The sequence below is a fragment of the Pipistrellus hanaki genome (assembly GCF_964339955.1).
Source record: "Pipistrellus hanaki genome assembly, chromosome: 1".
In the NCBI taxonomy this organism is placed as follows: Eukaryota; Metazoa; Chordata; class Mammalia; order Chiroptera; family Vespertilionidae; genus Pipistrellus; species Pipistrellus hanaki.
Genome location: NC_140503.1, coordinates 72,562,236 through 72,685,683, shown reverse-complemented (window position 1 = coordinate 72,685,683; position 123,448 = coordinate 72,562,236). Strand labels below are relative to the sequence as shown.

Below are 123,448 nucleotides of genomic sequence, written 5' to 3'. Positions count from 1 at the left end.
AATGATTCCAGGACAGACTCAAGAACACAGACACATAAACCCTCAGGGGGTGTTGGCTGTGCCAGCGCCGAAGCAAACCCTGAGGAGGTGCTGAAATGAGTTGGGGGGAGGGAAGTGGTGAAAGGCTGCTAAAGGCATCAGAAGGGTTTCCCATATTTGGAAATTTCAGAACCAGAACATTTCAGAAGCTGGTTCGGTGGAGAGAAGAAGGAATGGAGTTCCTGACAGTCTGACAGGACACTCCTTTCCAGTCCTTATCTGAGGTAGGAGAAAAAAGTGCCTGTTAGGTATCAAACCTCTTAGACAAGTGTATCGCTAATGGGGATCTGGTTAAAAGGCCTGTGAGTCCGCGCTTCTAACAAGCTCCCAGGTGAGGTGGGTGCTGCTGGTCTGTAAATCACACTGAGGAGCAATTCTGGGAGTTAGGGAAGGCTTCTCGGGCAAATAATGCTGGAGTTGACAGCTGAACGATAAGGACTTGGCTGAGGGGGAGGAGAAGCCTGCTTATATAAGACAAGCTTGTGGCGTTAAAAAAAAAAAAAAAAAAGAGTCCAGTGTGACTGCAGGGAATGTTTGAGAAGTGAGACGCAGCTGCAGAGAGCATGGGGCAGGCATGTAGAACCATGTAGGAGCTGTCTAACACACTGTCGACCTTGATGGCGAGGAGAAGCCACTCAAGGTTGTCAAGCGGGAAAGGGACATGAACAGATCTGCATTTTAAAGAGATCACTCCACCTGCACTCTACGTAACAGATGGGGAAGGGATGCTGAAGCACGGTGGACACGGAGCACCGGTTAGGAATTAGGAGGCTAAAGCAATCTGTGCGCCGGGCAGCTTGACTAATGGTGGTGGAGATGGGGAGAAACGGAAAGGAGAATTATATAACAGTAAAGTGGGAGGATTTTGAAAGGATTTGATGGGGCGGTAAGGAATAGGGCACTCTGAGGACTGTCACCTGAGCACCTGGCCACAGTTGGATGACGAGGGGGCCATTCATGTAGGACACACTTGAAGACAACCAGGTTAGCAGGGGAAGAGCATTGGGTTTGAGGTCCCTATGAGTCATCCAAGGTAAGAGGTCAGAGAAGAAGGCGTCAGGGGTTGGACTCAGATGAGAGGTGAGAGTGAAACGGATGGTCAGCAGTGACTGGAGAAACGGATTTCTCCCTCCCCTACTCCCTAGCAGGGCCTAGCTGCATAAAAACCCTCTACTGTTGCTTTTTTCGGAAGATGAATTTGAGAGCTCTTGCTCTCCTGTCTTCTTGATTTGGCCAAATCAAGTAAACCTTTATCTCCAAGCACCAATGTTTCAGTGTTTATCTTACTGGTGCAGTGGGCATGCAAACCTGACTTTTGGGAGGTGGTTCAGTAAATGTCAGTCTGGGGACCAGATATGTGTTGGTTTGTATTGTTTATATTGAGGGTGATGCTGTGGGCATGGGCGAGAGTCCCCAGGTGCAGGGAACAGTGTGAGCTAAGAGGAGGACCTAGGGAGGACTAAGCCTCTGAGGACCAGACCCGGAGTGATGAAGAAGAGAAGGATGAGCCTGCAGTAGAGAAAGAAAATCAAGCCCTAGCTGGTTTGGCTCGCTGGATAGAGTATTGACCTGTGGATTAAAGGGCCCTAGGTTCAATTCTGGTCAAGGGCACATGCCTGGGATGTGCACTCCATCCCCAGTAGGGAGCCTGCAGGAGGAGCCAATCAGTGATTCTCTCTCATCACTGATGTATCTCTCTTTTCCTCTCCCTCTCTGAAATCAATAAAAATATTTTTTAAACTTTCCTTGGGGAGGGGGGCTTTTTTAAAAGAAGAGAAAGAGAGCCAGGAGAATGTAGGACTTAGCAGTCAAGGAAGAAAGTACTTAGAGGAATGGGTGATCAACAGTGCCAAATGCTGTTGAGAAATGGTGACTCAACCTGAGGGAAGGCGAAGTGGTCTTGTGGGGAAGGGCAGCCAGGGCTGAGCACAGCGCCAACCCAGCCCTCCGATGCATGTCCCCTGCTGCAATGGTCATCACACTCTTCTGTCCCCGCAGTAAGCTACTCCAGGGTGTCTTGTTCATCCTATTATACCCAAGCCTAGCTCAAGGCCAGGCACAGAGTAGAAGCTTCATACATTTTATTGATGAATCTATGAGTGGACGGATGAATGGGTGGATGGTTGATAAGAATTAGAAGCAAAGAAGGGATCTCTGGCATCTGCGTGGGTTAGCTACCGTCCTTCAGCCTTTTTCCCTTTTTTTTTTTTTTTTTACCGCAATAGCCCTCAGACGCAGGGAACAGAGACAGAGCCCATGTCCTCCCTCTCCGGGGCCCTGGCCCCCCTTCCTCTCTCTCTGACGAAGAGTCTGGATGGAAGGTTCTGCTGACGTGAGAAGGGGAGGAGAGTCTGGAGGAAGGGGAGGAGACATCGGCGCTGCGATCGCAGAGACGGAGGAGGCGCCCGCGGCTGCAGAGCTGCAGAGCGGGGTCTCCGCGCTCCGGGTCCGAGCGTCCAGCGCACCCTGGGCCAGAGGACCGCGCATCCTTCCGGCGAGGCCCCGCAGAGCCCCCTGAGGTCGGCAAGCTGGCTCCCCGCGTGGCCACCGGGACCCCGGAGCCCAACGGCGGGGGCGGCAGCAAAATCGACAGCAATGTAGAGATCACCCCCAACCCCAACGGAGTAAGTGCCTGCGCGCCCAGGGCTGCGCCATCGCCTCCGCACCGCGTCTGGCGTTTTCCTGGCGTTTTCCTCCGCGCACCCCGACCCCTGCCTGCCTTCCTCGCTCCAGCGCCCGCCCTCCTCCCTTGCTTTGCAGTTTCCCCCGGTTCACCCCCTTCTCCTGCTTCTCCCGCCCCTCCTCCCCCCCCCTCCCTATCTCTCAGCAGGTCGGAAGCCTCGGAGATGCGGTGCCCGCCGAGCAGATGCAGGGGGAGCGGCAGCGCGAGCGGGAGGGGGCGGGCGAGGCGGGCCGCGGCGGGCTGGGCAGCAGCCTGTCGCTGGCCGTGCCCTCCGGGCCCCTTAGCTTCGAGGCGCTGCTCGCCCAGATAGGGGCGCTGGGTGGGGGCCAGCAGCTGCAGCTCGGCCTCTGCTGCCTGCCTGTGCTCTTCGTGGCGCTGGGCCTGGCCTCGGACCCCATCTTCACGCTGGCGCCCCCGTTGCACTGCCACTACGGGGGCCCCAACGCCTCCGGCTGGGAGCAGCCCCCCAACGCCAGCGGGGTCGGCGTCAGCGGGCTCGGCGTCGCCAGCGCCGCGATACCCGCCACCCGCATCGGCGCCACCAGCACAGACCCCTCCTGCAGCGGCTTCGCCCCGCCGGATTTCAACCACTGCCTCAAGGACTGGGACTACAACGGCCTGCCCGTGCTCACCACCAACGCCATCGGCCAGGTGAGGCGCCCGGGTGGGCTCCGGGGGCCTGAGGGGGAGCGGGCTGAGAGCCACCCACTCAGGGCCTCACCCCCGCTCCTTCCTTCTCACCTCCCCAGTGGGATCTGGTGTGTGACCTGGGCTGGCAGGTGATCCTGGAGCAGATCCTCTTCATCCTGGGCTTTGCCTCCGGCTACTTGTTCCTGGGCTACCCTGCGGACAGGTGAGGGCTGCCAGGGGCAGGGCGAGCAGAGAGGAGGAGTGCTAGGCAGGCGAGCTCAGGCAGCTGGTGCTGGCAAGAGGCCGAAGAGTAGTCGCAGGACTCTGCAGCCTTCTCGGGACTTCAGTTCAATGACATGCACCCCCCTCCCTGTCTCAACTGCACTCCCCGACAAGAAATACTTCTTCTGCAACAGGGAATGACTTCACCCCAATCCCCCGTATTCATGGATCAACGGCATCGTCTCCAAAGACCATAGCTCCAGCTCCATGACCAAAAACCTTATCTCTACATATAAAAAGCCCTAGGTCCTCCTCTGTTATTCCTATCATCACTAACCACCTCCCTCACCATCCTCACGGATTATTAGACTCATCCCCATTAATAGCCCCATCCATGTGGACTATTCGCTCCATCTCAATGGCCTTATTTCTAAAGATAATTATGTTAATTCCTAACCCCATTCCCAATACAGTTCCACTCTACAAATGATTCCACCCTCATGGGTCAATAGTCCAATCCCCACAGATCAATGACCACAAGAGCACCACTCCCCCAGAAATTAAAAGTTCCATCCTCACGGGTCTTCACTGCTCTCGGAGCCTCTCAGACCAAATACCCCCTTTCCATGAACCAGTGGCCTCACCTCAAGGATCAGCTTATCCCCCACCAACCAATAGCTTTCCCCAGGGATCAGAACTCCCGTCACCTCTGATTCTCAATACTGTCGCCACTGACCAAGTGTTCCATCTCCACTCACCATCCCCATGGATTATTAGGCTAACTTCCACTTAATCTACAGTTCTATCCAAATGGAGTAATAGCTCAATTCTCATGGATCAAACGCAACCCAGCATTCAATAATCCAATTCCCTAAAACCAATACCTATCCTTACTGCCCAGGAGTCACAAATCCTTTTGGGAAAATTATTCTAAAGCCATAGGTCAATAGCCCATCCTCATGCATTAATGGTCTCACGCTCACAGACCAGTAGCATTATTCCTATGAAATCATAGCCTCATCACCTAAGTCCAATAATTCAGTCTTCTAAATTCAGTAGATTTAGTCCAATTAACCAATAAACTCATCCCATGGAAATATGGCCCTACTCTATTGGGTCAATAGTAGTACTCCCAATGACCAGTGATCCCAATCTTCATCCCCATAAATCTTTTGTATTATCCCCAAAGATCATAGCCTGGTCTCCAAGGATCAGTAGCCCTATCCATCATCATGGACCAATAGTCTAATTTCCCCGGTCTGTGACCCAGTCCTCACTGATTATCCCCCTGGATTCATAGATTCATCCCCACTGAACAGTAGCCCCACCCACATGGACTAAGATTCCCCCACCCCATGAGGCAATGGCTCCATCCCCAAAGATCAATTGTCCAGTCTTTAAAATTAGGAATTCTCTCCACTGATCCATAGTCCTAATCCATGGATTAAATCTCCATGCCCATGGATTAGCAGCTCCATCTTCTGGCCAGTGGCCCCATTTCTACTCACCATCCTTATGGACAAACAGACCCATGCCCCAACCCCATGGGACAATGGCTTCAGCCTCCAAAATCAATTACTCAATTCCCTAAAATCAATCGCTCCATCTTCGCTGACCAATCCTATCCCCAGGCACAAGTGGCCAATGGACCCACCTCCATTGATCAGTAACTCCAACCTTGTACACATATCAATGTCCCCATCTTCTCTGACCAGTCTGAGACAAGCTTCATCCCAACTGACCTGTATCACTAAGGATGGATGGTTCCAAGTCCCCTTAGCAATATCCCATCCCCTCTCATGATTGGTCTCACTTCCACAGAGAAATGCCCTAAGCTCTGATCAACAGCCCCATCCACAAGTCTGGTCCCACCCCCACAGAACCCAAGTGCCTGGTTGCCAGACATAACTTACCCATGGTCCCAATCCCTTCCATCTTCTCTAGCCTTATTCCAACACTTGCTCCCAAGTCCTCATCCTCATTCCTCCTGCTGTGAATCAGGCAATGGGGCCCCACCCAGCAATGCCTCCCCCAGAGGGTCTGGGTGACCAGAGGCCTTGCACACTTTCCAGGTTTGGCCGCCGTGGGATTGTGCTGCTGACCTTGGGGCTGGTGGGCCCCTGTGGAGTGGGAGGGGCTGCTGCAGGCTCTGCCACCGGCGTCATGGCGCTTCGATTCCTCCTGGGCTTCCTGCTTGCCGGAGTTGACCTTGGTGTCTACCTGATGCGTGAGTGGCACCCTCCAAAGAGGTCCTTCCCTTGGGGCTCATCCCTGCCTGTGTCAACCCAGGCCTTCCCACTGCCCACTAGGATTCCCTCAGTCCCTTCTTCAGCCCCAAATTTCAGCTGTCCAGACTCTAAGCTGTCTTTCCGCCCAGGCCTTTGAAGGATCCAGGGGTCTTTCATCTATCCACACCCATCTCTTTCCACTATCTTTAAGATTTCCTTGCCCTAGACTTATTGCTGTCAGGTAACAGTCCTATTTAAAAAAAAAAAAAAAAAAAAAAAAAAAAAAAAAAAAATCCTAACTAGCTGTATGACCTTGAACAAGTGTTGATATGAAGGTCATATAAGGTCTGATATGAAAGAGCCTGTAATTGGGAATGCTAATTACACCCATCAGGGACTCTGACCCTCCAGCCCTCCCACATTTGAGCAGGAGAGGGGAGAGGACTGAACCATCTCTCCACTCTGCCATGTAGAGGTTAGTCTGTGGGAGGTGACAGCTGCCGCCTCCAATCAGGGTCTGACCTCACTCTCTGTCCTCCTCCCTCCCTCCCTCTCTCCTTTTCTCTCCCATGCCTCCTGCCTCCCTGACCTCTCCTCCCTGTCCCTGCTGTATCTCCAGGCCTGGAGCTGTGCGACCCAACCCAGAGGCTTCGGGTGGCCCTAGCAGGGGAGTTAGTTGGGGTGGGGGGACACTTCCTGTTCCTGGGCCTGGCCCTTGTCTCTAAGGACTGGCGATTTCTGCAGCGAATGATCACCGCTCCCTGCATCCTCTTCCTGTTTTATGGGTCAGTATCACCCTTTACCTGCTGTTTGGGTCATTCTCAGCTCCCCCTCCAACTTAGCTCTAGCCCAGAGACCCCCTCTTCTCCGCTCCCCCTCATCCAGGCCTGCCCCAGCCCCAGCCCCTCAGAGGGGGGCAGTTTCCCACCCCTGTGTCAGAAGACGGGAGGCTTCACTGTGTACCCCACACCCCTGCCCCCAGCTGGCCTGGTCTGTTTCTGGAGTCTGCCCGGTGGTTGATAGTGAAGCGACAGATTGAGGAGGCCCAATCGGTGCTGAGGATCCTGGCTGAGCGGAACCGGCCCCATGGGCAGATGCTGGGAGAGGAAGCCCAGGAAGCCCTGCAGGGTAGGACACGGGGGTCCCTACAGATGCCCTCTCACATGCGCACGGTGCCCTCTCCATGGTTATAGCTGTGCACCTTCTCCCAAGGTCCCCACCACTCCTGTGGGAGGACTCTGGGTTCTCTGCTGCTCCTTCTGACAGCTCCTCCCTTTCTCTCCCAAAGACCTGGAGAACACCTGCCCTCTCCCTGCAACATCCTCCTTTTCCCTCGCATCTCTCCTCAACTACCGCAATATCTGGAAAAACCTGCTCATCCTGGGCTTCACCAAGTGAGCCTGGGGTCTGAGCCAAGGGCCAGGCCAGTAGCCGGGATGGGGGCTGGCTGGGTGGGGAAGGCATGGGGACCCCCGCCGAGGGCCACCAGAGCCTTGGAAAGCTGCAGGTGGGGATGCAGGCACCTTTCTGTTTTCCCACTCCTTCTCGCAGCTTCATTGCCCACGCCATTCGTCACTGCTACCAGCCTGTGGGAGCAGACGGAGGGAGCCCGTCGGACTTCTACCTGTGCGCCCTGCTAGCCAGCGGCACGGCGGCCCTGGCCTGTATCTTCCTGGGGGTCACCGTGGACCGATTTGGCCGCCGTGGCATCCTGCTTCTCTTGATGACCCTCACCGGCATTGCGTCTCTGGTCCTGCTGGGCCTGTGGGCCTGTGAGCACCCTCCCTTCCCCATACAATGGGCTCAGCAGAGGAACCAGGCAGAGGAGCCTCAGATAGGCCTCCTAAGACAAGACCAGCCCCTGCCCAGATCTCCACAGTCCTTCCCTGGCAACGTACCCTATCTGTTCTCCCAATCAATTAGTGAATGCCCAGAGCCCACCCACCTAGCCATAGGATCAGAGAGCAAGGGGATGAAGCGAGGGACTATGCCATACATGGTCTCCCGCCTCCATTCATGCTTCCTCCTTGGTCCTCCAGATCTGAATGATTCCGCCATCACCACCTTCGCTGTGCTTGGCCTCTTCTCCTCCCAAGCCGCTGGAATCCTCAGTACCCTCCTTGCTTCTGAAGTCATCCCCACCACTGTCCGGTGAGAATGAGGGTGCTGCCAGGGTCTGGGACAGGCCTCCCGGCCATCCATCAAGGACAGGGCCCTTGAAGGATGAAGGAGGGAAGGCTGCTAGAGAAGCGCGGGGGTAAGACCCACAGCTAGAGACTGAGTGCCAACTCCATCTCTCCCAGGGGCCGAGGCCTGGGCCTGATCATGGCACTGGGGGCACTTGGAGGGCTGAGTGACCCCGCCCAGCGCCTGCACATGGGCCACGGAGCCTTCCTGCAGCACGTCGTGCTGGCTGCCTGCGCCCTCCTCTGCATCCTCAGCATCATGCTTCTGCCGGAGACCAAGCGCAAGCTCCTGCCCGAGGTGCTCCGGGATGGGGAGCTGTGCCGCCGGCCTTCGCTCCTGCGGCAGCCGCCCCCTAGCCGCTGTGACCACGTCCCGCTGCTTGCCACCCCCAACCCTGCCCTCTGAGTGGCCTCTGAGCTCGCTGGCAGGAGGCTGGCCCATACGGAAAGGTGACAGAAGGCCCTGCCTGGTAAGACAATTGGGAGGCTCAGAGGCATCTCCCGCCAGCCATCAAGTAGAGCTCAGAGGGCTGCCCCTACCCCGTCTCCTCCCTGTTGCTTGTGTTCACTCCCTTGGCAAGAGTCAGGGGGCAGGGAGAGAGCTCCACGCTGTAACCACCTGGTCTGGGCTTCACCCTGTGCCCAAAGACATCCTCCCAGACCTCATTCTTTCTTGCTCTGTCATTCTGTTTCAATAAAGACACTGGTGAAATGAGCATACCATAGCCTGGACTTCCCTCCCTTCTGTTGTCCTTCCACTACCTCCTGGGGGAAGGCTTCTCAGTGGAACTAAAACCAATGACAATCTCCCTCCCCGTCCCTGTGCCGTGTCCCTGCCCCCCGCCCCCCCCCCCACCCGCCCTGTGTGAACTTATAGATAGCTACTGCCTGTTACTGATTGCTGTGCTGCTGGGACTGGGTTAGGCACTTTACAAACTTCATTTAATCACTTAATCCTTTCAACACTGCAAGGTAGGTGTTTGGAACAATAAAAACGAATTCCAATGAACTTAAACAAAAAGGAAAATTATTAGAGGGGTGTGGTGGGGAGCTAACAGAATGGAAGGAGAAGCAGAACTAGACATGGAAGGTCAGGAACAGCCTAGCTGGTTTGACTCAGTGGATAGAGCATCAGCCTGCAGACTGAAGTGTCCCAGGTTCGATTCCGGTCAAGGGCACATGCCCAGGTTGCAGGCTCTATCCCCATTAGGGGGTGTGCAGGAGGCAGCCAATCAATGATTCTCATCATTCTTGTTTCTATCTCTCCCTCTCCCTTCCTCTCTAAAATCAATAAAAATGTATATTTTTTCAAAGTTCAGGAACCAGGGGGAGGTCCCCGGGGTCCAGGGAATAGAACCAGTAATATTTTTGTCACTTGGGTGAACAAACTCCAATGGGATTCAATCTTTGGGTCACCCCACTGAAGAGTCATTTCCAGAGAGCAAGTGACTGGCCAGCCTGAGGAACCTGCCACCCCTGCCATACCACTGACTACCGGGGAGAGGGAAAGCAACACCTGAGTGCTGTTAGCAGAAGCAGGACTGGGTATTGTACGGGTAAAAACAATGGATGCTCACTACCGTATTCTTTTACTAGTGCAGATGAGAAAACTGATGCTCTGAGAGACTCGGTAATAATGAGCGCCAGAGCTGGGATTAATTAGATCCGGAGCTGGAGCTCTCCATTGATGTATACTGTAGCCACCTTTCCAACTCTTTCCAAGCTTGGGCACTCTCTTGGAAGTGAGGGGTGAGCTTCTAGGCACTCAGTGGTGGGGTCGTAGGAGACTAGAATTTCCACCTCTGGGTCTGCCTCTCAGACCAGGCCTGGCCTGGCTTTGCCACTTTGGGCAAATCTTTAAACCTTCAGCTTCCTTCAAAGGTTGCTCCGAGGTTAAACAAGATAACATAAGTGCCTCTGAAATTATTCCCACTAGATGGTAAGCTCCTTAAGGGAAGGAACTTGGTCTTACTCAGCTTTGAAATACCAAATTCTGACACATGATAGAAGCTCAAAAAGTTGACATTCGTTCATTCTTTTAGCAAACAGTGCCTGATTTATAGGTAAGTACCAACCGAGATACAAAGCACAGGCCATTCTTGAAGAGTAATTCATCTAAGCCCTAACTGGCTTGACTCAGTGGATAGAGTCAGCCTGTGGACTCAAGAGTCCCAGGTTCGATTCTAGTCAAGGGCATGTACATTGGTTGCAGACACATACCCAGTAATGGGTATGCAGGAGGCAGCTGATCAATGTTTCTCTCTCATTCATGTTTCTAACTCTCTATCTTCCTCCCTTCCTCTTGGTAAAAAAAATCAATAAAATATTTTTTAAGAGTAATCCATCTAATACTATATTAATTAAAGAGGAGGGAGAGGCCAGTGGTTTGGACCACCAAAAGGCTGCATTTTGAAGGAAGTAAGACTTCACTTAGAGGCAGGAAGCCCTCAGGCAAGAGCCCAGGAGGCAGACACAGTGCTCTCAACTCAAAGGATAAAGGGAGAGCAAAGGCCTGGAGCTAGGAAAGCTTGGTCTTGGAGAGAGGGATTCTTAGAAAAATCAAAAATTGGAGGCCAGCCTTTTTCAGAGAAGATAGGACCATTACCCACAGCTTCCCACAGCACCAGTGTTCCTATCTCCTTCCCCTCTGCCAATCCATTCTGAGGCCATGCTACTGAGCTTCAGTAATAATAATAATATTATCTGAGAACTCATAGGAATTTAATCTCCACAGTCCCCTGACATAGGTATTATCATTTTCATCCTATTTAACTACTGAGAAAATAGAAATGAGTGAAAATCAGGGACCTGCCATTTAGTGGCAGAGCTAGGCCTCAAACCCCTTCTGGCTACCCTTTCTACACCACAGTTCCTTCACAGTTATAAACTGCATCACACATTCTGTAGAATAATGTCTGTGGAGTTTTAACTGACTCCACTATTGACCTTTTTAAAAATATTTTCATTGATTTCAGAGAGGAAGGGAGAAGGGGATATAGATAATAACATCAATGATGAGAGAGAATCATTGATCGGCTGCCAAGGTTATAGAACCAAAGTTTCAGGTTCTGGGCACATACAAAAAGCAACTAATGAATGCATAAATAAGTGAAACAACAAATTGAAGTTTTTCGTCTCCCACTCTCTCTTTCTCTACCTTCTTCTTCTCTCTCTCTCTCTCAAATCATTAAATAAAAAATTTAAAAACATAATGAGAGCATTTGCAGAGAACCAATAAAGCACAGACACTTGTTCCCAAGCAATTTGCAGTCTAGGTGGAAAGGGTCAGTGTGTATAGCTAAAAAAACTAAGATCTTGTCAGTTGCTCTAAAATTTACCAACCATATGATCTCGTTGGATCCTCATCAATAACCCCATGAAAAAACGATGATTATTTTTGTGGCTTTTACTAAGATTTGAAAGGTAATGTAGTCAAGGTTCTATGACTGGTAAGCAATTAGAGTAGTCAAATCTTGAAACTGGGAGCCTCAATCTTCTTACTAAATACCAGATAGAAAATATGTCTAAACAGTGTGAGAGAAAATATTATCTACACTTTTTTTTAAATATATTTTATTGATTTTTTTTTTTGCCCCCCTCCCTCCCTCCCATACATACCCTCCCAGTAATATCTACTTTCTAAAAAAAATAAATCTTTAGCCGAAACCGGTTTGGCTCAGTGGTAGAGCGTCAGTCTGCGGACTGAAAGGTCCCAGGTTCGATTCCGGTCAAGGGCATGTACATTGGTTGCGGGCACATCCCCAATAGGGGGTGTGCAAGAGGCAGCTGGTCGATGTTTCTCTCTCGTCGGCGTTTCTAGCTCTCTATCTCTCTCCCTTTCTCTCTGTAAAAAAATCAATAAAAATATATTTTAAAAAAATAATAATAAAAAATAAAAAATAAATCTTTAGCCAAAACCGGTTTGGCTCAGTGGTAGAGCGTCGGTCTGCGGACTGAAAGGTCCCAGGTTCGATTCCGGTCAAGGGCATGTACATTGGTTGCGGGCACATCCCCAGTAGGGGGTGTGCAAGAGGCAGCTGGTCGATGTTTCTCTCTCATCGACGTTTCTAGCTCTCTATCCCTCTCTCCTCCTCTCTGTAAAAACTCAATAAAATATATATATTTAAAATAAATAAATAAATAAATCTTTATTGTTCATATTATTACAAATGTTCCTCATTTTTTTTCCCCTCCATTGCTCCCCTTCACCAGGTTTCCACCCCACCCTCTGCCCTTTCCACACACCCCATTGTCCTCATCCATAGGTGCACAGTTTTTGTTCAGGCTTTTCCCGCACCCCCCACTCCCTTTTTCCCCTAGAATTGTCAGTTCACTCCCCTTCCATACCTCTGATTCTATTATATTCACCAGTTAATATTGTTCATCAGGTTTTTTAATTCCCTTGGCTTTTAGTTTCACTTGTTGATAGTTTCATTTGTTGATCATAATTTTTATCTATATCTTCTTCCTCTTCTTAAAGAACCCCTTTCAGCAATTCATATAATTCTGGTTTGTCGGTGATGAACTCCTTTAGCTTTTTTTTTTTTTATTAGTGAAGCTCTTTATCTGGCCTTTGATTTTGAGTGATAGCTTTGCTGGGTAGATTATCTTTGGCTGTAGGTTCTTGCTATGCATCACCTTGAATATTTCTTGCCATTCCTGTCTGGCCTGCATGGTTTCTGTTGAGAAGTCAGCTGACAATCATATGGGTGTTCCTTTATAGGTAACTACCTGCTTTTCTCTTGCTGCTTTTAATATTCTCTCTTTGTCTTTTGCTCTTGGAATTTTAATTATGATGTGTCTTGGTGTGTTCCTCTTTGGATTCCTTTTGTTTGGGGTTCTGTGCACTTCCTGGACTTGTAAGTCTGTTTCTTTCCCCAGGTGGGGGAAGTTTTCTGTCACTATTTCTTTCAGTATGTTTTCGGTATCTTGCTCTCTCTCATCTTCTGGGACCCCCATAATTCTGATGTTGGTTCGTTTGAAATTATCCCAAAGGTTTCTTACACTATCTTCAACTTTCTGGATTCTCTTATCTTCTTGATTCTGTGGAGGAGTGTCCTCTGGCTCTTTATGTTCCAAATCTTTGACTTGATTCTTGCAATCTTCCATTCTGTTTTTAGGATTCTGAATAATATATATTTTTTTATTTCAGCAATGTATTCTTTATTTCTAGTTGATCCCTTTTCATATTCTCATAGGTCTCGTTTATTTTGTCGGCCTTTTCTAGGAAACTCTTGAAAAACCTTATAAGCATGGTTTTGAACTCTATATCCAGTTGCTTCTTGTCCTCCATTTCTTTTGTTTGTGATCTGTTTCCTTGTCTAGGCATTTTCACAGCTTCCCTGAGTTAGTAAGGTGGCTTTGTGTGCTAAGGTGTCCTATATGGTTCAGTGGGTCAGCCTCCCAGTTACCTGAGGTGGACAGTCTTGGTGCACCCTTTGTGGGCTTTGTGTGCAGTCTTGTTAAGCCTTGCTTGTTGTTATCACTGGGAAGTGTTGATCTCCAAGCCAATTGGCTATGAGGATCAGAAGTGTCTCAGCTAGGAGGGTTTCTATATTCCACTTGGATGGGGCGGAGTCTTGGGGTGGCACAGCCAAGCTTTGGTGAATCCCAAAGATTGGTTGCAGGTGCGTGCACTTTTGGTATAGGTGCAGACAAGCTTTGGATTCCTGTCTGCCCCTCCCTAGGAGAGTCCTATTCGCTGTGAACAAGAAAGCTAGCCACTGGAAGGGCTTCTGTGCTCCGCTTGGATGGGGTGGAGTCTCGGGATGGTGTAGACAAGCTTTGGTCAGCCCCTCCCTATGAGGGTCTGGTTTCTGAGTCACGCAGTAATGGCCACTGGCTTCACACTCCTCTGAGAGCTCTCTACCCGCTGCCTGACAGTCTGGCCTCTCCATGTCTGGGGCCGTCTATCAGAGCAATAGGGTGGTTGTTTTCCTCCCGAACAAGAAAGTCAGCCGTACATTAGCTGTCCGCCCTCTGCGCGTGCAGGGAGTAAGTCAGCAGTGAACTCGGCCCGCCCTCTCCGCGCTTTGCAAGCAAGCCAGCAGCAAAGTCTGGCAGCCACCTTTTTGCGCGCACAGTTCTCCGCACCTTCACAGTTGCCTTCTCTCTCCTTCCCAGTTGGTAGAGCCTCCTCTCAGCCAGTCGTCCGGCGCTTCAGGGCGATGTTTCCCCTGTTTTCCAGTTTTAAATTCAAATTTGTTGTGGTAGGCTGCATTCAGGTGTCTACCCTATGCCGCCATCTTGGTTTCTCTCGTATTATCTACTTTTTAATATTAAATGTAGAAGGTAGTCCAGGAACTTGGAAAGAGTTTTCAGGCAAACAAGGAAATTACTACTTTCCTTGGAGTTGTACTGATTGAAACATGAACAGATTTTAGTAATGTTTTTATCTGGTTTCACAACTAAGAGCTATAATAGATTGAGGGGAACATTAAAAGGATATGTGGGGTACATTTCTAACCTTAAAAAGTTACATGAAGACCATGAAGGCCACTCCCATTCAGTCTACCTAGCCTGGACCCCATACTACCAATTTTTGATTATCCACAACCGTCCGGTGCTGCCTAAGATCTTGGGGAAGGGCTATAGTCATTGCCTGCAAGAACTCAGAAAACTGAGACAAATCCTTACAATCCTGTATAAAAAAAAATAGAGAAATGTAAAAATTGCTGTAGCAACTCTGCGGATGGAAGGATATACTCTATTAGAAACAGTCAAGGGAAGCATCTCAGACATTTGGATTGAACCTTGAGTTTGCCAGGGACAGAAAGGAGGAAGCATTAGTGCAAAGCCTCAAGGTGTAACAGAATATGGTGTGCATAGAGAACAATGTGTTTATTTTTTAATATACAAAATCATGTTACCTCCAAATACAGTTATATATTGTCCTTTCCATTCTGGGTACATTTTATTTCATATTGTTGTCTCATTTTCCCAGCTAGCAGAACTTCTAGTACAATGTTGAAGTGGCGAAAACAGATATTCTTGCCTTGTTCCTGTTCTTAGGATGAAGGCTTTTAGCCTTTTCCTGATAAATATGTTAGCTCTGGGTTTTTCATAGATGCCTTTTATTTCATGGATGTTAAAGTTTTTTTTTTTTTTTAAATACTATTGTACACTTAAAAGGTAGATTTTATGGTATGTGAATTATATCTCAAAAAACAGAGAGGTCCATAGAGCTTTTCAGTAATACACAAGTCAGAGGGATGGCAAAGTGAACTTCCTTTGGCAAATAAAATTAGTCTCCTTACTTAAAAAAAAAAAAATTTAATATATTTTATTGATTTTTTACAGAAAGGAAGAGAGAGGGATAGAGAGTTAGAAACATCGATGAGAGAGAATCATCGATCAGCCACCTCCTGCGCACACACACACACACACACACACACACACTGGGGATGTACCTGCAACCAAGGTACATGCCTTTGACCAAAATTGAACCTGGGACCCTTCAGTCTGCAGGCTGACATTCTATCCACTGAGCCAACCCGGTTTTGGCTAAAAAAAATATATTTTTTATTGAGTTTTTAGAGAAGAGGAGGAAGATAGAAACGTTGATGAAATATGGATCGGCTGCCTCCTGCACATCCCCTACTAGGGATCAAGCCTACAACCCAAGCATGTGCCCTGACCAAGAATTAGAGTGACCTCTTGTTATATGGGACAACAGTCCACTGAGACACACTGGCTGGGCTAAGGGACTCTTTCTGTAACAAATTCTAGCACCTAAAACAAGCACTTGGTAAGTCCTCAGCAAATGATTACCATAGGCATAAAAAAAAAAGTGGGGGAAAGAGGCATGAGAAATTAAGGTGTGAAAGACATTTAAAAATTATATCATGATTTTATTTATTTATAATAAACTTTTAAAATATATTTTATTGATTTTTTACAGAGAGGAGGAGAGAGGGATAGAGCTATTATAGAAGCGTCGATGAGAGAAACATCGCCCAGCTGCCTCTTGCACACCCCCTACTGGGGATATGCCCGCAACCAATGTACATGCCCTTGACAGGAATCAAACCTGGGACCTTTCAGTCCCAAGACCGACGCTCTACCACTGAGCCAAACCGGTTTCGGCAAGGTGACTCATTTAAACCATATATAAAAGCAAGGGAAGTTGTATCATTGAAAAAACCTAGCAACTTATTTTCTCTATTGCTGTCAGGTTGGGCAAATTTACCTGAAAAAGCACTGGGTTGTCTCCCCTCACTGTATCACCCACAGCCTAAGGATCTCTGAATCAGACCCTCACCCCAGAGAAGGAATCTTATAGACAGGTTATCCCTCTCTCTCTTCCTTAGATACCTCCCTCCTACAGAATCACAATGAGGCTGGGGACAGAATAAGAGCTATAATAGATTAAGGGGAACATTAAAAGGATATGTGGGGTACATTTCTAACCTTAAAAAGTTACATGAAGACATGAAGCTCATTCCTATTTCTTGTTTAAGAAGCTTATCAGGATTGACAGAAAAGTAACCAATCTTTCCCAAGGAAAGCAACTTACTTTCCATGCCCTTGCCTTTTCTAAAATCACTGATATTGCTATAGGGGAAAAAAAAAAAAAAAAAGACCAGCTAAAGTTGGAATTCTGATTCCTGTAAGGATAGGAACCAGCAGGTTCAGGATGAGGGGCCATTATTCAACATCTTTTGAGCACCTATTAGGTGGCAGACACCATGTGCTCTTAGAGGCAAAATCCATGCCCTCAAGGAGCTTGCAATCTAGTGAGGGAATGAGGATGTAATTATTCTAGTCATAAAACTATTAAGTGCTAGAGATAGGAACAATTTGTCCCGAGTGTGATGATTCATTGTAAGATATTGAGAGATTTCTCAACTGTGGTACTTAGGATTCTGACAGAATAGATGTGTTGGGCACAGCAAGCTTAAGAACATGGTCAATACATGGAGTAAAATTCATGGATATGGCAGGAAAATTTAATGAAGATCAAGCTGGAAAAGGCCTTAGGTCTACACTTTAGTTTACACTTATGATGGCATCATAAGGGCCTTTCTGCCAACATGAGCAATTTGGAACCAGAGACATCTGCCAAGAGCACACTGCAGTGAAGATGAGGGGTCGCTCAAGCAGTTAAAAATGGAGAATGGATATGATACTAAGTTGACTAAACATATGAAACTATAGCCCTAACTGGTTTGGCTCGGTGGATAGAGTCAGCCTGCAGACTCAAGGGTCCCAGGTTCAATTCCAGTCAAGGGCATGAACCTTGGTTGCGAGCACATCCCCAGTAGGGAGTGTGCAGGAGGCAGCTGATAGATGTTTCTCACTCATGAATGTTTTTAACTCTATTCCTCTGCTTCTTCTCTGTAAAAAAATCAATAAAATATATTTTTTTAAAAAATACAAAACTATTATATAAACAAGAGTCCAAAGAATAAATTAATCCCCCAAAATCCAAGATTTATAAGGATTTTTTATGGCTATTTAGTGCCTCCTGGTGGATAGATGAGACCTTCCCAGCATTAACAGCATCAAGGCAATTTGGTGCAGTGGTACTTACGACAGAATAGATGTGTTGGGCACAGCAAGCTTAAGAACATGGTCAATACATGGAGTAAAATTCATGGATGTGGCAGGAAAATTTAATGAAGATCAAGCTGGAAAAGGCCTTAGGTCTACATTTTAGTTTATACTTATGATGGCAGCATAAGGGCCTTTCTGTCAACATAGTACAATATATAGTACAGCCACTTGCTAGTTAGCTTCTGCAGAAATCTGCAGATTACAAGGCACTTAGTTGAATCTATTGTAGTTAAAGACAGACCCTCCAATGCTACCAGTTCACATATAGTACAATAAATGATCAAATGCTAAATTAAGTGGTCAACTAGCCACCTGAGCATTCATAACACTAAGCCATTTACAAGGCGGATTAGACTTGTAGACATAGAATAGAGCCATTTTTAAAGATTAAGAATCCAGATTTGGGGCAATCATGGACAAAGTATCCTGGGATCCTGCAAAGGACACGGACCGAAGTTTAAGTATTTGAAGCCCTCTAAGTAATGGAGATTTTATGGAAGTTTGAGCGGAGGTGATTACAGTACCCAAGGATTTTAAGACTGACATTAAAATATAAAATGGAGAAATTAGGTTATTAACATGACCACGTAACTAAACTACTAAATTTCAGGATACTAAAACAAAAGCCGAAAAGCCGGTTTTGATCCTCAAGGACCCAAAATAAATTAGCAAATGTTATGTGGTCACTGCATGGCTAAGGTAATAGAAACTTCACAACTGTTAGCTCAATTTTTGTTTTCTTTCTCACCTTGGGATAAAGACAGGTTAGCCTACCCAGACCACAATCTTAAGATTCTAGTAGTGATGGGGTGAATAATTCATTTGCACATGTTTTATCAGGAACACACACAAAAGTGCTATTAGATCACTCTAATCTAGCCATTCTTTTACTTCCCCAAACTCATTTAATTTACTTCTCAAATACTAATCAGGGCTACATGTCATCCAGAAAATAGTTTTTCACTTTAACTCCTATTCCTTAATTCGTAACTAAGAACTTCCATTCCACAATACCAGCACTTCCTCAAAGGAGAATTAAGTCTTCTGACATCTAAGACAGACTAGGATGATAAAATAATTCTTACACTCAAAAGGCCAAACAATTTTTATTTTCAAAAACAACTTTATTCATGACACATTTTAAAAAAACTCCCACCCCTTGGAAATGAGCTAGAAAAATAAACAAAATCCACCTCCCACCTCCCTGTGCCCACTTCCTCCCATTCCCTCCAAATAAAAGGGAAGGAAAAAAAAAAAAAGGAAAAAAAAAGCAAAGGAAAAACAAAACGAAACTGAAAAACAAAAAAAGTCACCAAACCCCCCAAAACAAGGTAGTGCATTTCCCCAGGGGGAAGGGGAATTTACACTGGAGCCGCTGGGAGCGGAACGTAGATCTTCCGGCTACAGAAACCTGCAAAGAAAGACACTCAAAACAGAAAAAGAAACACAAAAGGAAACAAAATAGATCACCAGGCATCTGAAGGAACAGGGAGCCAGAAAAGAGGGGTGGGATGGGTGGATGACCTGGCAGGACAGGAGCAGGCAGGAGGGTACTGTGAAAGTGAGGAAGATGGAGGGAAGGTAACAAGCAGAACAGTTTGGTGTCCTTCCAGAGCCCTGGGTTTAAAAAAAAAAATCCCTCCTACCATCCATGCCCACCTACCCTTGAGCAGCCCCCAAAGGGGTGAAGTGGGACAGGGAAACAGTGGGAGCAGCTTGCACAGTTGAGTCGAGTCCATGGCGAATCCCCAGAGTGAATAAGCAGCCTCCTGCCCCACACCCTGGGCCTTCCCCTACTCCCCAAAGCAGGTCCCTCCTCAGCAGTTAGTTATGGGATTCTCCCCCCTTCCACAGTATATCTTTTTTTTTTTTTTTAAATATTTTTTTTTCCATCAAGGTCATCTTCTGTTTTCTTTTTTTTTTTTAATTCTTTTTTTTTTCCTTCTTTCCTCTTTTTTCCTCTCTCTCCTCCTAATACACACTTTTTTTAGTAAGGGGAATACCATGAAGTCGCTCTAGCCCGGCCCCTGGAAGAAAGAAGGAGAGTTTGGTGTTAACACAATCACTAGACAGTTCAGAACAAGCCCCTCCCCATGGGCCCTCACCCCAGTTAAGGGAAGGGGGGGCAAAGAAAATTTCCAAGTATACTAAAACTAATCCCGCTAGCTCAGAAACAGTGACACAGCTGGCAAATGGGAGGGGGAATTAACAAAATTATTCTCCAAACAGTGGCAATAGAGAAGTGCATCTGAGACAAAGGAGCAAGGAAAGGGACTCATTGTATGTAGTTTTCTGGATTCTCCACAGGTGTACTTTAGGCCCTCACCAACAGAATCTAACTCCTGGAGCAGATAGGTAAATATTATGAAAAGCCCAGGTCTATATACCTAACTTACCTATTTGAGTGAAGAGAAATAAAGCAAAGCAACATAGGCACTGCAAAAGACTGGCTCAGTTAAAGAGCAAATATCTCAATATCCTCCCACATGGTTGGCTGAGGAGGATCAACTAGCCTCTGGTACTCTTCCAAGGAACCTTCAAACGTCAACACCTCCCTAACTAAGAAAAGCAAAAATGTCCAAGCTGTATTTTTGCTGCTCTGAGGCCCTGTTCTTCCAGACCGTCTGTGTAAACCCATTCGGCCACCAACTCTCAAGAAAAATCATGCTGGGGGAAGAAGCCTGTCTCAGAACAGAGTGGAGAAATTCAGCCCTTATGACCAATTCCTGCTCCAGAAAATGATGAGACTGGCCGCCTGGCATGGCCTGCAACTACCTTCCTCACCCTGCACAGGCAGGAGACCAAGTCCCTGGAGACCAAGGGGAGGGTAAGGGAAGGTTCCTCAGATCAGGAGAGAAGCATAAAGGTTCATGGGACGTGGGGGAGAGGAGCAGCCCATCTATCCTGACCTGTAGACACGACCCCGGGGCCTGCTGTTAAAACCACTGTAGAATCGAGCGCGGGAACTGTTGTAGTTGGTGGTCCGGGCACGGTATCGGGCTCGTGGGAAGCCCCGGTCTGTTGTGCTGATGCCTGGTCTGTTGGTTCGTTTGGGGATTACCTGAGTGAAGGGTGTACAATGTAGAGCTTTAGTCAACCTAGAGCGTTTACATAGAACCAAAATAGCAGTGAGCATGGGGCTTACCTTGATTTGTCTTCCTCTAAATAGGGATTCATCTAAGGCCAGGGAAGTCCTCACTGACTCTTTGTCTGAGAACTCTATATATGCAAACCTGCAAAAAAGTGAGACGTTAGCTATCTGAGAATGCAAATAGTAGCTCATAGGTAATATTCAACTTGCAGGCATGCTTTATTTGGGCATAATGTGTTCACCCTTTAAATTATTGGTCAAAAAAATAGTCATACCAGCCAGCTGGCCACATTTTTAAAAAAATGTATATTTTATTGCGCCTTCAGAGAGGGAGAGGGATAGTGAGTCAGCTGCCTCCTGCACACTTCTCACTTGGTTGGGGATGTGCCCGCAACCAAGGTACACGCCCTTGACTGGAATCGAACCTGGGACACCTCTCCTAGTCCACAGGCTGACGCTCTATCCACTAAGCCGAACAAGCCAGGGCTAGCCACATTTTTTTAATGAGAATTTTTTTAAAAATATATATTTTATTGATTTTGTACAGAGAGGAAGGGAGAGAGAGAGTTAGAAACATCGATGAGAGAATCATCGATCAGCCGCCTCTTGCACACCCCTACTGGGGATATGCCTGCAACCAAGGTACATGCCCTTGACCGGAATCGAACCCGGGACCTTTCAGTCCCCAAGCCGACGCTTTTTAATGAGAAATTTTAATCAAAATGTCCAGCTACTCTTAGAAAATTGTAAAACAGGGTATATAGGGCCTCAATTTCCATATGACAGAACCTAGTAAGGCCAAGCAGAAGCTGCCCTTCCCCTTCTAGTTCATGATCCCATTCATACTTAGCCTTCACCTTTATTTTGTCTGGCCCCTCAAAGCATTTATGTGCACCCTCTGAAATGCAGATTTGGGCAAAAGTAGGTTTACAGTTGTGAGTAAGCAAATTTATTACATATTCTTCCATATCTGCCACTGTGAACCTACTTTACCCGCCCCTGTACATCAACATTAAAGCCGTAAGCCCTAGTGGTTTGACTCAGTGGACAGAGCGTCAGCCTTCGGACTGAAGGGTCCCGGGTTCAATTCTGGTCAAGGGCACATGCCCTATTGCAGCCTCCACTGCCAGTAGGGAGTGTGCAGGAGGCAGCCTATCAATGATTCTCTCTCATCATTGATGGTATTATCCCTCTCTCTCCCTACCTACCTGAAATCAATAAAAAATTTTTAAAAAGACACTTGTTTGAACGGCAAGTTAATCTAATCCCCAATATAAAATAATCTTATTTTTATCTATTTATTTAAATCCTCACCTGAGGGTTTTTTCCCATTGGTTTTTAGAGTGGAAGAGAGGGAGAGAGAGAAATATCGATGTGAGATAATCACATTGATTGGTTGCCTCCTACAAGCACCCAGACCAGGGTAGAGGCTATAACCGAGGTATGTGCTCTTGACCAGAATTAAACCCAGGACCCTTCAGTCCGAAGGCCAACACTCTTAACCACTGGACCAAACCAGCTAAGGCTAAAATAACCTATTTTTAAATTGTGACTAAAATGACCCCAATATACTTCCACACTTACCCCTTGGGATGGCCACTAAATTTGTCACAGAGTATGGTAACACGGTTGACTGAACCACAGCCATGAAAGTGTGCTTCCAGCTCTTCTGCTGTTGCACCATAGTCCACCTGTGAGGAGATATGTATATATATGGAAGGGGTTACATTTCAAAGGTACTGGATAAATTCCCATCTCAATAGATACACTGCTTAGCCTGTGAGGTATATGTTAACCATCCAGAGGAAGGTATATCAAATCTGGTTCTCCAAGGAACTAATCTCTTTTCTTTCCAACCTCAGAGGCTGTGTTGATTGCTATTACTTTTTACCAACTCCCAACACTCCCTCAGCCCCCAAATCTACCACCTATCCTAGAGATGTTCCTTTCAAGGCTTCTATTAAATATTCCCCAAAACAAAACCTCCCACCAACCCCAATCTGGGCCTTAGTACATACATTGCCAACATAGATGGAACGGGCATCAGCCTCCATCTTCTCCTCAATAGACATGATCACTGGGCCAGCTTTGGACGGGGGGGAAAAAAAAAAATCAGGAAAAAAAATTATTGTTTTTTTACTTGACTAATATATGCACCACCTCCATCCCTAGTGAACACTAAGCTTTTGGTCTGTTCTTTGCTATACCCATTGCCTAAAATAGTGCCTAGTAGCACACAGTAGGTTCTCACTAAATATTAGCCAAGTGAAGAAATAGGATAATACAATCTTAAAAACAAAAAAAGAAAAGAAAAACAGTACAGAAATCCCCTCCGTTCCCAAATCAAGTCCTTAATGAATAGGTTTGGTTGAAATGATGAGTAAAGGGGAAGCCCCTGCAGCTGAGAGGTTTATCTCAGGAATCCTAACTAAGGAGTCCCCAGTTTAAGGAAGAATTATTAAGCTTGAAGGTCAAATGCCAGCTGGCAATCTCCACACAGGGCAGAGATAGACTAAGAACAAAGAGAAATATATCTGTAACGGGGACAAAGGGAGGCACCCACCACCCTCACCAAAACAGCTTGCTTCACAAAGGTCAAAGGAATCCACAACGGACTGTGGCCGCCGGCACCTGGTCAGTAATTGATGACAAGCTGTTCCAAAGTCCAGGCCAATCTGATCCCGCAAAACCCTTCCAACCCGGGGCCCGGCCCCGCGTGCAAGCGCCGCTCACTCACCATTGCCTGGAGGTGGACTCATGTTCATCTGCTTCTCCACCTCGTTCTGCAGTTCTTTTAGCTTCTCGGCTTCCTCCTCCATCTCCCTGACTCGAGCTTTAATCGCTTCCAGCTCCTGCAACGAGCGGGGGAGGTATGGAGAGGAGCTGAGGAGGAACCGCCGCGGGGCTCTGCCCGCTCTCGCTCCGCACGCGGCCCCGGCCGCGCTCGGCCATTTCCCTCACCCCACGCGAGGGTCATTACGACAAGAAATGCTGGCAGCCTCCTGCACACCGCCACCGGGCGCCCGTGACGCCCCAATCCGCCGGCCCGGCCTCTCGGGGCGGCCGAGGCTCCGGGCCCGGCCCCAGCCACGTTACTCCCCGCCCACCGCACCCCCCGCCCGGCCCAGGGCCTCCCGTGACACGGCCGGTCCGCCGCCAGCTCGCTCGCCTCCTTCCCTCACCGGGTCTTCAATGGCGCCGTCCCCCGGGTCCCCCTCGACCAGTCCCGGCTCCTCCTCCTCCTCCTGGCTGCCGGGGACTCCCGAGCCAGGCCCAGGGCCTGGGGCGCCCGGTGGGGCACGGGGCCGGGGCGGCTCCTCTTCAGGCTCGGGCTCTGGCTCGGGCTCCAGCAGCAGCTCCTCAGACTCCAGTTCCTCAGACTCCAGGCCGTTCCCGTAGTCCCCTGCGCCCCCCGGGGCCCCCTCCCCGGCCTCCCCACCGGCCCCGGGCACAAGATGGCGCCGCCGCCCCGGCCCGGAGCCCCGACCGCCCGCAGCCCCCGCTGCCGCTGCCGCCGCCGCCGCCGCCGCCATCGCCGCTCAGACTGGGGCCCGCCGCCCAGCGATTGGAGAGCTGTGCGGGCCACGCCGACGACTCATTAGTCAAGCAGCCTGCCCGTCATTACGGGCTAAGACTCCATTGGGTAATGTTACTTGGCAATCAAATAAGACCCCACCTCCGAGGCGGGAGATGGCTCCAAATTCTCAAATCCCGGTAGGTGAAACCGGCCAGTCAATCAACGCGCGTCCCACCTCCTCTCAAGTCCTTAGGTAACAATACCGCCACGCTGTGACGCCTTTCCTGCTTCTTCCGTTTATGGGCGGGTGTAAGGGGTATAAGACGCCCCGTGATTGGCCGCTGGCTAGACAAGTGGAAAGGACCAATCTTCCGATTGCCTAGACCCGGTGGCTCAGTCTCAGAAGTCGATTGGCTCGCGAAGGGCTGACGTCCGTTTTGATAGATGGCCCTTGCCCTCAAATGGCACGCCGGGCTTCCCGCAAGGGAAAACCCAGGTCACATGACTGACTAGTCTTAAAGTGGCCACCATTTGACACTACTGGTTGTCAACTGTTGGAAGGTATAAGCCGGACACATTGCGGCGGTTTCTGGAAACTGGTCTCCTAACCAGAAAAGCACCCGTAGATGGGAATATTGCTTGAAATGGAGGTTCCCAAGAAGGAGCTTGCTTTTTCCCCATTCAAGTTACTGGTACTACCATCCACCAGGTCTGCCCAACAGGAAAGCAGGGAGGAATCCTTGTTCCGGAGCTCCAAGGCCCGAGTCCTCTCGTTTTGGTGAGGGTGGTGGGTGCACGGACGTATTTTCCGAGACCTCTGCGCATGTCCCAGTTTCGCCTGCTCCTTATCTCTCTTGGACTTTTTTGCTCTATCCCCTTAATGGGCCTCTCGACTTCCAGGGTCGCCCCTCCAATCAGCACCACTCCCAGACTGAGTGTGCTCCCCCCTCTTGCTGTCCAGATAGCCCCCAAACTACTCACGTGGCTTACAGACCTCAGGACTAGACAACTACACAAATGTTATTTCCGTTCCAATGCGTGTACCTGCACCCGTTGGTGCCCCTACGTGCAGCTCCTCTTCAACAAGAACGCCGCAAACCTCTTCTGAGAAGCCTTCCACTAGCCTCCCCTCCTCTCCCATGGGGGGCAGGGGAGGGGGCTACTTCACTGTGGCCTGAATTATTTTGTGTTGCGTTTCCTAACTAGGTCCTGAGAACTTGGAGATAAGAGTCTGGATCCTAGTTATATTTGCACCTCCACTGTGGGGCAATATATTGTATATACCTAGACAGAGCTAAGTGTCCAATAATGTTTGTTGGCAAAGGATGCGTCGACTGAGGGTCTGTGTACCACCCTTCATCTTCAGTGCTTTCCCAGCCCCCAAACCCTCCTTCAGACCCCAGAGGAATTTCTCCGGGTAGGATCCCACCACACTGTTGCACTATTAGATACCAGTGAGACCTAGTCCTGGAAGGCAGGGTTGTCATATTTCAATAGTGACCCTATGCATTTTTTTTTAAATGAAAGAACAGAGGTACTAAATCAGCAAGAGGGATGTTTGTAGCCAGACCAAGCCATGGTTTGAAAGCCAGTTTAACATGAGCCTAACCAAATAGTTCAACAACCCCAATAGGACCTGGAGGATTTGGACTAGAGGGCATCCCTGTTTGCAAAAACAAAAGTCAAAAGCTTCTCAGTATACCCCACTCTCCCCCCATCACTCACTTTTTCCTCACAAAATCTTACCTCAGAATCAGGGGAACTTGGAGCAGAGTCACAGTCACAGTTGTTTGAAAATTTCTTCATCAGCTTCACTGGTTCGGGAGAACTAAGTTCAGCACGAAAACAAGCTCTTAAATGTGAGTTCACTGGAAGAAAAACCTTTTATTCTATACTTAATCCAATGAAGATTTGGGTGTTTAATCTAAACAAACCAATTTAGAGAAATAGGATTATTTTTAAATGCCTTCATTCCTAATTTTGTTGAGCACTTGGTTTTGTAGCAGTCACAATCTTAGCCTCTTTACTATATTATCTCATTTCAGTCTCATGACCATCCTAGGAAGTATTTCCAAAACTGTAATCTTTTTTACAGATGAGGAATAAGTAAAGTAACTTGCCCAAGTCATGAAACTAATTAGAAGTGAGCAGGGAATTAAAAGTTAGTTTGCAAAGTTCAGATCCATCAAAATTACTGTAAGGTTTGTTTTAAAACACAAAGATTACATTATGTATGATGCTGAAACTGGAAAAAAACTAAGTTCCAACAATAGACAAGTATTTAGGCAAACTATAATATATCCAAAGATTATTATGTACCTATTAAAAGGTCTACACAACCCTAGCTGATTTGGCTCAGTTCGATCCCCAGTATACAGAGCGTCGGCTCTCAGCCTGAAGGGTCCGGGGTTCGATTCAAGTCAAGGGCATGCACCTTGGTTGCAGTTTCCCCAGCCCTGGTCAAGGTGGGTACAGAAGGCAACTAATCAATGTGTCTCTCTCACATTGATGTTTCTGTTTCTCCCTCTACCTCCTACTTCTCTAAAAATCAATAGAAAAATGTCCTGAGGTGAGAATTAGCAAAAATAAATAAATAAAAATAAAAGGTTTACACATAGTAGTATGTAATAACATACAAAAATTTTGGTTAGTCTAAAAAAGTAGAATGCAAATTTGTATGTAAAGAATGATTAAAACTATGTATATCTTATTTTAAAAAATAAAAACAGCCTAAACTGGTTTGGCTCAGTGGATAGATTATCAGCCTGTGGACTGAAGGGTCCCGGATTCAATTCTAGTCAAGGGCATGTACCTTGGTTATGGACATATCCCCAGTAGGGGGTGTGCAGGAGGCAGCTGATCTGTTTCTCATCAATGTTTCTGGCTATCTCCCTTCCTCTCTGTAAAAAAATCAATAAAAATATTTTTTTAAAAGTAAATAAAATAAATAAAAAACAAAAACAAAAAATTAGGTATTGGGGGTAAAAAGGAACAAGAACCAGTGTAGGCTTATCTTTGGCTAAATGTACCAAAAGCTTTTAAAATGTAATTGTAGCCTTGACCGGTTTGGCTTAGAGGATAAAGCATCAGCCTGCGGACTCGAGGGTCCCAGGTTCGATTCCGGTCAAGGGCATGTATTTTGGTTGTGGGCACACCCCCAGTAGGGGGTGTGCAGGAGGCAGCTGATCGATGTTTCTCTCTCAGCGATGTTTCTATCTCTCTTCCTTCTTCTCTGTGCAAAGTCAATAAAAATATTTTTTAAATACAAAATATGTGATTGTATTTCTTATTATCTATTCTAAAGAAATAATCCAGCCTGGTGGGTGTGAACTAGGAGGGCATGGTTTGATTCTTGGTCAGGGCACATACCCAGGTTGCAGGCTGGATCCCCAGTAAGGGATGTGCAGGGGGCAGCGGATCAATGATTCTCCCATCATTGATGTTTCTCTTTCTCCCTCTGCCTTCCTCTCTTTCTAAAATCAATAGAAACATTTTATAAACAAAGAAATAATCTAAATACTGGAAAAACATTGGAGAATTAAAATATCCATCAAAATGAAAAAAATGTAAACAATTTTAACGTGCAATTGGGCATTTTTAGGAAAATTATTGTACAAACATAGATGTAATTTTTAATAGTCATTATGCCTTCAAAATAGTTTAATAAAGAAAAATGCTTGCTAAATAATAATCAGAATTGTAGTATACATTACGTATAAGTGTGATCATAAAATATAAGCATAGATAAAAGATGGGAAAGCAATTGCCAAAACATTAATAGTGGTTCTTTCTGGGAAGTAGGATTATGATTGATCTTCTTCTTTATAATCTTCTATGTTCTATAATTTTCCCACAATATCATATATTATTTTTATTTAAAATTTGTAAAATCGCCAACTTCCAAACTTACTCTAATAAGCATGATTACTTTTTTAAACACATTAAAAAAAGGATATTTGCATGGTGTCTTATAAAGATACTTCCCTGTTAGAAGGCATGGGTTCCATCTTATTTATATTTACCCATTGCTTATTCCTATGTGCTCAATAAGTGATAACTAAGTGAATCATCTTCTGTAAAATATGATTTAATTTCTTGCCTGTTATTGATCTTTAAAGAACATCAAAATGATGACTCTGAGAATGATTATTTTATTTTATTTTTTGAGAATGATTTTTAAAAATCATTTAATGATATGAGATTCACCCATTATGCATATAATTTTCCTTCAGTAATAACCTATTGGGTCGGCAACTAAGTAATTGCGGGTTTCACACATATATGGCTTCAGTTGAATTTTTAGGTTTGCAGACGTAGTACAAATGTAAAACACATTTTGTATTTGATAGTTGGCTATTCAGCTGTTAATCAGTAAAAAAAGTTTTTTGATCTGTTTTGTAGTTTTTGTTTGGCGTTTGTTGAAAAATGGAAAATCAAAAGGAACATTTTCGTCATATTTTGCTTTTTTATTTCCGCAAAGGGAAAAACGCATCGCAAGCTCATAAAAAGTTATGTGCTGTTTATGGTGACGAAGCCTTAAAAGAACGGCAGTGTCAAAATTGGTTTGCCAAATTTCGTTCTGGTGATTTTTCACTCAAAGATGAAAGACGCTCTGGTCGTCCAATTGAAGTTGATGACGCCCTAATCAAAGCAATAATCAATTCGGACTGTCACAGTACAACACGTGAGATTGCAGAGAAGCTTCATGTATCACATACATGCATTGAAAATCACTTAAAACAACTTGGCTATGTTCAAAAACTCGATACATGGGTTCCTCACGAACTGAAAGAATCACAGTTAACGCAACGCATTAGCAGCTGCGATTTGCTAAAGAAACGTAATGAAAATGATCCATTTTTAAAACGACTGATAACTGGCAATGAAAAATGGGTTGTTTACAACAATATCAAGCGGAAAAGATCGTGGAGCAGGCCAGGTGAATCAACTCAAACAACATCAAAAGCTGATATTCATCAAAAGAAGGTTTTGTTATCAGTTTGGTGGGATTACAAAGGAATTGTCTACTTTGAACTCTTACCACCCAACCGAACGATCAATTCTGATGTCTACATTGAACAACTAACGAAATTAAACAATGCAGTTGAAGAAAAGCGGCCCGAATTGACAAATCGAAAAGGTGTTGTATTCCATCATGACAATGCAAGGCCACACACATCTTTGGTCACTCGGCAAAAATTAATGGAGCTTGGTTGGGATGTTTTGCCACATCCACCATATAGTCCTGACCTTGCACCATCTGATTACTTTTTGTTTCGATCTTTACAAAACTCCTTGAATGGTAAAAATTTCAATAATGATGATGATGTCAAATCGTACCTGATTCAGTTTTTTGCTAATAAAAAACAGAAGTTTTTTGAACGTGGGATTATGATGCTGCCTGAAAGATGGCAAAAGGTCATTGATCAAAATGGGCAATACATTACAGAATAAAGTTATTTAGTTCCATGAAAAAATTGTCTTTGATTTTCTTTAAAAAATCCGCAATTACTTAGCTGCCGACCCAATATCAATAGAGAGCTGTAGAATTTTGGGAAAACTGAAACTCAGTGATGTGCCCGAGAAGAAGGAAAAATATGTTAATAGAAGTGAATGGTCAGTGCAATTGCGAAAAGGAGAATTAAATCAGTAAAACAAGTTTTGTCCGGAAGGGAAAAGTTTTCTTACTAAACATAAATACTAAACATAAATACTTGGTAATTCAATGTCCATTTTTGACTCTTGCTTTGAGAAAAAAAAAATTCTTTTTGCTTAATTTTATTTATTGATTGATTTTAGAGAAAGAATCGTCTATTTGTTGTTCCATTTGTATATGCATTAATTGGTTAATTCTTGTATGTGCCCTATGGGGGATTAAACCCACAACCTTGGGATAATGCTCTAACCCAGTGGTCAGCAAACTCATTAGTCAACAGAGCGGCAAAACACGGCTCGAGAGCCGCATGTAACTCATGAGCCACAGTTTACAGACCACTGCTCTAACCAACTGAGCTACCTGGCCAGAGCTCTGCTTTTTACCAGCTACAATAATTCTCTATAATCTAGAACTACTATTAGTCACACATGGGTATTGAGACCGTGAAACAATGAGCAGTCTAAAATAAAATGTGCTGGAAGTGTCAAATATATATCCAATTTCAACGACTTAGTATGAAAAAGAGACTATATCTTTATTGTTTAATATTAATTTTAGGTTGAAATGGTAAGTTTTTATATACTGGGTTAAATAAAATATTATTAAAATTAGTTTTACCTATTTTTTTGTTTGTTCTTTGAATCCTCACCTGAGGACATACTTATTGATTTTAGAGAGAGGGGGAGGAAAAGAGAGAAACATTGATATGAGAAAGGAACATCAATCTGTTGCTTTCCTGAATGCGCTCCAATTAGGAATCGAACCCACAACCTAGGTATGTGCCGTGAGCAGAAATTGAACTTGAAACCTTTCAGTGCACAGGACAGTGCTCTAACATCCTGAGTCACTCTGGCTCATTTTCAGTGAGGCTACTGGAAAATGTAAAACTACCTCTGTGGCTTGTATTCTATTTATATTGGACAGTGTTAATCTAGAACCTTAGAGCTTGATTGTTTTACTCTATTTTGAAGCAGACTCTCAATTTTTTAAAAGATATTTTTTGTTATTAATCCTCACTGGAGGATATTTTTGCATTGAATTTTAGAGAAAGTGGGAGGGATGGAGACAAAGAGAGAAAAACATCAATGTGAGAGAAACACATTGATTGGTTGCCTCCCGGCCAGGGCCAGGGATTGAGCCTGCAACTGAGGTACATGCCTTTGACTAGAATCCAGGACCCTTTAAGACTAAAGGGTGGATGCTCTATCCACTGAGACAAACCAGCTAGGGCTCTTTCTTTTATAAAATAAAAGTAAAAATAAAAAAATATGTATGTATGTATGTAGGTATGTATGCATTGATTTTAGAGAGGAAGGGAGAGGGAGAAATATCAGTGATTAGAGAGAATCATTGATCAGCGGCCTCCTGCACACCCCCTACTGGGATGGAATCCGAAACCTGAGCATGTGCCCTGGCCCGGAATCAAAGCATGGTCTCCTGGTTCATAGGTTGACACTCAACCACTGAGCCACACCTGCGGGGCCAGGCTCCAATTCTTTCTAGTCAAAGTCTGGCCCTACCTACTTGGATCCCTAGGTCTGCCCTTGTATATAAGTGGGGTGGCCATTTAAATGAGAAGGAACCTCTGTTTGGCTGCTTAATTTCCATTCTGTTTGGTTAACTTTTTAAAAATTTTGTATCTAAAAATCTTATTTTAAAACACTGTACCAGAATTATGTATTCCTTATTAAAATATCAGAAAATAGCCCGGCTCTGTGTTGCTGTGGTTGAGGGTCGAGGCATGCACCAAGCGGTCCCAGTCAGGGCACATGCCTGGGTTGTAGACTCTCGATCCCCAGTAGGGGCATGCAGGAGGCAGCCAATATATGTTGATGAATCAATGTTTCTATCTCTCTCTCCCCTTCCTGTCCTCTTGCTCTAAATTCAATAAAAATAAATAAACAAAATCAATAAAAAAACATATTTTTAAATATATTTTTATTTATTTTTTAAAATATATTTTATTGATTTTTACAGAGAGGAAGGGAGATAGAGTTAGAAACGTCGATGAGAGAGAAACATCGACCAGTTGCTTCTTGCACACCCCCTACCGGGGATGTGCCCACAACCAAGGTACATGCCCTTGACTGGAATCGAACCCGGGACCCTTCAGTCCGCAGACCTAAGCTCTACCAGTTTCAGCTAAAATATATTTATATTGATTTCAGAGAGGGAAAGAGAGATAGAAACATCAATGACAAGAGAGAATCATTGATTAGCTACCTCCTGCATGACCCCCTCTGGGGATTAAGCCTGCAACCAACCCAGGCAAGTGCCCTAACCAGGAATTGAACCATGACCTCCTGATTCATAGGTTGATGCACAACCACTGAGATTCCCAGCTGGGCAATAAAAACATTTTTTTAAAAAAACATCAGAAAATACTGGTAACAAAAAGAATAAAACAAAATCACCCATAAAATCCACCACCCAGAGATAATCACTACTGATATTTTGGTATATACCCTTCCTGAAATTTTCAACACAAAAATACACATAGAGGCATGTGTGCACACATTTATTTATTTTGGGGAACATACTGTATAGTATTTTCCGGCGTATAAGACGACTTTTGAAATGAAAAAAAGTCAACCGAAAATCGGGGGCAAAAGACCAAAATTGCACAAAAATTACCTGCAGATCTTGATGGCAAAGTAAGTCTTTTCTTTGAAGTGGGGGGTAGTCTTATACAGCGAATATAGGCCTAAACCTATGTTTTAACTGTAAAATTAGGGGGTCATCTTATATGCCAAAAAATATGGGTATATTATTTTTCTTTTTAAAAAATATATTTTTTTATTGATTTCAGAGAGGAAAGAAGAAGAGGGGGGAGAGAGAGAAGCATCAATGATGAGAGAATCACTGACTGGCTGCCTCCTGCACGCCCCCAACTGGGGATAGAACCCACAATCCGGGCATATGCCCTGATTGGGAATCGAACCCTGACCTTCTGGTTCTTAGGTTGACACTCAACCACTGAGCCACTCCAGCTAGGGTGTATATAGTATTTTCAAATCTATTTTCTTTTTTATCCAATAAGATACAGAAACATCTTTCCATATCAATATTTTTCCAGTTTCATTTTTAATATGTATTTTTATTGATTTCAGAGAAGAAAGGAGAGGGAGATGGAGATAGAAACATCAATGATAAAAATCATTGATCGGCTGCCTCCTGCATCCCCTACTGTGGATTGGGCCAGGCATGTGCCCTTGACCAGAATCAAACCCGGGACATTTCAGTCCGCAGGCTGACACTCTATTCACTAAACCAAAGCAGCTAGGGCTCCAGTTTCATTTTTAATGACTTTACTTGTCACCTTAGAAATGAAGCCTTTCCTAACCACTCTATTTAAATTTGAAATCTGTACCTTCCATTATTTTTTTATTTTGAATTATTTTTCTTCATAGCATTTTAAAACATATATTTTTATTTATTTCCAAGAGGAAGGAAAAGGGAGAGAGAGAAACTTCAATGATGAGAGAGAATCATTGATCGGCTGCTTCCTGCATGCCCCACACTGGGGATGGAGCCCACAACCCCAGGGTGTGCCCTTGACCAGAATCAAACCTGGGACCCTTCAGTCTGCAGGCTGATGCTCTAGCCATTTAGCCAAACTGGCTAGGCTCTTCATAGCATTTGTCACCTAACATTAAATGTTACATTCATGAATATTGTGAAATTTATTTATCTGTTATTTGTTTCTCTTACTAGAATGTAAGTAACATGATGGCAGAAATCTGTGCTTGTTTGTTCACTTCTCTACGTCAGTGCCTAGAACTATGCTTAACACACAAAAGATGTTTGAATATTTTGCTACATGAATGACTGAATGAAGACTATATAACATTTCATTATATTGTTTTCTGGTTGATTGTTAAAATACTGTAATTTATTTATATTTCACCTATATCCACATTTAAGGCAGCTTTTAAAGTTTTCAAAGGATCTTGTCTTAAGTAAAAACACAGAATATCTACAATCCAACAATTTGCTAAAATTGTAACTAAATGTTGCTTAACTTTAACCAAAAGTGCCATTTGGAGAAATAACATTTATAGAAAACTGAAAGGTAAACAATCCACCTGTCCATTTAGTCTAAAATGAGTCCCTTTGACCAGAATCGAACCCAGGACCCTTCAGTCCACAGGCCGATGCTCTATCCACTGAGCCAAACCAGCCTGGGCCATGTTTTGTCTTTTGAGTATTCTAGTAAGATGTTGCTTTTTGGCAAGTATAAGTTAATCAATTATTAAACCAAAAACACTGCAGTGGAGATAAATGCTCTAGCTATCATAACCTGAAGGTATTAACTATTAAGAGCATCCAATTCCCCTTTCCCCTAGTACCATGTTCACCAAGCCACTCTCAAATTTTAAGATGTCCTACCTGTATATTTTTTATTTACAGAGAATGGAAATGCAACCCTGCCTCTAAGCAATATACTTCCTTCTACAATTTTAACACATAAACCCAAATATTTTATTGCATTGGATTCTAGAAAGACTAGAAAATTCTGCTTGTAATTTAAAATTAGGATCACTATTTCTGTCAGACATGATTTTGATGTGGTCCTCGACTAGAAGTACAGAGAATGGGCTAATTCCTGTAGTTTCCATCCAGCTTAGCAGTTTGCATGAAAATGTCTGAAACCAAATGTCTCAAGGGACCAGGAAAGGAAGCAGGAACTTCATTTTTGCCAGACTCTTTTTAAGTCTAAATAAAGTAGGCAACAGGGTATATTGGGAAGAAATGCTCATCATCACACGCTTCTGATTAGAGTTTGAACACAACTGGGGACCTGACTGCCATCATACAAAGATCTTTGGTAGGCTTTCTTTGTGCCGTCCCAAAGTACCACATACACACCACCTCTGAAGGCTTGGGCTGGCACAGATGGAGTTCTTAGCTTTAGGCATTTGACCGAAGTGGCAAGATAGGGGAACAACTCTGATTTCCTATCTCAACGCTTTCCAAAATCTCTAATATTCCAATGTTTGCCTTTAACAAAGAGCATGACGAGATGATTGGATCAAGAAATGTCCTGGGGTGGTGGGGGAAGAAGTCAATTGGGGGAAAGGAAACATATGTAAAACTTTAGACAATTAAAAAAAATTATAAAAAGAAAGAAACATCCGGACCCCAGGCTACACAGTGTAGAAGTCACAAACCCTGATCAGTCCTTCTCATTAAACTTCTGGGCTTTATTTATTATTTATTTCTTTAATACGACCATTACATATTACACAAAAATAAAAGTCAAACGAACTTGGTATTTATAAATTATTAAATAAAAATACAGGAATATATATTTATATTTATAGAGCTTTCTCTTTTCTTCTAAACTAACCAAATCTTTCTCCCGCCATTTTGTGATTTAAAAAAGTAAAATAGTGTATGCCCTAGAACAAGTGGGGAGTGGGCTAAATAATCACAGGACCCAGTTGCTCTACTTCTGCTCTTTCCTTGGCCTAAGCAAATCCCTATTTGCCCCTTTGAGCTCTGGAGAAAAGGAAACACCCTCTCCACCCATTTAATCTCTGAAAAATAGCAATTAGATTTATGTCCCTTATTAAAAAAAAAAAAAAAGGAATGGGTTTAAAAACTAGGAGCCATACTCAGGCTTCCTGGCCAAGAACTAATCCCAAGGAACTATATGGCTCTAGAAGAGTCTCTACTTTTCCCTGACAGAAGATTCTCTGGGGTTTCCATTGCCCCTCAAGAAGGGCCAGATAGTTCAAAACAGCTCACTGTGGTCCCACCCAAGCTATGCTTCTAGGAATCCATACCAACCCCCTTTCACTTTCAGAATACAGCCCCTCCTTCCACCCAGGTGTGAAGGCCTCAGAGTAGGGCATCTCAGTAACCATGGTCCCCACTGCCCCTGTTTGCTAAAGGCCCCCAGAAGAGCTAACATGGAAAGGCACCCTGGAGTAGAGGGTAGGGTGATAAGTCTGCCCCAAATCTGGGGGAGCACAAGCTCCAATTTGGAGCTGATGGTCTAGTCAGTGGTTTTCTAACTTTTTCAGCAGCAAACCCCTTAATGCAAATAAAATCTTACCCTGAACCCCGACATGTAAGACAACTACAAGGAGAGCTGTTCTGTTTGAGGGCAAGTAGTCCAGCCTGCTCAGAGTGCCACCCTCTGCCCTCCCCTTTCACCTTCACTTTCCCCAAGGACTCCTGAGGCAACCCCTAGGAAATGCTGGGGCTCTGCCAAGCAGTTTGAAAACTACTGGCCTAGTTAGTCCTGAGCAAGTCAGAGACACCCCCACCCCCACCCCAATGGCCTGCCACAGAGCAGCTCTGAGTTCCTAGCATCAGCATACTCAGGCCAGGCCAGTGGCACATGCAGCCTACCACCTCCCCCATGAACACCATTGAAAAGTGCAGCCCTCGCTCAAGCGTAAAAGTTTGGGCTCACCACCTGAGGCCAATTTTGGTCCCACATTTTAGTGAGTACAACTATGTTGCCACCTTCTGGGACCAAGTGAAAAATCTCCAAGAAGAGTTAACCATGGTCTAGCTAAGCTGATCAGTGCTCAGGGTCAAGGGCAGGGTTCTAGAGCACTGAGTGTGGAGAAGTCAGCATCGGAGAGCAGCAATTTTAGCACCTTAGAAAGTGCAGCAGTGAGGTCTGGCTCAGGGCATGCATTTGGAGTGAAATCATCTTTCTCAAAAGAAAAAGCTATCATCTGAATCTGTTCTAGAGGGCTGTGAGCGCTAAAGTTAACATTCGCAGACTCTGAGGTACAGACAAGTAACACCCATGCAAGTAGCGTGGCTTCAAAGAAAATACATATGCTTCCAGATCACGGGAAGTACTCTAGAACCCAAACACCTGGCCCTTGACAAAGCAGCATCAGAGCCCACCACACGGAACAGGCCAGGCACGAGTACACATCACCCTCACACCCACGGGTTTCAGAGCTGGAATGTTCCTCTCAAGGCATTAACAGTCTCACTGAGACATCGTGCAGGACCCAGACTGTATTCCAGATCAGCATGTACGTCTCCACTCAGAAGGAAAATTAATTAGAGCCCCAATTTAGAGTTTACGTTTGGGAACATAAGGTCCCAGAGATCGGGAACACGTTAGGCACCAGTGTACCCCAGTGGGAGAGGAAGGCAGCGGGCAGGTCCAGCTACCAACGCCTCTTCCCACTGCAGGCTCCGCAGCCCTGCCTTTCTGTCAGAGCCCAGGAGGCAGCAGCAAGTGCATGACGCACAAGGAAGGGGGACCGTGGAGGAACAAGGCCAGCTGTAGAACTGCACTTCTCTCCAGAGCCCTGCTCACGACTTTCTGCAGAGAAGTGCCCGAAGCCCTCAACTGCATACAGTGTTTCTCCCTCAGCCTTGAGGCAATGGGACACGGGAAGGAGGGAGGGGGGGACTGAGAGTGAGGCAGAGAACTGCCCCTGCTCTTGCCACTGCAAGAGGGAATGTTTTCTCCTTAGTCCCACTACTGCCAGATCAGACAAGCAGCCCAGCATGCACATGAGCACGCATGCACATGCACACGCATGTCCAAGCAGCCCCCTGTCGCAGCCACCTCTCTCTATCACCTGAGAATCTGAGCTTCCATTCAAAGGGATGTGCCCTCTGTGTTTCCCCCAAATCCCACTCATCCAATGGAGATGCCAGCCCCTTATGCAAGTTCGCCTTCCTCAGGGCTGCAAACTGAGCTCCAGCTGGTTTCCTGGGCCCACACCTGTAGGCATGATCCCTCCCTTCTCCCCTCCCCCTGGAATGACTCTGGCCCCCTGACTTTCCAGATACATTCTCCAAGGTCTCCAGTTCACTATTCCAACTGCCTGCCTGGCACACTCAGTTCCCTCACACACTATCCTGCCCCTTCCCATCCTAGTTCCATGCCCATCCATTCACCCCACTTCTTTTAAGGGCATTCTCTGTTCAGTTCCTGCTTTCCTGTCCCCCGCCACACCTAGCCCACTTGGCCCTGGACTTCCTCACTTGCTGGCAAAAAATGCTCCTACAGTTACCAAGGCCCCCAGCGCCACGGCCCCCGTCAGCACTGTTCTCACTGAGGCCCAGTTCCCCTCCCGCAGGCGTCGCGCCTCCTCCAGGGCCCCGTCCCCGTACAGAGCTGTGAACTCCGCCTGTGGGAGAGAAGGGAAGCAGGAGAGAAAGGAGAAAGGGATATCAGGAGAGGAAAGAGGCAAGAGGAGAGGGAGAGTTCCAGTTCATTCACTGCAAGCACTACCCCACGCCCAGCCCCGCTCTGGCCAAAGCTAACTGGCGGCATCCCCTCTCACCCCCGTGAGCCCCTGGCTTATCTGCCTTCCCTGCCTCAGGTGAATCCCAACTGTTCCTTGGACAAAAATTCTGCTAAAAACATAAAATAAAATAAGAAATTCTACTCAGAACTGGCATCCTTTGACTAGTCTTGCCTGACCACCACCCTCCCTGAGTCCTGCCCCCATGCCAGTGGACTCAAGTGTAAAATGACGTCTGAATGCCATTTGTCTGCTGGCACTCCCATGGGGACTGTGGGTTCTGTCCTCTACTTTAGACCATGTGCCCATCCAGTGATGACTGCATGGCAGCCCCGGAGGGCAACATCTAGAGCCATGCCCATAGCGAGGGCATCTGATTCCACCCAAATAAGGAGTCTCAGCCCCCATGCCTCATTCATTCCCAGCACAGCCTCCCAGCCTCCGGCAAGAGCACCCCACCCTTCCCCACCCCACCCCCCCACGCCCCTCCTGGCGACCAGCTTTGCAGAGGGATGTGTAGAGCAGCAACTGAGAAGCTTCTTACCCAGCCCCCACTACTGTGGATCCAGTCGGCCAGCCGCGTCTCCAGGTAGGCCACCATCCACTCCTGTACTTGTCCCACAAGTGGCTCCATCTCCTTGTTGACACTCTCAGCACACAGAGCAGCTCCGAAGACAAAGAAGGCCACAAGGCGACCCCAGTTGGGGCCCCCTTGGAAGAGTTCGTCAGAGACCTGGGTGAAGCGTTGCTGGGCTGAGCCCGGGGTCACATGCAGCTGAGCCGCCAGGTCAGAGAAGGTGCGACGGAAACGAGTCTCGAACTCGTCTCCAGCTGCCCGCATGGCTTGGTGCAGCGGGTCAGCTGCCGGGCCCTCTCCGGGACCCGCTCCACAGACATAACCCTTCTGCCTCAGCTTGTAGCCTACGAAGTCTGCCACCAGAGCCCGTGTGTCTGGGGCCGAGGCTGGGGTCGCCATCCGGGCAGCTGTAAAGGTCAAGGGTGAAAGGCTGGCATGAATATATAGGGTCAGAGACACAGAATGGGGCATTTCAGGTTTGGCCGACCCAATGAGACAGGAAGGAAGGTGGGAGGGGATGTTCAGAGACCACTAGGCAGGGAGAGGCGACAACAAGGAGATTAAATCCTAATGACGGGCCAGGGCGTGAGGGGCTGACCATTAAATTCGTCATATCCCGAATTAAATGTAAATAAGGTAATTTAAAACTACTTTAGATTTTACCCACAATAAGACAACACCAGTTCCATGACACCCTACAAACCCCTCTCTGTGGCACACAGCTTTGGGCTACAGAAGAGGCTTAGCACCTCCCCAGAGGTAAGATGTGAAGATGCTGGCAGAGGCACAAGATGGGGGAGGAGACAGGGGCGGGAGGGGAGGGTGGGGGAGCCACAGGGTTGCCAGGGGCAGAGAAGGAAGGGCACACTCACCCAGCCTGGATGGCAGCTTTCTTAGGACCCAGCACTGGTGGCAAGGAGCCCCCAGCTGGGGCCTTTCATCCTCCCGGCCTGCGTGGAGCCCTGGGAAGGGGAGGAGCATATCAGAGCTAGATGGGGAAGGCCTGGGGTTAGGGTCTGGGCTCAGAAAGGCTGGGACTGCAGCTCCCAGGACCAGGCCCCCGCCTCCAACGCTCTGCCAGCTGTGTGGCCGAATCCATGTTTAATGACTGTCCTCCCGGGAAACCCAGGGCCAAGGGCTTCCAGCTGACACCATCTCTACTCCGGTCTCCCCCCAGTGCAGCCCGAAGACCCAGCTCCTCCCTCACCCCAACCCTCAGCTGTCTCCAATCCCCCCTGCCTGCCAGGGTAGGGATCTCACGGGTCAGGCCGCTGGCTGCCGGGATCCAGGCCGTTTCCTGGTGCAGGAGCTGGGAGGGAGGGAGAGTGGGAGGAAGGGAGGGAAGGAAGGAGGGAGGAGAAGGGGGGAGGGAGGGCCCGGCGCCTGGTGATGATGGGGCCCAGAGATGCGTCCAGAGAGAGGGGCGGGGCTGGGACGCTGGCTTGGGAAGGGCCACAATTCGGGCAGAGAGAGGGCTGCTGGTGGCCCAGAAGGGCTGGCCGAGAGGGCACTGAGGGCTGGGCTGGGCTCCTGACTCCGGAGGCTGCCCGGAGAAGCTGTCTGGGCGTCAGCAGGCCTCGGAGCGAATTCAGCATTTACGGACGATCTCTGATGTTCCCTGTACTTGTTGAACTTCTCTGGCCCGGAAAAGCAGCAGTTCCCGTACCGGTGGGAACTGCCTGCTAGATGCCTCGCTCTGTGGAACTGGCACACACAACATGGACACCAAACATCTCACTTCCTCTTTTCTTCGGGACTTTTAACCCAGTGCTCTGCTGTAGGCTGTGGCTTTGTGGCTCCCTAGCCAGGACTTGGATCGCAAGTAATTTCTGCAGGTAACTTTTCATCTTCTTTCTTTTTGTAAGCATATTGGTTATCTTTTCCTTCTTACGGAACATACAAACTCGTTTTCATTATGAAAAAGTCATAGAGGTATAGAGAAAAAAAATATATACAGGTTCTCAATTTCCCTCTTCCCCTCTCACAGTTCCTCCTCCCCTCCTGGAAGTTGCCAAAGTTAATGTTTATTCTCTCAGATTACATATACATGCACGCGTATGTATGTCTATTATTATATATGGCAGAGCATTTATACAGGGCAGTTCACAGCTGTGAAGCTGTTTGACCACAGCTGATCCACATTAGGGCATTCTCGGGCATTCTGACGGGCCCAGCCGCTTTTGCAGCTGGCACTTCCTTCAGCTCTATTTGGAGAGATCTCCATCCAAATGCCATAAAGAGGAAACCCAGTTCTCCTTTCCTGCCAGTTCCCTTGCTTCTATCTTCAGTCCAAGCCTTGGTATTACCATCTGCCCCTATGGTCACTGGACAAACAAGGTGTTCTCTGTAACAATCATAGTAACAACTAACACATGTTGAGAACTTTTTAGGTGCTAAGTGCTTTCTTTACATGCATGATATTTTATCCCCACACCAATCCTTATTCTGTTTTATCCTCATCCATCGGAGAGGTTAAGTTGCTCAAAGCCACATACTGAGAAGCTGGGATTCAACCTAATTCTGTCTCCAAAGCTTGTCATAACACCGTATTGCTTCACGGGCACTCTTCACTTCAGGCCATCAGTGTGTTACCATGCCGTTAACAAGCCCAAACTCAGTTCTCTCCTGCATTCTGAACACATAGCCTTTTCCACTCCTTTATGACCACTAGAGGCCAGTGCATGAAATTCATGAATTGGGGGGAGGGGGTGGCCCTCAGCCCAGCCAATGCCCTCTTGCAGTAGGGGAGCCCTTTGGGGGGATGTCAAATTGCTGCAAAGGCAGGAGGCTCCAGCCACCACCAGCTGAGCGGTGCTCCCCCTGTGGGAGCGCACTGACTACCGGGGAGCACCTTCTGTGCTCAGCATCTGCCCCCTGGTGGTCAGTGGGCGTCATAGTGACCAGTTCATTTTCGCTGTTTGATTGATTTGCATGTTAGCCTTTTATTATATAGGATCCTTTCAACACTCTCACTTTTTCTTTGCTCTTGGGCTGATCTTTCCAGCTGCTAGCAGCCACGTCGTTTCCTTCTTCTGAGAATAACTTAATCTAGTCCTTCGTTTGCCATCCTGATTTCTTCTATGACATTTGTTTGAAATAAAACATTTTTAAGTCTCAGGATCCAAAAATATTTGTCTTCAACACATTTATTTATAAGCTCTCTTTGAGAACAGGAACTGAATTGTATTCACTTTTATGTCCTCACAGCCTAACAGACCTTCAGTAAATGTGACTGAATAAATCACTCAGTGTCTCTGGCCAGTTATGGAGCAGACCTAGTCAGACGTTTAAAGACAACTGCAGTGGCTATTTAAGACACAAAGGCTTATTTGGAATAAAGGTTCAGTGTCAGTCTGGAGCTGCTGGACCAACACAAATTATATTGGGTTCAAAGCTATGTATTTTAAGTATCTTCTCAGACTAATACCACAGAGCCAACGAATGGAAGCTCAAACTGTAGACAGTGCAACAGAGCTTTTGCTAGAAAATCTCAGGCCATATAGGCTAATCTTGGACATTATTCTGTTAATGATATATTTCACCAGGGCAAGAAGACAGTTGTAAACTGGTTGACTGCAAAACAAATTAGTGAAACAATATTTTACACCACCAAGATATTAAAAAAAAAAATGTGTCCATGGATTTATATACATATGTATTAAATAAGAAAATAAAACTCAGTATCACTTTAAAAATTAGTCCGGCTAAATAGCATTGCTGTGGTTATTACAATAGCATGGCTGGAGTTAAAATGCAAACAGGAATGAATTATACAATGTTAAGATAGGCCGAAGCTGGTTTGGCTCAGTGGTAGAGCGTCGGTCTGTGGACTGAAAGGTCCCAGGTTCGATTCCAGTCAAGGGCATGTAAATTGGTTGCAGGCACATCCCCGGTAGGGGGTGTGCAAGAGGCAGCTGGTCGATGTTTCTCTCTCATCAACGTTTCTAGCTATCTATCCATCTCCCTTCCCCGTAAAAAATCAATAAAATATATATTTAAAAAAAAAAAAGATAGTATATGTCTCTGTTCATTTCCAACTTAATCACTGGTAATTTAAAAAATATTTATTATTTTATTGATTTTTTACAGAGAGGAAGGAAGAGGGATAGTTAGAAACATCGATCAGCTGCCTCCTTCACACTCTCTACTGGGTATGTGCCTGCAACCAAGGTACATGCCCTTGATGGGAATCAAACCTGGGACTCTTGAGTCCACAGGCCAATGCTCTATCCACTGAGCCAAACCAGTTAGGGCAGTCACTAGTGATTTTATAATTAAACTCTCCTGCTGTTTTAAATTTAGATATTCCATTTGTATTATGAGTCCCCATATTTCAGTACTCTGAAGATGTTAACTAAGACCATTAAATGTTTAAATCTTATATAACCAATTAGATAAGAAAGTGGACTTTAGGGGCAGACTGCTGAGATTCTAATCCCAGCTCCCCAATTATTATCTATGTGATCCTAGGCAAAAGTCCTAGCCCCTCTTTCCATTAATTTCCTCATCATAAAATATCTATAGTAATATTTCCTGCTCCTATGATGGCTGTACTATAGGATTTAATGTTTTTAAAATTCTTACAACCATATGTAGCATACTGTAAATGCTATATAACATCAGCAGGCAAGTTAGAAAACAAAACCACATGCGTTTTTCACTAACAAAGAAAAAAATAAAGAAAAATGCCAGCTCTTTGCTTTTTGGAACTTCCTGTTGGAACTAGAATCCTACAGTCTCAGCTCCAAGAGAGTGGTGTGCTTATTCATTCAATAATTTGAGGGCCTACTCTGTGATGAAACTATAAATCAGATACAGCCTCTGTCATCGAAGGGCTTACAGTCCGGTTAGAGATCAGAACTTAAATCCACTTTTTGGAAGGATGATAACTCTTAAGTCCAGAGAAGTTGTGCCTTGCTCAAAGTCACGCAGCTAAATAGCACCAGAGATGAAACCAGAGCTGTCTTTCTACAACTCTCAGTTCAGAGCTCTTTCCAATGGACCACCCACTCTTATGAGCACGTCTCAGCTTCTATTTGGGGCTCTACCTAGTTTCATGAGCTTCCCTTCTTTGCACCCACCGCCAAACTGCTTCCAAACCTGAAGCCTAGGGTTTAGAGAAGAAAACGGTAAGCCCTTAAGAAAAAGCTGCGCGTTTTGGACCTCCACTGCAAGAAAAGGAAATGTTACTCTTTACATCCTGCAGTAACTCTTCCAGCTAAGTTGAGGCCATTAAAAAAAAAAAAAAAAAAAAAAGAGGCAAAGTGGTCTTTCTTAGGACCGAAAGGGCGGAGTCCCCGCCCCCTGATGCAGCTTGCAGCAGCGGCAGTAAAGACAGATGGGGAGCCACCTGTCAGAGGACTGTGGGCGGGGGCCGGGGCCGGGAGGCCAGGAGACCGGAGGGTGTGTGCGACTGAGCGCAGGCTCAGAGCAGACGGCTTGCAGAAGACGGGAGGTGACCGTCTAAAACCCTGGGAGCTGCCGGCCAGAGGCAAGGTAGTCACAGAACTGAGGCAGAATTACGGGAGGTAGAGGATCTGCAATGGGAGACCGCTAAAGTCGGCGGCTGCAGTCATCGGGAGGGAGGGTGACGCAGCGGCGCTGCGGGCGGGGGATGCTATGTCTCGCGAGCGGCCCCCCCGCACGGACATCCCCCGCAACCTGAGCTTCATCGCCTCGCTGACGGAGCGAGCCTACTACCGCAGCCAGCGGCCCAGCCTGGAGGAGGAGCCGGAGGAGGAGCCAGGAGAGGGCGGGGCGCGCCTCGGGGCCCGATCCCGCGCTCCAGCTTCGAGTCGCGGCCGCAGGGCTCGCTCTGCACCCGCCGGAGCCGGCGGGGCCCGGGCATCCCGTAGCCGCAGCCCCGACACCCGCAAGAGAGTGCGTTTCGCCGACGCGTTGGGGCTGGAGCTGGCCGCCGTGCGCCGCTTCCGCCCGGGAGAGCCTCCCCGGGTGCCGCGCCACGTGCACGTCCAGCTGCAGAGGGACGCCCTCCGCCACTTCGCACCGTGCCAGCCCCGCGCCCGCGGCCTGCAGGTAGGCTGGGGAGGCCCGCCTCTCCCCCGGGACCTCCCGGGCCCCGCCGTCCGCGTGGGGGCGCTTCCCTCTGGGCCGGGTGCTCCAGGCCACTTTGGCTTCTGGGCCCCATTCTGGCCGAGCAGACCCGGGGTCGGGCTCGGATAGGTCCCTTCCTCGCCCTGGCCCCGCCTCCTCTCCGCGGCTCCGCCCTCCTCTCCCCCTTTCGTCCGCAGGAGGCGCGCGCCGCGCTGGAGCCCGCCCGCGACCCCGGCTTCGCCGCCCGCCTGCAGGCGCAGCGCATCTGCCTGGAGCGCGCAGCGGCGGGCCCGCTGGGCGTGGCGGGCAGCGTGCGGGTGCTGGACCTGGCCTACGAGAAGCGCGTGAGCGTGCGCTGGAGCGCCAACGGCTGGCGGAGCCACCGCGAGGCGCCCGCCGCCTACGCCGGCCCCGCGCCGCCTCCGCCGCGCGCCGACCGCTTCGCCTTCCGCCTGCCCGCGCCGCCCGCCGGGGGCGCCCTGCTCTTCGCCCTGCGCTACCGCGTGACGGGCCTCGAGTTCTGGGACAACAACGGCGGCCGTGACTACGCTCTCCGTGGGCCCGAGCTCCCCGGCGGCGGTGGAACCCCGGAGCCTCAGGGGTGGATCCACTTTATTTGAGACGCCCGCGGCCGGCTGCGGAGGCACCCGGGAGCCGGGGGAGCCCGAAGACGCGGCGGGGAGGAGCGGGGGAAGTTGTCCAAGAGGGTCAAGTGGGGAAGAAATCAAAGGGGTGCGGAAGTGGGAAGGATCAAAGTCGGGGAGATAGAGTGGAAAACACCTGTTGGATGTGAGTTAAAGGAACCCAAGGCAGTAAGGAAAGGGGAGCTGAAAGCATGAGAAAAAAAAGCAAAAGGAAAGGGATAACGTTCTCTTCCGTGAATGGGAGAGCTTGCCGGGCCTAAGCAGTCAAAGGTTAAGATACCTCCCTGGGATTGAGGATGTATTCTGTATGAAGTCATCTGGCTCATTCCCCCAAGTTTGCTACCGCAGGTCCCCCAATCCTGCCCATCCTAGCTTTAATTTAGCCATAATTGCCTTGTTGAAGTTCTAGGAACTTGAACAAGTTCCCTAGACCCCGGCTTCATGATGGGATTCCCTTGTCACCCCTGATTGTCCCTGGCTTCAGTCTCAGAATTGGCTGGAGAGGGATGGCAGGTAGCAGTCAGAGCCCCTTCCTCCAGCCTCCTGACAGCCCTGGGGGTTAAAGGCAAAACCAACTCTGGGCCTATCCTTGCAGCCAAATAATGTAGCACCTAAAGGGCTGATAAACTCAGGAGCTTCCGGGAAAATGCCTCTTTCTGGGGTGCTTTCTAATGACCTATAAGCACTTTATGGACTGTATTTGTGAAGGGACAGTGAGTCCCAAGAACCACTAACCTGCTCCTTCAGAAGATAAGTCAGTCACTGACTAGATATATAACTTTGGACAAGGTCCTTCACCTCTCTGCAGCCCAGTTTCCTCCGTGGGAAATTGGTTTGGATTAGGCGATCTCTTACGGACCCTTGCTTTGACATTTATGATTTGTGAGTGGCAGAGTATAGATGAGAAGCCACATGCTCCAACCTACAGTTGGAGAGCTATCATTCAGAACACACAGAGCCCATAGCAGCTGATTGCGCTGAGGATAGGTCTTCCACAGCCCGGGAATCATCCCCAAACCAGCCTGCAACCTCTCAAACCACAGCCCATCCTCTGCCCTTGCTTTTTGCTCTGGCCCCAGCCTGGGTTCTCTGAGATAGCTTTGAAGAGGTCCATTTCTCTTGGGGAAGTGATGCTGGGAGGTCCCAAAGATAAACAGAAGCAACATTGGGAGCTCTTGAGAAAGAATTGTGGGTATAAAGAAGGGAAAGCATTTCAAATTAAGAATCAAACCAATTTGAAAATTAAATGGCTCCAGAAGATGGCAGTCTGCTCCATATTTTGAGCAAGTGAAGTAGGAAAGCTGCACTTTTACCCACTCAGGCTTATGCCTCATATTTTTTTCTAGTTAACTTCTGCTGGTTATTTTTCTTGTACTCTGTTCCTAAGCTCTTTGCTTTTCTTCCTTTTTTTTTTCCTGTAACTCCCTCATCACTTTCATTTTTCTTTTAGCATTATAGGGTTTTTGCCTTCAGTATCTCTATTTCCATTTGTCTCCCTCTCATCCTTATTCATCTGTGCTATTCCTTCTCCCTACAGAAGAGGTGGAAAACCTACCTTTTCTCCAGGGCCATGGTTGACCCACCTTCTTCCCTCAGGTTCTTTCTTGACAGTCTTCTAGGAGGGAGAAGAGTGAAAAGAAGCAGTTCCTGATGCAGATGAACAAGGAGCTTCCAGGTAACCAGTTCCCCGTCTCCTTTTCTATCACTGATTTCTCAAAGACAATTTTCTGCAACTCCCTTTTCTTTGTCAGAGAGAGTGCGTGGGCATGTACCCATACATGCATTTGGAATACAGTATAGGTCTTTTTACCATGACCCTCCTGTCTAAAGCCTTAATCCTTTGAAAAAGATGGCTGAAAGAGAGGAACTGTAAGTCATTCCTCAAAAAAATGGCCCTTTAAATATCATCCTTCTGGTGAAGAAAAAAGTTTAATGCATCTTATGGATCATCTTCAGGTCAAAGTTCCAGCAGAGTGAAGAAACTGTACTGGAAGCCACCAACCAATGCACTTATTAGTCATCAGTGAAGAGCCCCAGGGAGGATAATGGAGAGGGAGATTGGGTTGAGGCTCAATGTGTAGTAATCTCTTGCTTAATATGTATGCATTACTGTTATGTTGCATTAACAATTGTAATATTACACATTTACTTATCCACTAAAATCTGGTGTCTTGCATGCATTACAATATTACCCTGGTTTAGAGATAGGAAACTCTAAAAACAATAATTTGTTCAAGATTACATAGTTAGTGAATGCAGAGCTAGGATTATGAACCACTAGCTGTGAACAGGCCAGTTGCCTAAATTTGCTGCTAGAAGGATCCCTGACTAAGACATTGCTGGATGCTCTGTGTGCTTGGGCCCTCTCTCAGAGTCCCGGTATTAGATAAATGCAAGCTGGTTGGAGGCAGGGAACCAAGGGTAATCCATTGTTTGTAAGAAGTTACTGGCCCCATTCTCAGCTTTATAGACCCAGCTCTCTAGTCTTCTGGTTCTTCCCATATAGAGCTTCCCCAGGGCCTGGAGTAAGCTGATATGTCTCAGGAAACACTAGGAGTGTTAGGCATTGAGGGGTGAGGGGGTGGGGGTGGGGGAGACTTTCCTCTAAAGGCTGATGACTATGTGAACAGGAGCAATTTAGAGAATATGTCAGCCCTGGACTAGAAAACGCCAGAAGAGAAAATATTACCAAAGTCAGGGGCTTGGGTCCTTGAAACAACACAGCAGGAACACTGTTGCCTTTTTCTCTCATCCAGAAGTCAGATGTCTGATAGCCTTCCTTCTTTTTTTTTTTTTTTTTTTTTTTTTTTTTTTTTAAATATATTTTATTGATTTTGTACAGAGAGGAAGGGAGAGAGATAGAAAGCTAGAAACATCGATGAGAGAGAGTCATCGACCAGCTGCCTCTTGCACACCCCCTACTGGGGATATGCCCGCAACCAAGGTACATGCTCTTGACCGGAATCGAACCTGGGTCCCTTCAGTCCCCAAGCCGACGCTCTATCCATTGAGCCAAACCGGTCTCGGCATGATAGCCTTCCTTCTTTATCGCTTTGAATGTAGCTCATCATCTCTTCATAATAAGCCCTAGTTCCTCAACTTTCCAATCTAACTCCCACATTCCTTGCTTCTAACTTCTGTGTTTCTCTGGAGCTCCTCTGGATCCTTGTGTTCCATGGGTCATAGAATCAGAGACCTGTGAAAAAGGGCTTGTTTTTAGAGATTATTGGGTCCTGGCTCCTATACAGATGGGGATATGTATCCAGAGATGAAAATTGACTCCAGCAGGGTCAAATTATTTATTTGTTTGTTTGTTTATTTAGTACAGTTCAAGATGGGGTTAAACCCAGGCCTCTTGACTATAGCCCATTCATTCCCTGGCTATGAAACAGGCTTCTGCACAACCAGACCCACAGTTTTTCATGGCAAGGGATATCAGAAATGTTTCATTTTCTGCTGCTACCGTGTTTCCCCGAAAATAAAACATCCTTCGAAAATAAGACCTAGCGCATGGGAAGATAAGACATCCCCTGAAAATAAGACCTAGCGCAATTTTGGGAGAAAAAATTAATATAAGACACTGTCTTATTTTCGGGGAAACAGGGTAGTTTCCATTCTCTTCCCCATCCAGGCATAAAGAGAAACAAAAGGAACTGATAGTTTTCTCTGTGTCCCCATCTATGGGAGACACGACCCGCGTGGTTCAGGGCCCACTCAGGGTCCGGTTTCTGGAGAAGGCCGCACACTAAAATGAAGAGAGAGACTGGAAAAGAGTTAATTTGGGAAAATGGGGGCCAGGCGGGAAGTCTACCTCTAGTGAGAAGATTAACCCCTCTCTGGCCTTTTACCATTCCTTTTATTGAGATTCTGAAACAAAGACATCTCTTTGGTGGGAAGTTCCAACAACAGAAACTCAACTTACATTTACATATGATTAACAAATTAAAGTTGCCTCAACTACCACTATCTCAACTAGACAATGAGTTAAGAGTCTCATGCTCTACTGACTGAGCTAGCCGGGCACTTCTCAACTAGACAATGAGTTAATAGCTCCGGCCATTCAGAGCCATCAAGCCTGGCTAGCTCTTTTTACATTTTTAAATATATATATATATTATTGATTTTTTACAGAGAGGAAGGGAGAGAGAGAGAGCTAGAAACATCGACCAGCTGCCTCTTGCATACCCCAATGTACATGCCCTTGCCTGGAATCGAACCTGGAACCTTTCAGTCCGCAGACCAATGCTCTACCACTGAGCCAAACCAGCTTCGGCTCTTTTTACATTTTATCTCCAGTGACAATGTTAGGGGTTTCGGTTCCCGGCACCCATCTTTGCCACTTCTTTTGCTGATATCACTAACGTTGCTAAGAAGATTGCATAATCTACCCATTGAATAGCTAACCTGGATAGGAAAGGAAAGTTTGCCCTGTGAATTTACCATAAACTACTGTTCTCATCAGGCCCAGAGTCTCCCCACCCTCTTCATAGTGCAGCCCCAGTCACTGGGCCCCAAACCCACCAGGATTGTGCCTCACTGCAGCTTCCTCGTGCACCAGCTCTCCCTTCTGGAATAAAATTGAAATATGAAAAGAATATATCATCAGCTATTGAGAAGTATTGTTTGTTTTTTTGGCCAAGAACAGCAGAGACCCAGAGGTAAATTTTCTGGTCATCTCATTTCACTTGGTCCCTGAAGGTGGCAACATAGTTGTACTCACTAAAATGTGGGACTAAACTTGGCCTCAGGTGGTTAGCCCAAACTTTTACGCTTGAGCTTGAGCGAGGGCTGCACTTTTCAATGGTGTTTATGGGGGAGGTAGTAGGCTGCATGTGCCACTGGCCTGTCTCATTTCGTAAAAGACCTATTCCCTGTCAGCTGGAGTCCTTTGCCTATGTATTGTAAAAGTTGGTTGGGAAGGAGTTGAGCCGCCCAGGTATACAACACGCTAGTAAGATCCCACCACCATTGGAGCAGTACAGTAATAAGAAAAGTTATTGGGCCCTGACCGGTTTGGGTCAGTGGATGGACTGTCGGCCTACAGACTGAGGGATCCCCGGTTCCATTCCGGTCAAGGGCATGTGCCTTGGTTGCGGGCACATCCCCAGTCGCGGGTATGCAGGAGGCGGCTGATGGATGTTTCTCTCTCATCGATGTTTCTGACTATCCCTCACCCTTCCTCTCTGTAAAAAATCAATAATATTTATTTATTTATTTATTTATTTATTTATTTATTTAAAGAAAAGTTATCAGGGCCCCAGTGCCTTAGTGTCCTGGCAGCACCAGCTGCTGGTGCAGTTAAAGGGAACAGCTCGGGTGGGTAGAAGTCCCATGTTTCCCCCTGGGTGGGGGCTATTTTTCCTTAAGGGGACAATCCAAGTTACATTCTGCTCCTTAAGCACTGGAGAGAAGAGTAAAGCCTTTTTCCCTACCAAGGGCAATCCTAAAGCCAAAGATGAGAAATATGAGAGTGATGAAAAGCAAGGACCTCTGTCTAAAACAGAATGGAGCAACAGAAACAGACGTGAAAGGGCAGCATCCTTGAAAAATGTCAAGTTCTAGCATAGTACTGTCTCCACATCACCTGAAAGATGAAAAGCCCAGTTACCCATAAAGCTCTGGTGTGAGAATGATCAGATGCCTCCTCGTTACATCATAATAGCCGAGTTGTGATGTCGCTGCAGAGTATCCACTCTGGTACGTTATTAGTGAAACTACATATGCTGAAGAGGAGTCAACATGAGGAGCAGACATCCAAGGAGAGGTAGGTGGTGGGGCTTCCAGGGTTCACACCATGGCTTATTGCCTGGGGTCCTGTGGCTTCAGCCAGAATTGTTGACATTATGAGTATTCCTGGAAGCTGTATGTATTAGTTTTCTAGGGCTGCCACAACAAAATGCTACAGACTGGGTGACTTCACAAATTCAGTTCTAGAAGTTTGAGATCAAGTTGTCAGCAGAGTTGGTTTCATTGCAGTTCCTCTGTCCTTGGCTTATAGGTGACTTTTCTTACTATGTCTTCACATGGTCTTTCTTGTGTTCATGTTTGTGCCCGAACTTCTTATCATAAGGACACTGGTCATGTTGGATTAGGACTCCCCTCAGACCTCATTTTAACTTAATTACCTCTTTATAGACCTTATCTCTGAAAACATTAAGAGGCACTGAAAGTTAGGACTTTAACATAAGAATTTTTTGGGAGGGGGACACAATTCAAACCGTAACACTATACTTACTATTTACTCACAGGCAAACCACAGATGTGTTCCTACAAAACCCAAACTAAATGTATCCCTAACAACTTGGTCAATACTCAAACGCCCAAGGCCCTTCCATTTATACCTGACAGAATGCAAAGTATGATGGAAGGAAAGTCAGAGGAAAGAGATAGCAATCTTAACCAACTGTGATGCTGACAGGCACTCAGGGAATCCTCAACCTGGTACTGGGGTCCAGGTTCTTGTCACAGGATTAAGAAATGACTCGTTACATTTAGCAAAGCATACTAAATTTATTCATGTGATAGTATGCACTGAGAAGTGAGAGCAAGTGACCTCAGAGAACAAAATACCCTAAAGGAGTCTTGGTGGGAAGTTTTTCTTTTTTAAATAATAACGATTTTTTAAAATTATGTTACCAATTATTAGGTAGAGAGGAAGGGAGAGAAACATTAATGGGCTGCTTCTTACTGGGAGTCGAGCCTGAAATCCAGATATGTGCCCTGACTGGGAATCAATCCATCGTGACCTCTTGGTGCATGGAAGGACACTCAAATCACTGAACTATACCAGTCAGCCCCAGCCAGGCTTCATGAAAGGGTTTTATTAAATACTAGTGTCCTGGTGCATGATTCATGCACATTGAAAGGAAATTAATGCCCTAACCGGTTTGGCTCAGTGTATAGAGCCTCGGCCTGTGGACTCAAGGGTCCCAAGTTTGATCCTGCTCAAGGGCATGTACCTTGGTTGCCAACACATCCCCAGTAAGAGGTGTGCAGGAGGCAGCTGGTTGATGTTCTCATCGATGTTTCTAACTCTTTCCCTCTCTGTAAAAAATCAATAAAATATATTTTTTTAAAAAGAAATTAGAATACATATTTTAATATTGCTATTCGTCCTTTATAATTGAAGTGTCAACCAAATTCACAATTAACAATGACAGATTGAAACACGTGTGCATTGGCGCCAGGGCAAGGACAAGCTACATCAGCAGATATAAAAGCCTAAGCAACCAGCCAACCAGTAGTAGCTATGATAGTGATTTCTCAAAAAAAAAAAAAAAAAAAAAAAAAAACCTTTTTTTTTTGTCCTGTCAATTGTAAGAAATTGGTGAGGGGGAAGAGGAGGGACAGGTGGGCAGTGAAGGTTATGTCAGTAATGTTCCAGCCAAGACAAAAAATGGAAGGGGTACAGCTTGAGGCTTTGTTCCCTATCCTAACTTTCCTGCCTCGGTTTCAGTTTAAGGTTTTGTTTGTTTTCCTCCTCCCCCCATTTTTTACAAACACCTTTGACCATGCTTTCACATTGCTGGGGCTCCTTCAGTGCTTTGGAAGTAGTCTGTGAAACTTCCTTCCTAAGCTAGAGGGTAAATGTGCCTCTGGTCAGTCCTCTGTCTGAGCCATGCAAAGGGAGAGAGGATTTCTACCAATGATGATGGGGATTAACATCTCTACCTTGAGGATGACATGATGATCCCCCACTAATTCCATGGAAGAGCTGGGAGGCTTGTCGTCTTGCTAAAGGAGGGACCCTCACTTATCTGATATTATCAGCCTCTTCCTCTCTTCCATTCCCCAAACAGTCAACTCCATCTTCTAAAGCAGTGTTTCCCAAAGTGTGGTACGCGTACCCCCAGGGGTACGGGAAGAGTTTGGTGGGGATAATGCACTGCACCGTGCTTAGCTGCACCTAATTCTACGTTCTCATGAGTACGAGGGGTACTCAGCATTACGAAAATTCTAGAAGGGGTACACATATGTCAAAAGTTTGGGAAATACTGTTCTAAAGCTTTAGGGTGAATTCCACTAAAAGGGGGGCATCAGACTGTACTCAGAACTGGGGCAGAGGAGTTTCTTCTCCTTTCCTTGGGTTCTCCCTCTACCCAATCTGTCTTTGATTCTGCTCCTGACTCCTGGGAACTAATGTCTTTGAGACAAAAAAGGTGGCAGAGTTCTTCGCCCATCATAATTGCAAGCCTGTGATTAGTGATTCCCATAGTGACTGACTGAACCCTCCAGGGTTAGGCACTAAATTCCCATCCAGCTCTTGCCTGACTTTCCAGCCAAACAAGTCTCATTGTTTGGATTATAAGAAAATGATCACTCCACTGAAAACTCAGGGCTGCTGGTGCCTAAAGTTTCACTTTTCCCTTCCTTCATTACATACAAGCGATTGGGGCATTGTAATATTCATGATTGAGGTCAGTATATATCACCAGCCCTAACTTAAACCCCGTGGGATCAAAAGCTTCTAACTCTCAGTGGGCGGGGCTAAAGTTGGTTGACAGTTGTTCGTATGGAAAGTAATACAATTAATACTGGAAGAAAGAACTTGTGTATTCACAACTGTAAACCTACTTTGGCCCCACCCTGTCTGTCTTTCTGTTGCTTACTCCCATGCTTCTGCGGAACACTAATTTGAAGAAAGTGGGGCTGACTCTTAGTTGAAATTGTTACTCAATGTAACGAGGGAGAGCAGGGAGTTGGGCAAATACAGGGCCAGGAACAGAAAATAGCCGTTCAGTGACCTCAACAGGCAAAAGAGACTCTTTCAAAGACCAGCATAAGAACCAGAGTCACTTCAGAAAGTGCTGTTCCCAAGCTTTATTCATAAGACTGAATCTCCTAACTATGCAATCCTCTGGCCCAGAAGTTCAGAGTGTGTGAGATACTGTAGTGGTGGAAAGTCCATTTTATTGTCGCCTGTTTTTTTGACGGCGGAAACTAAGGTCCCAAAATATGAAGCAGAGCCCAGATCTTCCTTACAACGCGCAGAGAGGTGTGTTCCACCCCCCAGTTCGTTGGGAGCACCTGTTTGGTGCCAGCTGGTCCCGGGAAGCAAAAGGAGCCGCTCCCAGCACCGCCCCCGCCTTTCCAGGCGGCAGGACACCGGATCCGTCTAGCGCGCAGTTCCCGGTAGCTCCGGGCGCTGCGTTTGCAGTGACGCTGCTGAGGCCGCCGGCCCCTCTGCCGGGAAGGCGCGGCCCGTGCGCGAGGCTGAGGGATGCCGGAGGGACCCGCTCCCGGAGGGAACAACTGGAAGGGGCTGTCGGCCGCGCGGACGGCTCGGCCGGGCGCCGCGAGCTCTGGGGGGAACGGGGGGGGGGGGGGGGGGGGCCGGCCGACTCCGGAGGCGCCAGGCCGCGCGCCCGCAGGTCCGGCGCCGCGGGGTCGAGGGCGGGGCAGCCCGCCCCGCGCGCCAATGGCGTCCCGGCCGAGGCCCACGCGGCCAATAGCCGGCTGCAGCTGAGACCCGCGCAGCCAATGGCAACCCAGGGTGTCCCTCCGGTGCCAGCCTGCCCGCGTCCGCCAATCGGCGCTCGGGCCGCCTGGGCACCGCCCCTGGGCTCGCCCCGCCCCACGCGCTCCGGCTGGGCTGGACCAGAGGGGCGCGCTCCCGGGGCGGGAAGGGCATTCTTGGTCCCGGCCCTCGGCGCGGGGGGCTAGGAGCAGGCCGCGCCGGGCGGGAGCCCCACTTCCATCCCGGAGGCCCCCGCCCCTCTCCCCCTTACCCCCCGGCCCATGGTGCGAGGCTGGGAGCCGCCGCCCGGGCCGGACCGCGGTGAGTGACCCCCAGCCCCCCGGACCTTCCTCCCCGATCCCCCGGGGTGATCTCCGACCTGCGGAGCCCTGTCCCCCGCGCGGAGAGTAGCACTCGAGTTTCGAACTCGCCGGGTCGTCTCTCCTTTATCTCACGGACTTTGGGGTTCCCGGTTGGAACTGGGGGAGGGTGAGTGGGTGTGTAGGGAGGAGGCAGGCTGGATTGGGACGCCCTTGGCCAGGGGAGGATAGAGATTCGCTTGCTCCCTGGGGCTCATCGCCCCAAATGCAGCAACTTTTTGTTCTCTGACCCAGTTTGGAGCCTCAGACTGCCTGTGAAATGGAGGAGAGGAGAAACGTTTCCTTCCCAGGCCTCCCTCCTCCCCATGACTACCTCCCGGCGACCTCAACACACACAGAAACCTGGCCTTGCTTCTGGGGAGCATTGGCCTTTAGGAACGGAAGTTGTAGGAGAAACTGCCCCTTCTGACCCCCTACCCAGCCATACTCAGAACACTTATCAGGAAAGTGAGAACCCGAGTCCCAGAGAGGTGCCTGGTGCTGCGTCCTAGTCTGAAACTTGCAAACTGAAAGAACACTCAAGCCGAGACCTGTTTAGTGAGGTGGGCCCAGGTCGGGTGAACTTTTCACCCTACATGTGAAGTGCCTTTACTATATGATTAGGATAGGTGGATGGCAGTAATTGGAAAAAAATATAAGCCAGTCAAAGTTGGGAATTTTTTAAATGATGCATATATATCTAAACGTTGACATGAAAAGTATGTTCATTCACCGATCTTTTGGGGGTAGCCCCCCGAGTTTTCTTTGGATAAGCCTGCTGATTGGAGTTCTCAATCGACTTTATGGAATGTGTACAAGCAAATCTCAAATCTGGTTGCCTCGAGAACTTTTTAGAAGTACTGATGCTTGGGCCCCACTCCAGACTAACGAAGTCAAAATGAGGAGGCTGCCCGCTTTAAAGTTTCCCAGGTAATTCTAGCGTGCAGTCTGACATGGGAGCCCTGCTGCTCATTATCTGAGATTTTCAGGTTTGATTTCTTAAAAATATATTTTTATTGATTTCAGAGAGGAAGGGATAGGGAGAGAAATAGAAACAACAATGATGAGAGAGAATCGTTGATTGGCTGTCTCCTGCCTGCTCCACACTGGAGATACAGCCTGCAACCCGGGCATGTGCCCTGACCAGGAATCAGACCCTGGCCTCCTGGTTCATAGGTCAATGCTCAACCACTGAGCCACCACGGCCAGGTTTGATTTCTTTAAAGTGGAGTGAGAATTTTAAACTTTGAAGCATGCCAAATGCAGAATCCTTTTTAAGATTTTTACAAAATTGTTGTAAGTCCCCTGCCCCTCCAGTCTTTTACAGTTGCTCCTCGGGGGATTCCGGAGGAGCAAGGCCACGTACCCACGGGTCTTTTCAAGATGTAAACTCTTTTGTATTTTTCATAGGAACCCCTTTTTAATGCACTAATATTTCATTGGTTTACGTAATGCTTAATTACATTATTATATAAATATAGAAAAACAACGGCATAAAGGCATAAGCAGGTTTGGACTCACACATAACTGGCCCAGGTATTCAGGGTAGCTAAAGCAGATGATTCTGGCACACGAGACAGTAGCCTCCCAGACTCTTATCCAGTGCTCTATGGGTATTGGTCATATAATCCAGTGGGTCAGTGAAACCAGGCTCCTGGCGCAGTTGAACACCCCAACCTTCCACTCTCTCCAAATACTATCACCAACACCCACTTAAACTTTCTTGAGTCTTCCATCCATTTTTTTCATTCATTCACATCAAGCTGTTTGTTCCTCCTCCAAGCACTCACCACCATTGCCTTAATTAAGTTGGGAGAACATTAGACAGAGGTTCTAAAGCTGGACTTCTGAGCAGCCAGTGAACCTCCTGAGGATATATATAATGTGTAAGTGTGAATATTTATTTGGGGGTGGAGTAGTAGCCATAACTTTCTGAGTGCCCGTAACTTTTATCTGATTTGCAAAGAGTTTCATGATCCAAAAAGTTTAGAAGCACACAAATTGAATGTTACTACAAGTCTAAAGCCCTTAAAACTATACCATCAAGACACATTTCAGTCAGTACTTCTTCTCTGAATAACGATTTAGGGAATTCAGCAAGATCATATCTAGTCTTTCTAGCTGTCTCTTGCTTTAACCATAAGCCTAGGCTCAAGCCTAAAGTTATGAACATCTATTCCCCCCCCCCCCCCCCTAAGATTATATGAATGCCTAGTCTGGTAGTTTAAGGCTGCTCATTCTTTTCTGCCATCTGCCCAGGGGTAAGGAAAGCCCAAAGGGAAAGAAGAGCAATACCATGACTATGGCTTAACTTAAGCCACCATTTTGTATTAGGAAGTCCTCAGTAATTTGTGTTTTGCATAATTGGGAAAGTAGATGTACATTGTACACCAAATACGTTATTTATGTGACTGAATATTACATTGAAATATCAAGATGATGCCATGAGAATCTGAAGGATAGCAAACCACATACATGAAAGCAAAATGTTTCCTTCTAGCCTCACAGCCGTGCCTGCCGTATTCCCTATGTGGCAGTGTTCATCCTCATACTGGAGGATGCTACCTTTATTCCTTAGCTACATTTTTCTCATATCCAAAGTGTTACTGTCCTTAAAGAACAGGGTCCAAGATTGTAAGGGTGAGGGTGAATAAACAAAAAAAAGAACAGGACACAAATAAGGTTAAGTAGATGTCATGCGTTGCAATCAAAGAATTCTCCAGCTTAAGCTTGGTGTTGTTCCTGTGGGTTTAGACTTGACTGTGCAAGCAGTTCCTCACAGGCCACTCAGCCATGTCGGGGATGAATCTGGAGGGTGAAGGTGGAGCTACCATACTGGCAATTCAGCTGGCAATCAAAAAGGATTTATAACCAAATTATGGATTCAGTTCTCCTAAAGCAGTGATTTTTATACTTTTTAAAACAACAAAATCCTTTCTGGAGTTATAACCAACTTTCAAAATATAAGAACTAAAAAAAAAAATCACATAATTTTTCTCTTGCCTGTTAAAATCTGGACTCTGCAAAAACAGATTGAAAACTAATTTTAAAGAATTCATTTTTGCTTGACTTCCCCTATTGTCTAGGAGAAGCATTACCTTATATCGGAATCACCCCATGAAGCTGAAGTAATGAGACAAGCTACTTATTGAGCCTTTGTTCTAGGTATAACGTCAAGTGCATTTTTTCACTTAGTCTTAAACTTGTGAGTTATAAGGCTTAGAGGGGTTAAATTACTCTCTCTGGGCTGTGGCCCTGTGGACCGGCCTGCACAGTCCTGTGGACTGGCCTGTAGGGCCCCGTGGACTGGCCTGTAGGGCCCCGTGGACCGGCCTGCACCCTAGGAAGCAGCACCCTAGGAAGTGGTGGAGCCACTTCCACCTCTAACAGCTGGTTTGGGCCCTGCCTACACATGATACCTTGGCACATAGCAGGTACTCAGTAAAAATAGATAACTTTACATATACCCAGCAGTGTCTCCTTTTTAAAATATATTTTATTGATTTTTTACAGAGAGGAAGAGGGAGGTATAGAGAGCTAGAAACATCGATGAGAGAGAAACATCGACCAGCTGCCTCCTGCATACTCCCTACTGGGGATATGCCTGCAACCAATGTACATGCCCTTGACTGGAATCGAACCTGAGACCTTTGAGTCCGCAGACCCGACGCTCTATCCACTGAGCCAAACCGGTTTCGGCCACTGTCTCCATTTTTTACACATGAGAAAACGGGCTCATGTAAGTTTAGTTCAGTAACTTTTGTACAAGAGCATGCAGCTGGTGGCAGAATTGGGATTCAAACTGCAGACTGGCCTTATTTAAGAATCATATTTCTACCAACTGTGCCATATTGCTTGCATTTACCCTCTTAAGATTATTTTCAGTGTATGTTGCCTTTAGGTTCTGCATGGACTTCAGTTAAGTTTTGCTTATTAAAAGGGAATGGTGACATTGAAATGCTTCTGGATTTTTCTGTTCATCATAAAAAAAAAATCCCTCAACACTGCTCTATTTGTAACTTTCTGGACTTGAGATTTTTCTCAATTCATCTTGTAGCACTTACATAGGAATCCTGCCCCATCTTTAACATATTAGAAGTAATATTTGTTTCTAAGACGCACACAGGGAGCTGAATTAAAATTCAGTCAATATCCTGGGGAATAACATCAGCCGGTATTTCAGAACGAAGCATGGTCAGGGCTATTCCTGCAATCCACACTCAGAACCAGTGGTGCTGCAGGGTGTCTTGCAGGACCTACTCACAGTTAATGAACCTGCCCACCTGGGCCTGAGGAGGAGATTAAGAGCTGCAGGCTTCCGCCCTGTGTGAAGGGGGCTGTTACATTCTGAGGGGCTCTCTCGGCTCCCCGGAGAGAGACTGAGCAGTTGGAAGAGACAAAGGCTGCGGGGGAGGGGATAACCTTTGTTCTGAGGATGAGTGAGGGGAAGAAAACATTCCCTTCTCTCTACCCTAGTGGGGTGGGGGTGGGGTAAGCCCCATTTATCCTAGGTACCTGACCTATCTCATCCTACTGAGAAAGAAAAATTAAAGCAATCAGGTTTGGTTTTAGGGTTTAAAGGTACTATTACCCTCTCCCCAACCAACAAGGGCAAGAAAAAGGAGTGGGGACTGGGCAGAGGAACAGTGCTGTCCTACCTTCTAGAATCTAGATTTTCAAATGTATTCCCAACCTATCTCCACATTCTAGAGATAATAAATTGTTAGGAGCTAATGAGTTTATCACAAGAGGAGATAACTGCTCCTCTAGTTTTTGTAGTCAAGTCTTTATTTTGTGACTCTTGTTCCATGAATGTGGTGAAGTAAGTTTGTGTTGGAAGGGTAAAGGGTACATAAGGATCCTAAAGACAGATTTTCCTCTGGTGAAAACACTAGTCATGTGACGGGGTAATTATGGCTTTTTTTTCATACACATAATGGGAATTTTAGCCGGTTGTGACTCATAGGGTTATACAGTAAATGAGAAGTTGTTATGAGCACTTTGAAAGCAAAACAGTACAGTACACATAGAAAGTTGATTGTTTTAGAGTACAACATTTTGTTTGGTAGAAATTGAGCAGTGGGCCAAAAGAGGAACCCTAATGACGGAGCTGTTCCTTTCTTACAGCGATCTCTGAAGGGCACAAATCAGAAGGCAGCATGCCTCCTAATAAAGAGGCCAGCAATCTTAACACCTCCCCTGCGGGGCTCATCTGCCTCCCCCCAATCTCCGAGGAGCTCCAGCTTGTGTGGACCCAAGCAGCCCAGACCAGTGAGCTGGATGGCAACGAACACCTGCTGCAAACCTTCAGCTACTTTCCCTACCCCAGCCTCGCAGACATTGCCCTTCTCTGTCTACGCTACGGGCTGCAGATAGAAAAAGTCAAGACTTGGTTCATGGCCCAGCGCCTCCGCTGTGGCATCAGCTGGTCATCTGAAGAAATAGAAGAGACTCGGGCTCGGGTGGTGTATCACAGGGACCAACTCCATTTCAAATCCCTCCTCTCTTTTACTCACCATGCAGGGCGGCCTCCAGAGGAGGTGCCCGCTTCTCCGTTGCCACCTCCAGAGCAAGTTAGTCTTGGGATAGTGCCCCTGACTCTTAGTGAGCCCACCCACATGAAAGGATTGAAGGTAGAGCCTGAGGATCCTTCAGAGCCAATGAGTCACCTGAAAGCTAAGGAGCCTCTGATGGCACCTGGCAGCGGGGCATTCTCCCACCAGTCGGGATTTTGGCAGGATATTCAAAGCAGTGATCTCTCTAAGGAGCAGGCAGGCAGGGGTCCTGACCAGTCACACGGCCTAGGTACTGCTTCCTGGAACCACTCTGCAGCTGTCCACCAGCCACAAGCTCGGGACAAAGCCCCACCAATCTCATTACTTGCTAGTGGTTATAAGCAGGGGTCAGCTCGTAATGTGACTCCTTCCTCTACCTCTTCTTCCTCTTTCCAGGTACTGGCTAATGGAATTACCGTCACCTCTAACCCCTCCCAGCCACTGGGCTGTCTCCCACAGCCACTGTCACCCAATGAACAGGCTCTACCCATACATGTGGAGCCAGCCTGGCCCCAGAGGCTAAGGCCTAACTCGGTACTAGGTAGCATCGGCCCTGTAGAGTACCTTTCCCCAGATACCCAACGCCAGCGAAAGACCAAGCGAAAAACCAAAGAGCAGTTGGCCATCCTCAAATCGTTTTTTTTACAGTGTCAATGGGCACGACGTGAGGATTACCATAAATTAGAACAGATTACTGGTTTACCTCGGTCTGAGATTATTCAGTGGTTTGGTGACACACGCTATGCCTTGAAGCATGGGCAACTAAAATGGTTTCGTGACAATGCGGTACCGGGGGCCCCTAATTTCCAGGATCCCGCAACTCCCGCACCATCGCCTTCAACCCGCTCTTTGAGTGAATGGGCTGAGACACCACCTCTGCCAGTGCCCCCTCCTCCACCGGATATACAGCCCTTGGAGAGGTACTGGGCAGCCCACCAACAGCTACGGGAAAGTGATGTCCCTCAACTGAGTGAGGCGTCAAGGCTTAGCATCCAACAGGTACTGGATTGGTTTGATTCTCGTTTACCTAAGCCAGCTGAGGTGGTGGTTTGTCTAGATGAAGAGGAGGAAGAGGAGGAAGAAGAACTGCCTGAAGATGAAGAGGAGGAGGAAGAAGAGGATGACAGCGAGGAGGAGGAGGAGGATGGTGATGATGATGATGATGTGATCATACAGGACTGAATGGGGGCTATGGGAGGGCAGTCTTACTAAAAGATGAACCGACTTAGTAACTGTTTAAACAAAGAAACCACATTTTAAAAATTACCTTGTGGCAAAGAACTGAAAAGCTTTGTGTTTTTTAAGCTGGGGGAAAGGTGGATATTTTGAGGGTGTACCAGGGAGGATGAGCATAAGGCACAAAGTGAGGTGGGAATTGAATGAGCAGAAATTCAGGCCTTAGCTTCAATGAAGAGTGCTAAGGATCTGGTCCTTTACCTATGGGCTGGGTCAAGGCTCTTGTTCTCATCCGCTTTTCCCTTAGTATACTAAGGGTGGTTCTCCTTAGTCCCATGTCTATAGGAGGATTGGAAAGGAGGAGTCAAGAATTTTGATTCCAGTGCACCTAGTCCAGGGTTAGGGAATGTCCAGGCCTGCCAAGGCATTAAGGGGTGAGTTAATGAAATGTTTGACCCAAAGAGCAGGCAAATTTTTAAGTCTGTAATTTTGTGTGGCCGAAAAATGATGTTATAAATATCCTAATGGCCCTTGGCAGAAAAAAGGTTCCCCACCCTGGCCTAGTCCCACCATTTTTCCTGGAATAAGGCTGCTTTGCACCTCTCCTTTTCTCCACCCTTAATGCAGCGAAGAATCTCAGTATGTCCCAGTCTCACAAATTTCAACTCTTCCTCGTACCAACTCTATGTTTTACTGCTTCATCGCTGAGTTGCAGAAGAAGCAAGTATCTTTTTTCTGATCCGGGGACCACTTTGCCTTGTACCTTTTTATCTCTTTCCAAAATCCCCATTCTCTTCACTATGTCTCAGGGTAAATCTTCCCCATAGAGCTTGTGAAAGTTTAATACTGGGTGGAGAATAATTTAGACTGGATATTTATTGGAAGTGGGAATTAGGAGAGATGTCTTTTTAAAAAAGTAGAATTAGGTTACAGAAAGATATAGGAGAGGGGATGGTTTCTCCTGTTCAGAGGACTGCAGGTAGGCTCCAGGTTTGGTTTTACAAGCCTGACACCTTCCTGCCTAACTTGACAGAGGCTGATTTTTCGTTTTTCTGATGTTGGTTCAATTTTTTATTCAGAAAAGAGACTTTTCCCTCTATAGAATCTGTCTTGAGGGCAGAGATCATGGTCTTTAACTGAATTTATTGGTGTTTAAGAGTGGTTTTCATCAGTTGGGGGTCAGGTATAATGATATCAATGGGTTAACCATCTAGAAATAAGAGTGGAAGCCCCAAACTGCTAGAATAATAAAAAGGCCAAAAATAAAATTGTTTCTCTCTCCTCCACTTTGCCACTTCTATGCTTCAGAGATTAATGTAGCCAAATACATTAACATTCTGATTTAGTATGCATTTTATTTATTTTTGAAGCAGCAAGCTACATTAAGGTAAATTAAAAGAACAATAACTTGGCCCTGGCTGGGTAGATCAGTTGGTTAGAGCGTTGTCCCGATTCACCAAGGTTACGTGTTCAGACACCCTAGTCAGGGCACATACACATATCAGCCAATGCAAATTGATGTATCTCTCCCTCAAATCAATAAATAATACTAATAAAAAAGAACAACTTTGAAAGGCAATAGATCAGATCACTAGGCAGATTGTTTCCTATACCTGCTACAGCACAGACTCGTGCTCAGAAGATGAGGTGTGTCTGGAAATGCCTTTAAAAATAAACCCAGAGTTCCAGGAAAGGTAATGGCCTCTTAGTTTATCTACAAAACCATTCCCAAGATGTATTTGTTTCTGGCAGATGCTTGCTATCTTTACTCCCCCCCACTCACTACCCCCAATATTTTTGCTTAAGGCCTGCCTGTGGCCTATCCATTTAATTCTAGCCCTTTGTACCCAAAGAAGAATTGATTTCAGTCGTAGTATTCTTTGCCAATTCCAACATTCTAGATCTTGCAATACTAATAGAATTGCAATAGCAATAAAAGGATGTCTTTATCATCTATGTACTTAGTAAGCTGAACATCTTGTCTCCAACTATTATCAGACAGAAAGGAAAATAAACATTTAATAATAACTAGGCATAGAGGAAACAATAGGCAAACTGAAAAAAAGTATAATAAATTGGGACAGGGAACAGATTGTTACTTGTTAACAGTGGCAATGGGAGAATATATCCAAAACTAGAAAATGAAATCCAGAAGTAAAACATAGTTAATGAGTATATTACCCCCACCCCCAAGGATGACAAGAACTGTTTTTATAACCTTTGTTTCAAGTTGTAGGAAATAAGAGAGCTACATGTCTTGTTGGAAGAACTGTAATCTTCCTGAAGCACTAGTCTTATATAATACCTAACCACTTTCTAAGGAGGTAATTAGGCTGTACATAGTAAAGATAGATAGTACAGAATGAAACCAGCCAGGGGTACATTTTCTAAGGCCATCATGCCTAATGGGTATTGGATGCTGGTCTGTCCTTCAGCAGTATGTATAGATCAGACCTTGAAGATGATCTATCTGGGAATGGTCCATGCTTCTCTCCCCCTGGCTAATTCCATCTGTCTTTGTTGGTAGAGAGTCTGCAGCAGAAGAGAGAAGACAGATATGGATGTTTATAAGAAAAGGGAAAATAAGGACCTCTCAAGCTATTTTGTGAAATTCATTTGGACAGCAAACCACCACCACTGCTTTCGCATAATTTTCTCCATTGCATGATAACTTTCCCAAACTAAGGTTTGAGACATCAAAGGCTTCATCACTACTTATGAAACTGATATTTCAGTGTGAGATTATCTGGTGATAATAAGACTACCATTTTAGAAGACCTGGAACATAATAACACCCACAGGTGATCATCAGGGAGGCAGAATTATGCCTCCAGGGAGATAGCACTTTCTTCAATAACTCTAAAAACTTTATTATAGAAATTCAAAACAAAAGTAGAGTAGTATAATGAACTCACATGTAGCCATCACCCAATTTCAACAAACAACTCAAGGCCCATTGTTCATTTCTATTCTCTCACTGCACCTCTCCACTATATTTATACTAAAGCAAAAAACAAAAACAAAACAAAAGATAATCATTTAACTTTCTTTCCATCAATATTTTAGTATGCATCTCCAAAAGATATTTTTAATTTCATTTTATTTTGCTAATCCTCACCTGAAGATACTTTTTCCATTGATTTTTATTTTTATTTTTTTAAAGATATTTTATTGATTTTTCACAGAGACGAAGAGAGCAAATTTCTGCTCTAGCTAATTTCCTGCTAATGGAAATAAAAGAAACTTTGGAATACGAGAGCAAAATATTTATCTACCTTAATAGGTCCTTGGGGTCACCAGGATCTTGGCATGGTGAAAGGGCTTAAATATCCTCAAGACCAAAGCCATAAAAGTTAACTTAAAAGGCAAGCCTAGACTTTTCATTGAACAGAGCTCCTTAACAAACCTCATTTCCATGCCTTTTACCCCTCGTTGCCTGGATCAGAGTGATAAAATGTTACTTGTTATCTCAGGTTTTCCGAGTTCTAGCAGCACCTCTATGCAAAAGATGTATTCCATCAAAAGTACTTTTTTTGTGTGTGAAACTTGGGAATGTCAGCTGCGTCCACAAACTTAGTTACTTTGTTCAAGATGGTTCAGTTTAAAGCCTTTCACTACTATGTAACCTAATTTTTTATTAAAATATATTTTATTGATTTTTTACAGAGAGGAAGGGAGAGAGATAGAGAGCTAGAAATGTTAATGAGAGAGAAACATCGACCAGCTGCCTCTTGCACACCCCCTACCGGGGATGTGCCCGCAACCAATGTACATGCCCTTGACCGGAATCGAACCCGGGACCCTTCAGTCCGCAGACCGAAACTCTACCACTGAGCCAAACCGGCTTCGGCTGTAACCTAATTTTTTAAACCTCAAACCAGGAAGCTAATCTGATGGGGATAGAATTTTTAAAATTAAGATCATAATGGAAAATTGTGTACATGCGGTCACCACACTTGAAACCCATGTCATTCTCCACTGGATACATTCTATCACCTTAACAGAAGACCAGAATGAGGTGTTTAATGTGCAGGCCTACCTTGGAGAATTTTTCATACTCAGATAAGTTAGACTAGTCATGGCTCACCTGCAGGGCTGGTAGCTGAAAACCAGGAAGACTCTCTAGTGCGCTTCTACTCTCCCTCTGACCTAAAGGTTAGAATAGAATGGTAAAAGATAACTTCGTTGAGCAGTTCCTTGGTAGTATTACTTGTGGACCAGGGTAATTCTTTTTTCTTTTTCTTTTTTCTTTTTTAATATATTTTATTGATATTTTTACAGAGAGGAAGGGAGAGAGATAGAGAGCTAGAAACGTCGATGAGAGAGAAACATCGACCAGCTGCCTCTTGCACACCCCCTACCGGGGATGTGCCCGCAACCAATGTACATGCCCTGGACCGGAATCGAACCCGGGACCTTTCAGTCCGCAGACCGACGCTCTACCATTGAGCCAAACCGGTTTCAGCTGGATCAGGGTAATTCTTAATCTGGGAACACTGTTCAGAAGGGAAAAGACTATTTGCTAAGCAATTTAAAAGGTGACTTGAATCTCCACTTTTAGGGATGGTCCATTCTTTTCCTTTGAGGATGGAATGGAGCCAGAGAGATTTGAGTTTATGAGTAGGAAGATGTAGAAACAATATAAAAATATTTTGGGGAACTACAGAAGATGACAGCCCCTTATCAAGAGGACTGGTAGCAGAGGCACCTTTTTGAAAATGATGGGAATAGGATACGGACTTTATCATTCTCATTCAGAACTGAGCTCCTAGCAATGTTCAAACAGAGGTCTGAAGTGGGGGGGGGGGAGGGGGGCAAGTTTAATAAATAGCAGAACTTAACTGGTGACAGGATGCATGCTATTTAGGCAAAATTCAAAGCCTCCCTTCAATGTGAAGGAAATTGGATAAATTAAAGAATATTAAAGAGTTAAACTGGGGGAAACCAAGATGCCGGCAAAGGTAAACAACTAAACTGCTGCCTCACACGACAATTTCAAAACTACAACTAAAAGACAAAATGTCTATCATCCAGAACCACAGGAAAGCTGGCTGAGTGGAAGTTTTACTACTAGAAGGAAGGAGAAAGGAGCACAAATGCTGGTACGGAGGCACACAAATCAGGCTGGTGGCGGGTGACTGGGCACGCGGTTTTTTTTCAACTCGCAGGGAGGCAAGCTCCCAATCACTCTGAAATCCAGTTTCTGGGGAGACGTGGGGGACCCAAACGCCTAAGCGGAGAAGCTGGTCTGTCAGCCATCGGGTCGGAAAGTGAGGGTGACTTTTTTGCAGAGGTGAGCTCAGCAATCATTTTTTACTGCACTGGAGCACGGGACACAGGGACTTGGAAACGCAGAAAGGCAGAGAAGGCTGACTGGCAGCCATTGCTGTTTGCCACGCCCTAGCCTAGTGATGCCTTAGCCTAGTGGTGCCCTGAGACCCTGCCCCGCACATTCTATAAACCAGCCCAGGCTCCACACAGCAGCTTTTGCATATAAATGGTGTGCCCTATGGCAGCTTAACTAAACTGCAGCTCCAGTCAGACTGCTCCAAAACCACCAAATCCCAAGCAAAGAGGAGAAAACAGTAGTTCTTGATGTAGCTCCTGCTGGGTGGCCTCAGACAGTAGCTGACTTGCATCCCATTGGAGATCCAGAAACTAGTGTATCTAGTGATCGGTGTGAGATGACACATATTTCAACTACTCTCATAAGGGACACATTCAAGAGGCAGACTCAATGAGCACCAAAGCCCTACTGGAACAAGTCCTGCCCCATAAATGTGTCTCCAGCACAGCAAGGGATCATTATGGACACAGCGGGTCCTCACAGCCAATTGGTCTGGAGGTCAATTCCTCCCAGTGACACCAACAACAATCAAGACTTAACTACAGAGGGAGAATCCAAGATGGCTGCACAGGTAAACACCTAGCCACAGCCGCACACAACAATTTCAATAAAATACAACTAAAATATAAAATGGACATTACCCAGAACTACAGGAAAGTCGACTGACTGGAAATTCTACAATGAGAAGCAAGGAGAAAACCAGAAGGAAGAGCGGACAAGCTGTAAAAGCCTAAGGTACGGAGACACGTGGCGCGCGGAGAGGACAGAGCCAGAGAGGAAGGGCAGGGCGGCTGAGTGCCTGGCTGGCGTTCCCTAGCGGGAAGGAGATAAAAGCTCCGATTGTGCTGGGCCCCAGTTCCGACTGCTCTGAACCCCAGTTCTAGGCCAGACCCCGGGGACCCAGGCTCATCCATAGGGAGCTGGGCTGTAAGGCGGAACCCCGGGGGAGCAGCAAAAGGAGGTCCCGGAAGTGCGCACATTGTGCGCAGAGAAGGGACGGTTGGCTGTGCCGCAGGATTGTCCTGGGGGGAAGGAGACAAAAGCTCCAGACTGCTCTGAACGCCACCTCCAACTCCACTTCCAACTGAACTGAACCCCAGTTCCAGGCTCATTGGGGGAGAGCCTAGACTGTTTGGTATCAGGCGAAAATCGAGGGCACCTTTCTCTCAGAGGTGCTTGCAATGAGTACTGAAGGACCCTGGGGATTACTGAGACTCAGGAACTGCATAGGGCGGGGCTGAGGGAAGCCAAGGCTGTAGGCTCCACCCTGAAACCCCGCCCCATCAGGGAAGCTGCGAAAATGCAGAGACAACGAAATAGATCACAAACGAAAGAAATGGAAGACAAAAAGCGACTGGATATAGAGTTCAAATCTACGCTTATAAGGTTTTTCAAGAATTTCCTAGAAAAGGTCAATAAGACCTATGAGGATATGAAAAGGGATCAACTAGAATTAATAAGGAATCAACAAGAAATGATAAGAGATCAATAAGAAATAAAGAATACATTGTCTGAAATAAAAAATATTATACAGAGTCCTAAAGACAGAATGAAAGATAGCAAGAATCAAGTCAAAGATTTGGAACATAAGGAGCCAGAAGACACTCCTCTGCAGACGCAAGAAGGCAAGAGAATCCAGAAAATTGAAGATAATGTAAGAAGCCTCTGGGACAACTTCAAGTGTACCAACATCAGAATTATGGGGGTGCCAGAAGAAGAGAGAGTGCAAGATACTGAAAACCTATTTGAAGAAATAATGACCAAAACTTCCCCCACCTGGTGAAAGAAATAGACTTACAAGTCCAGGAAGCACACAGAATCCCAAACAAAAGGAATCCAAAGAGGACCACACCAAGACACATCATAATTAAAATGCCAAGGGCAAAAGACAAAGAGAGAATCTTACAAGCAGCAAGAGAAAAACAGTTACCTACCTACAAGGGAGCACCCATATGACTATCAGCTGATTTCTCAACAGAAACTATGCAGGCCAGATGGGAGTGGTAAGAAATATTCAAAGTGATGAATAGCAAGAACCTACAACCAAGATTACTCTACCCAGCAAAGTTATCATTCAGAATTGCAGGGCAGATAAAGAGCTTCAAAGATAAGAAAAAGCTAAAGGAGTTCATTACCACCAAGCCAGTATTATATGAAATGCTGAAAGGTATTCTTTAAAAAGAGGAAAAGAGATGAAACCGGTTTGGCTCAGTGGATAGAGTGTCAGCCTGCGGACTAAAAGGTCCCGGGTTCGATTCCGGTCAAGGGCATGTACCTTGGTTTCGGGCACATCCCCAGTAGGGGGTGTGCAAGAGGCAGCTGATCAATGATTCTCTCTCATTGATGTCTCTAACTCTCTATCCCTCTCTCTTCCTCTCTGTAAAAAAATCAATAAAATATATTTTAAAAAAAAATAAAAAGAGGAAAAGAAGAAAAAAGTAAAGATAAAATTATGATCAACAAATACATATCTATCAAAAAGTGAATCTAAAAGTCAAGTGAATTAAAAATTTGAGGAACAGAATAAATTGGTGAATATGATAGAATCAGGGGCATAGAATGGGAGAGGATTGATAATTCTCAGGGGGAAAGGGATGTCTGTGTGGAGGGTACGGGAAGAGACTGGACAAAAATTATACACCTATGGATGAGGATAGCGGGGTGGGAACCGGGTGGAGGGGAGCTACCGGGGGGAAAAAGGAGAAACAATTGTAATAATCTGAATAAAGATTTATTAAATTTAAAAACAAAACAAAAGAAAGATAACCATGAAAAAAAAAAAAAAAAAAAGAGTTAAACTGGAGACAGTGCTCTTTTGTGGGAAGATCCCCAACTTCTTTTTAACTTGAAAATTTTCATTTTCTTTTATATGTGCCAATGGTTGAAGCTACAATCCTTTAGGAATGTTATTTAACTTACCCGAATTGTTGGGGGTGAGTACTTGTATGTGGCCTGAATCCCCACTATTCAGGGTTGGTCCAAAGGAAAAGATCCCTAGTCCAGAGGAGGCAGATGAAGTTCTATGGAGGGGAAACACAAGCATCAGCAGAGAAAAGAAAAGGTAAAGGTAAAAAGCATCTGTAAAGAAAGAACCTATACATTTAGGCCAGGAACCCTGCTTGCAAGTGAGAATAAAATAAGTAATTGAGCCCAGCCAGCATGGCTCAGCATTGACCTATGAACCAAGAATTGCAGTTCAATTCTTGATCAGGGTGCATGCCATGTTCAGGCTCAATCCCCTGTGTGGAGTGTGCAGGAGGCAGCCAGTCAGTGATTCTCTCTCATTACTGATGTTTCTCTCTCTCCCTTCCTCTCTGAAATCAATTAAAATATATCTTAAATCTAAAAAAATTAAGTGTTCCAGTGAGCAGATCCCAAGTGAAAGGAAGCAGTGTTACTCACCTGTATGACAGGCTGTGAGTGGAAGCTGGTGAAGGGGTTTCTAGAAAGCATAAAAATGAGCCTGTGAGATAATCCAGACTGGAGAAGAGACTCAGGTATACTAGGGGCTAGAGCAAAGGAACTAAGGGTCAAAGATTTTCATCATGTATGTCAAAAAAACTTTTGCCAAAACTGGTTTGGCTCAGTGGATACAGCGTAGGTCTGTGGACTGAAAGGTCCCAGGTTCAATTCCGGTTAAGGGCATGTACATTGGTTACGGGCACATCCCCAGTGAGGGGTGTGCAGGAGGCGGCTGGTCAATGTATATCTCTTATCAATGTTTCTAGCTTTCTATCCCTCTCCCTTCCTCTTTGTGAAAAATCAATAAAATATATTTTTTTAAAAACAAAACTTTAGGTTTTGTTGATTTTCTCTACTTTCTATCCTCTATTTCATTAATTTCTGATCTAATCTTTGGTTCTTTGAAGTGATCAACAAAACATTAATATTTAGTATTTAGCCATACTAAGAAAAAATAACTAAAATCAGGAATTAAAGAGGGAATATTACTATAAAATTACCATAAATAAATTGGCTGTTGTTGCTTAGTGGTTGAGTTTCAATTTATGAACTGAGAAGTCATTATTTGATTCCTGGTCAGGGCATATGCCTGTGTTGCAGGCTCAACACCCTGTAGGGAATGTGCAGGAGGCAGCCGATCAATGATTCTCTCCCTCTTCCTTCCTCTCTCTGAAGTCAATAAAAAAAATATTAAAAAATAATAAATTTGCTAGGACATCTACATTTTTCAAAGGGAAAAATATGAAACAATTGAGGAGAGACTTTGGTGAAATTAAAAAATGGTTATCCTAAAGAGATTTGCAAATTTCAAATTGCCTTTTTGGAAAGAAAGGGAAATTTCTGATAAGTATTCTCTAATGCACTTGAAAATAGTAATTTTAAGGGGGAAAAGAAAAGAAAATTAAGTGGGTGGAACAAAAATATTTCTTCACTGGACAATATTTAGGTTTAATACACAGTGAAGAAGCCAGATATCCTGCAGGCTAAGAAAATCAGATCTAGTTAACTCTCCTTTTAAGCCTAACTTCTACTGCCATCTTGTGGCAATTTAAAAAATCCATGTCAATTATTTTATTTAAGTTATCCACTTGACTAGATGAGGTTTTCAATGACTTTCTATCACTCAAACCTTTTATTTCCCTCTTATCAGTTTGAGAACAGAAATGTAATTATTTGAAAAGTAATACTATATGTGTGGATATCTGGAATCACTGGAACAAACAAAATGGCATTATATTATACACAGAAAACCAGAAATCTGCTGGTGTATGCACAGAATATTTTGTTTTCTGAGAGGTTTTTTTCCCTCCCCCTCACCAGTATAAGAGTCTCTGGGAGTGCTCCTTCCCTGAATGCTTCTTGCTCCCTGATGGACAAATAATAAACATCCATTAATAAACGTGCCTTAATTTTCTGCTTTCATATTACCGTATTTTTCGGACCATAAGACGCATTCCCCCCCCCCCCCCCAGAAGTGGGGGGGAAAAGTCCCTGCGTCTTATGGTCCAAATATAGCCTACACATATACTGTAAAAAAAAAGTTTTTTTACTTGCCCGGCTCTGTGTGGTCTCTGTGTGCTTGCCCGGCTCTAAAATGGTTCTAAATGCTGCTGTTTACTTTACAGGGTTGATTACATGTGTTTATGACTGTGATGTTGGGTTTTAATGCACATAAAATATTTTAGGACACTATTTGTTTCAGAATCTTTTTTTCTTCATTTCCCTTCTCTAAAAACTGGTGCGTCTTATGGTCCGGTGCGTCTTATGGTCCGAAAAATACGGTACTTACTATTTCTCTGTATCTACACATTGAAGCACATTTTGTTCTTCCACAGTGGGTATCTAGTCCACACTATACTACTTCCAAAATGCGTATGACTGACACTGTTAATTTAGTGCTTGAACATTTCCACTATTTCACCCCTATTCGTTCTCTGCAGTAGCTTCCAACTTCAGATTTGTGCTGCTAAAAGAAAAGTCTAGGATGTTCTCAGATAACTTATGCCAAAATCACGTAAGTTTAATATTCTTGCCTTAAATCTTTGCTTTCATTTAGTATTAGAAATCTCATTGATTTGTTTCAATGATTAGTGTGTTTCAATGATTGAGCACTGACCTATGAACCAGGTCACAATTCAATGCCGAGGTTGTGGGCTTGTACAGGAGCAGCCAATCAATAATTTTCTTTAAAAAAAAAAAAATATATATATATATATATATTATTGATTTTTTTACAGAGAGGAAGGGAGAGAGATAGCTAGCTAGAAACATCGATGAAAGAGAAACATTGATTAGTCGCCTCCTGCACACCCCCCACAGGGGATGTGCCCACAACCAAGGCACATGCCCCCGACCAGAATCGAACCCAGGACCCTTCAGTCCGCAGACCGATGCTCTATCCCCTGAGCCAAACCGGTTTCGGCCGATCAATGTTCTCTCATCATTTATGTTTCTCTCTCTCTCTCTCTCTCTTGCCTTCTCCTTTCCTCTCTAAAAATCAATAAAAATAAAAATAAAATCTCAACCTAGAAAAAAAAGGTAACTTTTACTTACTTGTCCCACGCTGTTACTAAAGCCAGCCACTCTATAAGGGAGAGACTCCACAGAGGAGGACCGGCTGTATAAGGTGAGACAAAACAAAACAAACAAACAAATCTGGCATTAAACTTCTGCAGAGACCTAAAGTCTCCTTGGTCTATCTCAGCCACACCTAGGTATTGCTTTCATCTTCCAACTTTTGCTAACAGTTTAATGTTGCTATGTAGGCTCCCTACTCACCTGACCACTTGACTGCTATGCTGATAATTGGGTCTTGGAGTAACTAAAAAAGGAATAAAGTGCAGAATGAAAAGTTTCCATCAATAGTATGGAAGTGGGTATCCAATCGGTTGCAAGTGGGTATCTGGTTGTATGATCTCATTTCATACATAAGGTTAAGGAAATCACATTATAGTCTTTGAGTGGAAACCATCTTCCAAATGGGAAAAAGATATCTATTCAACTCACACAGATTTTGGGGCAAAAAAAAAAAATGTTCTCTACCTGACTGTGTCGGGGAAGTAATGCCCACTGGTCGAGGTGTGGTTGGCCTGCAGGAAAAAACAGGAGGCAGCGCTAATAACTCTAAGTAGAAATTTCACATTAGAGGATAAATCAAATCATTATTTTTAGAAGTAATAGCTTCCTCTCTGAGAATAAATTGCTTATTATCATGTATTAACAGGTATCATCCCAAAATATGGAGTCCAAATTTCCATATAAGACCCCCTTGGCTGTCCAACTCCCTAAGTGAAAACTTCTTCCCTTTCTTGCCCACAATATGGTAAGTTTTGAAGTCCTCCTTTCCTTCTTTCTTTCCTCAGTGCCTTACCAAGTACTTTCAACTTTACATATATCTAACCAACTGTCCATTCATTCATATATCCACCATTCCCCCTCACTCACTCCATCCTCTCATCCATCTATCCAACAAGCATTTATTTAGGGCTTATATGTCCTAGATACTGAGATTTCAAAGATACTAGAATATGAGTCCTTTCTCTGAGAGGCTAACAGGTTAATGGGAGACACAAAAATAACCCTATCTAATAAAAGAGTAATACACAAATTGACCATCACTCCAACATACAAGATGGCCACCCCATTTGGTCAAAGATGGCTGCCCCCCTGAGGACACAAGATGGCTACCACAAGATGGCCGATAGGGGAGGGCAATTAGGGGTGACCAGGCGAGCAGAGGAGGGCAGTTAGAGAAGACCAGGTCAGCAGAGGAGGGCAGTTGGGGGCTACCAGGCCTTCAGGGGAGGGCAGTTGGGGGCAACCAGGCCAGTAGGGGAGGGCAGTTAAAGGCAATTGGGCCATCAGGAGAGCAGTTAGGCATTGATCAGGCTGGCAGGGGAGTGGTTAGGGCAGGGGTCCTCAAACTTTTTAAAGTGGGGGCCAGATCACGGTCCCTCAGAGCTGGAGGGCCGGACTATATGAACTACTAATTCCTACTGTAACACCTTGGCTGTGCTCACTGCCCAAAAAACCTGGCGGGCAGGATCAGACTCCCCTGGGGGCTGCATGTGGCCCGTGGGCCGTAGTTTGAAGACCCCTGGGTTAGGGGGTGATCATGCTGGCAGGCAGAAGCAGTTAGGAGTAGTCAGGCGGGCAGGCAGGCAAATGGTTGGGAGCCAGCAGTCCTGGATGGTGAGAGGGATATCCGACTGCCCTCAAGGGGACCCAGATTGGAAAAGGTGCAGGCTGGGCTGAGGGACACCCCCTGCCCCCATTGCATGAATTTCATGCACCAGGCCTCTAGTAATAGTAATAAAGCAAGGTTTAAGTGTTATAATGGGCATATCAGTGGTACAAAAATATAAAAGAATACTAGGCTAACTTCTGTGAATACAGGAGTCATGTATTTTTTAATCCACCAACACAGGGCTAACATTAAAAATAATTAACAATTACCAACTAGAGCCGAGACCGGTTTGGCTCAATGGATAGAGCATCGGCTTGGGGACTGAAGGGTCCTGGGTTTGATTCCGGTCAAGGGCATGTACCTTGGTTGCGGGCATATCCCCAGTAGGGGGTGTGCAAGAGGCAGCTGATCGATGACTCTCTCTCATCGATGTTTCTAACTCTCTATCTCCCTTCCTCTCTGTACAAAATCAATAAAATATATTTTAAAAAAAAATAATTACCAACTAGAATGATGGGTGATGTATACCCAGCATTTAATAAATAGTGGTCACTTAATGATTATTTACTCCATAAATGAATAATAGAACACCTACTCTAGCTAATGAAGTCTTGACAGAAGAAATGACATGGAAGTTGAATTCTGAAGGATGAGTAGGATTTCGTAAGATGATGGTTAAGGGGAAACATTACTTTCAAGATTTTACTTCAGTACTTTTCAGGGAGTAACTCCTGGAGAGGTGAAAGATAAGTTCATCAACCATTTCCTTCACCTCAGAGCCCACACAGGAGTTACAACCAAGAGTCAAGAAAGAAAAGAAATTTTCAAAGAGGGTAGAATGGGCCCTGATAAAACTGACCTGCTTCCTTGGTACCAACTTGGCGATTCCTGTAATTGAAAAAAAATGAGAGTGAAGGAAACTGCAGCTCAAGGGTCTTAATCTGTGGATCTTACTTATTAGATATGTAAGCTGCAATGTCTGATAGCTGTGGTTGTTAAGACTTCCAATAGGAGAAAAAATAGCAGCAGTGTTTCCTTAGGAAAATTTTAGCTTTGCAGGAATGAAATTCTAATTCCTCTTCATAAAAAGACAGTGAGAGTCCTGTAGAATAATATACATAGGGAAGTAGGCGAGGAAAAAGAAAAATGACAGGACTACAATGTGCTATAGTGAGTAACTCTTGGAGAAGTGAAAGATAAGTTCATCAACCATTTCCTTCACCTCAGAGCCCACACAGGAGTTACAGGAGCAGGATCAAGAGGAACATTATATACATACAGAGTACATTCTTAGGAAGAAACAAATGTCTAGGAAATACAGTTTGAGGCATTAGAAAGGTCCTGAAGTGTCTTGGGATTCTTGAAGAGAGATTTTAAGTCACAATAGATATCCTATATAATAAAACCCTAATATGCAAATTGACCGAATGGCCAAATGACCAGTCGCTATGATGCGCACTGACCACCAGGGAACAGACGCTCAATGCAGGAAATGCCCCTTGGTGGTTATTGTGCTCCCACAGGGGGAGGGCCGCTCAGCCAGAAGCCAGGCTCATGGCTAGGAGTGCAGCAGTGGTGGCGGGAGCCTCTCCCACCTCCGCAGCAGCGCTAGGAATAGCGAGCCAAGCAGTAAGGAGCAGTGAGCAGGCAGGCAGTAAGTAGATAGGGGTCCCGGACTGCAAGAGGGTACAGGCCAAGCTGAGGGTACCCCCCAACTGCACAAATTTCGTGTACCAGGCCTCTAGTCTCTTCTATAAGAGAGCTTCCCAAATGGTATATTGTAACTCACTGATGTTCAAGGATGGGCTATCAGTGTGCTAAATACTGACCTTTAAAGCCCTCCAAAGTCTTCTGTGGCCTCATCGGTCTACTACAGTGTGCTTGTACACATATTATCAGGTGTAAATGAAAAAGTTATGAAACACTATTCTATTTAGCCTGCTAGATAGATGGGAAAAGTAGGAGAGAAAATCATAGTAAGGAAAATCAATTTCATTTACCTTTAGGATGGCTAGAAATTTCTTTAGTTCTTCATTCTCTTTCCTTAAAACTGACAGCTCCCTAGGCAAAAGATGAAAACAATCAGCTCTAGTAGGTCAGTGGGATAATTATTATCTAGTTAATGCTTATGGAGATTTTGATTATTATCTAGTTATGCTTATGGAGAGATGCCTGCCACCATACCCGGTATTCCTCTCAGAGATTTAGTAATTCGGGGAGACAATGGCATGGCTTTGATGATGAGAAGAATCAGATGGACAAAATAAACAGTCACTTAGTATAATTTCAGAGGAGTTTACATAGAATTCCATTTCCTCTCTGCATAAACCGTTGGCCTGCTGATATAAAATTTCCATCAAGGATTCCATCTTTTAGCTTAAGATTTCCAAAATACATTCCCCTAGAGGTAACATTTCAAATACTATTTCTTGTCTTTATCACTATGAAAAAGCTATATCGGATTTCTCTGAAGAAGCAGTTTTTGATCAGGGGGAGTAGGAAAGGAAAGCTATAAAGTGAAGAGGACCCCCTCGAGGGAAGAAAAATGAAAATAAAATGGAGGTTGAGGGAACTAAAAATTCTGTATCTGATTTGCCCAAGATAAACATAAACACACATGGGACAATTTTTAGGCTTTGCAACCATAGGGATTAAGGGCTATAGCTTCTCTGCAAGAAAAAAGCTCTCTGGTGATTTGATTTGTCACTTACTTGTTCTGTCTGGTCACTGTTTGTTGTGCCTCCTGCATGGCTGCTTCTAACTTTGTAATTCTATGCTTATAAAAGGCGATGAGGAGATCTGTTTGTTTTTTCTGGAAACGCCACACCTATGAAGGAAAACGAGGCCTATGACAAATACCCCCATAACTCCTTCTCCTTACTTCTGGCAACAAAGGGAAATACATCAACTCATACTTTATTTAAAAAAAAATTTTTTTTTAAATTGATGTCAGAGAGGAAAGCAGAGGGAGAGAGAGATAGAAACATCAATTATGAGAGAGAATCATTGATTGGCCACTTCCTACACTCCCCACACTGGGGATCGAGCCCACAACCTGGGCATATAGCCTGTCTGGGAATCGAGCTGTGACCTAATTCATAGGTCAATGTTCAACCACTGAGCTATGTTAGCCAGGCCTCAATTCATACTCTATTATTGATCATTTTCTTCTGAGCATCTGACCTAGTTCATGACTCTCCAGAACTAGAGGGTTCAGCATTAGAAAAAATTAAAATAAACACCAAAACTTTTCATTTCCAGGACTATGGTTTCCTAACATCTTAAAAAGAATATTCTGACATAGCAGGAGGGCCCTTTAAAAATATAATCTTTCATCTTGAGCAAGAAGAGTGAAACAAACAAACAAAATGTTAGAATTGGTTCTGATTAGTTTGGACTTATTAATTTGGCCTCAGCTTCCACATTCCAGAGCACTAGTAACCAATTTACTTTCCCTGAAGAAACTCATGCAGAATCATATGCAGGTTGCTTATGCTGCTATAGAAAAGGGCAAAGAGACACCAAAGGGGATTGCTTATTCCTGAATTTTATTTCTAGGCATGGACAAATAATTTTATCTTTCAACACTGTTTGATAGACTGATGTGCATATCATGGGGTTATTGGTCAAATCAAAAGTTTGTATTTAGAAAGGGTTTTTGCTTTGTCAAACTACATTTGAATATACAGCAGTATTTATGAGTCAACTCATTCATGCCTACTCAAGACTAAACCTGTTATCTAAAGTTCTTCCCTAGATTATGGTATCTTTTATTTTTTTTTAATCTTCACCTGAGAATACTTTTCTATTGATTTTCAGAGAGAGTGGAAGAGAGAGGGAAAGATAGAGAGAAATATCAATGTGAGAGAAACATATTGATTGGTTGCCTCCTGCATGCACCTTGACCAGGAGCTGGCCAGGAAGGAGCCTGCAACCAAGATAGGTGCCCTTGACTAGAATCGAACCTGGGACCCTTCAGTCTGCAGGTAAATACTCTATCCACTGAGCCAAACTGGCTAGGGCCTTTGATCTTAGTATCTTGTCATAAACCTTTGTTCTTACCTAATTTACAAGTTGCTTTTACCTCTTTCCTTTTTACTCAAAGCAAAGTTAAATTAGTTCTAGATAGTAGATAAGAATTAACTGTAGTCTATTTTTTAAAGTTAATTTCATAGAAGTAAAAGATGTTCATTTTAGAAAATTTGAACAGTGCAGTAGTGAAAGAAAATTTACTCAGAATTCTGGGAGTTAACTAAAATGGTGGTGGTGGTAGTGTGGTGTTGGGGAACAATAGATTTTACAGATAGATGTAATACATAGTTAAAAAATATTATCCCAAACTCCTAATATACTCTTTTTTTAAAATAGCTTGGCCATTTAATTTAATTTATTTTTTTTGTTAAACTTCAACTGAGGTTATTTTTCCACTGATTTTTAGAGAGTGGAAGGGAGGGGAAAAGACAGAAACATCGATGTGAGAGAGACATCAATTGGTTGCCCTGAAGAGGTATGTCATTTAATTGTACCCGGGACCCTTCAGTCTGTAGACTCAACCTCCATCCACTCAGCCAAACTCCTAACCTCCTCTTGAGGTAAGTTTTTGGTTAGAGAAAGTATCAGGCTAGGGCCAAGAAAATCCTAATCCTGCCCTGGATCAGTTCTCCCTTTGAGTTTCTATGTACACTGAGAACAGACCCCTGTGGAACTCCAGGGAGCCAGAATGGAGTCCTGGAAGGCCTTTTGCCTAGGTCTAAGGAGGCCTCCTTATCCCCCAAAAAACTCAAACCCAAAAATCAGATCTGACCATTCCAAGAAAAAGAAAGACCAAGCCAAAAAAACAACTACCAGCAAGAAGTGTTAGAGGAGCCCTAGCAGGTTTGGCTCAGTGGATAGAGAGAGTGTCGACCTGGGGACTGAAGGGTCGCAGGTTCAATTCCAGTCAAGGGCACATGCCTGGGTTGTGGGCTCGATCCCCAGGGTGGGATGCACATGAGGTAGCCAATCAATGATTCTCATCATGGATGTTTCTGACTCTTTCTCCCTCTCCCTTCCTCTCTGAAATCAATAAAAAATTAGTTAAAAAAAAAAGTGTTAGAGGAGAGGAACAAGTGGTTTTGTCTGATACTAGAGTACAGATGTTTAGTCTGTTTCAAATATGTCCACCAGCCCCCACCAAATGGCTCAGCTGGTTGGAGTGTTGTCCCACACACCAAAGTTTACAGGTTTGGTCCCCATTTGGGGCTCCTATGGGAGGCAACAGGTCAATGTTTCTCTCTCACATCGATGTTGCTCTTTCATATCTTCTCTCTCTAAAATCAATAAAAGCATATCCTCTAGTGAGGATTTTTAAAAAATATATCCGCCAAAGAAGATTCTAAACCTAGCTCAGTAATGAATCTCAGTATTTTAAAATTTTTAATCGTCAGCAAACTCATTATTATGCCTCATTCAAATTCATTAGCTCCATAAGGAGGTTGGCTTCTTTATTTTCTAAAGGACAAATTTTGCTTACTTATAAGCAAAATTTGTGTGTGTGTGTGTGTGTGTTTAACTTGGGGATTGCCCTAATCAGTTTGCCTAGTAGATAGAGCATCAGCCTGAGGACAAAGGGACCCAGGTTTGATTCTGGTCAAGGGCATGTATCTTGGTTGCAGGCTCCTCCCCAGCCCCGGCCCTGGTCAGGGCTCATGCAGGAGGCTACCAATCAATACGTTTCTCTCACATCAATGTTTCTCTCTGTCTTTCCCTCTCTCTTCTACTCTCCCTAAAGAAATCAATGGAGGAGAATCCAAGATGGCTGCTCGGGTAGGCAACTAGCCGCAGCGGCACACAACAATTTTAATAAAATACAACTAAAATATAAAATGGACATTACCCAGAACTACAGGAAAGTCGACTGACTGGAAATCCTGCAACAAGAAGCAAGGAGAAAACCAGAAGGAAGCGCGGAGGAGCTGTAAAAGCCTAAGGTACGGAGACACGCGGCGCGCGGAGAGGACGGAGCTGGAGAGGAGGGAGGCCGAGTGCCTGGCTGGAGTTCCCAAGCAGCAAGCAGAGAAAAGCTCCGATTGTGCTGGGCCCAGCTCCAACTGCTCTGAACCCCAATTCTAGGCCAGGCCCTGGGGACCCAGGCTCACCCATAGGGAGCTGGGCTGTAAGACGGAACTCCAGGGAACCACGAGAGGAGGTCCCGGAGGCGCGCACAGTGCGCGCAGAGAAGGGCCGGCCCGCTGTGCCGCGGGATTGCCCTGATGGGAAGGAGACAGGGGCTCCAGACTGCTCTGAACGCCACCTCCAACTCCACTTCCAACTGAACTGAACCCCAATACCGGACTCATTGGGGGAGAGCATAGACAGTTTGGCAGCAGGCGAAAATCGAGGGCACCTTTCTCTCAGAGGCGCTTGCAACAAGTACTGAAGGACCCTGAGTCTCAGGAGTCGCATAGGGCAGGGCTGATGGAAGCCAAGGCTGTAGGCTCCACCCTGAAACTCCGCCCCATCAGGAAAGCTGCCTGCGAAAATACCTAAACCAAATAGATCACAAACGAAAGAAATGGAGGACAAAAAGCGACTGGATATAGAGTTCAAAACCACACTTATAAGGTTTTTCAATAGTCTCCTAGAAAAGGCCGATAAAATAAATGAGACCTATGAGGATATGAAAAGGGATCAACAAGAAATGATAAGGGATCAACAAGAAATAAAGAATACATTGTCTGAAATAAAAAATATTTTACAGAGTCCTAAAAACAGAATAGAAGATCGCAAGAATCAAGTCAAAGATTTGGAACATAAAGAGCCAGAAGACACTCCTCTGCAGAAGCTAGAAGGCAAGAGAATCCAGAAAATTGAAGATGATGTAAGAAACCTCTGGGACAACTTCAAACGATCCAACATCAGAATTATGGGGGTCCCAGAAGATGAAAGAGAGCAAGATATCGAAAACATACTGAAAGAAATAGTGACAGAAAACTTCCCCCACCTGGTGAAAGAATTGGACTTACAAGTCCAGGAAGCACACAGAACTCCAAATAAGAGGAATCCAAAGAGGACCACACCAAGACAAATCATAATTAAGATTCCAAGAGCAAAAGACAAAGAGAGAATATTAAAAGCAGCAAGAGCTAAGCAGGTAGTTACCTATAAAGGAACACCTATACGATTGTCAGCTGATTTCTCAACAGAAACCATGCATGCCAGACGGGAATGGCAAGAAATATTCAAGGTGATGAATAGTAAGAACCTACAGCCAAAGATAATCTATCCAGCAAAGCTATCACTCAGATTCGAAGGTCAGATAAAGAGCTTCACTAATAAAAAAAAGCTGAAGGAGTTCATCACCACCAAACCAGAATTATATGAATTGCTGAAGGGGGTTCTTTCAGAAGAGAAAGTAAATAAAGATAAAAATTATGAACAACAAATACGTAACTATCAACAAGTGAATCTAAAAACCAAGGAAACTAAAAAAAAAAATCTGAGGAACAATATTAACTGTTGAATATAATAGAATCAGAGGTATGGAAGGGGAGTGAACTGATGATTCTTGGGGAAAAGGGGAGAGGGAGATGTGGGAAGAGACTGAACATAAATTGTGCACCTATGGATGAGGACAATGGGGGGTGGGGAAAGGACAGAGGGTGGGGTGAGAAGGGGGGGGAAAGGAACATTTGTAATAATATGAACAATAAAAATTTATTTAAAAAAAAAAAAAAAAGAAATCAATGGAGCTGAAACTTGTTTGGATCAGTGGATAGAGTGTCGCCTTCGGACTGAAAGGTTCGATTCTGGTCAAGGGCATGTACCTTGGTTGTCAGCACATCCCCAGGTGGGGGTGTGCAGGAGGCAGCTAATCAATGTTTCTCTCTCATCAATGTTTCTAACTCTTTTTAAAATATATATATATATTTTATTGATTTTTTACATGTACATGTCCTTGACCAGAATTGGAACCTGGGACCCTACAGTTCGCCTATCCAATAATTATTGGTTTCAACTGTGTCTTTTTTTTTTTTTTTAACATATATTTTATTGATTTTTTACAGAGAGGAAGAGAGAGGGATAGAGAGTTAGAAACATTGATGAGAGAGAATCATCAATCAGTTGCCTCTTGCACACCCCCCACAACAAAGGGAATGTGCCCACAACAAAGGCACATGCCCTTGACCAGAATCAAACCTGGGACCTTTCAGTCCCCAGGCTAATGCTCTATCCTCTGAGCCAAACTGGTCTCGGCAGTTTCGGCTGTTTCTAACTCTTTATCCCTCTCCTTTCCTCTCTGTAAAAATATCAATAAAATATATTTTAAAAAAATATATATATAAGCATTTTGCTGCTCCTAGTGCATTATGTACCTACCAGTGGCCCAGTGCACAAAATTCGTGCACATTAAAAGGGGATTAATTAAAGGAAATACTTTAATATTGCAATTTGTCCTTTTTCTATAATAGAAGTATCAGAGATGAAAGAAAATTAGTAAAATGTATATGAAAAGCTTCCTCCTGTCAGTCTGGGGCCGGCCATGGTACCCAGAGTCAAGTCCCCACCCACCCACGTGCACCTTGAAATCATGGGAGACCCAGACCCAGCCAGCCTCACCCTCATTGGATAAGATCCAACCCAACTGGCCCCACCCTCATCAAGCCCCACCGGCGGGGACTGCAGCCTCAGGTCCCCTGGCCCAGCACTGGGGCTGGGGGCGAAGCCCGAGGTCCCCTGTCAAGCCCTGCCAGGTGGAGGTCACAGCCTCAGGTCCCCTGGCCCGGTGCTGTGGGGGGGATGTGGCCTCAGGTCCCCCTACCAGGGCAGGGGGAGCAGCCTGAGGTCCCCCGGCTAGCACCGGGGCAGAGGGGCACACCTTGAGGTCCCCCATCAAGCTCCGCTGGGCAGAGGTCCAGGCCTGAGGTCCCCCAGGGCTCAGGTCCCCTGTCCCAGCCCAGTGCCACATCCTCAGGTCCCTGCTGATTACTCCTTAAGGCTCATTATAAGAACTCAGCTTTCACTGTGGGTGCAGCCATCTTATGTTATGGAAACCCCACCTCTACTGTGGGTGCTGTCATTGATGCTGCCATCTTTGTGATGGTAAATTTGCATATTTTCTCTTTATATAGATAGATGTAAAGTTCATAAATGGCTACCATCACACAAAATGTGAGAGGGATCGAGGTTATAGGCTGGGATGGGGGGACCCCCCCTTATGCACAATGCTATCAAGTATTCTTGCCTCCCACCCCCTCAATAAAATGATTCTAGGTAAGCCTAAATCTAATTATTAACTTACTGGAAACACAGGAGGTCTATCAGGGGGCAGGGCCGGCTGGCCAACCTCCTGTAGCCCCTCCAGTTGGCTGGGCCCATCCCTGATCAGCCCTCCCACTCTGATTGGGATTGGCCAGCCAGACCCGACCTGGGCATGAATTCATGAACCAGGCCTCTAGTCTATCTATATAATGGAATATTATTTTGTCATAAAAGGAAGGAAGTCCTATTACATGCTACAACCTGGATGAACCTGGAAAACATTACACTGAGTGAAAGAAGTCAATCACAAAAGACCATACCTTGTATGATTTCATATTTATGAAATGTCTAGAACAGGCAAACTTATAGGGACAGAAAGTAATTAGTGATAGCCTAAGGCTGGAAAGGGTAAAGAGGATTTGGGAACTGCCTGCTAATAGGTATGCTGATTGTAGAAAGAGGATAAGGGAGAGAGGAGAGAGAAAGAGAAAAAGAGAGGGAGAGGGAGAGAAACACCTATGGTTACTGGGGATCAAACCAGTAACCTAAGTATATGCCCTGACCAAAATTTGAACCAGCAACCTTTCAGTGTATGGGACAATGCTCAATCAACTGAGCCACACCAGCCAGGGCAGGATTTCTTCTTTTTTCTTTTTCTTTTTTTTAATTAAGATATTATATGTGCACATATCTTACCATTGTCCCCCCCACCCCACTTCCATTCATATCCTCACCCCCCAGAGTTTTGCGAAGGATTTCTTTATGGAGTGATAAAAATCTTCTAAAATTAGGTAGTAATGATTGCATAATTATATGAATATACTAAGCACTACTGAATTGCAGTTTAAAGGGGTGAATTGGTATGTAAATATATGTCAATAAAGCTGTTATTAAAAAACTAGACAGGGTATTTTATACTTCCCTTTGAAAACAAACAAAACAAACTTCTTTTTACTTTTATGGTCTTTCATTATTTTCCTGTAGGTTTGTGACCTTTCATAATCTATAATGAGTCTTCCCACATTATTATTTAAATATAGTACTTTACAGCTTTCAGAATGTTTTCACAGCCCTGGCCGGTTTGACTCAGTGGATAGAGCATTGGCCTGAGGACTGAAGGGCCCGGATTCTATTTCAGTCATGGGCACTTGCCCAGGTTTTGGGCTCGATCCCCAGTAGGGGGTGTGCAGGAGGCAGCCAATCAATGATTCTCTCTCCCTCTTCCTTCCTCTCTAAAATCAATAAAAATATTAAAAAAAAGAATGTTTTCACATTTCATTGGATTTTTTTTTTTTTAATGCAACAGTGCTTATCTCTCCAAAGGTTTTGTATTTTCCAAATTGCTAACATGGGTTGTTTTACAAATTGGAAAAATAATACGAAATTTGTGCTTACCCTTTCTCAACAAAATAAATACCTATTTTTAAAATATATATATATTTTATTGATTTTTTACAGAGAGGAAGGGAGAGAGACAGAGAGCCAGAAACGTCGATGAGAGAGAAACATCGACCAGCCGCCTCCTGCACACCCCCTACCAGGGATGTGCCCGCAGCCAACGTACATGCCCTTGACTGGAATCGAACCCGGGACCTTTCAGTCCGCAGACCGACGCTCTACCACTGAGCCAAACCGGTTTCGGCCCAACAAAATAAATACCTATTGACTTGACATGACCAGTATCATTGGATCTTTACAAGAAGTGAGACAAGTATAACTGAAATGAGTATTACATGTGAAGGAGTATGAATGGTCAAAGAAAGAAGTTAGTTACAAGCTAGCAGACAGACTTAGTCTTAAGATTTTTCTCTCCAATAGTTTTCCCAGTATTATCACTTTCTCATACTTCATATACTTTAAGGGAAAATATCAATAGAAAGATTATTCTATTAAAAAATACTAGTATTTATTGACTCCTTCTATGCTCCTGGTACTATGTCAAAAGCTGATATATAAGATAAGTACAATTGATACTGTCCCTGTCTTTATGAGAAGATCCACACAAACAAACAGAAAATTATAATACAATACAAAAATACAATGTTTTACTGTGTGTACTTATCTATGTACTAGAGGCCCGTTGCAGGAAGATTCCTGCAAGAATAGGGCTTCCTATGGCCAGAGCAAACCCCGCTGCCTCAGCTTCGCTCCCTCAGCTCCACTCCCATCTCTGCTGCCTCAGCTCCCTCCCTTTACCGGCTTCCTCCCTTCACTGCTACTTTGCTCCCTTCTGCCATGCTTGGCTTCCTTCTACACTGTCTTTAGTCTTTGTTCCATACCTGCATATGCAAATTAACCACCATCTTTGTTGGGTTAATTTGCATACTCACTCTGATTGGCTGGTGAGTGTAGTGGGGGGACAATCAATTAGCATGTTTTGCTTTTATTAGTGTATATGTTTGGGGACAAAAATGTTCCAGACAGTTGAAACAGCATGTACAAAGGCCCGGAGGCAACAGAGAAAATTATTTATGTAAATAATTAAAATAGATCCAGTCTCTGTATTATAGTTGGGGTGGGGAGGGGAAGATAAGAGATGAGACTGAAGAGATAAGCAGGGACCAAAGCATGTCTGACTTTATGTGTCATGTTAAGGGGTTGGATTTTATCCTCAAAACAATGGCTGTATTAAATGAGTTTAAATGTAAAAATGCCAGGATAATACTTCTGTTCAGAATAATTTTCTGGCTTCAATATAGAGAACTGATAGGAAAATGAAAGACTGGAGGTCAAAAGATCTGTTAGGAAACTACTGCAGTAATGCAGATGGGAAACTATGATGGACTAGACTAGAGTTTGGAGATAAAGTAGATATTCAAGTATTGTAGACAGACAGAAGTAACATGATTTAATTATAACTGGATATGCTAAAAGAAGAAATCAAGAATGACTCTACTTTTTTGGTTTGGTCATTATGTGGATGTGGTTATCACTTACTATGATAAAACAGAAAGAGTAGCCTGTTTTCTTGTGCATATGTGGGCGGTGTGCATGGTGGAGGATTGTTAAGAATAATGAGTCCAGTTTGGGACAGGTTAAATTAATGAAGATATCAAGTGACAAATGGATGTATGTCTGATGTGAGAGAGAGAGAGAGAGAGAGAGAGAGAGAGAGAGAGAGCTCTCATTCATTCGACAGAGAGTCTCTGTTCCGCAGTCCCTACTTATGAGGACCACAAAAGGGAAGTACAAATGATAAGAGCTGCTGTTGGGCCTGGCTGGCGTAGTTCAGTGGTTGAGTGTAATGGTTCAATTCCTGGTCAGAGCACATGCCTGGGTTGTGGGCTCAATTGCCAGTGTGGGGTGTGCAGGAGGCAGCCAATCAATGATTTTCTATCATCATTGATGTTTCTATCTTTCTCTCCCTCTCCCTCTCTCTGAAATCAATAAAAAAATTTTTTTTTAATAAAATGAGAAAAAAGAAGAAAGATTCCATTGGAATTGAGGCAAGAGCAGCTTCAGTGAGATAATCTGAAGCCAGACTGCAGGGGTTGAGGTCTTCCTGCTTCTACTCTTAACTTTGGTATAACCTATTCTCCACAAAGCAGCCAGATACTCTTTGAAAATTATTTATCAGTTTATGCTATTTCTTTTGCATTTCAGGAAAAATCTAAATTCCTTACCATGGCCTACAAGTTCCTATACTATCAAGCCTCTCTCTTTGACCTTACCTTGAATTTTTCCTCTTTCCATACTTCCAGCCATACATGTGCATTCATTCACTTAATAAATGTGTTTTATGTACCTAATTGTTTCCAGGTACATACTTAGGCATTGGGCAATACAAATATGATACCTGCCTTTCAAAAGCTACAGTTCAGTGAGATAAACAAATGAACAAATAAATTCAAACATTTTTGCAGAATTAAGAACAAGGTGGGCTAGGAGTACAAAGGACAGAATAGAAATCTGCCTACAGGAGTCAGAGAAGGCTTTACCAATGAAGGAATAATAACTGGCATTTGAAAGATGACTAGCTGTGGATAAGAGTGCATATAATCTATGACCTTGGAATAAAAGAACGCTAACAGATCCATATGGGGCTCTCCAATTCCCAAATATAGTTAGATAATTTTATCTACAGGTGAGTAAAGAATTCAAAATGAGCAGCTTGATAAAACTATTGGCCATAGATTAGTACAACAGAAAAATGCCCTTGTCAAGTCATTACAGAGATTGGAGATAATTAAAATGGATATTTAGATCAACATTCATTCATTCATTCATTCATTCATTCCTTCAACAATTTTTTGAGTGTCCACTACATATTAAGAACTATTTGAAGATATAACAATAAACAAAACCAACCAAATCTCTGCCTTCATGGAGCTTACATTTCAGTGCCATATCCAAACAATAAACAAATATATTATAGAGTATTAGAAATAAGAACTATGATGAAAAATAAAGCAGGAAAAGAAGTAGTTGGGCTATTATTTGAGGTATGAAAGTCAGTAAAGGTTTGACTGAAAGGAAAATGTGAGAAAAGGCCTGAATAAGGCAATCTAGGCATTTCTTGGGTCAATTATTCAACTTCACAGACTAGAAAAACACTTTTCAGACATTGCTGACTTCACCAAACTGGTGCTTTACTAAAGTGATGATTAACTAACCCTTTCCATTTATTTTATCTTGATTATTTGACCATGTGTAATTGGTCCCATGATTAGTTAGGTTAGGATTCAGACTACATATAATTTCTCTGCTAATCATTAGCTAATCCTGGGTTTAGTTATTAACCAAAGTCTGCTCTTTCTCTTGCTCATGTGACCTTGTTTACATTTCTCCTTCAGTTCCAGCTGGATTTTAGCTCCTGATAATGTTAAATATGTACCATCCAAAATATGATGTTTCACCCAAGTAGCTAAAAGCAGAATGCAGCCAAAGCCTCAATTTCCTTTCCTCTATCTCCAGAATTAGGATTGAGGAGTGAAGCCAAAGAAAAATTAAATCTACTATCTTCAGCTAGAAAATGACTAAGGCTCAGCCGAAACCGGTTTGGCTCAGTGGATAGAGCGTCGGCCTGCGGACTGAAAGGGCATGTACCTTGGTTGCGGGCACATCCCCAGTAGGGGGTGTGCAAGAGGCAGCTGATCGATGATTCTCTCTCATCGATGTTTCTAACTCTCTATCCCTCTCTCTTCCTCTCTATAAAAAATCAATAATATATATATTTTTATAATATATTTTATAAAATGTGAAAAATCAATAAAATATTATATATATATATATAAAATTGATTTTTTATAGAGAGGAAGAGAGAGGGATAGAGAGTTAGAAACATCGATGAGAGAGAAACATCGATTCAGCTGCCTCTTGCACACCCCCCTACTGGGAATGTGCCCGCAACCAAGGTACATGCCCTTGCTCGGAATCGAACCCGGGCCCTTTCAGTCCGCAGGCCGATGCTCTATCCACTGAGCCAAACCGGTCCCAGCAATAAAATATATTTTTTTAAAAAAGAAAAAAGAAAAGAAAAAAGAAATGACTAAGGCTCCTCTTCATGTTTAGGAAAAGAATACTTTCCTAAGAATTCGAAGAATAGAAGAACAGTGATAAAAATCTCAAGAAACATGCTAAAATAGGAATCCCATGAGATTATGAAATAATCTCAGTGGAGAACTGAGAGTGAAAGCTAAAAACCAAAGTTTATATTTGGAAACTCTTTTAAATTGTTATCCTGCCTTCTCTTGCATATATTCTTCTACATTCCTATAGCTCCTGACCAAGTCAATGGTATACTATGAATCAGAAAAAGAAAAGTATTTTTTCCTAACCAGTTTGGCTCAGTGGATAGAGCATCGGCCTGTGGACTGAAAGGTCCCAGGTTCGATTCCGGTCAAGGGCATGTACCTTGGTTGTGGGCACATCCCCTGTGGGGGGAGTGCAGGAGGCAGCTGATCGATGTTTCTGACTCTCTATCCCTCTCCCTTCCTCTCTGTAAAAAAATCAATAAAATATATTAAAAAAAGAAAAAGTATTTTTCTAAAATTCTGGCACCCAGTTATGAATACTAAATGAAGATTATATATATAACTAAGAAAATTTTATTGAAAAGCGAGAATGAGAAATAAGAAGTTCTTTCTTGGGGACTCTCCACTCTCTATGTGAGAATCTATACTTGTTCTTCAATAAATCTCCACCTTTGCTATACAAAAAAAAAAAAAAAAGTCCTTTCTTGAACTTCAGTCTACAAGCAAAAGACTGAAAGACCACTAAATAAATCATTGAAAGACCACTAAATAAATCCATTGTTTACAGGGTCAGGCCTATATATTCAAATCATGTTTTAAAAGATTCGTTTATCTGAAAAGAAAGGTGATAAAGCTTAGAATCTTCTTTATTCTTCCCCCCCTATTTTTTTTTAATCTTCACCTGAGGATATTTTTCCATTGCTTTTTAGAAGAGAGATGGAAAGACAGAAATATCGATGTGAGAGAAACACTTCAATTGATTCCTGCATGAGCCCAGACCAGGGCTGGACCAGGGAGGAGCTTGCAACAAAGGTACGTGCCCTTGACCAGAATCGAACCTGGGACCCTTTGGTCTGCAGGCTGACACTCTATCCATGAGCCAAACCAGCTAGGGCTATTCTTTAAAAAAAAGAAAAAAATTATTTATATATATTTATATATATTTATTTATATATATATATATATATATATATATATATATATATATATATATATATATATCGTTAACTTCAGAGGAAGAGAGAGGGGGAAAGAGAGGAACATCAATGATGAGAATCATTCATCGGCTGCCTCTTACACACCCCTCTGGGATCAAGCCCGCAAGCTGGACAATGCCCTGACCAGAATCAAACTAATGACCTTTTAGTGCATGGGTAGATGCTTAACCACTGAACCACACTGGCCAGGCAAACCTTTATTCTTTAAAATTACTTAATAGCCCTGGCCAATTTGGCTTAATGGCTAGAGATCATGCAGACTGAAGGTTTCCAGGTTCAATTACAGTCATGGGCAGGTATCTCAGTTGCAGGCTCAATCCCCAGCCCTGGTTGGGTTCAGGAGGGAGGCAACCAATTGATGTTTCTCTCTCACATCTGTGTTTCTCTCTGTCCTCCCATTCACTCTTTTGGGGGGGTGGGGGGTGGGGGTGGGGAATCAATGGAAAAATAACCTCAGGTGAGGATTAACAAAAACAAAACAGCCGGGACCGGTTTGGCTCAGTGGATAGAGAGTCGGCCTGTGGACTGAAAGGTCCCAGGTTCGATTCCGAGCAAGGGCATGTACCTTGGTTGAGGGCACATCCCCAGTAGGGGGTGTGCAAGAGGCAGCTGATCGATGATTCTCTCTCATCGATGTTTCTAACTCTCTATCCCTCTCTCTTCCTCTCTGTGAAAAATCAATTATATATATATATATATATATATATATATATATATATATATATATGATATTCAAATATCCTATTGAAAAAACATTACTTTAATAGAACTAAAAAGTACAAGGCAAGGCAAGATGTCAGCTACATCTTGGCTCCTATAGCTTTCACAGATTCTGGGTCAGTACAAAGTTATCTATTGAGCCGGGGCCGGTTTGGCTCAGTGGATAGAGCATCGGCCTGCAGACTGAAAGGTCCCGGGTTCGATTCCGAGCAAGGGCATGTACCTTGATTGCGGGCACATCCCCAGTAGGGGGTGTGCAAGAGGCAGTTGATCTATGATTCTCTCTCATCGATGTTTCTAACTCTCTATCCCTCTCTCTTCCTCTCTGTGAAAAATCAATAAAATATATTAAAAAAAAAAAAAGTTAACTATTGAGATGTATATCATCAATGAAGAAAGCAACCAAAACAGCCCATTTCTGTCCATTGTGCACAAATGCAGTCTAAAGAGAACTTTTGATAAAGACATAAGATGCAATTAGAACTTGCCTGAAGAATCAGTTTTTCACTTTTGTTTCTCATACCTGAGAGATGTGACTAAAATGCTGCAAAGCTTTCTCCACAGGGTTTTTGAAGAACATCTTCTCCTGAGGTTTCAGCTATGAAGAGAGTAACACAAACATTGAATATATCCACATGGAATGAAGTAAAATACTGGCAAATATGGCAAAGGATGTACCATCCCTTCTAAACACACCCGATATTATTTCATTGTGCTATATGTCTTAAATATCTCTACTCAGTGCTTCTGTAAAAATAGCCACAAATAATTCTTTTGTATGTTGCTTATCCTATTTTTTACAATTGCTACTAGCGAATTTTGTTTGTTTCTTTTCCTTTTTTAAAAAAATTTCAATGCCTGCCCTGACCAGTTTGGCTTGGTGCATAGAGCATCAGCCTTCAGACTCAGGGGTCCCGGGTTCAATTCCGGTCAAGGGCATGTATCTTGGTTGCAGGTGCATTCCCAGTGGGAGGTGTGCAGGAGGTGGCTGATTGATGTTTCTCTCTCATTGATGTTTCTGGCTCTCTCTCCCTCTCCCTTGTCTCTGTAAAGAATCAATAAAATATATTAAAAAAACCTTTTTTTTTCAATACTTAATCACTTTTCAACTATACTCTTTGTATACTTCCTACAGGCTAGGAATGGAATAAAATGGTTGGTGGGAGGAGAAGAAAAACTTACATTATCAGAAATAGCCAGATGTTTGCAGGCAGCTCCACAAACAGAACATTTTTCTAGGGAGGAAAGAGGAAATAAATATTTAGTTTTCATGGATATGAGGTAAGATTTTCTCCCCTAGCCAGGTTGTCTCAGTGAATAAAGCATCAGCCTGCGGACTGAAGGGTCCCAGGTTCGATTCCAGCCAAGGGCACAAGCCTGGGTTGCGGGCTCGATCCCCAGTAGGGGGCATGCAGGAGGCAGCCGACCAATGATTTTCTCATATCACTGATGTTTCTCTCTCTCTCTCCTTCTCTTTTCATCTCTGAAATCAATATTAAAAAAAAAAAAAAAAATGTAAGATTTTCCTAAAGTACATGGTAATAGTCATGCAGGCTATCAAGAGAAGACAAAATTTGGAATATCATTTGCTATAAAAGGACATCAATGTGAGCTCTGTTCTCTAAATTATTATATCCAAATTTGTATGTTAATGCCAAGTAAGACTTTCACACTGTACCTCTACCTATCTCCCTCTTTATAATTTCCCAATTTTCTTCTGTGGGTGAGGGTCAGTTCTATCGTCCCAACTGGAGTACTGAAGGGCATTTATAAGAGTACTGGAAAGAGTGGAAGAGTACCAATGATTTCAACTTTAAGTTATTATTTATTATCCCACCCACCTGACAGTAGGCACAGATCACATACCATAAGACACCTCCCAATTATTTCTGCTCTGTTCTTACTTTGCTAATTTTTTTGGATCATGTTTTGAAGCTTTCCTACTTTCATTCTCTAATTAACCCATTCTGCAAGGTAAGAAAATTAAAACTCTGAATGTCTCGTATAAGTTGAAATTTTAGTAGAAGTGCTGGCTACTGATGAAGATAAATGCCATGTCAGGTCCTAGCTAGTTTGGCTTAGTGGATAGCATCAGCCTGCGAACTGAAGGGTCTCAGGTTCTATTCAAGGGCACATGCCTGGCTCGTGGGCTTGATCCCTAGTGGGGGATGTGCAGGAGGCAGCCAGTAAGTGATTCTCTCTCAACACTGCTATTTCTATCTCCCTTTTCCTTTCCCTTCCTCTCTGAAATCAATAAAGATATATTAAAAAAAAAAAAAAAAGAAAAAGATAAATGCCATGTCAGGAGAAAACATCACATGGCATATGCTTCACTGAGACAAACAGCTCCAAACTGAGCTGCTGTTACCATAGTCAACAGCTTTGTTACATTAGCAGATAATTTAAAAGGGTCATGAAATTCATATAGAGCAGTGATTTTCAACCTTTTTCATCTTATGGCACACAAACTAATTACTAAAATTTTGTGGCACACCAAAAGATAGATTTTTTTGCCAATTCAGACAAAAATATAGGTATAATTTTGATTCATTCATACTGAATGGCTATTGTTGTGTTGGCTATTGTATTTGTTTGTTTGTTTGTTTGTTTATTTTTTAGTTGACAATCTAAGGGAAAAGAGGTCAGTGTCCCTGACTAAATAGTCAGGTATTGCAGGTTTATTTATTTATTTATTTATTTATTTTTAGATATTGCAGGTTTAAAAAGTTCTTGCGGTGGCCTGACCCATTAGGCTCAGTTGATAGAGCATCGGTCAAGGGCATGTACCTTGGTTGCGGGCACATCCCCAGTGGAGGGTGTGCAAGAGGCAGCTAATCTATGTTTCCCTCTCATTGATGTTTCTGATTCTCTATCTCTCTCCCTTTCTCTCTGTAAAAATCAATTAAAGTATACATATATATGTATATATAAATAAAAATGAAAAATTCTTGCAGCACAACAGTTGAAAATCGCTGGTATACAGAAAAAGTTTCTCCAGAAACTACCTAACCTACTCTAATTTCTCAGGGATTAAAGATTTTTCCTGCCTTCCCTCCATATTATTGCTAGACTGAGGTAGCAAGTACAAATCATTTTTCTATTTAAAAAAAACTAAAAAACTTCCACAACTCTCCATCACCTGTAGTAAAAAGTTCAGTTTCTTTAGCTCAGAATATAAAGCCTTCTATTATCTAAGCACTGCCTATCTGTCTAGCCTTATCTGTCACCAATCTGACCTTATTTTCATGCTCTACAAATCTAATCCATGGCCGAAACCGGTTTGGCTCAGTGGATAGAGTGTCAGCCTGCGGACTGATATGTCCCGAGTACCATTCCAGTCAAGGGCATGTGAGGGTGTGCAGGAGGCAGCTGATTGATGTTTCTCTTTCATCGATGTTTCTATCTCTCTCCCTTCCTCTCTGTAAAAAAATGAGTAAAATATATATTTTTAAAAATTCTAATCCATGTGTAATCCCCCGCACTATGGTTTATGGTGTGGTATGCCTTTATACAGGTTGTTCTCTTGAATTACAATGATCTTCCCTGCATAGCCACTTGGCAAACTCCAGTTTAATATTCAAAACTCTATTGAAACAATACTTCTGCTGTAAAATCTTTGCTGATCAAAGCACCCTATCTTAAGACCCTCTTCTGGGTTACTCCATACCCTGTATTTCAGCTTTAAAAACAACAACAACAAAAACAAAACAAAGCCCTAGCAGGTTTGGCTCAGTGAATAAAGCGTTGGTCTGAGGACTGAAGGGTCCCAGGTTCAATTCCGGTCAAGGGGACAAATCTGGCTTGTGGGCTTGATCCCCAGTGGAGGGTGTGTAGGAGGCATCAGATCAATGATTCTCTCTCATCATTGATGTTTCTCTCTCTCCCTCTCCTTTCCTCTTTCTGAAATCAATAAAAATACAAAACAAAACACCTTAAATTCAAGTCTTATTTCTAAGACTTAATAGCTGCAAGAATTTGGTCAAATCACTTATCCTATCTAAGACAGTTCATTTGTAAAGTGGGTCTATTAATAATTACCTTGTGAGCCCTAGTTGGTTTTTCTCAATGGTTAGAGCATCGGCCAGCTGACTGAAGGGTCCAGTGTTCCATTCCGATCAAGGGCACACACCTCGGTTGCAGGCTAGATCCCAGCCCCTGGTCAGGGCAGATGCAGGAGACAACCAACCAGTGTATCCCTCACAGGGAAGTTCCTCTTTCTGTCTCTTCCCCTCCCCCCCTCCCCCTTCCATTCTCTCTAAAAATCAATGGGAAAAATACCCTCAGGTGAGGATTAACAAAAAACAAATAATTACCTTGTGGATGAAAAGGGGCCACGTGCTAATCTGACTAGTTTAGGGAAGGCCTGCTAGGCGGCCTTGCAAACTCAGAGACCTAAAGTGACCACAGAGGATGGTCTAAAATTAAAAGTTTTTAACTAAACGCAATTTATGGCAGAAATAGTCATGGCTAAAATCTTTCCTGACAAAAAGCTATCTTTACCTTAACTGAACATATTGTCTTTTGCAAGTACTATGTAACCTACCTTTGGAATGTCAGGGTAACTCCTCTTTTGCCAAACCTCTCAGGGCACAACCAGGGTGGAGACCATAAATCCTCTAATTGTTATTGTTATCATATTAATTGTTGATTGTTAACTGTCTGTACCCACCTATGTAAAATGTTTGTCATTTTACTTATAATCCAATCCCAGAGGTCCCTCCTTCCCCACTTTGCTTTCTCCCTCCCCTTCCCTAATCTATCAGAAATGGATTTCATATAAACCACTTACATCTTCTCTTTAGATTGCAAGGTATAAAATAAGATGCAAAATTGCCATTCTCAAGTATTTGATCACTCTGTTGAGATCCTGTTCCCGGCATTTGTTGATAGTTTGGCTCAAATAAACTCACAAAAAATTCTCTATAGGTTTGAATGTTTCTTACATTGACAACCACATGGGATTGTGGTGAGAATACATAAAATTGGTACATTTGAAAATACTCTTTAAACTGCAAAGGTATCACCACTACCACCACCATCATAATCATTTCTAATAAAATTGATTTCACAGGCTAGACCATTTCCAATGAGAAATGGCTCTTGCTGAAACCGGTTTGGCTCAGTGGTAGAGCGTCAGTCTGCGGACTGAAAGGTCCCATGTTCCATTCCTGTCAAGGACATGTACATTGGTTGCGGGCACATCCCCAGTAGGGGGTATGCAAGAGGCAGCTGGTCGATGTTTCTCTCATAGATGTTTCTAGCTCTCTATCTCTCTCCCTTCCTCTCTGTAAAAAATCAATAAAATATATATATTTTTTAAATGGCTCTTGCTATCAACCAAAGTTTCCCCATTCCTTCTTGTTATTTTTTTATCTTTTCTTTAATCATTCTGATAATCTCGTGGCTTTCTCACAGCCATCTGTTTCAAAACACTGACAAGAATGTTTTGGTGCGCAAGTAATTTGTATTCCATTCACTAAATCATTTTTTATTAATAGATTTCTGCAATATAATCAACAATTTCCTACTGTATCCACATCATTTTTGGCTACTACGTCATTTTTATCCCAAGTTTCACAGAGAAAATGGCTAATCATTTCCAAGTTAAAAACATTTTTTCCTAAATCTGGAAACAATTAAGTCACTTACCCAAAGTCACACACTTTTTACAGAAAATATGGCCACAGCTGGTGACAAAGTAATGGGTCCCATCTTTTCGGAAACACCGATTGCAATGAAACCAATCCATTCTGGAGGAGAGAAAAAGAGAAAGAGTAAGAATAACCTGGGGCAGAATAGAATTTACATAACATAATTTGCATATGTGGGCATATTATTGTGGATATTCCAACTGGTTGTAAGGAAGTTCCATGTGGCTCTGCAGTGAAAAAAGCAGACCGCAGACTATACACCCACTTACATCTCCTTTTGTTGTTGTTAAGCCTCACCTGAGAGTATTTTTTTCATTGACTTTTAGTGAAAGTGGAAGGGAGGAAGGAAGGAGGACAGAGAGAGAAATGTGGATGTGAGAGAGACACATGGATTGGTTGCTCCCGGAACTTGACCCTGGGGGCCGGAGAACGAACCTGAAACCCAGGTACTGCCCCTAAGCTTCTGCAGCACCACCATAGTTTTAGTAACGAGGTAGGCAGTTAGGCAGGCAAGAGTTTCCTCCCCTACTATATCGCTTTTCACAAGGTTTGCTCTCCTGACCTCTCCTCGCTGGAGATAACATCCATTTCAGCTCCAGGTCCAGATAAGCAATAAAACCAGCCACAGCTGACATCAGAGCCAGCTGCACTGAATAATGACAAGCCAGCCTTGGTGCTGGCCAAGCAATCAGTGGAGACCACAGTCCTGAATGAGCACACCTGGAAAGCTAATGAATATTCTATTTATTTCTTTTCCTGGGACCTCACCTAAAGTCTTTGTCCTTAATGCCTTGCACCCTTGTGCTCACCCTCCCGACCTCCCTCCCTGCCTTTCCCTCCCTCTGCCCCCTAGGCACTTTACCATTAGCTTCCTCACTCCCAAGCTCCAATGGCCCTTCCTTTACCCCTATTACTTGTTTCCTAAGCCCATTTCTTTCTAGGAATTGCTTTTTCTACTTCTGTAATCACCCATAAAATGTTCTCTTACAGTTTGGATCTTGTTCTGAATTCTTTCCCAGCTAGAACCTGTGAGGTCTGATCAAATAATTGAATCAACACCCAATCCCCTGGAAACTGACCTTTAGACCACTTCACCATCGATATTCCCTTTTGCTAAGACCACATTCCACTAGCTAAAATCATTACCTTTTTCCTCATGACTCACCCAGAGAATTCTCTGCCCAGAAAAGGCCTGCCTAGAGTCCTTTAAAATCTCTGACTCCCTGTTCCTAAGTGCTGGTGCCATTTTTGGGCTCAGTGAAATATGGTAGCAACCATACTTGGGTAAAAACTGCTGTGTTAATTTTAACCCTACTATCCAGACTTCAACATTCACTTACTTGCTTAAACAATAGGGTAGTTACAGGAAATAGATTCCCATGGACTCAGAAGCTTCAGGGGTAGAAACTATAGATAACCTTTGGAAATTAACCTCTGAGTTCTGCTTCTGTATTATCGGCAAGATAGGGCCACATTCCAATGTTCCCAACCTTTAGAATTTAGAACAAAGGAAAATTCCTGTGGTTTGAACCTTTAAAAAGACTTCCTACACCTGGAACAGTATGATCTGGTGGACTCCACCTGCATGTGGTACTCTGGCGGTCGTCCTGGCCAGTTTTTCAATAAATTCTTGCCTGCTTTTTTTAACCAATCATCAGCCTCCGGTGGTCTTATTTTGAACCTAGGATTCGACCCCACAACACTCAGCCCATCTGGTTTTCCAGATGACCTAATAAATTCATAATCCTTTACCCCTTTTGGTCTCATGCATTCCTCCTTTGGTGACCTTAACAGAACCCAAGTTCCGAGGTTGCTGAACCCAGGTTTGGTCTGACCCCCAAAATAAGCAGTTATGGTGGGTAGTCATGTCCTAGGCTGGTATCTTCCCTAACAAAAGTCAATCTTTACCTTAATTAAGCCGATCTACAGTCTTTTGCATCTACAATAACATTCCTTTGGAAAGTCAGGGTAACTCCCCTTTTTCCAGACCCTACAAGGCACAACCAGGGCAGAGACCATAAATCCTCTCATTGTTTTATCATATTAATTCTTGACTGTTGACTATCCTGTATCCACCTTTGTAAAAGATATATTATATCATTTTACTTTTTATCCAATCCCAAAGGCTTACTTGCTTTGTCTCTCCTGCCTCACTAACGAGTTTCATGTAACTCACTTATATCTCCTTTTTTTTTTTTATTATAATGTATAAAATAAGGTGCAACAAAACTGCCATTTTCTGGAGCATTATCTCAATCCATTGAGATTTGTCAACAGTTTGGCTCAAACTCACAAAAATTCTCTATAGGTTTGAATGTTTCTTACATTAACAAAATAGGACAATAATGAGATTTTTTTTTGAATGATGTGATTATAAGTGTGTGTGTGTGTGTGTGTGTGTGTGTGTGTGTGTGTGTTATCTTTCCCCTCCCCCCAAGTCCTGATAGATTCTGGGACAGCAGTGAGTTTACCTGCGAGTGAGAGCATGAGCTGGCACCAGAATGGGTCGTTCCAGAGGCCCAGTCCTTATAGGCGCCTCTGCATAATTAATTTGTGTGTTGTCTCTTTTTAAAAAATATATTTTATTGATTTTTTACAGAAAGAAAGGGAGAGGGGTAGAGAGTTAGAAACATCAATCAGCTGCCTCCTGCACACCCCTCACTGGGTACGTGCCTGCAACCAAGGTACACGCCCTTGACCGGAATAGAACCTAGGACTTTTCAGTCTACAGGCTGACTCTATCCACTGAGCCAAACAGGTTTTGGCGTGTGTGTGTGTGTGTGTTCTCTTTACACTTTCTTATTTTTCAAGTTTTATGGATTAATTCAAAATTAATCTTTTAATTAAAAAACCCCATCAATTTATTTCCTAATAGTTTCCTATGATATTGTGAGATGAAACCAAATATAAATCACTAAGTGGCCACTTGGGACACATTTTAACTAAGGGAAACATGGCTTGTGAATGATGTTTTCTCAGCTTGTACTTGTTAGTTCTGATCAAATAATCAAATTTATACACTCACACACACCCAGGAAACTAACCTTTAGATCATTTTCCCTTTTGCTTAGACTGAATTCCATTTGCTAAGATCATTAATTTTCCCCTCCAGACTTGCCTAGAATATGGACCCGCCAAGATTAATTACTGGACAAAAAAGCCCACCCAGAGTCCTTTAAAATCTCTAACTCCCTGGTCCCTGGATGCCAACATTATTTTGGGGCTCAGCCCATCTGGCTTACAGATGAACTAATCTATAATAATAAAAGTGTAACATACTAATTAGACTGGACAGCCAAATGACTTTCAGGATATCTTTTTGGATGAAGCTGTGGTGGCAGGGGCCGAGGCAGCGGCAGAGGCAGTTAGGAGTGATCAGGCAGGCAGGCAGGTAGGCAGGCGAGCAGTTAGGAGCCAGCAGTTCCAGATTGCAAGAGGGATGTCTCACTGCCAGTTTAGGACCAATCCTGCAGGATAGGGCCTAAATTGGCAGTCGGACATACCCCAGGGGTCCCATATTGTAAGAGTGTGCAGGCTGAGCTGAGGAACGCGCGCCCCCCCCACCCCCCCCGCCTCCCGCACAAATTTTCTGCACTGGACCTCTAGTCTATAATAATAAAAGCATAATATGTTAATTAGACCAGACAACAGAACGACCTTCTGGATGTTATTTCGGATAAAGCCTCAGTGGAGGGGAGGTGAGGCAGAGGTGACTAGGGGTGATCAGGCAGGCAGGTGATCAGCTAAAGGCAATCAGGCAGGCAGGCAGAGGGGTTAGAGGCAATCAGGCAGGCAGGGAGGTGAGCGGTTGGGAGCCAGTAGTCCTGCATTGTGAGAAGGTGCAGGCCAGGCTGAGGGAACCGCCCCCCCCCTACTCTTTTACGAATTTCATGCACCGGGCCTCTAGGCTATAATAATCTATAATAATAATAGGCAGATATGTAAATAGACCATACCTCCACAACACATCAGCCAATCAGGAGTAAGTATGCAAATTAACCTGACAAAGATGTTGGCCTGGGGGCAGTGTGCACACGCGCAGGCGCCAAGTGGCTAGGGGCAGGTGGGACACCCACCCACTTTCCGTGTAGCCAGGGTGACACAGTGGGCGTCCCCAGGACTCTACCTGCTTCAAGCCTGTAGCCAATCCAATAAGCATGCATACCAGTGCCAAGTGGCTGGGATCCTGGGGACACCATTGGAGTGTATGGTCCTGTCAACCCGGCCTGGGGAGTGGCTGGAGTTCACAGTCCTCTTGGTTTGTGCAGCCACTGTACTGGAAGTGAAAACCAAGAGCATGGGGAGTACCAGGAATTCTGGGAATCATAGTTCTGGTGGCAGATGAGTTGCAGGATCTCCTAGACACTAGAGCAAAGTGAGCCTGAAGCAAGTTACTGTTGCTGGTGGGGAATGGAGGGAAAGCAAAGGTGAGAGATATAAGTAAGGTCACAGTGTTGAGGAAAAATTAAAAGGAAGATATTCTGCAACTTCTAGGAAATCTCCACCAATGGAGCAAAGAAAAAAAAAAAGACCTCTATTATTCTGTGAGCACCAAACCAAATTGGGTGGGATTTCAGACAATTCGCTCATATGATTGCAAAGGCAGACAGAAACTCCCAGATTGGAGAGGTCTCTCCTGGGGGCTCCCAGATTGGAGAAGGCGCAGGTCAGGCTGAGGGATCCACCCCCCATGCACAAATCTTCATGCACCAGACCCCTAGTGAAAGCATAATATGCTAATTAAACCTGCTGCAGCAGTGGGGGCCAAGGCAGAGGTGGTTAAGGGCAAACAGGCAGGCAGGCAGAGTGGTTAGGAAAAATCAGGCAGTTAGGTGAGCAGTTAGGGGCAATCAGACAGGCAGACAGAGTGGTTTAGAGGCAATCAGGCAGGCAGGTAAGTGGTTAGGAGCCAGCAGTCCTGGATTTTGAGAGGGAGTAGGCCAGGCTGAGGGGGAAACCTCCCCACCCCCATGCAGAAATTTCATGCACTGGGCTTCTACACTACAATAATAAAAGCACAATATGCTAATTAAACTGGACAGCCAAATGACCTTCTGCATGTCATTCCAGACATCCTTCTGGATGAAGCCGCAGTGGCAGGGGCAGAGGCAGAGGTGGTTAGGGGTGATCAGGCAGGCAGGAGGTTAGGAGCCAGCAGTTCAGGATTACTAGAGGGATGGCCAACTGCTGGATAGGGCCTAAACTGGCAGTCTAACAACCCGGGGTCCCAGATTGCTAGAGGTGCAGACCAGACTAAGGGACTCCTTCTTCCCTCTGTGCATGAATTTCATGCACTGAGCCTCTAGTAAATTCATAATTCTTCACCTCTTTTGGCCTCCTGCACACTGCCTTTGGAAATCCTCACAGTACTGTTTCCCTTCTACTCTACAGAAACTCGAAATCATAGATCTGGAAGGGGCCTTGAAAATCATTTACATTTTGTCCAATTCCATCATATTTCTTTTAAAAAATATTTTTGTTGATTTCAGAGAGGAAGGGAGGAGACAGAAACATTAATGATGAGAATCATTGATCTGCTGCCTCCTGTATGCCCCCTACTGGGGATGTAGCCTGTCATGTGCTTTTTAGGCCAATCAAACCCAGACCTTTTATTCCTCAGGTGGATGCTCTATTCACAGAGCCAAACTGGTTAGGACCAATTCCATCATTTTTCAAAAGCTGTAGCTGATGTTCACTAAAATTCAATGACTTGTCCAAAGTTCCATTTTATTTAGTGGCAGCTCTGGGATTAGAAGCCAAGTCTTCTTATTCCCTGTGTCAAGCTTTTGCTATCACATTAAGTCTGTGTTTCTGTGTTAGACATGGCAACCATATTTTCTGTCAATACTAATTCCATATAATTTGCTAAGTACATAACTATGTAAATGTGACTTTATAAGATTTTAATTTTTTAAAATATATTAGAGAGGAAGGAAGAGGGAGAGATAGAAACATCAATGATGAGAGAGAGTCATTGATTGGTTGCCTCCTGCATGCCCCCACTGGGGATGGAGCCTGCAACCCCAGCATGTGCCCTTGACCTGAATCAAACCCAGGACCCTTCAGTCCGCAGGCCCATGCTCTATCCACTGAGCCAAACCAGGTAGGGCTGTAAGATTTTTAAAGAAATCTGTGCTAATATATACTCAGCTGTAATTACTTTTAAAAATATATTTTATTGATTTTTTACAGAGAGAAAGGGAGAGGGATAGATAGTTAGAAACATCCATGAGAGAAAAACAGATCAGCTGCCTCCTGCACACTTCCTACTGGGGATGTGCCCTCAACCAAGGTACATTGCCCTTGATGGAAATAGAATCTGGGACCTTTCAGTCCGCAGGCGGACACTCTATCCACTGAGCCAAACCGGTTATGGCTGTAATTACTCTATATGTTTAATGAATTCATACACTAAATTTCATGAATATGCTATTTAAGAATATAATATCGGCACACGTGGCCCGCAAGTCCTCCCAGCCCCGGGCCGCTCCGCTCCGCCCCGCCCCGCCCCGCGTGCCACCTCCTTCGCAGCTACTTCCGCCAGCACCACCTGCAGAGCTCTCTCTGGCCCCCTGGGGCCAAGCCCGCCCAGGTGCGGAGGAAGAAGACCCGGGCCTGCCTCACTGTCTACGGAAAAGTCCACAGTATTGGGTCAGTGTATGTTCGGAGGCATGGAAAAAAACAAGAAAAGGCCGAAATGACAGCAGCAAAACAACTTTCCCGCGTTTCCGTCTCCTAACCAGGGAATTTCAGAGGACGAAAACGGAAGCAGAGCGCGCAAGATGAAGATGCTGTTAGCTTTTGTAGGCGGGACATGAGTGAAGAAAGGCAGGGAGCCGGGATGTTGACCAACTTGGCCATCAGCTCTGAATTTTTATAACTATCAAGAATCTTCAAAAGTGGTTTGATCTGTAAGATCTGGTAATTACATGCCTGCGTGTAAATGGTTCAAAGGCCTAGCTTTTAAGCAAATCTGGGTTTGAATCATAGGTTCTGTCACTGTGACTTCAAAGTTGTGGAACCTGTCTGAGCCTCAGGTTTCTCAGCTACAAAGGGCGTCATTAGTAGATCTGAACTCACAGGGCTATCATGAGGATTAAAAGAGATGATATTTAAAAAAAAATTTTTTTTAAAGAATATGATATATACTAGTTTGATTTCCTTTGAAATTAAATTGGGAAGATAAAAAAACAAGGTATCTTTTCCCCCTATCAAAGTCTTTTCTCTAAAAAAAAAAAAAATGTTTTAAAATAGTTTATGGAGAGTTTGCTAAAAGAATGAGGGCTAGTTTGCACCATACCAAATTTTTTTCACATAAGGTAAAGTTCACGATAAAAATCTAAGCAATGCAACGGTATTACAGTCAAAGCCATGAGCTTCAGATTTCAATTTGTTGTTCATTGTACACAAACTTCTATCAGGGAGTGAGTCTACAGAACTACTGAGAAAGGCCCCACTATATATGCCCTGGTTTGTTTGGAGGCAGTAACAGCAATTTTAGTCAAATAAGTTGAGCCAGATGAACCCCTATAACAAGGCCAGTTAACAGGGTTTGTGAGGGCAAGAGTTGCCTGGTTTCTTGGTTTCTGGGACTGGTAGGAATTTGGCAGAGTCTTAAATTTACCAGTAGTTTTTTCACAGCCACCTATCCTACCCAACCGACCGCCGTATCCCAGAAGACTGAGGGTCTCACCGAAATCGCCCAGTTCTCCTCACAAAGTGCTGCAAATGGCGGGAAATTTTACACGGAGCTTCACATCGGGAAAGAGGCTGAGCGGGCAGGGGGGGGCGCGACGGCGTGCGTGAGGCGTGGGCGGGGCTTGGGAGGAGTGTGCTCAGTGAGTGGGCGGGGCTTGGGGAATGTGCTCGGTGAGTGGGCGTGGCCTGGGAGTGTGCTCTGAGTGGGTGAGGGCTTGGTGGGGAGTTGCTCAGTGAGTGGGCGGGGCTTTTGGGAATGTGCGCAATGAGTGGGCGGGGCCTGGACAGTGTGCCCAGTGAGTGGGCGGGGCTTGGGGAAGTGTTTAGTGAGTGGGCGTGGTCTGGGGGAGTGTGCTTAATGAGTGGGCAGGGCCCAAGGCAGTGTATTCAATAGGCGGAGCCAGCGGGGAAGGCGTGAGGATGAGGGCGGGGCTCCCGCTGATTGGCCAGAGGCAGGGCTGCTCTTCATTGCCCCTGAAACTCTGCATTTAAGGTTGGTAACAAATAAGGAATATGACCTAATCTCGTACATATTACTGTGGATCCGAAACCGGTTTGGCTCAGTGTTAGAGCGTTGGTCTGCGGACTGAAAGGTCCAGGTTTGATTCCGGTCAGGGGCATGTACGTTGGTTGCGGGCACATCCCCGGTAGGGGGTGTGCAAGAGGCAGCTGGTCGGTGTTTCTCATTGATGTTTCTAGCTCTCTATCTCTCTCCCTTCCTCTCTGTAAAAATAAATAAATAAATAAATAAATAAATAAATAAATAAATACCATATTACTGTGGAAACAATGAGGTAAAAATACCATAAACCTTATAATGTTCCACAGACAATAACACACTAGAAAATTGTAGTCACAAAGCAGATGAAAACGTCAACCTAATTTTTTATATAGTTACTTTTTTTCAGGCCTGCTAATATTTTTTAAAAATACATTTTTATTGATTTTACAGGAAAAGTATGGATGAGAGAGAAACATCCATGAGAGAATATCCTGGAGCCCTGCAACCCGGTGGGAATCCCACTGACGACCTCTTGGTGCATGAGACTATCTATGCTCAACCAACTGAGTCACACTGGTGGGCTGAGCCTGCTAACTTTTTTTTTAAAGAAAGTGCTTAGACCCCATAGGTTCAATATAACGTTTTTAGATGAAATAAAGAAAATAATAGATATTTTGAAAGAACAGCATAACTCAGAATTAGAAAAACTAAAAAGTGATATGGGTAGAAAACAGTCAGATATTAAATGAGAACTAAGAAATCTCAGGAAAAAAATTAAACTTTTTCTCAGAAATAAAAAAAATGAAGATAAAAGCACAATTAAGGGCTGAAAGAATTTTTTTAAAAGAAAAGGTTTTAAGAGAAAGTGATAAAGAAAACAACCAAGAGATTTTACAAATACATATACAAACATATGTATTCCCCCAAGGAAAACCAAAGTGATATATCAGAACAAGTATTTAAAACAAAATTTTGGGAAATTTTTCCTGAAATAAAATAAGACATAAATTGAAAGGGCATATTGTGTATAGGGGAAAACATCCAGGATCATTAAAACAAAAATAAACAAACAGACAAACAAAAAGCTTCTTTGAGCATCCAGGCAAAAGGTATTAGTCACTTATAAAGAAAAGAAAAATAGATGGGTCCTCACCAGTTTGGCTCAGTGGATAGAGTGTTGGCCTTCGGAAAGTACCCTGGGTCCCATTCCAGTTAAGGGCATGTACCTCAGCTTCAGGCTCCTGACCCTGGTCAGGGGCATGTGGGAGGCAATCAATCGATGTGTCTCTCTCACATTGGTGTTTCTCTCTGTCTCTCCCTCTTCCTTTCACTCTCTAAAAATCAATGGGGAAAATATCCTCAGGTGAGAATTTAAAAATAAAAGAAAAAAAAATAAGGAAGGAAGGAAGGAAGGAAGGAAGGAAGGAAGGAAGGAAGGAAGGAAAGAAGGAAGGAAATTAGATTACCATCAGACTACAGTAGCATTTTATGCTAGAAACAGAATTTTTAACATTTTAAAAAAGAACATATGATTCAAGAATTTTATATTTCCTTACACTATTTTTAGGTATAAAGGCCACATAAAAATGAACCAGGAGGTCACAGTTTTGATTCCTGGTCAGGGCACATGCCTGGGTTGCAGGCCCTATTCCCAGTGTAGGCATGCAGGAGGCAACCAATCAATGATTCTCTTCATCATTGATGTTTCTATCTCTCTCTCTCTCCTGCCTCTCTAAAATCAGTAAAAGTATATTTTTTAAAAATCACAATGAGATACCACTTCTCATCTACTAGGATAGCTATAATTTTTTTAAAAGGAAAACTACAAGTGTTGGGAAAGATGTGAGGAAATTGAAACCCTTATATATCACTAGTGGGAATGTACAGAGGTGCCTTTGATTGATAAGAGTTTGGTGGTGCCTCAAAAAGTTAAACATAGAACTACACTATCATAGTACCCAGCAATTCCACTGCTAGTTCTATATCTAAAAGTACTGAAACAAAGACCCAAACAGATACTTATATACCAAAATTCACAATATTGAGACAACACTACTCACATTAGCCAATAGGTAGCAACAAGCCAAATGCCCATCAACAGATAAATAAATAAACAATAGGTACACACATGGAATATTACTTAGCCGTTAAAAGGCATGAAGTTCTGATACATGCCACAGAGAACTAAGCCAGACACAAAGCAACAAATATTGTATGATTCCACTTATGTGAAGTCTCTAGAGTAGTCAAATTCATAGAGACAGAACATAGATTAGAAGTTAGCAGGGATTGGGAGGAGAGAATGGGGAGTTATTGCTTAATGGGTACCGAATTTCTGTTTGAGGTGATAAAAAAAATAAAGTGTCGGAACTAGAGGTGATGGTTACACAACATTGTGATGCCATAATTTTAAAAAGAGTACCAGAGAGTATTATCACATCACAATAGGAGGTTTATGATATCCACAAGCCAACCTGGTAAGGTTAATCTTGATCACTTGGTTGGTAGTATTGGCTAGCTTTCTCCATTTTATTTAAAAAAAATATATTTTTATTGATTTCAGAGAGAAAGGGAGAGGGAGAGAGAGAAACATCAATGGTGAGAGAGAATCATTGATTAGCTGCTTCCTGCATGCCCCCCCCACCCCCCAGGTATCCAGCCCGCAACCCAGCTTATACCCTGACTAGTGATAGAACCATGACCTCCAGGTTCATAGGTCAATGCTCAACCACTAAGCCACACTGGCCCGGCTCCATTTTAAAGTTAATATTTTTCCCTTTCTTTATTCTTGGAAGCAGAATTACAAATCCAGCCCTTCCTCAAAGTAGGGATGAAGTGTTTAAGCACCATCTCCTATAAGGAAGAGTAATAAGTATATTATTTGGAATTTTTCTATTAAGAAGATCTGTTTTTACTCCATTCAGTTTATTTATTCAATCATTTATTTATACTGGTATGGATGCATGTATATTTATTTTATACTTTGGATTATAATTTAATACTACAACATTTATTTTGTTGCTCAGATTTTGTTCCTTTGTTTTGTTTTGTTAATCTTCACTCAAGAATATTTTTCCATTGATTTTTTTTTTTTTTTTTAGATAAAGTGGAAAGGGTCCTAACTGGGTTGGCTCAGTGGATAGAGTGTTGGCCTGTGGAGTGAAGGGTCTCAAGTTTGATTCCAGTCAAGGGCATGTACCTTGGTTGCAGGCACCTCCTGGTAGGGCAGCTGATGTTAGTGAGAGCATTGATGTTTCTAACTCTCTATCCTTCTCCCTTCCTCTCTGTAAAAAAATAAATAAAATATATTTACAAAGAAAGAAAGAAGAAAGGAAAGAAGGAAGGAAGGAAGGAAGGAAGGAAGGAAGGAAGGAAGGAAGGAAGGAAGGAAGGAAGGAAGAAAGGAAAGAAGAGAAAGAAAGGGAGAATGGAAAGGAAGAGGGGAGACAGAGAGAGAAACTTTTTGTTGTTGTTGCAGTTTTAAAATTTAATTCGTAGTCATTTTAGCTACAATGGTTAACATGCTTAAGAGAGACAATATTCTCCTGCTATTAGCACAAGAACAGGCATATAGATCAATGTAACAGAACAGAGACCCCAGAAATCAACCCAAGCCATTATGTTCAATTAATATTTGACAAAGGAGCCAAAACCGGTTTGGATCAGTGGACAGAGCATCGGCCTGCGGACCGAAAGGTCCCAGGTTCGATTCCGGTCAAGGGCATGTACCTTGGTTGCAGGCACATCCCCAGTAGGGGGTGTGCAAGAGGCAGCTGATAGATGATTCTCTCTCATCAATGTTTCTAACTCTCTATCCCTCTCTCTTCCTCTCTGTAAAAATTCAATAAAATATATTTTTAAAAAATTTGACAAAGGAGCCAGGACCGGTTTGGCTCAGTGGATAGAGCATCGGCCTGCGGACTGAAAGGTCCCGGGTTCGATTCTGGTCAAAGGCATGTACCTTCGTTGCGGGCACATCCCCAGTGGGGGGTTTGCAAGAGGCAGCTGGTCAGTGTTTCTCTCTCATCGACGTTTCTAACTCTCTGTCTCTCTCAATTCCTCTCTGTGTAAAATCAATAAAATATATTTTAAATAAATAAATAAATAAATAAATAAATAAATAAATAAATAATTTGACAAAGGAGGCCAGAGCATACAATGGAGTCACCAGAGACTCCTCAATAAATGGTGTTGGGAAAATTGGACAGATAATTGCAAAAAAATGAAACTAGACCACCAACCTATACCACACACAAAAATAAACTCAAAATGGATGAGACAATATTCTGGATATTTCTTAATAAGATTGGCATTTTAAGTAAAATTATTTTGGTTGAAATAAAACATATACCAACATCTTTCTAAACTACTAATTCTGGGAGGAGGGTGGGTGGGGGGGAAGAAATTGCAAATGAAATGCTTTGTATACAAATACCTTAGGGCATTCAAGAGAATAATTTATCACTAGTTATCTTTGGATGGCCCTTACTTTGGAGGCATTTATGTTTTAATCATGGCTGAGGAAGCAGTTTGGAAACAGGTGAGTTGCAGGTGCACCCTGCCCCTGAACTTGTTCAGCGGCTCTTCCAGGAACTTTTTCTTTCTTTCTTTCTTTCTTTCTTTCTTTCTTTCTTTCTTTCTTTCTTTCTTTCTTTCTTTCTTTCTTTTTTTTTTAATCAATCTTTATTGTTCATTTTATTACAAAGGTTCCTCATTTCTTCCCCCCTCCACCAGGTTCCCACCCCACCCTCCGCCCCCTTCCCATCCCCCATTGTCCTCATCCATAGGTGCACAGTTTATGTTCAGTCTCTTCCTCCCTCCCTTTCCCCGATAGTAAATCCCTTTTTTAGATAGTAAATCAGTTACTAAGCATTTTCTCATATCAATAATACCTCCACATGCCCAAAGATACACTTCACACAGAAGACATTTCCAATTAGGTCAGCCAACCTCATCAAGGCACTCACAGATCAACAACCCAGCGCTCTACTAACTCAACACATCCAGATCTAAGCCTTCATCACTTGATTCAGCAGACCCTCAAGTTCCCGCAAAAGTTTCCAGCCATGTCTGAAAGGCAGCCTTGGGGCGCGGGCAGGCAAGGAGCAAGCTGTTCCGTGCCTGGATGCTCCGGGCCTGGCCTCTGTTGCTCTGGTTCGTTCCACAACCAGCTGTTCCCAGGAATTGAACCTGGGACCTTTCAGTCTGGCCACTGCCGCTCCTGACCTGGTTGCTCCGGGCTTGGCTGCTGCTGCTCTGGGCCTGGCCGCACCCAACCGGCTGCTTCGGGCCCGGCTGCTCCGGGCCTGGCCGCTCCCAGCCTGGCAGCCGCTGCTCTGGGCCTGGCCACACCCGACCCGGCTGCTTTGGGCCTGGCCACTCTGGGCCTGGCTGCTCCCAGCCTGGCAGCTGCTGCTCCGGACCTGGCCGCACCCGACCCGGCTGCTCCAGGCCTGGCTGCTCCCAGCCTCTTCCAGGAACTTTTTATCTTCTCTGTTGGAAAGCTGGGACCGCAGTTCCACAGCCTGCTTACAACTGGACTGGCAATGCTCCATTTTTGCGGAAGGATGACACAAACTGCATGAGTCAACCAAGGGAGAGATAAACATTAATGTGAGAGGGATACATTGATTGGTTGCCTTTCACACACCCCACCAGGGCAGGGCAGGGGATAGAGCCTGCAACCAAGATATGTGCCTGAAATCAAGCCCGGGACCCTTCAGTCCGTGGGCCAACGCTCTATCCACTGAGCCAAACCTGCTAGGTTTTGTTGCTCAAATGAATCCGTTTGACTATTGGGAAATTCTTTCAGGATGATGCCTGCATCTCTTTGAAATTTTAAACACTCCCTTCCTGCTATTTCAAGATGCCCCAGACTTATTTTATATTTTCTTTGACCCAGCTCTAACATCAGGCATTTCTCCAAGGATCCTTGGTTGCTTTTATTAGAGAATGTTATTTAAAAACTAAAATCTGGCCGAAATCGGTTTGGCTCAGTGGATAGAGCGTCAGCCTGCAGACTGAAAGGTCCCAGGTTCAATTCCGGTCTAGGGCATGTACCATAGGGGGTGTGCAGGAGGCAGCTGATCGATGTGTCTCTCTCTTCGATGTTTCTAACTCTCTATCTCTCTCCATTCCTCTCTGTAAAAAATCAATAAAATATATTTAAAAATAAAATAAAAACTAAAATCTGGGCACAAGGTGTGCTCAGTGCTACAGAGACATCATTGCTTCTAAGCCATTTCAGTGGACAACACTAGATAATACATGTATGTATAATAATTTATGTATATACACATATCTACCATTGTTTCTTTCTCTTTATCTGTATATATTAAGCTAAGTGAATTCATATTGATGTCTCCAACTCTATTCTAGAATCATAGGATGCATTTTAGACTTCTTTTCTTGCTTCCTTACCTTTTTCTTTTTCTGACAGTGAGAATTCTAACTCTTTGAAGGAATTTGATTTGTATTGGACATCAGCTGATACCAAAGAATTATTGTTAATTTTGTTAGGTATGATAATCACCCTTTTGTTATATAAGAAAATGACCATATTTTAAAGAAATGCTTACTAAAAATGCGTAGGGATGAAATGATGTCAGGAATTTTCTTTAAAATACTTCAGCAAAGAAAACAAAAGAAATGGGGTAAAATGCAATGTGGCAAAATCTTTTTTTTTTTTTTCTCACATGTGGGAGCCAATCTCTGATGCAGGAAAGGTTAGAGAGAGATCTTGTCATCAAGCCTTTCCCAGCTCCTATATAATATATGTGGCAGAGTCAGGCCCATTTGAAAACTTAACAAATGTGCCAGAAAGAAAACCACCACAGCAATGTGGCAAAATCTTAATAAGTAGGCTCTGGGTAATGATTCTGGGATATGAGTTCATTGTACATTTTTTCTAGAGTATATTTTTGAGTATGTTTGAAATTCTCTCATTATACAGAATGTTTTATTACTTTAAGTTATATCTACATTTAAAAAATACATTTTTATTGACTTCAGAGAGGAAGGGAGAGGCAGAAAGAGATAGAAACATCAATGATAGAGAATTATCGATCCAATGCCTCCTGCACGCCCCCTTCTGGAGATCGAGCCCACAACTCAGGCATGTGTCCTTGATCAGAATCAAGCCCAGTACCCTTCAGTCTTCAGGCTTAGTGAAAATTAAAAAGTATCAAAGGACATACAATGAAAAAATTGTCTTTCTTTTTTCTGTTCCAGCCACCAAATTCTCATTTCCAAAGGCTATTAATAGTGCTAGTTCTTGTGTGTCTTTTCACAGATCATTTGCATATTTACAAATATATGCTCATATATATATATATATATATATATATACACACACACACACACACACACACACTTACATTCTATTGCCACACACACAAAATGGCAGCATACTTTATACTTTGTTCTATGCCTTTAAAAAAACATTTAATTTTGCCCTGGCTGGTGTGGCTCACTTGATTAAGTGCCATCCCATGCATCAAAGGGTCACTGGTTTTATTCTTGATCAGGGCATATGCCCAGGTTGTAGGTTTGGTCCTCATTGATGTTTCTCTCCCTTCCCTCTCTCTAAGTAAAAAATAATGCATTTTTAAAAATATTTAATTTTCTAATTTCAGACTTACAGAAAAGTACAAAGGTAGAGTAATTCCTGCTTATTTTAAACCAGATTCCCCAACTGTTAACATCTTACTACATTTGCTTTGTTATTCTCAATTATTTTTTTGTTCCATTTGAGAATGTTTCAGACATAATGCCCCATTACTCCTGAATATCCACTGTGTACTTCCCATAAAGAAGTACCTTCTCTTGAATAAATATAGTACCATTATCAAAAGCAAGAAAGTAGCATTGATATGATAGTATTATTTAATTTAGAAACCTTATCCAAATTTCACCAATTGTCCCACAAATGACCTTTATAGAAAGAGAGAAAACATGTTTTTCTACCCAGGATTACATGTTGCATTTAGTTATTATTTAAAAAAATTAAAATACAAGTTTGTCATTTGGAAAGGGAAAGCCCATCACCCTTGATCTTATTCCCCAAAGATGAACATGTTTGACAGTATTTATATAAAATTTTCCAGAATTTCAATACATACACCAACTAACAACACAAATATATGTTATACACATTTAAACAAAAATGTGATATTATTCATAAATCTACAATTTGTTTTTTAATATTTATTTTTTTCTTTATATGTGATTCTTTTAAAAGATGCTTTAATCATAATTAAGTTATTTATTATACATTTATAAATTTATTTATACATTAATTAAATTTTTGATAGATCCCATATTGATGGATGTATAGTGTTTTCGATTTTTAACTATTGCAAAAATATGCTGTAATAAACATCTTTATCCATTTACCTTTGAGCAGTCATTCAATTATTTCTAAGAGTAATTTTTTAGATATACAAGTGTTCATCTATTGTATACATTTTATAAATATATCTCAAATTTATCTTTTCATTTTTATCATTCTTGCTTTTTTTTTTTTTTTTAATCCTCACCTGAGGATATATTTTTCATTGATTTTAGAGAGAGGGGAAGAGAAAGCGAGAAGCACTGATATGAGAGAAAATACCCGGACCAGGAATCCCATCCCTCTTTATTCCTTACTTTAAGTACTCTAATTGCTTCCTAACCTCTCCCTAACTCTACATTTGCTCACTCCATTGCAGCCTACCCCTGCTACCAGATCCAATCACTGTCCTGTCTAAAACTGCCCAACACTTTCAAGACAATTTACTGATCATGATACTCAGAATCTTCATGACCTACGTTTCTTTTTGCATTTCTCAATGTTTAGTCAAAAGCACCCTGCACTTCAGTCACATTGAATTTAAATCATGCTCTTTCATCTGTGTGCCTTTATGCAAACTGTTTCCTTTGCTTGGCATATCATCCTGATTAACTTTTATTTGTCCTTCCAGACTCAGCTCAGAAATCACTTTCTCCAGATGCCTACTCTGCCCCGCCCACTAAGGACGCTCCTAGGGCATCCTTTGCATATCTCTATCCAGGCCTTTGTCCCACCCAGTTATGATTGTTCACTTCTCTCTCTCTCTAACCAGATGAAATTGTGTTATACATTTGAATTCCCTGTTAGGTCACAGGTTTTTTTGTTTTTGTTTTTGTTTTTAACTATATTTTCATTTTTGGATTACAGTCTTTCCACAGTGTTTGATATGTAGTGAGTGCTCAGTAAGTATTTGATAAATGATGAAATAATAAAGAAATAATGGAATAGTAAAGTAACAGAGGATCTGACCTTGCTTCCACACATACATTGGCACAAACAGGAAATACATCTCAATGGGAAAAGATAAATTTCAGGATAAAATGAAGAAGATTGATGGTTATAAATAGTTGCCAACACTTCCCTAGCCAGTTTGGCTCAATGGATAGAGTATCAGCCTGCTGACTGAAGGGTTCGATTCTGGTCAAGGGCACATGCCCAGTTGCAGGCTCAATCCCCAGTAGTTAGCATGCAGCCAATCAATGATACTCTCTCATCATTGATGTTTCTATATCTCTCTCCCTTCCTCTCTGAAATCAATAAAAATATTTTTTTAAATAAAATAAAGTTGTAAACATTATATATAACCATTAATTAAGTACTGTCATATAAGACAAAAAGACCAGGAGTTATGAGAGCATATAACTTGGGAAGGCTTCCTTGAGGAAGCATGAAATGCTGTGAGAACACAGAGAAAAGAGATCAGGTTAATTTAGGTAGGTTTCCTAGAGGAATGGGTATTTTAAAAGTATATTTTTATTGATTTTTTACAGAGAGGAAGGGAGAGAGATAGAGAGTTAGAAACATCGATGAGAGAGAAACATCGACCAGCTGCCTCCTGCACACCCCCCACCGGGGATGTGCCCGCAACCAAGGTACATGCCCTTGACCGGAATCGAACCCGGGACCTTTCAGTCCGCAGACGGATGCTCTACCACTGAGCCAAACCGGTTTCGGCAGGAATGGGTATTTTAATGTGCCTTAAACAATGCAGAGGTGGAAGGGAGGAACATTCCAGACAGAGGAAAAGCATCAGTAAAAGGAAAGTCCGTGTGGTCCAGTGTGACTGAATGAGACATCAAGAGGAAAGGTGAGGGGAAAAAATGTTATGGGGGAAAGCAGAGAGATGGATTAAAACCTCTATGCATGAGTTTAGGCTTTATTTTCTAAGATAGTGTTTCCCCCAAGCAATACGCAGATCCACTGAATGAATTAGAGGAAATTTTGTGTGTAAAATGAAGATTGGCCATTACTTGAAGTTGCCACCAGAGAGTACCACAGGGGAAGATCAACCTGCGAAATTACTGAGCACTTCCCCTTTGCCAAGTAGATATTTTAAAAGTTCCTCAGGTCATTGTGATTCTCACTCAGCCAGCCTTAGGGACCACTGCTCTACACAATGGAGAACCATCCGAGGCTTTTGAGCAGGATAGAAACATGGCCAACCCCTTATTTATTTATCTATCTATCTATCTATCTATCTATCTATTTATTTATTTATTTATTTATTTACTGTTAATCCTCACTGGAATATATTTTCCATTGATTTTTAGGGAGAGTGGAAGAGAGAAGGAAAGACAGAGAGAAACATCGATGTGAGGGAACACATTGATTGGTTGTCTCCTGCATGAGCCCCAACCAGGGCCTGGGCCAGCAAAGAGCCTGCAACCAAGGTACATGCCCTTGACCAGAATCAAACCTGTGTCCCTTTGATCCACAGGCCGATGTTATATCCATTGAGCCAAACTTGCTAGGGCAATCCCCTATTTTTTAAAACATAACTCTGAGGCAGAGTGAAGAAATGGAAAGTCACTTAGAGACAGGGAGATTAGTTGGTAGTCTATTGTAATAGGAGAGAGATGGGTATTTCTAGAATAGGATAGCAGTTATGGGATAAGAAGACAGCTGTGAAACAATTTTTAGAGCAGAACTCATAGGACTTGGTGACCTGTGGATATGGGGCTACAAAGGGAAAGGGAGGAAAAATGGTGAAGCTCTCAGGCCGGGTTGGCTATGAGCATGGCTTGGAATGGGAAACACAGGAAAAAGAACAACTTTTTCTAGAGAACTGAGAGGGGTTTGGTTTAGAACCCAATGACTGGTATGACCTAATGGGACTAACACCAGGACTCAGAGCTGGGTTCTGCATTGTTCTCATTCTAAGCACCTTTTCTGTGTATGAATTGTAATTTCTTCTGCTTGCATCATCTCTGTTTGTTATTATCTATAGCTTTCATGTTGGAGCTCTCCTCAAATGTCCAGGGATCATTTGTTGGGCAGTCCAGGTAACTAAGCTGAACCTGGACTTCAGGAGGAGAGAGAGGCAGAGACAAAGACTGATTTATTATGACAAATTGGGTCATGCAATTATGGAAGCTGAGAAGTCCTGCAATCTGCCATCTGCAAGCTGAAGACTGAGGCAAGCTGGTGGTGCAATTCAGTCCTAGTCTAAAGGACTGAGAACCAGGGAAACCAATAGTTTAAATCCTAATCCAAGGGGCCAGAGAAGAGAAGATGAGATGTCCCAAATCAAGCAGGCATACAGGAAGCAAAAAATGGCTTATTCCTTCTTCCTCTGCCTTTTGTCCCATTTAGGCTCTCAACAGATCAGCTGATGCCCACTTACAATGGGAAAGACAATTGAGTCTACCAAATCAAATGCTAACTCATCCAGAAACAGCTTCACAGACACACCTAGAAATAATGTTTAATCGGGCCTCTTGTGGCCAGTCAAGTTGACACATAAAGCTAATCATCAAAGCTCTTGAGGCCTTGAGGTCCCTGAAGGCAGATAGAGTTGGTTCACCATTATATTTCCAATATCTAGCACAGCAAACAATTGGTCAATATTAACTGAATATGTTAATAAAATGAACTGAGCACACTCTGTTATACAGACATAATCCAATTTCTATTAGAATTTCTCTGTTAATCTAATAAATTGTACAGTATTGGGAATTTTCTTAAAGACTACATTCTCTTACTGTGGTTTTATTTTCTTAATATATTTTTATTGATTTTCAGAGAGGGAGAGAGAGAAACATCAATGATGAAAGAGAATCATTGATTGGCTTCCTCCTGCATGCCTCACACTGGGAATCGAACCCCCACAATTTGGGCATATGCCTGTCTGGGAATCAAACTGTAACCTCTTGATTTATAGGTTGACATTCAACCACTGAGCCACACCGGCTGGGCTTACTATGGATTCATACTCTACTAGAGACCCAATGCACGGATTCGTGAACTGGTAAGGTCCCTTGGAGATCAAGCTGAAACCAGCTCTCCAACATCCCCCGAGAGGTCCTGGATTGTGAGAGGTCACAGGCCACAGGTAGAGGGACACCACTGGTTCGTGATCTGGGTTGGGGAGGGACCATGGAAGGGCTCTAGGGCATGTCCGCCCATCTAGCCCAGTGCTGATTGGCTGGACCCCAGCAGCAAGCTAACCTACCCATCAGAGCGTCTGCCCTCTGTTGGTCAGTGCATGTCATAGTGACCAGTCAAACGGTCAAATGAACAGTCAGACACTTAGTGTATTAGGCTTTTAAAAAAAAAAATTCTTTATTGATTGAGGTATCACATATTTGTCCTCAACCCCCCATTCCAATCCCCCACGCTCACCCCCGTAGGCTTTTATTATATAAGATTTCAGTGAGCTTCATACTATAGCCTGGAAAAAGTTTCAAGTGATTGGGTCCACACATTTTCACTTAATTAGACTTTTGTATTTCCTTCCCAATTTAGCTACATATTTCTGGTATAAAAGATACCCGTTAATTATGATTTGATGAGAAAAAAATAAGAAGAAATAAATATGTCATTATTAAAAATTGACCCTAAGAAAACAAAGGCATAGCTTTCACCAAAGTAGTCACTCCAGTTTTCAGCATTCCTATAATTAGGACATTCTTGGACACAAGACCTGGAAGGAGATATTCTTTGTAAAGTTCTCCTTTGAAACTTAGAGTCTAGATTTTCAATAAATAGCAGTAAATTATTAAAATTTATCTTGAAAATATGCCTTTACTTTTCTAATTCAATACTCAATAATTATTGACTAAATATGTATTTGTTAAATTCATTATATATACTAAGCCCTGATCTAAACATTAAGGAGATAACAGTGAAGAAACAAGCCAAGGTTTTGTTTGTTTGTATGGAAAATTTTAATACATACAAACTAGAGGAGGTATTGTAAGGGACTTCTACCACCATCCAGTTTAATCATTATCAACTCATAGTTGGTATTCTTTCATTAATAATCTATTTCTCCATCCTTCTTCCTATATTATTTTGAAGTAAATACAAGATTTATTATTTCATCCATAAGTATATTGGCAAATAGCTCTAAAAGATAAGTACTCTTTAACCATAGCCATAATATCATTACACCACCTAAAAATAAAAACAACAAAAAGTCCAATAATCTGGAGCTTACATGCTCTAAAGAGAGAAACAAGAAAGGAACAAGTAAACAAACAATATTAGGTAATGATGATAAATACACACATACACACACACAAAATCCAGTTGATGGAATATAGATTGATTTTCTATTGGGTGGTCAAATAAATTCTCTGAATAGAGACATTTGCTGAGGGACATGTATAAATTGAGAGAGGCCCTAGCTGGTTTGGCTCAGTGGATAGAACATACACCTGCAGACTAAAAGGTACGGGTTTTATTGCTTTCAAGGGCATATGCCCAGGTTGTGGGCTCAATCCCCAGTAGGGGGCATGCAGGAGGCAGCTGATCAATGATTCTCTCTCATCGCTGATGTTTCTATCTCTCTCTCCCTTTCTGAAATATATATATACATATATATATATGTATATAAAATGAGAGAGAAGCCAAGCTGGCATGGCTCAGTGGTTGAGCATTGACCTATGAACAAGGAGGTCATGGTTTGATTTTTGGTCAGGGCACATGCCCAGATTGCGGGCTTGATCCCCAGTGTGGGATATGCATGAGGTAGCCAATCAATGATTCTTTATCATCATTGATGTTTCTATTTCTCCTTCTCCCTTCCTTTCTGAAATCAATATAAAAATAAAATAAAATGAGAGAGCAAGGCGTGTGACTGGAGAAAGATTGTTCCTGACAGAGGCTCCAGCTAGTGCAAAGTCCTGAAGCAGAACTCAGTGTTCAAAGAATAGTAAGGAGCCCTACGAGTCTAGGAGAACTAAGTGGAAGGAAGAACAGCAGGATATAACTTTGGAATGGTCACTGGGGCCATGATAGAGATGCTTTTAGATTTAATTCCAATTAGGTGTGATGGGCAGCCAACGGAGGAGTAACATGACCTGACTTATGATTATAAGAGAGTAGAGGCCTGGTGCACAAAATCCTTGCATGGGAAGGGGGTCATCCCCTCAGCCCAGCATGCACACTCTCACAATCCTGGACTGCTGGCTCCTAATTGCTCACCTGTCTGCCAGCCTGGTCGCTCCTAACTACCTCTGTCATGCTCTCCCCCCGCCCCCCCCCCCCACTGGCCTGATAGCACCTCACTGCCTCTGTGTGCTGGCCTGATCACCCCTTACTGTCCCCCCTGCCACCCTAATCGCCCCCAACTGTCCCCTCACCAGCTTGGTCATACCCAACTGCCCCTCCCACCAGCCTAGTTGCCTCTTACTGCCCCCCCTGCTGGTCTGTTCACCCCCAAATGACCCCCTGCCAGACTGGTCACCTCTCACGGCTCCCCTACTGGCCTAGTCACACCAGGCAACCTGCTTGTTCAGTTGTTTGGTCATCCCTTGGGCTGGCCCTGGGCAGCTTGGGGGCTGAGAGGACTGGGTGTTGCCATATTTGAGGGAGTGACAGTCAATTAGCATACCCCCTCCTTATTGGCTGTGGGCACTGCCATCTTCGTGAGGGCATGATGGTCAATTAGCATATTCCCCCTTTATTAGATAGGATTATTCTGGCTGCTGTGTTGACAATAGTGTGTAGGAGGCCACTTGTAGGAGAACAAATATGAATGCAGGAAGACCAAATAGCAGGCTATTGAAATAGTCTAGGTAAGAGCTGATGGTGAGTTGGTGATGAATGAAGATGGCAGCAGTAGTGATGGTAAGAAGTGATTCATTTCTAGATAAATTTAATTATACAGCTAATAGGACTGTTGACAACACAAATGTAAGGTTTATGACAGAAAGATAAGTTCAAGGTTGATTTCAATATATTTAGCCTGACCACTTAGTGCCATTTACTAAAGTGGGGAATAATGGAGGAAGAGCAGGTTTATTTTTTTATTTATTTTTAAAAATATATACTTTATTGATTTTTTACAGAGAGGAAAAGAGAGGGATAGAGAATTAGAAACATGGATCAGTTGCCTCTTGCACACCCCGCACTGGGGATGTGCCTGCAACCAGGGTACAAGCCCTTGACTGGAATCAAACCTGGGACCTTTCAGTCCACAGGCCAACACTCTAGCCACTGAGACAAACCGGTTTCGGTGGAAGAGCAGGTTTAGAGGGGTTTGAAAAGCACTGGACATGTTGAGTGTGAGATGTCTAGTAAATATCCAAACAGAGATCGAATATACAGACAGCGGACTCTAGAATGTATGGGAACTGGATCCACGGATCTGCGATACATCAGTGCACAAAGTTGTAAATGAAGGTCGCAGGCCTGGGTGAGACCCCGTTAGTGAGGGCGGACAGAGAGGAGGGCGGTGAGAGAAAGGGTCCCGCTGACGAATCTAAGGACAGACCAGAGAGAAAGGGGAAAGCCAGGCGAGTAGACGCCCAGGAATCATTCTTCTGGGCAATCAGTAAGATGAAGACTGATAAATGACCACAACTTTAGACTATGTGGTGGCTCTTGGTGACTTTGACAAGAATAGGTTCAGCAGAGTGATGGGATGAAAGCTTAAATGTAATGGATTCAAGCATGAATGGCGGTGAAGAAGTGAAAACAGGGAAGCAGAGAAGTTGGATAGCAACTGAAAAGAAATATTGAATCAAGGAAAGTTGTGTTAGGGCTTTTTGTTGTTTAAATGGGAACTATTAATTGGCTGAAAGGAATAATCCCCTAAAGAGTGAAAAACTGATAATGCAGGAGAAGAAGGAATAATTGCAGGAACAAAATCCCTAAGAAGTCGAGAGAGAGAAGCTCTTGGACAAGTCAGGGAGATACATAGAAGCACAGACAGCGCACTCATTTCTATGGGAGGGAAATCAGAATACGCGGGTAAAGCTACAGGCAGATATGCAGAATTAGTGGTTGGGGGCTATGGAAGTTATCTTTCTGCTATTTCTATTTTCTCAATAAAACAATAGGCAAGGGGGTCAAAAGGAAGTGAGGATTTGCGAGATGGTGTTTGTTTGCAGAGAGGAGAATGTAAATGGAAAGTCACTTACAGTACACTGGTAGTGTTGAAGGCCTGCTTGAGGTTTGCACTCTACATGAAAATAATCTTCAAAGTCAAACCTTTGATCATGTTTTTCTCCTCTTTCCCAACCCAGTCTTTTCAGGCACTGAGAGCTATATCTCACTATAATTAGTTAGCACATAAGACAATTCATTATTATTTAATTAATTATTTATTATGCATTAATGCAATCACCATTCATTCGTTCATTTATTCATTCATATTTATCGAATGCCAGGACCATTTTAGTTACTGGGGTTACAGAAGTGAATCTCTGAGCTCAGAGAACTGATCTTCCAATATCTTAAAAGATGTGAACCCTCCTGTTGCATCAAGCTTTGTTAAGAAGCAAAATTCCATGGAGATTTAGACATATTATTACTTTGTAGACCCCCAAAGCAAAAAGGTTTCATTAACTACAGGGACAATTTATTATTTTTTAGAATATTAGCTACAGTCCAGAGATGAAAGGCATATCTCTTTACAATGTTTATTTCTGTAGCTGATTATAATAAAAGGCATTTGTTGGGTGCCTAGCTGCTTTTGTATTGTGTTAGATTTAAAAGCAGCTTTACTTTCTCAATATATATTGCATATTTAAAAAAATATTTTATTGATTTTTTACAGAGAGGAAGGAAGAGGGATAATTAGAAATATCGACGAGAGAGAAACATCAATCAGCTGCCTCCTGCACACCCCCTACTGGGGATATGCCCGCAACCAAGGTACATGCCCTTGACCGGAATCGAACCCGGGACCCTCTGGTCCCCAAGCCGACGCTCTATCCATTGAGCCAAACCGGTCTCGGCATCTACTATAAGTTTTTGAAATTAAATAAATAGATATGAGCCCTCCTTTAGACTTCCAATGGCAGATGGAAGAGTAAGTTACATTGTGTCATGATGCTGTTTTCATTAGGTAGGTAGGTAGGTAAGTAGGTAGATAGATAGATATAGATAAATAGATAGATAGATAGATAGATAGATAGATAGATAGATAGATATAGATAGATAGATAAATAGATAGATGATAGATAGATAGACAGATAAATAGGTAGATAAAGAACCCTCATCCTTTAAAAAAATGATTTATTGATTTAGAGAGAGGAAGGGAGAGGGAAGAAGAGATAGAAACATCAATGATGACAGAGAATCATTGATCAGCTGCCTCCTGCACATGCCTTACTGGGGATAAAGCCCAACCCAAGGATGTGCCCTAAGGGAATCATGACTTCCGGGTTCATGGGTCAATGCTCAACCACTGAGTCACACAGGCTGGCTTGATTGATCACTCATCTTTGAGAGAGAGTAATCCTCAGTGAAAACCAATTAAGCCCTGGCTGGTTTGGCTCAGTAATTAGAGCATCAGCCTTTGGACTAAAGAGTCATAGGTTTGTTCCAAGTCAAGGGCATGTACCTGGGTTGCAGATTCGATTCCCAGCCCCATCAGGGCATGTGCAGGAGGCAACCAACTGATATGTCTCTCACATTGATGTTTCTCTTTCTCCTGCTCCCTCCCATTCATTGTTTCTAAAAAGCAATGGGGGGAAATATCCTGGAGTGAGGATTAAAAAGAAAAAAGGAAGGAAGGAAGGAAGGAAGGAAGGAAGGAAGGAAGGAAGGAAGGAAGGAAGGAGGGAGGGAGGGAGGGAGGGAGGG

General features: G+C 43.9%; 5 protein-coding genes across 13 annotated transcripts; 3 read left to right on the top strand and 2 right to left on the bottom strand.

The window, feature by feature from the left end:
• The first annotated feature begins 2,433 nt into the window (after positions 1-2,433).
• On the top strand, positions 2,434-8,713 carry SLC22A17 (solute carrier family 22 member 17). Of its 2 annotated transcripts, none has more exons than XM_084895209.1 (10): positions 2,434-2,663; positions 2,867-3,373; positions 3,472-3,575; positions 5,647-5,801; positions 6,422-6,587; positions 6,785-6,930; positions 7,091-7,196; positions 7,354-7,574; positions 7,842-7,953; positions 8,106-8,713. In XM_084895209.1, the coding sequence occupies exons 2-10, from the start codon at positions 2,906-2,908 to the stop codon at positions 8,392-8,394; spliced, it is 1,767 nt and encodes a 588-aa protein (XP_084751335.1). In that variant the 5' UTR covers positions 2,434-2,663; positions 2,867-2,905; the 3' UTR covers positions 8,395-8,713. The 2 variants fall into 2 exon arrangements, with proteins under 2 accessions (XP_084751335.1, XP_084751336.1); XM_084895210.1 differs by having other exon boundaries at positions 2,529-2,663; positions 2,870-3,373.
• Positions 8,714-19,379: 10,666 nt separating this feature from the next.
• Positions 19,380-40,003, bottom strand: LOC311611424 (bcl-2-like protein 2). 3 transcript variants are annotated; one of them, XM_084863653.1, is made up of 9 exons: positions 39,882-39,993; positions 39,494-39,583; positions 38,589-39,028; positions 23,372-23,486; positions 22,653-22,720; positions 22,219-22,325; positions 20,689-20,776; positions 20,453-20,604; positions 19,380-19,570 (listed from the first exon to the last, which is right to left on the bottom strand). In XM_084863653.1, exons 3-9 carry the CDS (start codon positions 39,018-39,020, stop codon positions 19,531-19,533), a joined length of 1,002 nt encoding a protein of 333 aa, XP_084719779.1. In that variant the 5' UTR covers positions 39,021-39,028; positions 39,494-39,583; positions 39,882-39,993; the 3' UTR covers positions 19,380-19,530. The 3 variants fall into 3 exon arrangements, with proteins under 3 accessions (XP_084719779.1, XP_084719777.1, XP_084719778.1); XM_084863651.1 differs by lacking the exons at positions 38,589-39,028; positions 39,494-39,583; positions 39,882-39,993 and adding an exon at positions 23,817-24,182; XM_084863652.1 differs by lacking the exons at positions 19,380-19,570; positions 20,453-20,604; positions 20,689-20,776; ... (1 more) ...; positions 22,653-22,720; positions 23,372-23,486 and adding an exon at positions 34,991-37,927 and having other exon boundaries at positions 39,882-40,003.
• Positions 40,004-42,669: 2,666 nt separating this feature from the next.
• On the top strand, positions 42,670-46,934 carry PPP1R3E (protein phosphatase 1 regulatory subunit 3E). The gene is made up of 2 exons (XM_084863676.1): positions 42,670-44,657; positions 44,873-46,934. The coding sequence occupies exons 1-2, from the start codon at positions 44,241-44,243 to the stop codon at positions 45,293-45,295; spliced, it is 840 nt and encodes a 279-aa protein (XP_084719802.1). The 5' UTR covers positions 42,670-44,240; the 3' UTR covers positions 45,296-46,934.
• HOMEZ (homeobox and leucine zipper encoding) lies at positions 46,917-63,152 on the top strand. Of its 6 annotated transcripts, none has more exons than XM_084862977.1 (3): positions 54,881-55,097; positions 58,649-58,874; positions 60,263-63,152. In XM_084862977.1, exon 3 carries the CDS (start codon positions 60,295-60,297, stop codon positions 61,870-61,872), a length of 1,578 nt encoding a protein of 525 aa, XP_084719103.1. In that variant the 5' UTR covers positions 54,881-55,097; positions 58,649-58,874; positions 60,263-60,294; the 3' UTR covers positions 61,873-63,152. The 6 variants fall into 6 exon arrangements, with proteins under 6 accessions (XP_084719101.1, XP_084719103.1, XP_084719102.1 ...); XM_084862976.1 differs by lacking the exon at positions 58,649-58,874 and adding an exon at positions 56,919-57,021; XM_084862978.1 differs by lacking the exon at positions 58,649-58,874 and adding an exon at positions 55,991-56,065.
• A 1,034-nt stretch (positions 63,153-64,186) lies between these two features.
• On the bottom strand, positions 64,187-97,261 carry RNF212B (ring finger protein 212B; the record flags this gene model as incomplete). The annotated part of the gene is made up of 14 exons (XM_084863730.1): positions 64,187-64,398; positions 65,954-66,015; positions 70,133-70,233; positions 70,616-70,655; positions 71,993-72,041; positions 73,229-73,292; positions 73,454-73,496; positions 73,718-73,764; positions 75,721-75,749; positions 76,862-76,922; positions 77,573-77,688; positions 92,036-92,110; positions 92,695-92,747; positions 97,162-97,261. 14 exons carry the CDS (start codon positions 97,259-97,261, stop codon positions 64,333-64,335), a joined length of 906 nt encoding a protein of 301 aa, XP_084719856.1. The 3' UTR covers positions 64,187-64,332.
• Positions 97,262-123,448: the final 26,187 nt, after the last annotated feature.

Bases quoted from the DNA above. Each gene is read 5' to 3' on its own strand.
- SLC22A17 (XM_084895209.1), top strand. From the start codon at position 2,906: ATGCAGGGGGAGCGGCAGCGCGAGCGGGAGGGGGCGGGCGAGGCGGGC. The intron at 5,802-6,421 runs GTGAGTGGCACC...CTGTATCTCCAG, and splicing joins CCTTGGTGTCTACCTGATGC to GCCTGGAGCTGTGCGACCCA. The intron at 6,931-7,090 runs GTAGGACACGGG...TCTCTCCCAAAG, and splicing joins AGCCCAGGAAGCCCTGCAGG to ACCTGGAGAACACCTGCCCT.
- LOC311611424 (XM_084863653.1), bottom strand. From the start codon at position 39,020: ATGGCGACCCCAGCCTCGGCCCCAGACACACGGGCTCTGGTGGCAGAC. The intron at 20,777-22,218 runs GTAAGTGTGGAA...ACTTTTTTGCAG, and splicing joins TTTAGTGGCCATCCCAAGGG to GTTTGCATATATAGAGTTCT. The intron at 19,571-20,452 runs GTCAGGATAGAT...TCTTTCTTCCAG, and splicing joins CCCCGGGGTCGTGTCTACAG to GGGCCGGGCTAGAGCGACTT.
- PPP1R3E (XM_084863676.1), top strand. From the start codon at position 44,241: ATGTCTCGCGAGCGGCCCCCCCGCACGGACATCCCCCGCAACCTGAGC. The intron at 44,658-44,872 runs GTAGGCTGGGGA...TTTCGTCCGCAG, and splicing joins CCCGCGCCCGCGGCCTGCAG to GAGGCGCGCGCCGCGCTGGA.
- HOMEZ (XM_084862974.1), top strand. From the start codon at position 55,058: ATGGTGCGAGGCTGGGAGCCGCCGCCCGGGCCGGACCGCG. The intron at 55,098-60,262 runs GTGAGTGACCCC...CCTTTCTTACAG, and splicing joins GCCGCCCGGGCCGGACCGCG to CGATCTCTGAAGGGCACAAA.